The 121,896-nt window shown below is 39.3% G+C and overlaps 3 long non-coding RNA genes across 3 annotated transcripts; 1 reads left to right on the forward strand and 2 right to left on the reverse strand.

Moving 5' to 3' along the window:
- Positions 1–37,445: 37,445 nt before the first annotated feature.
- LOC125962841 (uncharacterized) lies at positions 37,446–38,228 on the reverse strand. Its single transcript, XR_007474642.1, has 3 exons — positions 38,055–38,228; positions 37,890–37,957; positions 37,446–37,625 (listed from the first exon to the last, which is right to left on the reverse strand). It is a non-coding gene; the product is annotated as an uncharacterized LOC125962841 (long non-coding RNA).
- Positions 38,229–46,295: 8,067 nt separating this feature from the next.
- LOC125962823 (uncharacterized) lies at positions 46,296–110,881 on the reverse strand. Its single transcript, XR_007474581.1, has 3 exons — positions 110,832–110,881; positions 95,056–95,097; positions 46,296–46,417 (listed from the first exon to the last, which is right to left on the reverse strand). It is a non-coding gene; the product is annotated as an uncharacterized LOC125962823 (long non-coding RNA).
- Positions 80,053–89,367, forward strand: LOC125962822 (uncharacterized). Its single transcript, XR_007474580.1, has 3 exons — positions 80,053–80,086; positions 83,921–84,109; positions 89,346–89,367. It is a non-coding gene; the product is annotated as an uncharacterized LOC125962822 (long non-coding RNA).
- Positions 110,882–121,896: the final 11,015 nt, after the last annotated feature.

Below are 121,896 nucleotides of genomic sequence, written 5' to 3' on the forward strand. Positions count from 1 at the left end.
AGATGAAGTCATTGAGGCACAGAGAAGTTGAGAACACTCTACAGGGTCACACAGCAGACAAACGTTGGAGTTAGAATTTTTTAAATGAAACACCAAATTCTATGAACTTAATGATTATCCTATGGTGCCTCCTTAAAATAGGCAAGAAATGCAGGACCAAAAAAGAGAGTACAGCTTTTAATATTGACTTTGCTGTAAAGTATATGATTTTGGTTAAGTCAGGACTCCATGAAACTTATTTTCTGTACCATGACAGAATTTGTGTAGAAGAGCAGGCTTCAAACACTTTTACTTCCACAGCCCTAACATAATTTTTAAAAAATATATTGTGTCCCCTTGCACATTTTAAAAGGACATCTAGATTTTCAATAATATGTTTAAATGTTTGCAAAAATAAATACTTTCTAGCATTTTATAAATATAGATTTTAAAATAAAACGTTTCTATTATTCTTTAAATATAGGCACTTCAGCTCTCTTCTCGTTACTGTTTGCATGGTACATCTTTTTCCTTCCTTAAAAGTTCAACCTGTCTGTGTCTTTGAATCTAAACTATGTCTTTTGTACAGAGCATATCATTAAATCTTTTTTTATTGAAGTATAGTTGATTTACAATGTTGTCAGTTTCAGGTATACAGCAAACATCATTAAATCTTGCTTTTTTTTTTAGCTAGACTGATCATTTGTATGTTTGATTGAAGTCTTTAGTGCATTCATACTTAATATAATTATTGATATTGTTGGATTTACATCTGTCATTTTGCTATTTGTTTTCTGCTTGTCTCATGTATTTTTTCCTCCTTTACCGTTTCTTTTTGTGTTAAACCAATATTTTTTTAAGTAAACCATTTTAATTACTCTCTTGAGATTTTACTCTGATTTTTTAAATTTAGCTTTCAAAATGGCTTACACTAGACATTACAACATGCATCTTTAAAAATAAAAATTGTATATATTTAAGGTATATACTATGATGTTTTGCTATATATGTGTGTGTGTGTGTGTGTATATATATATATATATATTGCAATGATTACTGTAATCAAGCTAAGTAATATATCCACCTCCTTACACAGTTATCGTTTGTGTGTGTGTGTGGTGAGAGCACCTGAGATCTACTCACTTAGCAAATTTCCAGTATGCAATACAATATTATACTCTTTTGAACATTCCTGTATGTTAGATCTCTAGACTTATCCTACATAACTGCAAATTTGCATCCTTTGACCAACGTCTCTCCATTTTCCCCACCTCCTCATCTTAATTTATCACAATCCGTTTCAGATTTTAGTGACCTAATTCTAGTAAAATATACCTCCATCCCCTCTTTGTGCTGTTAATGTCATTATGTATTGTATCTACATATGCTCTGAACACCATAATAGTGTTATAATCATTGCTTTAGACAAGCGCATGTGTATTTTTAAGAGATTAAGAGTAAACAAAAATACATAGTGAGAGTAATTTTTATTTACCCACATACTACATTTCCCTATTCTTCACTCCTTCTTGTGTATTTGATTTCACATCTGGTGTCATTTCCTTTCAGCCTAAAGGACATTTTTATAGGAGAGATGTGCTAGCAAAGACTTCTCTTGGTTTTTGTTTATCTAGGAATGTCTTTATTTTTCATTCTTTTTATTTATTATTTATTTATTTATTTTGCAGTACGCGGGCCTCTCACTGTTGTGGCCTCTCCCGTTGCGGAGCACAGGCTCCGGATGCGCAGGCTCAGCGGCCATGGCTCACGGGCCCAGCCGCTCCGCGGCATGAACCTGTGTCCCCTGCATTGGCAGGTGGACTCTCAACCACTGCGCCACCAGGGAAGCCCCCTTTCATTCATTTTTGAAGAATAGTTTTGGTAGATAAAGTATCGTTAACTGACAATTTATGAACTTACTACGACTAAGTGTGAGGCAATTATAACTTGGAGCAGCATTTCCCAAAGAAGTATACCCTCTGGAAGTTCAGTTGCTATGAAATATCCATGGTCTATTATAGTTTCTTTAAAATAGGGATTCTCAGAGTTTTTCAAGCACTAATATGGGTCTTGACTCTTGATGAAGAAGAGAGAGCCTGAAATGCTTCCAGAAGTTTTTTTACTACAGGGGACTTTTTCTACTGAGCATCTCACTAGTGTTCTACAAACAATACATTGAAAAATGTAAACCCAGTTTGGATAAGTAAACTGAGGCACAGAAAGAGACTGAGTGTGGCCCAATGGATGAAGTAATGGCGCAGTAAAAGCAACTGTAGGAAGATACATTTCCATCCTATGTACTCCCAGCAGCCTCACAAGGAAGATCATTTTACTGGAGAAGCAAGGGTTATGGCATTTATTGGCAGTCAAGGAAATATACTGTGATTTGTTTATTATTGGAATTTTATTGTTGTTGACTACTGCTCTATGTTTGACCACACAGCTTGAGAAGTGATCTGGAACTTAATTTGTTATCTTCACCTTAATGCAACTACATGCTTGACTGTTATAGTTCACATTGAATAGAAAAAAAAATTCTGCAGTTGAAACATCCCTATTTTATAATTACATTTTGGTTGCTGAGGCATTATCTGGGCATCCTGCAAAGCTCAACTAATGCAAACCTAATTCTCCTTTAATACCAATCCCAGGAGGAGTTTAACTTGAAAACAGTAAGATTTATTTTTGAGTCTGTAGATTGTTTTTAAATACTTAGTTGCTAAATTTTATGTACTGTATAAGGAAGAAAACAGATAATGAGAAAGTTCTGTTATTTCTTCTCTTCTGAAGGAGGCAGGAAAGGCACAAAGCTCACAGTAGTCAGCTATATAGTCTGGAAGATGATTACAGCACAAATAGGTGTACATTACACAATAATACAACTCCTCAGGTAAAATATATGAGGATAGGACTATATCTCTTCTAGAATTATAACCGTTAACATGATTATGTTAATGATTGGCTAACATTTATTGAACTCTTGCTATATATCACTTCATCCACACAACAATCCAATGAGGTAGCTACTATTAATTATCTTCATTATAAAAATCAGGAAACCAAGCTAGAAAGATTAGGTAACATATTTATGATTCACCGCTGTGTCCTGTCTATGACTCGACATCTATGCTTTTAACCTTCTATGTGTGGATAACCATACAGCAGTGATTCTCAAAGTGTGATCCACTTAAAAGCACCATCAACATGACCTGGGAACTTGATCGAAAGACCTACTGAATCAGAAACTCTGGGGATGGGACCCAGCATTGGGTTTTTACCAGCCCTCCAGGTGATGCTGCGGTTCTCTAAAATTTGAGAACCACTGCCATGTAGCATGATACTTAGTCAATGTGTTTTTGGCTGAGAGACAATATAAAGGATTTTTTTTACTACACATTACAAACCCATCTCTCAAATATGCAAAGTCAATCTGCAGAGTACATTATAGCATGCATCTTAAATCTTATTTATAAAATCACAGTCCAGTATTTTGTTTGGCTCCTCTTTGGCTTCTTCCCTACCTCAGCAAGTGTTCCCAGGGCCACTGCATTGTATGAGCACCTGATTCTGCTGCTTTTGGAGAAGCCGATCCTACTTCCATTCAAGCCTTCTGAGCTTCAATGTCCTCACATGTCTACCCCACCTATCCAAAAGTCATCAGTATCTGGCACAGTCTCTGGCACATAGCAGATAGTTAATAATCATTAATAAATAATTTGTTTAACTGCTATAAGCAGTTTAACAAATGATGCAGATTTTCAATGATTATTCTAGGTACTCTTCTGAAAGTGGATTTATAATACTTGTTGACTGGTCTGATTACTTTGGGTATAACAAGAGTCTACCAAAGTCAGGCATCATCATATTTCAATAAGGTATACATGACCAATGTGGTCATTTATCTTCAAAGACAGATTTCCCAGTGAACCACGCTTCCCAGTAATCATGTCCTGTGTATGGTGATTTTGTGTTAATTTGGAAACTAAGTCATTAAAAATGCAGTTTCCACCTTGGTCTCTTGAAATATGTGCTCAAAACCAGCCACCATGTAAGAAGTTTATACTGAGACCTCCATGCTATAAGGGAATCCAAAGTAGCTAGCCAAGTGGAGAGGCTCCATGGATAGAGAGACATGCCCAGTCAACCCCCAACTGCACTGGGCTTCCCAGGTGAGGCATAAGATTTGTGAGTTAAAAGCTATCATGGACATCCAGCCCAATGGGCCTTCAGTTGGGTTCCATCTGCCATCGGACTACAGCTATATGAAAGACCTCAGACAAGAATAGCCCACGTGAGCTCAGTCACTCACAAAACAGTAAGCAACAATAATACATTGTTATTTTAAGTCACTGTATTTTGGGGTAGTTTGTTATATAGCAATAGCTAACGATAGCAATAGGTCAGGGTTTAAAAGTATCGCATATGTTGAACATATATCGTGGTGCCTAAATGTAACACAGTCAGCTAAGGGAGAAGGGTGAGGCCTATGTATAATTCATTTCCTTTTCCTAGCTTTAGTAACACATTAGTGCTGCTTCAGTGTGGACTCTAAGCATTTTTATTGTGAGTATAAAAACTAAATTTGCATAGCAGGCAGTGTTGCATATTGCATAGTTCAGTGGAGTTAGAAATTTCATTAACAGCACAGGGAATATTTTTTATGAGTGTCCATGAAAGAAAAAAGGATAAAATTTGTATCCTGTTTAAAATGTTATAACTTGAGTTACACTGTACATTAAGTAGATCAGTTCCTACTACAACCTAAGAAAAGTGACTAAATGTTGACTGGTACTGCTTCCAGAAAGCTGTGAAGACTTGTATCATGTGAAGCAGCCTGTTCAAGGAGCCAGATACACCCACATTACACTTTCCACACTGGGGCTTTCTCCGTGGTACTTTGTAAGCCTATCTAGTTAGCATTTTAAAGCTTAATATTTATCAAATTCCTGACCCTGAACAATTTTTATATTAAAATTATTTTTTTCTTCTCCACCTCCATCCAATATAGAGTGGACTAAATGCATATCTTTATATACCACTTACCATTTATCACATAGTATACATACTAGCTTTATTCTATATACAAGTAAATCGTAATGTATTTATAGGCAAAGATCATCTCTTCTTTTAAAGCATTACAGAGATATCATTAACATGTAACACTGTGTAAGGTTAAGGCATACAATGTGTTGATATGATGCACTTATATATAGAAAAATGATTACCACCATAGTATTAGCTAACGCCTCTATCATGTCATATAATTACCATGTGTGTCTGCGTGTGTCTGTGTGTGTGTGGTGAGAGCATTAAGATCTACTCTCTTAGCAACTTTTAAGTATATAATAGAGTATTATAAAATATAATCATCATGCTGTACATTAGATTTCCAGAACTTATTCATTTTATAATTGGAACTTTGTACCCTTTGATTAACATCTTCCTATTTCCCCTGGCACCCAGCCCTTGGTAATCACCACTCTACTCCCTGTTTCTATGACTTCAGCTGTTTCAGATCCCAATACAGCATAGATAACACAGCATACGTCTTCCTCTGTCTGACTTATTTCACTTAGCATAATGCTCTCGAGGTCCACTGGTGTTACTGTAAATGGCAGGATTTCCTTCTTTTCTCATGGATGAATAATATTCCATGAAAGACAGACAGACAGACAGAAAGACAGATAGGTTTATACATCTATAGCTATATCTCTGTACCTCTATCTCAATATAACATTTTCCTTATCCATTCATCAGTTGATAAGACACTTAGGGGGTTTTCCAATCTTGGCTATTGTGAATAATGCTTTAATGAACGTGGGAGTGCAGATATCTCATCAAGATCCTGATTTCAATTGCTTTGAATATATACCTAGAAGTGGAATTGCTGGATCATATGGTGGATTTATTTTTTATTTATTATTTATTTTTGCGGTACGCGGGGCTCTCACTGTTGTGGCCTCTCCCGTTGCGGAGCACAGGCTCAGAACGCGCAGGCTCAGCGGCCATGGCTCATGGGCCCAGCCGCTCCGCGGCATGTGGGATCTTCCCAGACCGGGGCATGAACCCGTGTCCCCTGCATCGGCAGGTGGACTCTCAACCACTGCGCCACCAGGGAAGCCCTGGTGGATCTATTTTTAATACTTTGAGGAATCTCCACACTCTTTTCCATACTGGCTGCACCAATTTGCATTCCCACCAACAGTGCACCGACTGCACAGGTTCCGACTGCACAGGCTCCCTCTTCTCCAGTTTTGCTAACATTTGGTATCTCTTGCCTTGTTGCTAATAGCCATTATTACAGATAGGAGGTGGTATCTTGTGGTTTTGACTTGCACTTCCTGATGATTAGTGATTTCCAGCACTTTTTCGTGTACCTGTTGGCTATTTGTACATCTTCTTTAGACAAATGTCTATTCAGTGTCTCTGACCATTTTTCAGATTATTTTTTTCTGCTATTGACTTGTAGTAATTCTTTATATTTTTTGAATATTAACCCCTTATCAGATAAACGATCTGAAAATATTTTCTCTCATTCCATAGGTTGCCTTTTTATTTTGAGGATTTTTCTTTTCCTGTGCAGAAGTGTTTTAGTTTGATATAGTCCCAGTTATTAATTTTTACTTTTGTTGCTTGTACTTTTGGTGTAGTATCAAAAAAAATTGTTGCCAAGACTAATATTAAGGAGATTTATCCCTATGTTTTCATCTTGAAATTTTACAGTTTCAGTTCTTATGTTTAAGTCTTTAACCCATTTTGAGTTAATTTTTGTGAGTGGTGAGACAGGGGTCAAATTTCATTGTTCTTTGAGTGCTTATGCAGTTTTCTCAACACTATTTATGGAAAGGACCATCCTTTCCTCACTGAGTATTCTAGGCTTCACTGTCAAATATTAGTTGACTGTATATGTTAGGGTTTATTTCTGAACTCTCAAGTGTTTTCCATTGGTCTATGTGTTTGTTTTTATGCCAGGACCATACTGTTTTGATTACTATAGCTTTTACTATTTTCCATTATGCTTTCATTCCATTTCTATATCATTTGTGAATCTGTTGTTAAGGTTTTTTGCTTTATGGTTACTGTGAGGCTTACATAAAACACTAAATATGGCACTCTATTTACACTGATAGCAATTTAACTTTGCATGCAAAAAGTACCCTTTTACTCCTTTTGTTTTTGATGTCACAATTTACGTCTTTGTATACTGTGTATACATTAACAAATTATTGTAGTAGAGCTGTTTTTAATATTTTTGTCTTTAACCTATATACTAGAGTTAAGTAGTTAACACACCACCATATTTCAGTATTATGTATACAGAATACAGAGTATTCTGAATCTGACTATATGATTAACTTTACTACTGTGTTGTATATTTTCATATGTTTTCCTGTTACTAATTAGCATCCTTTTATTTCAGCTTAAAGAACTATTTTCAGCATTTCTTGTAAGGCAGATTTAGTGGTGATGAATCCCTCAGCTTTCGTTTATTAGGAAAAGTCTTTATTTTACCTTTATTTCTGAAAGACAGGCTTGCTGGGTACAGTATTCTTGGTTGGCATTTTCTTCCTTTCAACACTTTGAACTTATCATCCCATTCTTTGCTGGTCTGCAAGGTCTCTGCTGAAAAATCCACTGATAGCCTTATGGGGGTTCCCTTGTACAAGAATTTTCTTTTGCTCTTGCTGCTTTTAAAATTCTCTCTTTGTTTTAGAAAGTTTCATTTAGTGAATCCTGGAGAAGTTAGTTTTGGATTGAAATTTTTTGGTACCTATTAATAGGGTTTTATGAACATGGATATTCAAATATATCCCAGGTTTGGGAAGTTCTCAGCCATTGTTTCTGTAAATAAGCTTTCTATCTCCTTTTCCCTTTATACTCTTTCTGGGACTCCAGTGATGCACACATTGTTTCTCCTGATGTTGTCCCATAAGTCCTGTGGGATTTCTTCATTCCTTTTCACTCTTTTTCCTCCTCTGATTAATTTTAATTGATCTGTCTTCTCGCTTACTACTCTTCTCTTCTGTTTAGACAAATTTGCTATTAAAACTCTCTATTGAATTTTTTAGTCCAGTTGCTGTATTCTTTGGCTCCAAAATTCATTTTGGTTCCTTTTTATGTTTTCTATATCTTTGTTGAACTTCTCATTTTGTCTTGTATGTTTTTCCTATTATTGTTTAAATGTTTATCTGTGTTCTCTTGTAGCTCTCTGAGCATCTTTAGAACAAATTTTTTGAATTCTCTGTCAAGAAATTCTTGGATCTCCATTTCCTTGGGGCCAGTTACTGGAGGTTAACTATATTCCTTTGATGGAGTCATGTTTCTCTGATTCTTCATGATTCCTTTAGCCTTGAATAGGTATTTGTGCATTTGAAGAAGCAGTCACCTCTTCCAGATTTTATGGATTAACTTCACTAAGGGAAGACTTTCACCCGAGCTTGGGGCACACTGGAGCTTACTGTGACCCTGAGTCTAGTGGTGTGGGCACTTAGTGTAGGGGCATGTAGTGGCTCTGGGCTGGGGCAGGGGGGCATGATATCTCTTCCGCTCAGCCTGTTGAGGTTCATAGCAGCAATAACTGTGTGGTCCTTGGTTAGTACTGAGAAGGGGAGGGAGGGTAGCAGTGGCTGCAAGGGCCGCTGGGATCCTCAGTGGCACCCTCAGGTCCAGCTGCTAGGGACCAGGGCAGGAAGCAGTGGTAGCTGGAGCCAATGCTGCAAGCACATTCAGCTGCAGTGGCCAGCTGCAGGTGCCTCTGTAGTGGCAGGGGCTGGCTGCAGACATGTACACAGCGGCAAGGGCTGTAAACAACTATGGGCTCACTAGCAGCTTTGGGGGCCCTGCCTGTCAGCATGCTCTCCTGTAGCTTCGCCATCTCCCCTTTGGCATGCGCACTGCAGTGGGAGAGCTGGTGACAGGGGTCAGACTGGTGGCAGCACAAGTACAGCTGGAGAGGCTAGCTGCAGGTAAGCGTGGTGGTGCAGGCCAGTGACAGAAGACAGGGTCTGATCCAGGCTGCAAGTGGCTGCAGCGGCTCTGGCTGTGGGTTTGCTCTCCCATGGCTACATGGTCTCCCCCGGCATGTGTGCTGCAGTAGAGGCTGGTCCCATGCCTGTGCACAGCTAGAGGCCAGCCCCGAGCGTGTGTATAACAGGGGGGGCAGCTGTAGGGGTCTAGGCTAGTATCTCATATTCATGGAGCCATGGAAGCCTGAAATGGCTGTGGTTCCTGGGTTCTGGCAGGGGTGGGGAGTGATTGGGGAGAGGCTCAGGCAGCTGGCATTAGTGACCATGAATACTTGTGGAGTGAAAGCTGGTGAAATCTGCAGAAGTGGCTGTACCAGCCTTTTAGTTCCTTTGGTGGCAAAATCTGCTGGGTTTGTCTGCAGAACAGATCACTGTGGACACAATCACTCCCGCTGCATGGCTGCTTTTGGTAGCCCAGGCTTTTTTCTTCCTTGTTCCTACATCTCTGTACATCTCAGCTCTGCCAGCCTGGTTGAGGTGAAACCAAAGCAGGACCTTAGCTTGGTGCCTCGAAAAGCTGGGAAAACTGGAAGCTTGTCTCAATTTTCCTTTCCTGGAAAGAGGAACTCTTTGTAGCTGAGAAGTTCGTCTTTGTGCTGAGCAATGCTGGCTTGGGGGATGGGATGAAGCAGGAGAAATGAAGCTGCCATCCTTCTCTCCTTGTATGGTTATTTTCAGGTTTTTATTACTCTGTGTTGGCAAAAATTCTTAGGTAGACTCCAGAGGGCTCCCAGAGCTGTTTTTGTTCATAGCCAGCTGTCTAATAGTTGATCTTTGCTGGAGGTGGGAGAAAGTTGGGATCTCCTATATTGCTATTTTGGTGACCTCCAGCAAAGGTTATTTCTTAACTTCCTTTTGTGTCCTCCATAGTGCCTGGCTTTATATATTAGAAATGATTTACTAAATATTTATCAAAATGAAGGAATGAGATGAATGCATGGCATACTTGAAAGATACAGTATTTTGTTTTCCAGAATGAGATACATAAAAGATTGTTGATAAATTTTAATCATTTTATCCTCAATCTCTGATTTGTCTTCTGAGTCCCACACTCTATTTTCAAATTCTATTCAATCTATACAATGGGCTGACCTCTTTGCAGACAAGCTCTGATTTTAATCCCATGATAAAACTATGATCACCACCAGACTCACTACTCTCAGCTAACCTTTTGGCTTGACTTAAGTAACAAATACTCAACACCCCAGTGTTTTATCTGTGGTGAAGTCCTCCCTTAGAGGAAAATATTGGGGAAATAATTAACAAAGTCATATGCAAGTATCAAACCTTCATAAAATATTGAATCGGCATAATAGGTGACCAGTGAGTCAAGCAATTGACATTTATTTACATACTTTAAAAGAACCTTAGCATAATATTTAACCTTGAGCTAATGGGGAAGGTGTTTTGCAACATCTTCTCAATTATTCCCAGAACTTTGTTTCTCAGTTTATAACACCAGAATGTTTATCTGTCCATAATTTGGAGAGTTTGGTGCATATGGTGAGAGCAAGCCCATCAACTAAAAAGGATACAGCACATATTGGTGCTCTGCAACACCTCAGGCATCAGACACCCACACCCTGAGATTCACCACAACTAAATACTTTAACACAAAGCTGTGAAACAGGAAATCTCTCAGGAAGTCTCCAACTATTTGAGAAAGTTCTACTAGTAGAGCTCATATTGTATGTGAATAACACACAAAACACACGCGCGCACACACACACACACACACACACACACACACTGCTTTCCACAGTGTGCTGGAAGATATAGTGAAGACGAGAGTCCAGCTGGCAGTGAAGCCTCCTTTCTCGCTCTCTTCAAATACTTTAAGCTTCTTCCACTCCCTTTTGCTTAAGCACCTCATTACTAATCCCTCTTTCCTCTCCTCTAGCCTTATTCTCACTAATATGCTCAAGAACTCAGAAAAAAAGAAATTAAGAACAAAAGCCCTCTTCATTATAAGGTAGGAGACCCCCAATATATTGATAATTGTGGACCATTTTCCATTGAGCCTACAGATGGGAAAAGACAGGGAGATACCAGGGATGCAACGAAATGTAGCATATTTGAGGAGGAATTGAAGCTTCAGGGGTTGGTGGCTGCCTTAGTCTGCTTGAACTGCTATAGCAAAATACCATAGACTGAGTGGCTTAAACAAAGACATTTATTTCTCAGTCTTGGACACTGAGAAGTCCAAGAGCAAGGTGCCAGTAGATTTGGTGTAGGGTGAGAATCCTCTTCCTGATTTGCTGTCGTCACCTTCTTACTGTATCTGCACATGACACAGAGATATCATCTCTCTCATGTCTCTTCCTATATGGGCACTAATCCCATTTATGAGGACTCCACCCTCATGACCCAACTACCTCTCAAAGACCCCACTTCCAAATACCTTCACACTGAAGCTTAGAGCTTCAATATATGAAAGGGGGCGGGGGGCATAAACATTCAGTCCGTAGCAGTGGCTTTAGAGGAGGTGGACACCAAGGAAATCTGTGAAATAGGTTAGCAGAGCAAGGGATGTATTTTGCTGTGAGAAATGGGATCCCAGTTAAAAAAATCCTCAAAAACATGGAATTCTATATTCATTCTACTCAACTTATTTCCTCTCACCACTCCACCCTCCTCCCCAGAACTGATTTTTTAAGGTATATGTAGAAAATTCTTACAGTAAATATTGACAGCTCTGCCTAATACTATCAAAGTTATGTCATAATGGTAACAATGCTACTGAAAAAATTAAGTCAGCATTTTCTCATTTCCACATGAGTCCCAGGAAAGCAGCACATCTGTGCAGCAGCTTGAAATATCTTTTTATGTTTTTTCAAACCAGTAAGCCTTAATTCTTTCCCAGAAAATCAATAGTGAGGCTGTTGGGAGATGTGAAATGGCAAAGAAATACTAACATTTAGCACCCTTGCATTTCAAATTTGTTAGCCCATGGATGTTACTTCCATTTGGTAAACGAACACGTGCAGCTCAGACATCCAGATACAAGAGGCACTTGATGAGGCAACTAATACAGTGACCTGAGTCCTTCTCCACAGTTCAGTCACCCCTCTTGTTTCATCTCAGCCAGCCCAGGAGCCTACCTCTCCCATCTCAGGTGCCACTGATTCACGAATGTCTTTCTTCCTCTTCAAATCAGGTACGCTCTCTCCCTCCTACACTTCCATCACTCGTGGTATTTATTGCATCCCACCTTAGATTCTACTTATGAGTCTGCATACTAGCTCTCTTTGGAAACACTCTATTCTCTGAGGGCAGGAATTACAGCTTGTTAATCTGTGTACAATCCTTAGATTTGAATATATAATGGGTTTTGTGATAGACACTGCATTATGCCCTTTAGTGCATTATCTTAATCCTTCAGACACCACAATAGCGGTTGGTGCCCCATCCATGTGTCCTTGGGTCTAGAAATTGTAATGTTCCCGGGACTTCCAGCTGCCGGGGCCAACATCTCTTTGCCAAGAGTTTACTCTGGAATCCATTCCGCCCAAGGGCAACACAAGAGAAAGTGCTGGAGAATTATGGTTTATTTCCATCACCCTCTCCCCAGCAGCCCTTAATAATGACTGATGGGAGTTGGTGTATCAATATCCCAGCTACCTTCCATCCCCCCGTGGAATAACTCCAAGACAGGTGTTCTGCACATGCTCCCTAATTCATCAGTTTTCAAACTTGAGTGAGTAACAAAATTCCCTATTAGACCAGGTTGCTGGACCCTCATGCACAGTTTCTAATTCAGTAGGTCCGGAGTGGGACCTGAGAATTTGCATTTCTAACTAGTGTCCAAGTGATGCTGATGCTGGTCAACCTTGAACCATACTTTGAGACTCAGTCCTTGCTCCAGGTATCACAGTGATAACTTGTTTTATAGCCTATCCTTCATTGGTTGCCTTCTCTTTCTTCCCTCCCTTGTTCCCTTACCAGTGTTTCTGGGATCATTTTGCAAGTAAACTACTTGTTCTCAGTCCATATTTGGGGGCCTGCTTCCAGGGAAACACAAAACAAAACAAGCAATATCTAGATAGTTATTCTTGCCATGATACACATGAGAACCTCCTTACCTAGAGAAATTAGGCTACTTGTCCCAGGTTACACAAATGGAAAAGTCTAGCTGTTGACCACCACATGATACTGTCTCCTTGGCATAAGACTTTTCCCGTAACAAAGTGCTCTATAAATGTTACTAGAATTAAATTAAATTTTGTTGATCAACTATCTCACAAATACTAGAATCAGAACCCGCTTACTGTTTGGGAGTCTCAAAGGTATCACTACGAGTATTTCAAGTTTTATAGCAGAGCCATGCATCTGGAAAGCTAACCAGATTTGTTTAAGCAAGTCCCCCAGCATCTGAAGAGTTAGGACTGCCTTGGCTCTGCACTGACCCTGTCGTCTCTTGGTGCAACTGAGGTCTGCTGCTTTACTGTGAAAACTCAAACACCAGCCTGGAGAAGTTTACAGCTGCTGGACATCTGGAGTCTGAAAATCCTAATGCCCCCCTCTGGAGATAATTAGACACTATCTGCTGTCACTGCTGCACTTTGATTCTTCTTTTTATTTTAGCCAAGAGCCCAGATCTATCTGGGCTCTCCAATGTGTATCATCTTTGGCTCGACTCACCACTCTTAAAGAATTTGTTATATTTTTTCCCCTTCTTCTATTTATGAATGATAGGAATTTTTTCCCCACACAGAACAAAGCATATGTTGTAGTTTTTGAGTGGTCTTATAATTCAATCACATCTGTCTTTAAACAGCCTTGTCAAAAATTTAGAGGTGGTTGAATACTCAAAATCAGACAGGACTCTGGCTTCATAGATTAGTCAATAACTGAGCATCGGGCACCCGAGAGACGTAGACATAACAGGAAAATAATATGTAATTGTGTGAACAATTCACTTTATTAGTTTCCCTGGGATTAAGCTTTTACCATCTATAGTAGCTCTGACAGCAAAAGAAGAAAAAAAAAGGCAAAACGATGTGAAGTTTTCATAACTTATTCTGTAACAGAATGGAATTTGAATTGAATTGTGTGATAAGCTAAAAAAGAAAAAAAGGAAATGCTTAAAGTGAATGTTCAAGTTGATTTATTTTTAATTAATTTCAGTGATGGTAAAACAAGCCAGATTTCCAGCTTTGGCATTCAGGCAATACCCTGAACAACAGAAAAAGTTTTTTTAAAAAAAGAAGGGAGTTGTGCATATTCCCTGTAAAATGTCAATACCACCTCTGCCATGAGAAGAAATACTTTAAGTCAATGGTTTGGAACCCTTATAGACAGCCCTTTGGAACAGCCTCATTGAATACAAGATGCCTCTGTATCAGGCCTGATTTCTTAAGTCCATGTGTACAAACTAAGAATAAGACAGGTATCTTGAAGCAACTGAGCACTTTGTCTACTAAGTGTCTAATGTCCACAAAATAACTATCAGTAAAAACATAAGAGCAAACACTTATATAGTGTCCGTTTCCAGGGCCAGCTTCACAAGTATGTGATCAGCCCAGTCTCACAGGCTCTTACACTCAGAAGAGAGGCCCCCAAATGGGGTTTAATATTCTCCAGTCACCATCTTAAATTCTTCATAGTCTCATCTTTGAATCTGTTTTTTGTAAGTGAAGTCCAATGGGACAATGGAGCGTGTTCTGGAGGATTGGAGTCCCAGCCCATGTTTAATGTCCCCTCCCACTGCCCCCCTGTGTCTCCAGGATATTTACTCAGCCACCTGCTCTCCCATCTCCTGACTCTTGGTCACCCTGCTGGCCTCCCTCTCCTGCTCCTGCCCAGTGACCACTACTACCCTCTGCCCCCAGCAGGGGCCTAGGTTGTGGATGCAGGGAAGGTTGAGCCCTAATCCCTAAAACTATAAATATGGTGAGATACGGTGCCTGGGATTATATTACGCTATGTGACAAAAGGGATTTTCAGAGATAATCAAGGTTACTAATCAGTTCGCTTTGAGTTAATCTGAAGAGGGCTTATTCAAGTGGGCCCATCTAATCACATGGGACTTGTAAAAGCAATGAGATATCTCCAGCTGGGAGCAGAAGAAGTCAAAGACATTCAAAGCGTAAGAAGGACTTGGTGTATCATTTCTGCATTGAAGATAAAGGGTGTGTGTGTGTGTGTGTGTGTGCATGAATGAATGTGGGGGGCCTCTAGGAACAGACAGCAGCCCTCACCTAACAGCCAGGAAGGGAATTAGGAACCCAGACCTATAACCACAAGCAACTGGATTATGAAAACAACCTGGATGGTCTTAGAAAAGGATTCCTTCCCACAGTCTCCAAACAAAAGCTCAGGCTGACCTTGATTTTGACCTCCTGAGAGCCCAGCCAAGTCCTACCCTGACCTATTGAACTATGAGCTAATAAATGGATATTGTTTTAAAATGTTAACTTTGTGGTAATTTGTTATACAGCAATAGAAAACAAATACACCTCTATTCTTCCTAAGTGGTCCTTTGGCATTATTTTTTTAAGAGGAAGCCAGCTATTACATGAAATTAATAGTCGGTTAAAGTAGCCTCTTAAAAGACAGCTTTTCTGTATTTACATCCACCTAAAAACAGTATTGTTCTATGAAATAATTAATGACAAGGCTGAATAGCTTTATGAGTGATAACATTTATAGTCATGTTAAATATAGATAATCAAATATGCATTAAAAGATAAGAACCCTGAAGTGTTCTAAAACAAATTCCTGACCTCATTCATGCCAAACCCATATTTTGTGTAAGATGTTATAAAACTTAAGAGGAATATTACAATTTTCTACCTCTCTGAGGGTCATACTTATTCAATAAAAGTGTCAGAGAAAGAAAGCAAAACTGGTGGAGAGGGTATATCATATTCCTTTGTCTCTGCTTCTTATCTTAATCTGTATATTTGACTTAATCAGTCCATTTTTTTTTAATCTTTTTTTTTTTTTTTTTTTTTTTTTTTTTGCGGTACGCGGGCCTCTCACTGTTGTGGCCTCTCCCGTTGCAGAGCGCAGGCTCAGCGGCCATGGCTCACGGGCCCAGCCGCTCCGCAGCATGTGGGATCTTCCCACACCGGGACACGAAACCATGTCCCCTGCATCGGCAGGCGGACTCTCAACCACTGCGCCACCAGGAAAGCCCGAATCTGTCTTTTTGATGAAAATTATTTTACTCTGAAGTCAAACGGGGGGTCCTTAACTATGAGATACACGTTGGTGAATAAATGGGACAGGGAAGAGGAAAGGGGAATTGTGCTGGACCCATCTGATGTGCAGCCAGGACTCAGACTGGGACCAATCAGAGTTAGCCCCAGTCACCAGCTCATCTTTATGCCCCTTATAACTCAGCTTCCCAGCCTTCTCTGTACATCAGCCATCCTTCCCCGGACCTCCTTAATGTGAGACCCTCCAAAGACTGACTTTTGAAATGTTCAAGGAAAACCTCTCAACTATTCCTCTGTACCCTCTCTTAGCCACTCACCATCCCAAGAGCAGATGTTCGTCTCTGTGTGGTAGAGTATAACCATCACACCATGAGAATTAAACTTTCAGACTCCTCTCCTGAAGCATCTGAGTCACCCAGAAAGAATAATTACATCAACAATCCACTCTGAGTAAATGAAATTTAAATCAAGACCCATATTATTATTTTACAATCAATCCTCAATGGAGGAACATTGCTTTTACTTTTTTTTTTTTTTTTTTGGTGTCGCTCAGCCAGGAGACTCTTAAACACAGCTTGCTACCAACCATTATTTATGCTCCTCTTCTGAGCGGCACCTAATAACTGCTAATTAAGTCTTTTGTAGCCTGACTCTGAACTAATTAGGGTTAATTGAGCCTGCTTGTACATTAGCTATTCTAACTCTTTTCCTGATAATCAGGATTTTGGAGCACATTGAATATTTAGTTAATTTGTGAGCTTAGATTTCCTTCCACTGGACATTCTGCTGCAGGCCTTTGTCATCTCTTAATGCGCACAGTGAGTCACTCTTTGCTTGATTTGCACCTTGCTTTATGTCGTGTGTGTGTGTGTGTGTGTGTGTGTGTGTGTGTGTGTGTGTGTGTGTGTGTGTATAAACAACCAAGGGGTGTGATAGAGGAATGACGAGCAACGAGGTTGGTGTCATGTTATTTCAGCTTTGATTTTTAATCATTAAACAGAATCACTAAGGGATGTATCTTCTCAGAGAAGAAGAATGGAGTTTTTGAGGTTCTGTGTTTGTGGTCCATAAATATGACTTTTTTTAGTTTTTCTTCCTAGTCCTACTCATTGGTTAGATGGCTATGTCTTTGAACTGATTCTGGAGTGTCATGTACCTGTCATTGAGGGACCAGGTTACATATTATTATTGTTATCATCACTATTATTACTTTAAGCATGAATATTTGATTTGTATTAATAGCCTCTATGAGAGTCATTTCACATTCTTTCAGACCATTGAAAATCCGATCTGTTTTTGAAACTTCAATAAAAGATTTGATCATTTAGCTTGGAATCCCATCCAATTGTTCAGCCATCTTTATCATAAAAACAATTCTACATAAAAACAAGTTTTAAAACATGTTTACTCTTTAGTTTTTCATAGCTGTTCTTCCAAGGAAATTAAGTTGAACAACGAGAACTGAAAGATAATTTTAACATCAATTAACAACCTAATATCACCAAGGTGACTGGTTATTCAACAATTTCTTTATATATGTTAGCTGATGAGCCGGAATTTAAAGCAAATAATCTGGTCACAACAAAGATTAAACTAGTATTTCTTTGATGAACCTCAGACGGGACGGTAGAGAGAGGTCATTCTTGAAGCAAGGAACCCACCTTATGTGTCTTTCACATCTAATATATACTAAGAAGTGTCTGTTGAATAATGGGTAACTGAATGAATGAGTTAGGGAATGAATGTGTCTGAATAAGGCAGTACATGATACAGTTACCTTCTCTATTTATGTGCACAATCGAGATGTTTATGTTATGCAGTTCCTTAATTCCATACTTTTGTTAGGTTGGCAGTTGAAAAGACCTTAGCGATTATTCATTTTAACCTCTCCCTTTACAGATGATAAAGCTAAGGATGATAGAGGTCAAGTAATGGACCCAAGTTTGCTCACAATTAAATAATGGTAAAGCCGAAATCTGAACTCAGGGGCAAAGTCAGCCTCCTGCAGGTGGGTTTCATTGTGAACGGAAATTCTGAGAACTGATATTGTCTGTGTCTAGTCATCAGCGAGAAGCTCCTTTACCTTCAGAAATATGACCAAGCCAGTTACAAAGGCCTGAATTCCAACCTTCCATCTCTGCACTGAAGTCCACAGAGCATCATGTAGCAGCAGCCCATTTAACAGCAGGGCTGTTTTAATTTATGAAATTTGCATAAATGTAAATTTACATAAATTAAAATGTACACATTTACATAAATGTCCAAAGAAAAGTGTTTATTACAAACCTTTTAATTTACAATTGAAAGCTCCCCTTAAAAACATACCCAAATAAAATAACTAATTATCTATATATAGATGTGCCCATACATGTAAACGCTCAAAGACGTCTTACATATAAATGGGAATATATAACTCTATAAGCAAGGACTATGCATAGTTTTGGTTCCATTTTAATTGGATTCAAAATTAATCAATAAAAGTAATACTTAATATACATTTCCATTAAGCTCTCAAAAATCTTGTTTCAATAATTTCAAACCAATGATTATTTTACATGCATTAAAAAAGTACTGCCAACAATTGGCTGTGCATTGAAATAATATCTAATTACTGCAGTAGGTAGGGGAAATAACAGAATCTGTAATTGTGGCCTAAAAATCTGCAGTTTAAAGCATGCATGCCGCTGTTAAGATTTATTACCATACTAATCAAGTTGATGTCAGGGTTTATTTCATAATGGGAATTTTATGATTCAGGAAAACAACTCTGATGGCTGAAAACAAGTTAAATGGATTGTCCAAAGTGTTGTTCCAGAGAACGATGTGATAGTGTATTGCAGTGTTTCCCAGGGACTTCCTCCATTTCTTTTCCTCATAGTTCCTTGTGTTCTAATGCTATTAATATTGCAGGCAATTCTTGAGTTTTCTGGTATGATTACTATAACAGGTAATTCTTAGAGGAAAGGGGAATGCAGAGTACTGATAATTAGAATTAATTAAACTATAAAAGGATTCATTACTTGTTTCATCTACATCGAACCATTGTCTCCATTGTGCCCAGAATTTAATTTACAGAGACTGACTTTAATTTCTAGAGGTGATGGCACAGAGAGGTCAATGCCATTTAAAGAACCGTTATTACTCACAGTTCCCAAGAAACAGGGGCATGCCACACCACGCAGGTCTACATGGAGAAGCCCCCAGGTTGGTCAGGAGGCAGAAGGAATGAAGGACAAAGTGTGGCCAGAGCCTTACTGTGGTTTCCTTGGGAAGGAATGGACGAGGTAGGCAAATTTGAGCACGTTTAGGATTGAACAGTTTAAATAATTTCAGCAGGTTCTGGGCTACAGGGGTGGTCTCTAGTTATCCAGTACCCGATCCTGGGGTGATTTAGGGGAGGGGAAATATTGACTTGGTACATTAGAGTTAGATAAAGGAGGTGGTACGGCTGCATGGGCTTTGGATCTGTTGGTTTGCATTTGAAAGCTGTGCTCACCGGAGAATCATTTTCTCTCTTGGAATTAGGTAACCCTGGGAGGGACAATCTCTCCCCAGCTAGCAAGGTACCAAGATGTCAAAGCATTATAAAATACATAAAACAAAAAACATGACTAAAACAACCATCTCTTAAGCTTTCTCTCTATTCTTCTTGGTCTATACAACTTCAAGAGGAAAGACTGGTCAAGGGAGGAACTTTTAAACTGAAATGAGGAAAAATTAGGGGTTTTATCGGGTGTCATACATAAAAAGATTATGTTCACATTTGACTATGTTGTGAATGTGTTTCCAACCATTTGCAAAAACATTAGGGAATTGGTTATATGTATAATGAACATCACGCAGATGTGTGTTACCATTTGCTAGTATTTAAAGCTGCTATGGGTTTATATGCAAACCACTACTTAATATATCTTCTGTACAACCTTCTTTCCCTTCAAAAACACAGTCTCACACAAACACACACGCACACACATACACACAAAAGCACACACCCCAGAAGGAAGAATAATTTGGAAATCCTATATGTAAATAAGTCCTAGATTTAATAACTGGGAATAGGCATGAATTAACTCTAGATTATTTTGCTGAGTCCTTGGACTCTGCATTTGAGGGACTGAAATCATATCTTCACATTCCATGATCTAAATATCTATTTCCTTTTCCTTCTTCCTCTCTTCTTACCTACCTCTTCCCTCTGTCCTGTTTTGTTTTCTGTTATCTTCTTTTAACAAACCCAGTTACTGAGTTCAAATTACAGTCAGCTAAGTGCTGGTGATACAAAGATGAAAAGACATGTCAGTATCCTCAAAGAACTCAAGTATCAGTAGAAAAACACTGCTGAAATAGGAATGTACACTGGACATTCTAGGAGCTATTTTAAGAAGAGTGTTTGAAAGAGAAAGCATGCAGCAGGGAGATCTACGTGTGTTGGGGACTCAGGGAGATACTCAGAGGAAGAAACTCAAGCTGAGAAGGAACTGTCAACTGAAAAAAAAAAAAAGCACAACCTAAAAGCTGAGAATTATGTTTTACTCAGTGGACATTCTGAGAACTTCAAACCCGGGAGACAGCCTCTCAGCTCTGAGGGGCTGCTCCAAAGAGGTAAGAAAGGAACCAGGATATACAGGAGTTTTTGCAACAAATACCAGCTAGTCAGGACATCAAGAGATTACTGTTAATTAAAGAAAGCCAGACATCTCAAGCTAAGGAATTTAGTGCTTTTCTAAGTTCAGGAAGATGCAAGAGTCTGGGCTGGGCTCATTGAAATCATTCCTTTGATATGCACCTTAGCGATCTAGGGCCAGTATCCTGTGCTTTCTCATCCTGAGTCTCCTCAGGGTGCACCATCTGCATGGCTGTAATGTGATGGCTTGATGGCTGCAACATCCTTTGTTTACTGATATGGCAGGCAACATTTTTCATTCACAGGACAAACATCTGAAAGGTAGACAAAGGAAGCAGACATTCCAAGAACATCGAGAATATGTACTCAGTGGTGAAAGGAAATCTGGTTTCTTTAGGAAACTGGAAGTAGTTGAAACTGACTGAAGTTCAGGGATTATGGGAAGTGGAAAATATAGGTGAAAAATAAAGCAAAGGCCAGATCATGAAAGACCTTTTATGTCAAGCTATAGAGTTTAGATTTCATCCCCTTCCATTCACAAATATTGATTAAGAACCTATTCTCAGACACCATTTAAAATATTGGGAATATGGCAGTAAACAAGACATCCAAAGTCCTTACATTCCAGTGCAAACACACAAATGTATAAAATTGTGTCAGATGGTGATACCTGTAAGGGAAAGGATGGAGATGTGAGTGCCATTTTAATAGGGTGATCAAGAGAGCTCCCCAAAGCACAAATCTTTTAGCAAGGGTTTAATGAGCTCTGAGGAAGTGGCCTTTGAACAGACCTGAAGTGAGGGGAAAGCCATGAGAATGCTCTAGGCAAAGGCAGGGATAAGGCTGGGATACTTGGGACAACTAGGAAAGATCACAAGGCATGAGCTGTGTGAGGGAAGGGGTGGGTGGTAGGAGGAGAGGTTGGAGAAGTGGGCAGGGTCCCACCTATGTAATCACATAGTTGAGAGGTGAAATTCAATTTCATTCTGTGCTGGGAAGTTTTTGAGAGTTATGACAATAAGTAGCATAATAAGATTTATGTTTTAAAAAGATACGCTAGATGTTTTATATCTTGGATGGTGGTTTCACAAATACATATATTTATCAAAACTCATCAAAACAGATACAATACCTGTGTGTTTGATCATATGTAAATTATATCTCAAAAATATTCTAAAAGATAACTTGTCCTGCTGCATGGAGACTCATGTAGAGCCAGGTAGTGCAGGCAGAAGCTGGATGGCCAGACTTTTTTCTTAGCATCAACTGAGAGTCATTGAAAACTGGCGAGAGGCAGCATCAGATTTATACTTTTGAAACATAACTTGGACACTTGTCTGCAGAATGGATTGGAGAACCTGAGAACAGGAAACGTGAATAGGAACACACTGATGCAGTAGTCCAGGTAGGACATGATGAGGGCCAGCGTTAGCACAGACAGCAAAAAGAGAAATCACTGCTTTCACAAAAATGTTCCTATAAAACGGTTTCATCTTCAAGGAATTCATGGAAAAGACTGACAAGTACAGGTTTCTGGTAACTGACTATACTGCTGAACTGAATGAATAAGCATTTTCAGAACCCTAATGGAGAACTGATGAATTCATAAAAGTGCTAACAAAAGATCAAGATAAAAAAAAATTAATTACATGGGACTGAGTGAACTGATGAGGATGATTATAATTTTTGAGACTTTCTGTTTGAATAAAAAAAATATAGGCAAAAAATATACAAATCAATTTTCACTGCAAAGTAAAGGAGCTGTTACAGTGGAGGATTACTGGACTGAATGTCAATATTATGACATAGTATGAGTGTGTTTCGTGTTTAGTAATTGCAATCATTGTTGTTTCTGTTGTGGTCATCCATTTACAATGCTTGGTGTCAGTTTATTTATCTCTTGTAAAAATAAAATACAGTGTGTGTGTGTGTGTGTGTGTGTGTGTGTGTGTGAGTTGTAAAGTTTAGCTCAGGAATCCTCCATGGAGGCTGACATGAGGTACAGTGAGGGAGAGAGCGGTGACATCCCAGCCGAAGTCATCCCTGACCCACTCATATTTTCATACTCTTCCTCTTTCTCCACACTCCCCCAGAAGCTTTCTTTTATACAGCAAAGTAGCGGATGCATTTTAGGCATTCAATAAATATTTGTTTAATGTATTTTTTGACTAAGTCAAACCATTTTGGGGGAAGGAAAATTATCAACTGTAGGGTGATAAACGGGTGTTAAATTGGTGTCAATGTGTTATACAGCAGTAGAACATTAGTACAAGCTTATACCAAATAATTCTCCATGCTGAGGCTCAGAGAGTTGAAGCAACACACCCAGCCTCTCAATGCTGGTCAGTGGAGCAGCAAGGATTGCAACCCAGGTGTGCCTGACTCCACCCCCGCCCTTCCCGCAGTGCAGGCAGGGAAACACTGTGTCAGCAGTAAGTTAAGGTAAGGTGGTACCCGGGGCAGAGCTGAGGCTCAGCACCCTCATCGTAAGCCTTTGTTTTCACCTGAGCTGTGCTACCTCTGCTCCAAGTTACAACACAGAGCCAGCATCCTCCTCAGCCTCCAGCTGATTCCAGGGAGGGGGTGAACACTCTTCTCTTGTACCAATTAATCTTTGACCACTAAGACTGCCTAACGAAAGTAGGAAGGGTGAAACTGACTCTTGATTTTTAGGAACTGAGCTGAGACCCCTGATTTATTTCTCCTTGTTTGTGAAACAGCAGCTAATGACTTTGGTTCACTACCCGCCTGGACTAGACTCAGGGGAAGTTGCGTGGGTGGAATCACAGGAGAACACAGTTAGGGCCTGAGCCAACACACTTTTCTGTCTTGGCTGTAATTCATCTTCCCTCAGGTTCAAAAGGCTTGGGAAGCCAGAGAAACATTTACTGTGGTCTTATTAAAAGGTGTCAATATCTTAATGACTGTGCATGAACAAGTATATATTTCAGTACTTCCTATTCTCCAGATATACCCAATAAATATTCCCTTTGTGTCAATAACAATACAGTACTAAAAATCTCTGGTCCTTAGATTCCTTATCTTTAGAATGAATACAGAAATGGAAATATTGTAAAGATCAAATGTGATAATGGACATGAAAGTGCATTAAATACCAGGATGAGATTAGGCTCAAGGCAGTTGTCTATAAAAAGCAAGAAATTTTAAGTGTTTGAAACTTTAAGACGGTAGAAACTGCTAAAGATGAATGGTCAGAAGCTGATTCTATTTTCTATGTGTTAAGTCTCTTTATCTCTCTTTTTTCCGCTGAAATAGGATGTTCCATTTTAACATCTTAAATCCATTCTTACATCACCTTGAGAAACCCTAGCTTATGTGTTAAGTACTCTCAGTTACACCCAATCCCATGCTCCCAATCTCTTAGAGACAAAGGTGGTATTAATTACAGCTGAGTATACACCTTTCTTACTGTTGAATAGTCCTGCCTGGTATAAATGGGGTTGTACTGGTACCAGCTCTATCAGACCCATATACTAGGCTACAGAAAACTGCCAAATAAGATGCTGAAATCGGTAGGGAAAAGAAATGGAATTTTTCAGCTCCTGAAAGGGAATTACCCTCAATGGTTAGTGAGAAAGAAAGAAGAAAAATTACAGAGGGAGTGTTGCAGAGTTACTTACAGCACATTTTTATGCATTGGACAACAGCAAGAGATCTGTCAGTGCTGAGCAGCACTATGGTTTGCCAGAGCCATAAAAAGGTTATGCAAACAGTAACCCAAAAGGAATAGAAACATATTAGAATTTATAGGCCTAAATTGCTCACTATGTAAATGACGCTTTCAAATATATATGGTTTATGGAAATTAATGTCTTATATTTATTACTCAGCTCCAATATTAAAATTGGAACCACACTGATTAGGTAACATTACACATCAATTCCCATAGAGAGAAATAATAATAATACATCAAAGTACAAATGCTCTGATTAAACAAGTTGATATATAAGAAGAAAAAAGATGTGTGTTTTTCTTGACTGCTGTTTCTGAATGCTAGTCAGTTTTCTCCTCATTCTTCCCGAAACAATGGGCTGAAAGTAAACAGACAAGTTGGTTATGCCGCTTCCTATTTCAGTAAACACACAGGGAGGAAAGGTGGAAGAGAAAGAGCTGGGCTCCTTTCCTGAAAGTTAAATATCAAATCATGTGAAGCTTGTATTGCTAAATATGGTGACCCTTCAAGTGCTACAATCAATGTAGCATTTAGCCAAAGACAAGACTGGAAAACAATATTACTGGAACATCCTTTAATTCAAGTCTCTCAGTTTCCTTTAGTTCTTCCAGACAGGGCAGGAGAGTTATAAAGCAGAAGGATAATATAAAAGGATTGACACATTCAATATTTAATTCAGTCAGATGTGCTAACGACCTATGAAAACTGTTAGAATCCTGGGTGTCCAAAAGCATTTGAACAGTTTATTCCTCTGTGGGGAGAAAAGATTTTTACTAAAAAATGATAGAATGAAAGTAAATTTAAATCTCAGTGCATTTCAATGTGCCATGGGAGGAAGGAGAAATTTCTAGAAATGTGTCTTCAAGGCTTTCCATAAGAGGAGCCTTGAGCATAAATAATGCTTGTAGAAATAAATACTATTTGCCTAAATGATTTGGGACTAGGTTTCCTTTTATGAATAGGTAAAGTGTCCCTGTTAGAGAAAGGACCAATAGATAAAACACATTTTAAAACAGACAAATATTTCAATTGACAAAAGTGATTTCCTTTATCATTTTCCTTCCAGAGCTACCCCAAGTATCTCATTTATAAAGCAAATCATAGTTGCTCACAGGCTAACTGATGGGGAAGTTTTTTCCACTTCATTAAAGAAGGATGTGGAGACTTCACTAAAAGAGACTCAAAGTAGCTTCAGTATTTCATAGCAGTTACTTTTTTTCATCATATTATTCTTTTACTGAGGTCAGTATAATGACCGTATTCATCCCTAGTGTTGGGATGACTTAGTTTTCATGGAGAAATCTGGTCTCGTGGCAATTACAACTGCAAATATTGGTTGATATGCCAAGGGTTGGACCCCTCAGATTTCACTTAAACATCTGCAGTGTTAAGGTACAGTCAGACCTGTAAAAAGAAATACTGGAAACTGTTGTCTAATTAGCATGTGCTGTATTGATAAATAAGGTCTGAGAGCTTCAGAACATCACCACTGCATCTAGCGATGGCCAAGTAAGGGAAGCATGTGTATGGCACCAGTCTCATCAGTCTTTGAATTTACTGTGGTGTCAATGTTTTAATGGCTCTGACATCATCCTGTATACCAGTGACTCGATGTCTCCATTTTTAGAATGGGTGGTCTGGGAATTATGCGCAGGGTCTTGTGACAGATGCTTCAGAGGACACCAAGGTGAAGGAGATGTGAGGCCTGCCTTTGAGGAGGCATGTAGTGAAGACAGGACAGATAAATAATGACCTTGTTATATTCTCATTAATTTTAGTGTCATAAAAGAGATACAATGAGAGTTCAGATAAGTCACCAAGAGGCATTGCCACTAGGTTGAACAGCATAGCCTAAGGTTGGAGTTAGAAAGAGCCCTGATGTTTGCCAGCACCAGAGAATGGACTGTGCCTGGACCCGCTGCTGAGTATCCCCACTCCAGGCCCAAAAGGCTCAGTCACCACTCAGTCTTGGGTAACCTCTCACTCAGGTCCCTGATATCTGTTATGGGAATATGACTTAACCTCACATGTTTGCCTTTATTCCCAGACGAACTTTCCATTCTGCTCTTTGGTACCAGCCATAAACTCATTTCACTTTTTGGTGTTATTATTCCTTTTCCCACAGCTAGTGTTTTCTGAGTAAGGGGAAGGCTTCAGGATGAAACCAGCATGGCATCTCACCCTTGAAGGACAGATAGATTTTGGTCATGTAGAATGCACCACGATGTTCATAGCAGCACTATTCACAACAGCCAAGACATGGAAGCAACCCAAGTGTCCATCAACAGATGGATGGATAAAGATGATGTGGTATATGTACACAATGAAATATTACTCAGCCATAAAAAAGAATAAAATATTGCCATTTGCAGCAGCATGGATGGACCTAGAGATTATCATACTAAAGTGAAGTAAATCAGAGAGAGAAAGACAAATATTATATCACTTATTTGTGAAATCTAAAAAATAACACAAATGAAATTACTTACGAAACAGAAACAGACTCATAGACATAGAAAATAAACTTATGGTTACCAAAGGTGAAAAGAGGGGGAGGGATAAATTAGGAGTATGGGATTAACAGATACAAACTATTATACATAACATAGGTAAGCAACAAGGATTTACTGTATAGCACAGGGAACAATATTCAATAGCCTATAACGGAAAAGAATCTGAAATATATATATATATATATATATATATATATATATATATATATATCTGAATCACTTTGCTATACACCTGAAACTAACACAATATTGTAAACCAACTATAGTTCAATTTTTTAAAATTAATTTTTAAAAAAAGGAAATCAGTATGAAGGGAAGAGGGCCTTTCTTGCAGAAGGAACATCAAGAACCAAGACAGCAAAGGGGAAGGCATATATGTTAAGTTATTTTCCAGTTTGGCTGGAGCACAAGGGACATAAAGGAGACAGGTGTGAGGGAACATTTTAATTTTAACTGTCATGTAAAGGTTAACATGGGAGATTTCAAACATCTGAGGTGTAAGGACTTAATTTTATTGTTAATGGGAAAACAGGAAAGATATCTGAACCAGAGATCACAAGACCAGACCTGCTCTTTGGGAAGAGTTATTTGGTAGCTATGTATGAAATGCCTTAAAGGACAAGGAGAGAGAGAAACAAACAGAATTGGATAGCAAGTGATTACAACAGTTCCTGAAATACTATGCTGATCTAAACCAGGACCACAGGTAGATGAAGAAGGGACTCATTATCATTGCCTCAAGGGAGGTGCGGCTGGGCCAGGTGGCAGAGGCAGCCTACATCTTGGCTTTTGTTTCCGATAGCCTAACCCTATAGACTACCTGATAATTTGTAGGAAGTAAATGGGATGGGAAAGCAGGGTAAGAAGAAGCAAGAGGGAGAGAGATACTTCTCCAGACTGTGAAAGGTGTTCCCCTGGAAGAGAGACAGAGGCCTGTGGTCACGGAGTTGTGGGCCCAGAGCCCCAGAGAGGGCTGGCAGCAAAGTCCAAGATGAATGAGCATTCAGGTACTGGCGTCTCCAGCCTCATAAGACTCTTTCCTCCCATGCATGGTGGAAACGATCTAAAGGCACCATGCAAACAGGGAAGAGATGTATTTCATCACCACAGATATCTAATAAGTGAAGGCTCCCTCCAGCATCCCTTCATCATGGATGCCTTGGAATTGCATACGGCATGACCATAGGAGCAGGATAGGGGGAAATCCCAGGCATACTAACCTGAATTTCTTGTCAACACATGAGGAACAGGACTCAAGACAGAAATTAAATGGATTCAAAGGAAATAAAAAGTTCTCTATTTCTTATCCACCTAGATTTGTATACTGAAATTCATATGCTCTAAACATCTATATATTGATATTTAGTATTCTGGGCATACAGCACAGCAGGCTATACTCAATAAACAGGGGTACATAAATGTAAGTGGATGAGATTTAAATCAAATTTACAAATATATTTGCCCTAAAGTACATAATAACACAACTGTTTGTATGTATTTTTACTACTGATAATTGCCTACATTTTTCTCCAAATACTTGATTTCTTTGTCTTGAAAATCAAATTACCAGACCACATACAAATAAAATCCTGTTTGCTCATCTGAAAGTTCCTGAATTTCTTGTTTGTTTCTCTTTCCTTTTTTTAACTCAAGGTAAGCCTAATACTGTTTATAGATTTTAAATCCCAAGAGATAACAATTGGTTGTATTTACTTATGACATTAGCTGTGACAAAAATGGAATGATTCTGCAAAAATGAAATTTAATTATGGCTTTAACAGCAACAAATATCTAGTTTTAAAAATCACGTAATCACTTGCTTTCCTTGCCATACTTTACATTTTTTATTAGTGGTTTGCATCAGTTTACATCAGAATTGAGTACAGCTGCTGGCAGAACCTGACCCCCAGATTTGTGTGGGTGTTTTTTTTTTTTAATTTTACTGTATTTACTTTTTATACAGCAGGTTCTTATTAGTCATCCATTTTATACAAATTAGTGTATACATGTCAATCCCCATCTCCCAGTTCATCCCACCACCACCACACTGCTCCCCTGCCACTTTCCCCCCTTGGTGGCCATACGTTTGTTCTCTACATCTGTGTCTCTATTTCTGCCCTGCAAACCGGTTCATCTGTACCATTTTTCTAGGTTCCACATATATGTGTTAATATACAGTATTTGTTTTTCTCTTTCTGACCTACTTCACTCTGTATGACAGTCTCTAGATAGATCCACGTCTCAACAAATGACCCAATTTCATTCCTTTTTATGGCTGAGTAATACTCCATTCAGATTTGTGTTTATTTATTGACCCATCAACATCATACAAAGCCAACCTATATATTAATTCCTATGCACTGGAAAGGTACGGTAACAACCCAAGTGTCTATTGATAAATGAATGTATAAGAAGATGGGAGATATGTATATAAGTGAATATTATTCAGTCATGAGAAAGAAGGAAATGGTGCCATTTGTGACAACATAGATGAACCTGGAAGACATTAAGCTAAGTGAAATAAGCCAGACAGAGAAAGACAAATACTGTGTTATTATCTGACTTATATGTGGAATCTAACTGTATAATAATACTGGAAATATGCTAAGAGAGCAGATTTCAGCTATCCTAATCACCAAAATATGGTAATTATGTGAGGAGATGAAATATTAATTAACTTTACAATAATCACGTATATGTATGTCGATATTATCATGTGGTACACCTTAAATATATATATATATATTTAAGAAACAGAATTACTCAGAAGTTTCCATTCCTGTACAACAATGGTAACAAGTGGGAGGGGGAGGGATGGAGGGAAAGAGGGGAAAGAAAGTTAAAAAAATTAAAATAATAATAATAAAGCAAACAGCCAGTTCACAAAAAAGGGACTTCTAAATGGTTCATAAAGACATGAAATGAGCTTTAGCATTGTCAGTAAGCAGGAGAATTAAAAATAAAACATCAACGAGATCAATAAGCAGGATAGTGTAATGCTACATGCAGAGATGTCAGAGTGGTTCTGCCTGAGTCTGAATCCCAGATTCATAGTTGATTAGCTACCAAATCCTGTGCAAATTACTTAGCCTCTCCTGGTCTATCTTCTTATTTGTATAATGGAGATGGTAACTACCTTAACAGGGTTGTCTCGACCATTAAATTAGTTAATATGTGTAAACTGCTTGAAACAGTAGTTAGTCAATAGTAAATGTTCTTAACATGTTTAGAAAGAAATAAAACTAGTGTTAGGAAAGGGATGGAGAAACTAGTCATCTGTTAGCTATTTTCTGAGCACCTCTTATCTGCCAGCCACTATTCTAGCTGCTGAGGATACAGGGCAGAATCCTTCTCTCAGGAAGTATGTCTTCTAATGAAGAAAAGGAGAGGGAAAAACATATGCATAAAAATAGGCAACCTAATTAGATCATTTCAAGTATTAATATTGCTGTGGAGAAAGCAAGGCATGTTAAACTGAGGTAGCGCTGGTGAGGAGAGGTAGGAGTCAGGGATGCCCCTTATGGAGGTCACATTTTAGCTGAGATCCGCAGGTTAAGAAGGAAACAGTTTAACAACATATGGAGTGCCACAAGTGATGGTACAGCAAGTGCTCTCCAAATTCTTCTAAGAGTTTCTTTGGCAGCAGTACTGCTACAGCCTTTTAGGAAGACTATTTAGCAGTATCTGTCAAACTATTCATACCTTATGACCCAAAGTTTAATCTCCAGGTGTGTATCCTACTGAAACAGTGCACAAAAATACATGTATAAAGAGATTCATAATAGAACAAAATCAGAAACAACATATTATCAATGGAAAGACAAATAAGTTATGGTATGTCTATAATATGCAATACTAATACAGCAGTAGAAAAAGTGCAAGAACACTAACTTAAGTTAGAAACCACCCAGCTTCGGAGAGAAAAAAGATTAGGAGAAGCTAATCCTGTAGGAAGCAGGCTGGCAGAATTCCAGGACTAGATGCCTGCAGTTTGGGCAACTGAAATGCTAGTCGTCGTATCATTTGAACAATCATGGCAGAGATTAAGAGAAAGCATATTGAACGAGCACTTAAGTGCCCAGAATCTATCACAATAACATGAACTCCAAATCTCACCTGTCCACATTAGTCACTTTCAACAAATTGCCACAGATAGCCCATTTGGGAGGTTAGTTCAGGGTCAGAGGTCAGTTTGGGGTTCTACGAGTAAAAGCTGGCATGAGATACTCATGAGAGACACCCGAGGCACCAAGGCTAGAAGAATAACCAAATCCCTTTCAATGGGAAAAGCCAAGATTCAAATACTAACAAGCCCAATTCAAATACCACAATGAGGGTAAGGCCAAAATTTTGGTAAGAGTGATAAAGTCAGCGATTAGAGCTGCAATGACCAACTAGTGCATGAAGGTGGCCCAGGCCAGTTTAAAAGGCCATGAACTGAACAAATCCCACCAGACAGCAAACTTAAGCCTAATGAGGTTGCCTCAAAAACAGTGGGGTGGTTGCCCCTACAGCTGAAGTTTCCCTTCATTAGGAGAGAAACCAAGGAAGGGCAGGCCTCCCAAGAACGGTGGAATTCACTCCCCTTATTCTGTCTTCAGTCCAGCGTGTGACTATATTACTACAGCCCCTCCCAGGTGAACTCAAGGTCATGAGTAAAGCTTCCTCTTCCCTGCCAAAGCCCCTACTCCACCTTCCCCTGACAGCACGAAGCTCAAGCAGTGATCATACAGGGTGTCTTATAAGAGGTACCCTGGCTAGAACTCTAAGCACAGCTTTCTACTATAACCCAATCAAGAAGTCGTAGTCAGGGCCTGACTTGCCAAAAAGGAAGTCTTCAATGAGTATGGAAATGTGTCCAGGTCTCCCGTGGGTGAAGGTTAGGAGACAAGTGCTTCACCAACTTTATTAAGCAGGCACGTGCCAGCAACAGAGCTCTGGGAGGCGGAAGAGGGAAAAGTGCATGCATCAAGCCCTTGACAGCATGATGGAAAGAAGTCAAGGTCTCGTCAGCCAAATTCCACACTCACGTTGTTGGCCGAAGACCAACGTGGTTTTGGAAGCATCAGCTAAGAATGTCCCTTCAGAGCCTTTTATGAGGGGGATATGTGTGCTTTGTACTGTGTGCAGAACCACGAGAGGGAAACTGTCTACCCCCTGCCAAAACTCAAGCAGAGCTTCCTGCTAGCCTCCTGTCACAAAGTTAAGTTGACTGACTACTGCAGTCTTTGTTTCCTGTGACTTATCTTGGGCAGGGTCTTAGAAGCCCACACTCTCCTCTCCCAATGGTGTGGATTTATAAGTCTTAAACCAGCTCTCGGAAACATCTTCCAGCCGATCAATATGCTGAGAGGCTCAGTAAAACAGGCAATCGCCATCACAGCATGTCCAATTTCTCTCTGTTTTCACTTGTACATCTGTTAAAGGTCAGAGACTATATTTATCGCAACCAAATATACTTGGATATTGAAAAGATATCTTCACCAGCATATTGTTTTGAAATGGGATGCGGTGTGGAAAGGCTTCCTTCTGGTTTCTGAAAAGTTCACATTAAATGAAAGCACATTACACTTTTATATGCTTCCTTCTGTCAAAAGATTCCAAAGTACTTAAACAGCTTTAATTAAGTTGCTCCAGCATCTCTCAGGAGCAAATCAATATTTTTCATACCCCTTGTTACAGGCTAGGGAAATACAACCCAGCACCACCATCACCCTCCTCAAGCCCAGATTTAACATCTTCCTTGAAATATGGAAACTTCCTCTTGAATATATTTAATTACAAGGGAGTAAAATTTTCCTCCTAATGTGCCTTACTGTGTTTCCTCTGCTGGGGATGAGAAGAAAATAAAAGCAAGCCCCAAATAAGAATCTGAGAATATACGATTTTTTTGGAGGCCTGGATATTAAAAGCAAAAACAAAATATATGTTTCATCTCTCAGGCAATATGGAAGGATATCTGATTTTTTTTCAGCCTGTAAACAAAAGAAATACAGCCATATTTTCAGAGCCCTAAAAAGTAAAAATATTCTAGATTTGCAAAAGCAGCCAAACCAACTCTTCACCTCAGAAGTGTCGCCAGCATGAGTCATAAGTTGTTCTCTAAACAGACTTGTGGTTGCCAAGGGGAAGGGGGAGTGGGGGAGGGATGGATTGGGAGTTTGGGATTAGCAGATGCAAACTATTAAATATAGAATGGTTAAACAACAAGGTCCTACTGTACAGCACAGGGAGCTATATTCAATGTCCTGTGATAAACCATAATGGAAAAGAATTTGAAAAAGAACGTACGTGTGTGTGTGTGTATTTATATATATACATATTTATATATTTATATATATAACCTAATCACTCTGCTGTACAGCAGAAATTAACACAACATTGTAAATCAACTATACTTGAATAAAATAAATTTTTTAAAAATTTGTTCTCTATAAACCTGTGGAAGAGTAGGGTGGGTGCTGAGTTTTTCTTCTGTTCTCTTTGTAGGATAATTAGGTATCTCTGTGTCTTTTGATTAAAGATTGACATTCTCTGCTATCAAATTGTCTAACTGTCCATTGGGGAGAGACTGGGCTCTGCAGTAACCAATAGATGTTGGGCTGTACTCAGTATGACAGGACGACAGGAAAAGGCTGCTCTGCCCTTCCCCAGGCAGCACCACGGGGACTCGGGAAAAAAATAATCTACGAGAAAAAAAGGCAAGTTAACCACTCACATTTCTCCACCTGGGGGCTGCTGTTTGTAGGGGACAAATTGCTATAATAATAGCTACACTTCTGCCACCTTCCTAGGTTCACCTTGGAGACAAATTTAAGCTCCTGAGATGGAGGCTTTTTGCTGTTAAAGTGAAAGCTTTGCGGGCCTGCAACTCTCTCCTAATGGCTTTTGGAAATAGACGCCTTCTGCATTTCCTGCCTCGGGAAGTTCGCAATCGGAGAGCATCTCAGCTGAGCTGCATCTAGACTTGTATTTCCACAACAGCTTCACTGCCCAACGCAAGGAGCTCTAGTTCTCTATCCATAGCATAAAGCAAAGGGAAGTGGCAGCCACTAGGCATGATAAACTGGCATTTCAGGTTTATAGCCATTTGCTCCTTGGTAATCTGTCCTCAGACCCTTTATCCCAATATCCTCTAAAGTCGTTTTGGTGGGTCTTGGTGATCAAGAGAGTGCTGCCATTCTCCCTCTCCATTCACACATGCACTGCCAGGGAGAATAACCTTCCTGGAAAGAGGATTAGTTTTTGATCCAGGGTACACATATGTAAGAGGATAAGTTGATGGGAAAGGTGAACCAATGGCAGCATCTTCTTTCCTTATTGTCACCTCTAGGGAAAAGAAATCCACATTGTGTTTCTAAAGACTCATTTAGGAAGGCCTCACATAGGACAATCATACACCCTGGTTTATGCCTCTTTTCCTGGCATACTTTTTATTAATGCTCCCTTTTACCCCAGAAGTGTCCTGATTTAGATGATACATGCTCACACTACCTGTCAAGAACTTCCCCAAAAGGAAGGAATAGAGAGAAATACTTGGAGAGTTTAAGATGGAACAGCTGGTCCTAGAGAAAGATGAGATTTATAAAGACTGGAAAGGAAACAGAGTTTGGGCCAATTCACTCACAGCACCCTGGACCTGCCTGGTGTGTCTTCTCAGGTTGGACACCAGGTGCTAAAGACCTAAACTACATCAAGACCCCTGCACCCAAGCTGGGGTCATAACAGGTCTGCATATGGTGCATGGATCATGTGGCCTTGAGACATGTACATATGAGAGCCGACCTCAGCAGACTGAAGGTAGCGAGCATTTCTTCAGTTTCCGAACACTCACATAAGCCACCTGTCTCCAAAACTATTACTGAGTTTGAATTTCTCCCAAGCATGACTAGTGTGGGCACAAACTCAGAACTAATTTGATTTAGAAAAATTAAACAATGTGGTATTTCTTACAGCCAGGTGCAGAGAGAGAAATTTAAGCGTACTATGCAAGCAGCAAAGAACTTCGGTTTACATTGCTAAAGTAATTGGTAGACAGGTGGCAGTTGAGTCTAGGACCAGGTGATTGGATCAGGAGGTTTTATCCCCTTCAGGAAGCACGTGAGGTCAGAGTTCTCAGTGGCCTCTCTCAGGACCCAGTGTGCCAAATGGGAAGGAGTGGAGGGAATTGCTCACAGTGGCGCTGCTAGATCATTCATTTATTCAATGGATTCCATGTGTATTTATTAAGCACCGTTGACTCCTCCATGGCTGTGATGTTATAATTCCTCCATCCCATGAACTCCATAGGCTATGCCCAGGTCCGTTCTACAAGTACACATTGTCTCAGATTACAGAGTCACCTGTGGGAGAAATACTTAAGCAGGATAGGCTTTTCAGTTCAGGTAAAACCCAGGACATCACTACAGACATGGGTCCAGGGATTCATATCTGAGACAAAAAGGTTGAAATACACGAACAACTGAAGTCATAATAATTAAAAGAAAACATGTATTCAGGATTAAAAGATTAAAAGAGAGCCATGATGGAAAAGCGTTCAGGAGATTACAGATTTAAATATTAAGCTAATTAGCTAATTAATTAATGTTCCACCTGTTTCTTAAAGAAACATAAGAATTCTAAGGTGTAAGCAGAGTAAAATAATTAAGGAGGCAGACTGAGAGAATGCATGCCCACCTCGTATATGGTGTTTCATATATACTAAGAGTAAGAATGCAGGTGGGGTGTGGTTGCTGTATATGATTTAGAGACTTGATATATTAAAAAGGGTCTCGGGGAAGGACTCCTTAGAGGAAACCACGTTGATTCACATTAGGGCACTGGAAGACTTATATTAAGCCAAGGTTCATGAGTCAGCGAACCTACGAAAGATTTTAATGTCCTAACTGCTATTTTCCACTTGAGCATCCAAAATGAGAGTGCATAATAATGTGAAGTTGTGAATGATAATGAGCCGTAAGATACCCACAGGCAGCAGAGACAACTGGAATTCATGGGGCATCATGGGCTGCTGGTCCTGAACAGCTTTGTGATGGGATGGGACCTGAGATGGACTTTTGAAGTGTGGTTAGGAGATGGGTGGATAGGAGTAATGAACTTCCTACTTGTTCCTGTGCTCACCTCCAGCCATCACGACCGACAGGAACTGAAGCTAACGTGCTTGCTTGTTTTCTCCAAATTGGTATTCTGCTGGTGCCTCTGAGTGAATACATAGTAATAATAATAACAATAATAATAGCCATCGGGATTAGCCATGGCCTAGACCTTGAAAGGACACAATGATAAGTGTCTAAGCCAGGACTGGTCCTCCCATTTGGAGTAAGAGCCTTCAGAATTAGTCCTGGATGGCTGCCCAGGAGGAAACTGGGTAAGTCCACTATCTCATTTACAGAGGCCACCAAGGAGCAGTCAAGTGAAGGTGACCTTCAGCCTTGACCAACTCTGACTAGACTCAAACCAATGACCTTGCAGTAGGAGGTACAGCTACAGACTATCTCCCCTCAGACAGGCACAGGGTGATTAAGCTCTGCAGCTGTTGCCTTAAAAAACTGTTAGTGCTGCCACTGAAATCCTCTTGCTGCCCCCTTCCCAAAATAACTATCAGTTACAGCACAGATATTAAAATGGCGCTTTAAAAAATTAAAATACAGTTCTAAAGAAAAGACCATACAAATGTAGAATTAATTGCTGTATATGCTTTGAATTACCGAGGGACTTTATTTTATTTCTGTCACAGCAGAAAGTGCTTCATCAGGAGGAATTCATGTGGAGAGCCAACCATGTCCTAGTTATTTTGTATTTAATGCTTGAGATGTTTAATTATTTTTGATTAATTCATTTATCATTAAACTGCCCAAAGACTTGGATGTGTTCTGCACTGAGGCTTGTCAGCGTGTGAGCTATACAGACCCAGCCCTTAAAGGAGTCAACGGCAAAGCCCAGCATTGGAGGTCAAAACAGTTGCAGATTCAAACCCTGGCTCTTCTGAGTTGCCAGTTGTGTGAATTTTAGCAGCAAACATTCCTGAACTATGGTTTCGCCATTTGTAAAATGCATCTGACTTCACAGGGTATCATGAGAACCAAATAAGAAAATGAATGTAAAGCATTTTGGACTTACGACTAATTTGGTGTAAAAAAATTAATAAACAGAAACCTCAATTAAACCAAGTTGGAGGACCAGAAGGGGGAGCTAGCACGCCCTGCAATGTTAGCCTAGCCTGACAGGAAGACGAAAGACACCTCTTCTTTCCAAGCAAGGACTCAGCCACTGACAAGCCATGGACTCAGTGTTCACTGTAGCCTCCCCACCACAAATTCCTTTTCTGCTCTATTAAAACGTTTTCCTTCCCTTGCTGTGCAGGGGTTTACATATGGCTCCCCATGCTTGCAGACATCGAACTGTAATTCTCTATTGATCCCAAACAAAACCATTTTTACAGCAGTCTATTTATTTTAGGTCAACACTAGGCAAGCACTCAATAAATGGTCATTATTACCATCCTGTAGAAATGCTAACCATCTTCTATGCACAAAAGTTAAACACACATCACTATTGCTTGCTTTGCCCGACAGTGGTAGGCAGAATTCTTAGGGTGAGCCCCAGTCCCAACTCAGTCAGATAAATCTGAAAGAAACAAAGATGAGGAGAGGTTTCACCATTGCACCTCAGCCCGCATTTTGTCTTGTCTCTTCCTAGTACCCCAAAGAACACCCAATTTCAGTCAAACAGGTGTCCTTAGTATCCACTGAGCACTCCTGCATCCCACATGTTTCCCATGCAGTCTGAGAAGCCTCCTGGGACCGCTACTACCTTCGCTGTAACTCCTTCTGACACTTATTGAGGGACCCCTAACAGAATCAGAGAATTTAAGAAGGTGGAGGAACTCACAGAATGTCAGAGAGAGAAGGGTGCTTGTGAATCGTGTAGCCCTCTTGTAAAAACAGGAAAACTGAGTCCTGAAAGATTAAATAACTTGCTTGAGCCCATACAATTACGTAGTGACAGAAGCAGAATAAAGACTCAAGACTCCCAACTCCCCTTTACTGTTCTCACCAGCCTTCCTCAGCTGCGTGATTGCTGATGTGTTTCAATTTGGCAACTTCTTAAACAAGAGGAACTACTTAAAATTTCTTGAAGGGAGGTCTTGGGGGGTAGCTTAAGCAGTAGAACAGGAATTAGAGGAAAAAGTCTTTGCCTCTGTCTCTGCTACCAGTGTATAAGTGTCTGTCTCCAGGAAGAAGAGAAAAGAGAGAACAGTTATTGAGTCCTTCTATGCAGCCAGCACCAGGCTGCCATGTCCTTCCACGGCCTCACATTCTCCAGGCTTCGCCAACCTAGATCTAAAAACTGGGGAAAATAAGTGCCCTTTTGCGCCATAATGGTAAACCCAGATGCCCTCAAAATCCCTCACCCTAAATCAATTCTGGACACCCTGTGGGGATATCTCACTCTACTATGGACATCTTCTCAGCTGCTGGGTGATGCCCACCATTTTCCTCTTCTCTTCCTTAGGTATTGAAAATGATCTTTTATGACCACTAACTCAGCTGATATGATGCAGACTGTGAAGCCAACACAGTATGACATCTTTCTGGTGTTTCCATATAAGGATTGGTGTGCCTTACGAATCAAGTTACTATGTTTTTCGATATCACGTCATGTTCCAGTAGAAATCCAAAAGGAGGAAATACTGTTCATTGGCACAAGGACAACACTTAGTTACAACAAAGCAGGTCTTTTCCTCTCAGAATTTATCTACTGAAACTAGGCTTTTCTGTGTTCATTGCAGTCCATCTCCTAAGGCTCAGAAACAGGCCCACATGAGCTCTGATTGGCAACAGATGGTCCTGAAATCACATCTATACTCCAACACTTACATCATGTCCTTAAACAAAATTAGTCATCTAAGCATCTCCCTTGCCTTAGAATGTGTTATCATTCTTGCCCATACCCCCCGCCGTGCCTCCGAGGTTCCACCTTCAACCAAAAAGTCCTGCAGCAGGACTGCCCCACCAGCCACATCTGAACACTAATCTGAATTTTTAGGCCTGTGTTTACACAAACTTTAACTCATGTGATTTTTTTTTAAACTGTACTTCTACCATTTCTCAAAATTGAAGTATAGTTGATTTACCATGTTGTGTTAGTTTCAGGTGTACAGCAAAGTGATTCAGTTATACATATACATATATATATATATATTTTTCAGATTCTTTTCCCTTATTGGTTATTACAAAATATTGAGAATAGTTCCCTAATTCATTTGTTTTTTTTACAAAACTGTTAAAAGTAGGAAGTATTGTTTCTCTGTGCCAGATGCCAGCCCAAGGTTGCAGAAGCAGAAACTCAGAAATTAGAGCCAGGGATTGACCCTCTGTCTGAGCTCATGCCCTTGGCACTGTGCCTCCCACAAGGCTTGGAAAAGATGCCATTTTCCACCTCCCAACCAGTCCTCTACTCTGTACCAGTCGGTTCTGCCCAGCCTACATTCCCAGCTTTCTTGTTCAAGAACTCCTTGTGATTTTCTCATGTTCCTTCTGTGAATGAACTCACTGCAGTGTTTTATCCTACCCCCACTACCTTTGTGACCTACTTGGGTCACTCTAGAATATCTAATGTGCTCTTACAATCCATTAACTGATGTCTAAGGCTGGCTTATTATATGTTAAAGATAAATAATTTTTCAAAGGAAAACATGAGCACACCAAATTTCTGATTAAAACTGATGGTGGACTAGGGACAAGCAAGCAAAGCTGTTAGATATCCTGACAGTGACTAATAGAAGTCTGTGTGTTTATGTATCTTTCAGTGAATTATATATGCTGCACTGTAGATACAGATGGCAAACAATGCAATCTATCTCCTGTTTTCTTTAATGGTCTGGCCCATAAAAATAGGCCAGTCGTGAAAAGGCCTTCTTAGAATGATAACCTGGAAATAAAACTTCCACACAGACACTCGAATGTAATTCAGCATCCAAAGGGAAAAACAAATTCCTTGACTCTGATTTCACCTGAAGTTACTACAGACACATACATGGTGCTGGGGGGACCTCTGTACATTTTCCACACGCACAGGTCATCAGTTATCATGAGAACTGCACACAAGAAAAGGTCCCTGACATGCTGGTCTCTCAATACTTGGGCTTCAGGAATAGGGCTTCCAAGAATTGATGCTATTATGGATGGTCATCCTGGAAAACAGACACTCGAGGGAGGCAAGATCAATGGCAGCCACCCCTTGTCTTCTATGCTCCATATTGGGAAAATGCCAGGTTTCTCAACAACCTGGAAGAGGTGCTAGCTTTGACCAATTTAACTATTGCCTCCTTATAAAACTTAGGACACAGTGCAAGCGTTATAAACTGTCCTCTTGGGGATTAGAAAACCCTAGGAGTGCTAAATGGCAGGGAAAGCTGGAATTGAGAGAGATGTACGTACTCATGTGTGATACCTGTTATGCAATTGCTCACCTTGACCTCAGATCACTAGGGAAACAATATTAGCAGCAACGACTAGTGCGCGAGTCCAAAGCATTTTTTGAAACAGTTAATTTAACCCTCACTGTATTGTGTCATTACGTCTTCTCTGGTTTTCCTGTCTTCTTCAGCACAAGCCTTAAGCACACATTACCCAGCTCTGCTTCACCTAAAAAGATAAACATCCATCCCTTGTCCTCAGTCTGGCTTTGTTCTCCTTTACTGACATTCTTTCTGTTCCAGTCTTGCTAACATTTTTCTAAAGGTTCTGGATATGAGCTGTCCAATAAAGTAGCCACTAGCCACATGTTACCATTACATTTTCTTTTTTTAAAAATTTATTTATTTTTGACTGCCTTGGGTCTTCGTTGCTGCATGTAGGCTTTCTCTAGTTGTGGCGAGCGGCGGCTACTCTTCGTTGCAGTGCGTGGCTTCTCATTGCAGTGGCTTCTCTTGTTGCAGAGCACAGACTGTAGGCACGTGGGCTCAGTAGTTGTGGCGCGTGGGCTCAGTAGTAGTGGCTCGCGGGCTCTAGAGCGCAGGCTCAGTAGTTGTGGCGCACGGGCTTAGATGCTCCGCGGCATGTGGAATCTTCCTGGACCAGGGCTCGAACCCATGTCCCCTGCATTGGCAAGCGGATTCTTAACCCCTGTGCCACCAGGAAAGTCCCACTATTACATTTTCTAAAATTAAGTATAATTAAAAATTCAGTTCCTCTGACACACTAGCCACATTCAAGTACTCAGTCTTGAAATAGCCACATGTCTACTGATGGCTATTGTAGAGAAAAGTGCAGATATAGAACACTTCCATCAACTCAGAAAGTTCTATTGAACAATGTTGCTCTATGGTGAAGGCCCAGTTATTGTTTATGTGGTTGCTGTTTTATTCTTCCAATCTACCACAGATTCTTTTTGATCTATACTCTATTCAGAAATTTCTCTCCAGGCTACCATGGGGCGACAAGAAAGATATTTATTCTTTGGTCTTAAACAACTAGAAAACTGGAAAAACTACATGAATATATATTTTGAGTTTTTAGGCATTGGAAAAGAGACAGGACAGAGCTTGACCTCTGGAAAAAGTGAAACAAAGAGAAGTGAGTTCTATGATTGACCCAACTTATGCCCAGTGACAGTTTCCAAGCCTACACTAAAAGAAATGATATAGAAATTCCTTCAGGTGAAAGGAAAATAATATCAGATATGAATTTGGATCTACTCAAAGAAACAGAGTTCCAGAAAAGTGGGTAAATATAAAAATAAAAGTCTCAAAAATTTAAATCTGTATGAAAGGTAACTGACAGCTTAAATGAAAATAAGAATATATCATGAGATTTATACATACGTATATTAAAACATAGCGCATATGGAAGCTCACCATTTTAAGGTTTTTAATTATGCATGAAATGGCATAATTTTCCTTGAAAGTAGACTGTAATAAGTTCAAGATATATATTGTAAACACTAGAGCAACCACTAAAAAAAAAAAAATAGAGGTACAGCAAGTAATACAGCAGAGAAATGAAATAATAAAGATAATTGCAGAAATCAGTGAAATAGGAAGCACAGAGACAATAATGAATATCAATTAAACCATATGTTGGTTTTTGAAAAAATTAGCAAAATTGAAAACACTAGCCTGACTAACCAAGAAAATAGGGCTAATGCAAATAATCAAAATCAAGTATGTAAGAGAGGCCATCACTACAGATCCTAAAAAGATTCACAGTATAATAAGGGACTCTTATAATAACTTTATGACATCATTGATGATGTGTAAAATTCTGTAAAAACACAAACTGCCAAAACTCAGTTTGAAGAGATAAATGAATACTCTCATATTTAGTTTTAAAAATTGAAATCATAGGCTGAAAAATTCCACAAAGAAAACTCCAGGCTCTGAATTTTATCTAACATTTAATGAAAAAAATAATACCAATTACACACAAGCTCTTCAAGAAAAGAGAAGAAAGTAAACACTCCCCAGCTGATTTTATGAGGCTAGAATTACCCCAATTCCAAAACCTGGCAAAGATACTACAATAAGAGAAACTAGAAACCAATATCCCTCATGAACATAGATGCAAAACTCCCTGACATACTTTTAGAAAATCAAATCCAGCAAAATACCACCATTCAGGTGATCATCATCACCATTCACGGCTCATCCCATAAATGCAAAGTTGTTTCAACATTTAAAAATAAGTTAGGCAGGGCTTCCCTGGTGGCGCAGTGGTTGAGAGTCCGCCTGCCAATGCAGAGGACGCGGGTTCGTGCCCCGGTCCGGGAGGGTCCCGCGTGCCGCGGAGCGGCTGGGCCCGTGAGCCATGGCCGCTGGGCCTGCGCGTCCAGAGCCTGTGCTCCGCAACGGGAGAAGCCACAACGAGAGGCCCGCGTACCGCAAAAAAATTAAAAAAAAATAAGTCAGGCAATTCACTATGTTGACAGAAAAGAACAACCATATGACTTCAAGGAAAAGTACTGGACAAAATTCAATACCCACTCACAATAATATTTCTCAGGAAACTTGGGGTGGAGGGAAATTTCCTCAATCTGATAAAGGACACCTATGGTAAAATCTACAGTTAACATCATAATTACTGGTAAAAGGTTGAATGCTTTCTCTCTAGATGGAGAATGAGGCAAGAATATCCCATCTTATCAGCTCTATTCAACATTATCCTGGAGGTCTTAATGAAAAGAGAAAGAAATACAAATAAAAGGCACACAGATTGGAAAGGAAGAAATAAAACTTTCTTTGCCAATGACGTGACTATGTTGAATCCCAATGAATCTACCAAAAAGAAACTAGAGAAGATAAGTGATTTTAGCAACTTTGTAGGATAAAAGCTCAATATACAAAATATATTATGGGCCCTATTCAGTGAAATAAGTGCATTGATCACATATTTTGATGGTGCAGCAATGTCAAATTGTTACAACAGGTTGTATCACTTATTCTCAATTTTTGTACTTCTCTCATCATAGACTGGTAACAAAAAGTTCATGGACTGGGATCACAGACCACTATCCACATGACACACAGACTTTTGTTAATTAAGGGAATCTTCCATGTATTCAGTAAGTAACTCATGTATGTTAGGCACTGTGCTGAACACAGGGTCCCCCAAAAAGAGCAAGGCTCAATTCCTAGGATAGGATCCCCAGTATAAGAAGGGGCATAAAACCAGTACACATATAATGAATATTTTCAAGAATATGTTTACAGCCGTAAGTGATGAGAAATGGTTTGCATCTGAAGAATGGGAGAAAGGAAATAGAAGAGTTGTCCTGATCACAAAAATCTTAATGGTTGAGGATGTATTTGAATTTGCCATAGAGAAGCAACAACAGAGCAACCCAAACCCATTCACATAACAATGAGCTTATGGTGAGAATTTGAGGTCTCCTATTGTTTGTTTGTTTGTTTGTTTCTGGGAAATGGACTTCTACAAAAGCTTCTGGGATTTGGAGGGGTAAAGAACAGTTGTTAAATCTCCCCCTTCTAACATCTTCCTAATACTCCAAATCCACTTCCGATTCCCAAATAAGTATGATATTCATGGCTGAAAGCCCAAGAATAACATTTCTGTACAGATTGTGACCTGTGTACCTAGAATCAGGGAAGGGAAGAAAGGGAAGATCCTCAGAAATAAGATGATACCAAAGTTTTGCAAATATGGCAATGAGAGATGGATATTTTTTTCCTAGGCCATGTGGATTTGCTGGAATTGGGAGACATCAGTTGCAGCTCTGACACTAAATCCAGTGCTCTTTGTCTTACGCCATCTTGCCTCCCCAGACACAAGAGGAATGAACATCAACTGTAGCTGCTGTAACTGCATGTAATCAACAAACCCAAATGAGTGATCTGTGTAACCGAGTGACAGCTTTAACCTAAACACAGAGGCATATCTGGACATGAATGAAGGACTGAGGACAAGTCCCCCAGGTGTCTATTTACAGGAACATAGAAGAAGACTTCTGGGGAAAAAAAAAATGTGACCAAAAGGAAGAGAACAGTGGAGGTATAGGGAAATCAATTCATCATATTAAGCCATCACTGAAAGGAGTAAAATACTAGGTTATCACTAAGACAATCCAGTGCTTATTAACTAACCCTCACATCCCCAGAAAAGTAAAAGCTACAAGATGAATGTCAACAAAATACCAGGGTGACACTGAGAGCAGTATTGGCCATGACCACGATATTAGCAAAACTAACAGTGATGCGACAACTTTTGCAGCTGATCCCGTGGTTCTGTCAACATCAGGGCTGCCTACAGTTTTAACATAAACACCATAAAATAAGGATCTTATTCCCATCTCCAACCAGAAAATGAGTTCCAAAGCACATAAAATGAACTAAAAAATAATCCCAGAAATCTTCAATAAGACACACAGTACACGTCTTTGTTTTTAAAAAATTAAGTCTGAGGATAGGACAGATTTTTTTTTAATGGATTTCTGGAATTTCCATTATCTCCAAGCTCTTTTTCTGCATCTCCTCTCCCCTTTCTGCAGACCCAGAATACAACACAGCTTTATTTTCTGGTTCACAGAAACTAAACTTTTTTTAATTAAAGCTTTTTTTCTTGTTTAGAACAGTGGTTCTCACCTGTTAGTGTGCACTGAAATCACCTGAAGGGCTGTTTAAACCAGGCTGCTGGGTTCAACCCCACAATTTCGGATTCAGGGCCTGAGTACTGGCATTTCTAACAAATTTCCGGGGGTAGCTGATGCTCCCTGGTCAGGATACCAGACTTGGAGGAGAACCACTCTTCAAAGCTACCTCCATCCTCCAATCTCTTGACACAGCTTTTCACATTATAAAACAGAATAACAAGAAGTACACAGCTGTTATGTCCGCCTCCTTCCCTGTAGTTTAGGCAGGGCATTGAGTACAGGGTTAATAAATATTCGTTGTAGAAGTAAATTAACAGACAAATGAATGATTGAGTTGCAAATGAAAATAAAAGCATTTGTTTTGTTTGCTTCAAAACCGTTTAGAACAACCCTAAACACAACAAAATGAAACACTAGATGAACAAGAAACACAACCAAAATGATTCTATCCCAGAACAAAGAAAGAGACTATGTAAAGATAAATTTCCATTATGCCTTTCAAAACATAGAAAGTACATTCCCAGTACATTTCAGATGATCATATTTTCCCCGCCTACAGGCTTTAAAAGTTTAAACACTGAATGCCAGTTTCATAGTATCTTTCAAATAATCAACAAATTATTTTATGATTTTAAATCCAAATATTTATACATCTTTAAGACAGTCACACCCTTCTACTTTAGAAAGGTAAACTGCACAAGTGCATGTATGTCTTCTCCCTCCTGGAATCCACAAAGCCAGAAACCCACAAAGGGAAAATAGTGACTGAGGGGTACCTGCCTTCACACAGCAGGGCAAGCTGGACTCTGGGTTACTGTGGGAAATAAAGCAACAAAGAGCACGCACCCCGACCCAGGGAGCAGAGGGACGGCTCAGGAACTCAAGACACTGCTGACGGCCATGGCGGGGAGTGAGGTTAAAACAGGAGGATTAATTGGAAGTTGAATAATGTGAAGTTTGACGAGCTGACATCCTTTCCGACACCCTGCTGTCAATTCATTTTTAAGATCTCACCATTATCACGAAAGATAGAGACCAAGTCAAACAGGAAAAGAAACCAAGTGGAAAGCAGGATCATTTTTTAAGGTATATACGATCTTTAGAGAGATGACAGAAAATTTTGCATGAAACAAACCAGAAAAGTGTAATAATAATAGTTTAAAAGTTCTTTTAGAACTGACTTACTTTTGGATTAAATGACAAGGAAATCTGTTCCATTGCAGAGATGATGGTTTTGAAGAATCGAGTCAGGAGCAGTTGTTGCTCATCCCTCTGGGGCCTGAGTGCATGTCTGCTCCCAGGCAGAGGCCCTGTGGAAACATCCACACATTCAGTCATGGGATGTACCGGTGGCCCACCCATATTGATCTCCAGTGTGCAAGACTCCTAGACATGTCAAACCATGTGCTTGATTTTAAGAAATATTGCCATCAAATCTATATCCAGGGCTAGGCAAGATGTCAAAAAGACATGCTCACTGTAACATATAAAAGCATCAAAGACCCTACAGGCAAATATGGACCATCTTTATATGATAATCATGAGCACATGGATCATCCCTATTGCCAAAAAGAAAAATAAAAGTACCTAAAGATAGAAGACCATGTGATTGTAAACAATTTAAAGAAGGTAATATACTGGACTTATGCAAAACTACAATGAGATATCACCTCACACCGGTCAGAGTGGCCATCATCAAAAAATCTACAAACAATAAATGCTGGAGAGGGTGTGGAGAAAAGGGAACCCTCCTACACTGTTGGTGGGAATGTAAATTGATACAGTCACTATGGAGAACAGTATGGAGGTTCCTTAAAAATCTGAAAACAGAACTACCATATGACCCAGCAATCCCACCACTGGGCATATACCCTGAGAAAACCATAATTCAAAAAGAGTCATGTACCAATATGCCAGCCACACTCTTAGTTGCTCTAACCTTAAACCCCTTCTGGAATCATCAGTTAAAGCAATGGCTGCCTAAGATTGCTCCAAGAGAAAGCACCTGGCCGCTGATTGGGTCCTGTAAGTGTTGAGCTCACTTCCACCTCTGAGCTCTGTGTTCCTGCTTCTCTCCTCCCTCTGTCCCAGGCCTTTGTCTCTACCAGTCTAAATCCTACCCATGAATCAATGTTTAGTTCAAGCACCTTTTCCTTCGAGAAATGTTCCTACAATTACTATCCAATGATTTCTCACTGTCTTCAGTCTAAAAATCCATTTTTCTTACTAAGACACCCTAGGCCATCATGGTCAAGCCTCAGCTTTCCTGTTCAACTTAATTCTTCACCACTAACTTTCCCCACCCCTGGCACTCTACCCTCCAGACCTAGGAAAACATCCTGCTTCCTCAGGCTTCTGTGCTTTTGCACACACTACTTCTCCTCTCCTTAATTCCTCTCCTCCTTCAAGTGCACCTCAGGTTATCTGTACCCCTCGTCTGGCTTGACTGCCCCACCTACGTACTACCATCGCTTGCCTTTAAAAAATCCCCAGTTATATCCATAAATAACCACTATTTACTGAGCATCTATGATATAGCAGACACTGTAATAGGTGTTGTATTTATATTCCTTCTGTTAATCACTAAAAAATTTATGTGGTACATACTATTATCCCTATTTTCCAGAAAATGAAAGCAAGGCTTAGAGGGGTTTAGAAACCCCTAGATTTATCGGTAGTACATTGAAAAACTAAGATTTGAACACAGTTGATTTTACTCCAAAGCCCACCTACAGTTTTGTACTTAGCACTGTGAACTGTTCTTATGGTTCATGTGCGTGATTACAAATTCCGTAAAGGCAAGATCCATGAGTGTCTTAGCCTTACGTCTCCATCATATAGCATAGGGCCTTATAATAAGTACTCAGTAAATATCAGTATAAAGAAAATGAATGATCTGTTGGTTCAATGCTTTCTCCATTGTCTGTGTGCTCCTTGAGGACAGTATATTACTCATCGTAACATCCTGAGGTTCCAGTATAGTGGGTTCTTTTGTTTGTTTGGGGTTTTATTGTATTGAAATATAGTTGATTTACAATGTTGTGTTAGTTTCAGGTGTACAGCAAAGTGATTCAGTTATACCTACATATATATATCTCCATTCCTTTTCAGATTCTTTTCCCTTATAGGTTATTACAAAATATTGCATAGAGTTCCCTGTACTATACAGTAGATCCTTGTTGGTTATCTATTTTATATATAGTAGTGTGTATAGGTGAGTCCCAAACTCCTAATTTATCTTTCTCCCTTTTCCCCTTTGATATCAGAATAGTGTTTGTTGCAAGAATAAATGAATACACTATATTCTCTCTCTCTCTCTCTCTCTCTCTCTCTATCTATCTATATATCTATATATCTCATACACACACACACTATTTTGATAGCTCATGTAGGACCTTGGAATCATACTCTGCTGGTTTCGAACATGTATTATTACCCAAACAGGTCTCAGACCTTTAAAAGTCAAGAATTGTGTCTCCCACTTCAAGACGTTTGCTCATAGGTTAGCATAACACTTGGCGCAGACTTGATGCTTAAAAATACTGCTTTTGTTGCTCCTCAAGAAGAAAAAGAGATGAATCTTTTCCATGAATTGTACAGAAAGATTAGGTATCATTTGCTTGAGTAACTCTGGTTTATCCCTTCAAGTGAAACACGAGTTTGGCTGTGGAAATTTGAAAGCCATCCGACATGGACTGGCCTAAGTGATACTGGCACCAAGGGAAATTCTGCCGGACTGTAAGCTTTGTGGTTTCCCGTGATGAGAGCGATCCAGAAAAAGCCATACTTCCTCCTCAAAGCCAGTGGGGACCAGGATATGGGTGAGCGAAGGGCATTAACATTTTAAGTATGGAAATTAGAGGTTCTGGCATCCCTGGGAAAAAAAAAAACGACATGGCCTTTTAGAGCCTGCAGGATCTGCTGCCAACGTCTTTCCCCTTGAGACAAAAACTATGTTCAACTCTCGATAATTACCCCTGAGCTGTGCCAACCCCAGAAATCCTTTCTAGCCAAGAAGCCCCGCAGGGAGTTGAAATTTACATTTATAATCATTTACCTTCCAAAAAAAGATAGTTTTCAGGACCAAGCTTCACACAGATAATCTTGGGGTGAGATCTGCTTTAGACCTGAGTCTGGACCTACCCATGTCAACCAAGGAAACCCATGTAGAGAGAGAAAGACAGCTTTTTTCCCCCCCTTTTAAGAGGATATTCAAAGGGGAAATATTGAAAGAATTGAACACCTGAACTATCAGAAGCAAGACTGTCTCTATAGTGCCATGTAATCTGTTTTTCTGGAGCTCTGCAATCCCAGAAACAAGCAGACTGTGTTTCATCTGCTCTCCAGAGGCCTCTCCAGACTCAAGAGAGACAGACAGGGTTCTCAAACCCATCTGATCCCCTTTGCTTATCTGAGCAGAATCAAAACGCACAGAGGCCCAAATATTTGGCCAAACAACAGAAGTAGCCAGGCAACAGATGCTTAAAAGAAAAAAGAAAAAAAACTTAAAAACACAGATTAAATCACATGCCTTTTCTTCTGATAAAGACACAGTCCTTACTGTCACTGAAAATATTCATCAATATTATTCATGTCTGATTAATTACGAATAAGTCCCAGTTTTCTGTTTTCGATCCCCTTGGTTTATGAATTCAGCATCATTAACAAATTGTACATCAGGGCCTTATGCTTTTACTTCCTTTTCTCCCTGGAAAAATTAATGTTAGTCCCTGTTGATTTCTCCATCTTTCCCCCAGAAAACATACCAAAAAAGCAATAAGATTCACAATGGAGATATGTGATTGCAGTGTGAACAGTGGCAGGGGCAGGCACTGGAAGGTGATGGGTTATTCAGCTCTCAGCACTGTCTTCCTATTGGGATTCACGACACTGGGAAAAGAATTTAATTGGCCCTCCCTCCTTCTTCAAGTGTGACAAGGGTAATATATTACTGCCAAACCTTGTGAGAACGTTAAGAAACATCATTCCAGCTGTTTGAGCCCATGAGAAAAGCCATGAGTCTTGTCAAGTCCTTTTGCTACTTCACAGCATAAAGCAGTCACTTCATTAATTAGATGAGCGTGTTGCCAGGCGACTCCAGTACGCTCTCTCTCCATCACTGATCTTTGTCAATTTGGGTAATAAAACAGCAATTGAATCATCCCCCCCCTCACACATTAGTAACTGTTTTATGATGGAATTTTAGTTTCCTGCTGCACTTGATTAATCAGTCTGGGGAGGTCTTACACAGATATAGTATGAGTTTAATTAAAAGGCAGACTGCAAAGAAACCAACAGAAAGGAAGGCACAGTTCAAAGAAAACAAGTTCCAGTGACTATGTGATAAAATTAAATATTCTAGGTAATCAGGTTCTTAGCTGAGTCTAGGGCTAAAGGTGGAGGAACAGACTCATGGTGGGGAGGTGGCGACACTAGAGGTGGAGGGGTGCTTGGGAGGAGGTAGCACTGTGTTAGTTAACAGCTGTGGATTCTTGGGGGGGTGGCTTCCTGACTGTGACCAGGAACCCACGGGGGGGGTGAGAACAGGAACCTATACAGGGGTGTGACCAGGAACCCACAGGGGTGTGGAACAGGAACCCACAGGGGGTGAGAACAGGAACCCACTGAGGGGTGAGAACAGGAACCCACGGAGGGGTGAGAACAGGAACCCATGGGGGAGTGAGAACAGGAACCCACAGGGGGTGAGAACAGGAACCCACAGGGGGTAGAACAGGAACCCACCGGGGGGTGAGAACAGGAACCCACAGGGGAGTGAGAACAGGAACCTACAGGGGGGTAGAAGAGGAACCCACGAGGGGGTGAGAACAGGAACCCACGGGGGGCTGAGAACAGGAACCCATGGGGGGTGAGAACAGGAACCCACGGGGAGGTGAGAACAGGAACCCACGGGGGTGGGTGGGCAGCCTGGGAATAGGAAGAGCCATCACCATCAACTCATGGTGGGAGGGGAGGGGCCTCTTGAGCCCAGAGCCCTCTCCTTTGACCTGGTGCTGTTAGCAGAGGCTCTTTTCTGCTCAGCCTTTGGGCTCTTTAAGTCTTCTGGAAGTTTCTTAAAGCGTTGCATTTATTTTTCTGGCTACATTATATCTGATAAACTGTCTACACTTCAGAAAATATTGCTGGTGGCAGCAATTCTGGACCTCACTGTTTTCTCCTGGCATCCGTCCTAGAGAATGATTTTGTCACAAATGTGGGGCACTGGGGTTTGCTGTGGACAAAACTGCTTTTTGGGAAACGATAAAAAGGCTTGGGGAGGGGAAAAAGAAAACTGTGTTCTGTCTACACAATTCCACAACAGTTTTGTTCACTGTCTACCACTCCCACGTCCACGTCTCACCTGCACAGCCCCTCCTCCCTCCACGGGCAGTGATTCTGGTGGTTCCAAGAGCTGCCTTGGGACTCTGCGCGTGGCACCTGGTGATAATCCTTCCTGTGTCCGTTGGCAACAAGCAAGATTAACTCTTTCATACTTTGAAGAGACTGTGTTAATACAGGCCGGCGGGCGCACGACCGTTAGGGCGGGGCTCTTAGGGCGCATGAGCGGCAGGGCGCGGCTGTTACGGCGGGGCTGTTAGGGCGCATGAGCGTTAGGGCGCAGCCGTTAGGGCGGGGCTCTTAGGGCGCATGAGCGGCAGGGCGCAGCAGCTAGGTCGGGGCTTAGGGCGCGGCCGTTAGGGCGCGGCCGTTAGGGAGGGGCCGTTAGGGCGGGGCCATTAGCGGTCGTGCTCTGCCAACGTAGGCACCACGGTAGTTCCCCTCCCCGTCCCCTTCCTCTGTATAAAAGGAGCCTGAATTCCGACTGGAGCAAGGTGGCTCTTTGAGACACTAGTCTCTTATCTTCTCGGTCTGATGGCTTTCAGATTAAAGTCACTATGCCTCGTCCCAACAGCTTGTCTCCAGATGTATTGGCCTGTCACGAGGTGAGCTGTGGAGTGGAATCTCAGATATAGAGAAGGTATATACGTTCGAAGCTTCTAGGTATAAATAAAACAGGAAAAAAAATGGCGCCCTCTCTGGGCACAAGTGGCTGGTGAAGAGCAGCAGGATGAAATAAGAAGCACATTAGTCCAAAGCCAAGAGAAATGGGCTCGGGTTCTAGCTCTGCCACCAGCCACAACAAATATCCCTTTGAATTAATTAATCAACGGAGTGATTTTAGGCAACTGTTTTTCTCTCTGCTTCTCTCTTCTCATTTATATCCTTTCCACTTCAAACACCCCTTGATGCTTTATGTTATGCCTTATCCCCCTCCCCTGCCCCTCCCCTCATCCCTCCCGCCACAAATGTGTTTTTTTTTAAATATTGATTGGTTGATTGACTGATTGATTCGGCTGCGCTGGGTCTTAGTTGAAGCATGTGGGATCTAGTTCCCTAACCAGGGATCACACCCGGGTCCCCTGCATTGGGAGCGCGGAGTCTTAGCCACTGGACCCCCAGGGAAGTCCCACCAATGTGGTTTTGACAAGTGCTTTAGGGCCCTGACAAATGCTTCAGAGGAAAAGGGGACGGGGCTTATACTTTAACTAGGAAAATATACACAGTACAGCCTTACTAATAAAATTAATCAGGGAAGCCATAAGATAGTACCATCATATTCCTAAGTGGAAATATAAATTATATATCACCATAAGACCAAAGCTCTGAAAAAAAAAAAGAGAGAAAATGAGTCTAAGAAAAGAGTATTATAATAGGTAGGCTAAAAGAAAAGGTCACATAATTCAGGCAGCTATAAAAAAAATCAGAGAATCTTTTTAATCATTGGAATAGGATGAAGTCTAGGGTCCATATTAATATCAAATTCTGTGAGCCCCTGAATAAGAAATAGATAAGTTTGGCTAATCTTAGCCTAACAATGACCAAGAAAGAAAGAACCCACAGCTTGCTTGGGAGGAAGTGTATTTATCCAGGCCTCAGTGCATTTCCATGGTACCTGTCACTAAAGTACTTGTCTTTTTGTCCTTAGAGTCTACTCCCTGAGAGGTTGTGCATAGTAATTAATTCCAGTTCATAAGTGTTCTTGTTACATATGATTTTAAAGAACCTCATGTGTACAGAATTGGGTTAATTATAATCCTCAGGTCATAATAATCTTCAGTGATCCACACATGACAATAATTATTTCATTTATGAATTTTAATAATAAAATCAACACTCAAGAATGCACCATGCAACCCAATAATTAAAACTCTGATAATAACTTTTATCTTTGAGTCTTGAAAAGAATATTATGCTGTTTATAATCTTCTGGGATTTGATTTTTTTCATTTCCATTAAATTAGCAAGATTCATTCATATCTTAGTGAATACATGGGGTTGATTTAGTCCACTGCTATGTAATTCATTGCTTGAATATGATATAATTTAATTACTATAGCTCTTAAGGCTGCTTTCAGATTTTTACTATTATGAACTGTGATGATGTGAAAGTTTTTGTTTATGTCTTCTGCTGATACTGTGCAACTATTTCTCTTGGGTATACAACAAAAAGTTAAACTTCTGGTTTGTAAGACATGTAACTGTTCAACTTTCCAAGATAATACCTTATTTTCCAAATATGTTATACCAATTTACACTCCTATCAGCAACTTTTAGGCAATCCTATTGATCTACATACTCTTTAATACTTGGTATCATTAGACATTTAAAATTTTAATTAATTAAATGAGTAAAAAGTGTTATTCATGGGTTTATTTTGCATTTCCCTCATCACTAATGAAGTTGATTATCTCTAAATATGGTTGTGGTCTTTTCTACTGTGAAATGATCGTTTTCCTATTTTAATATTGTACTGTAGAAGCTTTTTATCCACTAAGGAGATAGTGACTATCTTTTGTCAATTGTATGTGTGACACATATACTCTTTCCTATTTATAGCTTTTTTTTTCACTTTCATTAAGCTATCTTTTGATTAGCAGAGATTCTCATTTTAAAATACACAAATTTATCTGTCTTTTCCTTTATGGTTAATAGTTTTGATATCCTGTGGAATAAAATGTTTCCTACCCCTGTATCAACTCTATTATCTAAGAAAATTTTACACTTAATATTTGAGTCTTCAGTGCATCTGAAGTTGTTTGTTTTGTATGGTGAGAAATAGATATTCAATTTCCTAGCCAGTGGAATAAGATAAAAAAAGAGGTAAGGTATAAGACTTGGAAAGGAAGGAAAAAACTGTCCTTATTTGCAGATGATATGATTGTTCACATAGAAAACCCTTGAGAATCAACAGAGAATTATTATAAAAATATATTATAAAGTATATAAAATAGAATTATTATAAATAGAGAATTGAACAGTTTTAAGAGGGCAAAATATAAAATTCTATTGTATTTCTATACATCAGTAGCAAATAATAAGAAAATGTAAGTTTTTAAATAAAGATATTAGCATAGCAAGTAACACTGTAAAATATTTAGGAATAAATCTAACCAAAGATGTATAAGGCCTAAGAGCAAAAAAATCATAAAATTCCACTGAGAAACATTCAAGAAGACTTAAATAATTGGAGACAACATGTTTGTGATAGACACATATCATAGAGAGGTCAGTTCACCCCAAATTGCTTATAGACTCAATGTAACATCAATCAAAGATTTAACCAGACTTGGAATGAGGCTGATTCTTAAAATTGCTATGGAAGTATAAAAAGTCAACAATGATCGGGACATGTCTAAAGACAGCTAAGAGAGAAGATATCTCATCATATATCAGGATTTATGATGAAACTTCAGCAATTAAGACACATATATATTAATGCAAAAACAGACAAACTCACAAATGTTATAGAGTAGAATAGAAAACCCATAAAAAGGCCAACACACATATGGAGTTTTGAAATATAATACAAGTAGCATAGCAGACCACTGTGAAAAGGGGGCTGATTATAAAAATGGAACTGGAAAAAAGGTTATAATGCCTGTAGGTAGAAAGTGGTTTAATTTACATAAACAACTGGTGTTTATTAAAGTGGTATTTCAAAGCTCTCAGGCTTGTCTTCATCAATAACAAACTCCTAGAAGTCTTTCTTTTTGAGAAGAGTCTGCATGTCATAAGGGGGCTGGATTAAGATCTCTAAGGGACACGCCCAGATAACAACAGAGAGTCCTTAATTCCCTTTCAAGAAGGATGCGGCTGGTTAACTGGAAGCGTTTGGATTGGTGAGTGGGAGATGCAATTTGAGACCAAAGTCGAACTTCATGAGGCAAAAAGAAGCTGAGTGCTAACTCCCGCCGTCATTGTTCTAGGCCCCTCCCCCTCATAGCATTCACCTTTTCTTCTTCTTCTTCAAAAAAGAAAAAGCCAAATAACTTTTAAAGGATTCAAAGCTATTAGCTTACTCAATTTATTCATATGTTTTGGTCTGCTTTTGCTTCACAGTGTTTAAATAAAGTCATGACTCATTTGCTTGGTTCCACATTTCAGTGCATTTCCCAAAACAACCCACTTACACTGACATATGTTCCCCTCTTTACTCCTGAGCCTTAATCCTCTTTAGTCTCAGTGTCTGGAAGCCTAAGCATATTAATTCATTTCAGCCCAAAAATGTTCTCTTGTAGAAATTTACGTGTTGTAAATTTCTATGGAAGCCTTCACTTAACCATTCCTTCACCTACTCCACTGATATTTATTAAAGGGTCACTTCAAGGCCTCCTGGACAGTACTCAGTAATAATAAGTACTCAAAAGCGTTTCTTTTCTCACAATATACTACCTTGATTGATGCCATCCTCTACTCTACTTCCCAATATATTACTGATCTCTGCTGTTGGCTAAATGCTGGGTCTCGTGTCTGTTGACTCAAATCCTCCTCTTAAATATAAGGCTGATATCACGGCTCAGCTACCTGACTCTGTATCAGATGTAATTGTAATTTCTCTTTGTACCCATCCAACTTTTCAGGATAATTTTGATCTCATTCCCTAGAAGTGGGGCCAAAACATCTTACCCTAGCACTAATTCAAGCGGCTGGCTTTCCCAATAGGCTTATTCATTATCTGATGGAAGAAATAAGTCACACAGCGCTATTATAAGTCTTTTCAGAAAATGTATAGGTGTGGAGAAACAAAGCATGTATATTAAATAATTAAAGAACAATCCTAGTTTAGCATATGACTTCATGCCACATCTCCGCCTATTCAAATACACTCTATGGTTCAACTGCCTGGCTGAATTCCACCTCTTATGGGAAATTTTATTTCTTAGTTCACATTTTGGATTAGAGCTTTGTTTGCTTAGGAAATATGGAAAAGTATTCCAAACTCAGACGGGAACTTAGAACGGATCTGTTATTTAAAATTCTTTTTCCCATGCTGGAATGCCTATAGCCACTAATATCTGTTTCACTCCTTTGACACTTATGGATCCATTAAAGACAATTCACAATAGATTGTAAACTATATGGCTTTTTTCTCCTATTAGCTCCTTGAGAACAGCTCTTCTACCCTTGAAAATACCCTCCGTTATCAGTCCAGGTCCTGGAGGAAGCAGATGGCACATTCAAACTGGGATAATTTGAGTAAATTTAGTCAAGGGGCTATATACAACCCCTAAGGCAGTGGTCCCCAAAGTTTTGGCACCAGGGACTGGTTTCGTGTAAGATAATTCTTCCACGGACTGGGGTGGGAGGTGGGGGATGGTTCAAGGCAGTAACGTGAGCGACGGTTCAGGTGGTGATGTGACCGATGGGGAGCGGCAGATGAAGCTTTGCTCGGTCACCTGCCACTCACCACCTGCTGTATGGCCTGGTTCATAACAGGCTGTGGACCAGTACCGGTCCGTGGCCCAGGGGTTGGGGAACTGTGCCCTAAGGGACAGTGCAGTATTCAGAGACTAGTAACTATAGGGTTTATTCTTTGACTAATCCTAAAAGGTAAGAATGGAGAGCAGTCACTATAAGTCAGAAGCAGAGAAGGCTTTGTGGTACGTTCTGGCTGATCTTTGTTTAAGGGGAGCATCGGAATCAAGGTCCCTGTAAGAGGAGCAGTGGGGGAGTCAGCACCCTGGCCACATATGCCTCACCTCCTTCCCTCCGGATTCCTGACACAGCTTCCCATGGTAAAACCAAAAGTAAAGCCAAGTCAAAGGCAAAAGACAGCCCGTACAGATGGGGCTCCTAAGAAAAAAATCGAAGTGGTGAGCAGAGAACAGATCTGCAAGGACAAAAGGAAGACACAGAGCACATTCTCAGGGACTTGGGTTATACACAAAGTGGACCAAACTGAAATGGAATTAAATTAAAAATAAATAACAGAAATCTAAAATATCTGCAAATATCTGGAAAATGCATAGTCAAAGAAGGAATCAATAGGGAAATTAGAAGTCATCTCTCCCTGATTGAAAATGAAAGCGCAATGTACCAAAATCTGTGGGATGCATACAAAACAGTACTTATGGGGAAACTTATAGCTTTACAGCTATTTTAGAAAGGAAGAGAGGCTTCAACCTAAGGTCTCAGCTTCCACAATTAAAAAAAAAAAAAAAAAAAAAACTTTGAAAAAGAGCAACTTAAACCAAGAGGAAGCAGAAGAAAGGAAATAATAAAGGTCTGAGCAAAAACCAATATAATAGAAAACAGCAAAACATTAGAGAAAAAGTATGAAACTAAAAGTTGGTTATTTGAGAAGATCAATAAAAATGATAAACCTCAAGCCAAACTGATCAGGAAAAAGAGAAAAGATACAAGGTAATATCGGTAATGAGAAAGGTGATATTACTACAGATTCTTCAGGTATTTAGAACAGCGGTCCCCAACCTTTTTGGCACCAGGGACCAGTTTCATGGAAGACAATTTTTCCATGGACTGAGGGGGGGGATGGTTTCAGATGATTCAAGCACATTACATTTACTGTGCACTTTATTTCTATTATTATTACATTGTAATATATAATGAAATAATTATACAACTCACCATAATGCAGAATCAGTGGGAGCCCTGAGCTTGTTTTCCTGCAACTAGATGGTCCCATCTGGGGCTGATGGGAAACAGTGACACCCGAAGTGTGTTACTTATGTCCAGTCTACTCCGTAAGATGCAGCTTAATTGTCACTTGTCAGTCACTGATAGGGTTTTGATATGAGTCTGCAAGCAATTGATATGATAACATGGTCTCTGTGCAGTCAAACCCCTCTGCTAGTGATAATCTGTATTTGCAGCCATTCCCCAGCACTAGCATCACCACCTCAGCTCCACCTCAGATCATCAGGCATCAGATTCTCATAAGGAGCACAACCTACATCCCTCGCATGCGCAGTTCACAGTAGGGTTCGTGCTCCTATGAGAATCTAATGCCGCCGCTGATCTGACAGGAGGCGGAGCTCAGGCAGTAACGCGAGTGATGGGGAGCAGCTGTGAATACAGATGGAGCTTCACTGGCTCGCCTGCCAGTCACCTCCTTCTGTGCAGCCCAGTTCCTAACAGGCCACAAACCAGTACTGGTCCATGGCCCAGGAGTTGGGGACCCCTGATTTAGAGGATACTAAGAGAATATGATGAAAAAACAATATGCCAATAAATTTGGCAATTTAGGTGAAATAGCAAATGCCTAGAAAGATACAAGCTAGAAAAGCTGGCCAAGAAGAAATGAGTAACTTGAACAGCTCTATAGCGGTCAAACGAATTTATAGTTAAAAATTTTCTCACAAAGAAAACTCCAGACACAGATAACTTCACTGGAGAATTCTATCAAATATTTTAAGAATAAATAATACCAATCCTACATAACATTTTTGAGAACAAATTTGAAAGGAAAAATAATTTCTAATTTAATCTATGAAGCCATCCCCCTCAGTCAAAAGTATTACAAGGAAAAACAACACAAAACTGACTACCAATAACTTTTATAAATGTAAGTGAAAAAAAATACTTAACAACATTTAAGCAAATCAAATTCAACAAGACATAGAAACGATAACACATTATGTCCAAATGGGGTTTATCTCAGGAATACAAGGTTGCTTTAACAATTGAAAAATCAACGTTAAAATTTAAAGAGTAGAATTAAACAACATACAATTATCACAATAGGCAAATGAAAAGCATTTAACAAAATCCAACACATTTTCAAGATAAAAATCTACAAGCAAGCTAGTTATAGAACCTGAAAGAGGCCATCTACAAAAAGTCTACAGGTAACATCAAGTTTAGTGGTGAAGGGCTGGATCCTCTCCCTCTAAATTCAGCAACAAGGAAGGACTTAGAGAAACCTCAGATAACTGTGGTTCTCATGCAGACCCCTTGACCATGGAGGAAGCACTCAAATGTTCCATTTGGGTTTAAAATAGGATAGATCAGCTTTGCTTGTAAACATAGATTCAAAGCCCTTTTAGTTTCGTGAAAATGTGACTCGCGCTCTGAAATTTCTGTCACAATTCTTGCTCATCAACTTCATCATACCCTTGATTTAGGCTCGTGTCTTAGCTCCCTTACTCATTCTCTGTATTCACATAAATAGAAACTAACCACGGACCCCACTTAACCTCTCGAGGACTGCCTATTTCTCTGCTTGTATTAAAAAAAAAAAAAAAAAAAACTGCCGAAAAGAGTGTAGAGTCACCGTCACCACCTTTCTCCCCACCTATTCTCTCTCTGTCCTACTCCAATCAGGACTTTGCCCAGCACTTAATGAAAACCCCCCTTTGAAGGGCTCTAACCACCTCCACTTTGCCAAAGTAGTGTTAATTCTCTGGATTTATCTTACTTCACCTGTGAGAAGCATTAGATGCATTTGATTGCTCCTTACTTTTCTTCTTGCTTCTAAGGCAGCCTACTTTTTAAAAAAAGTTTCACCACCACCCGGCTGCTCCTCTCCTGTCTCCTTTACTGGGTGTGCTGCCTCTCCCTGACCACCTCATGTTGCAGTGCTCAAGGGTCTTTGTCTCTTTTCTCTACTCTGAGAACACTCCCTATATAATTTCTTCCAGTCCTGTCACTTTAAGTGTCATCTACATCACCAGCCCCAGCTTTACTCCTCAGCTCCAGATGCAAGCATCCAGCTTCCTACTTGATACTGCCCCACCTGGCTGATTCCTAGGAACCTCACATTTAATATGCCACATGTCTGAAACAGACCTTTGTATTTGACTCCCTCATCTCCATCCTATCTGCGTTTTCTCTAATCATTGCCGTCTCATTAAATGGCAATAATGAGTAAGTCAGGCCCAAATCTGGAAACCACCCAGGAAACTTCTCCTTTCCTCACACTCACACATAACCCACCAGCAAGCCCTCTCAGTCCCCTCTTCACTATATGCTCTGAATCTTACCACTTCACTCTGCCTCCACTGCTGTAGCTCTAGTTACAGCCGGCATCACATCCCTCCTAGACTACGATCCCTTCTTCCACTCCTGTCCCCTTAAAATCAATTCTCCTTCACTTAGCAGCTAAAGTGATCTCACTCCAGTTCAAACCTAGTAACTGTTCAGAACAAAATCCACACGTGTGACCGTTATCCATACTGGGATCCACAGGGCTCTGCATGCTCCACCCTTCCCAACTCATACTTTCTCTCCTGCCTACTTCTCTTCACTCACTTTCTTCTAGTAACAGTGGTATTTCTTCTGTTCATTGACTATACCAAGGTTATTCCTGCCTTCAATGATTTGAATTTTGTCACTTCCTCTGCCTGGAATACTTTTCCCCCTGACAACAACAGGGCTCATCCTTCAGTTCAGCCACATCTCTGTTCAATCATCACTTGCTCTGAGAGGCTTTCCCTGAACTCCTAGGGACTCCCCTGGTGGCACAGTGGTTAAGAATCTGCCTGCCAATGCAGGGGACATGGGTTCGAGCCCTGGTCCAGGAAGATCCCACCTGCTACGGAGCAACTAAGCCCATGTGCCACAACTACTGAGCCTGTGCTCTAGAGCCCGCGAGCCACAACTACTGAGCCCCGCGAACTACTAAGCCTGTGTGCAACAACAACTGAAGCCCGCGCGCCTAGAGCCCATGCTCCACAACAAGAGAAGCCACTGCATGAGAAGCCCGCGCACCGCAACGAAGAGTAGCCCCTCTCTCGCCACAACTAGAGAAAGCCATGTGCAGCAACAAAGACCCAACGCAGCCAAAAATAAATAAATTTTAAAAAAATAAAAGAACTCCTCTTTGTCCCATTGTCACTTTCTATTTCCATATCCTGCTTTATCTTACCCTAAAGCACTTAAACCACATTAAACTATGTATTTATTTACTTAAGTGCTCATAATCTGTCTCCCTAATTAGAAACTGAAGTTCCAAAGGGCAGGTCCTTTCTTGTATTGTTCATCCCTATACACCCAGTGCCTAGAACAATGTGTGGCCTATAGCAGGCACTCAACAAATAGCTGTTCTAAGAATGAAATATTGAGGACAGTATTGTATCAGATAAATATATTCCATTAAAACCGGACCCTGCTTTGAGATAAGTTATTCCCTTTTTGTAGAGCCTCTTGTTAATGCCATTCCATAAGACAAGAAAGAAAAGTAAGCAATTTCAATAAAACAAAAGATATCCAAGGCAAGTTTAGATTTAAATATTAAAAGCGTCAATCATAATAAGGCCCTATGTTTCAATAAACTTAATGGTTTTCTTGGTACTTTCTTATAAACTATCCTGCTTAATCCTTGTAACACTCCTTCATTAGTATCTCCATTTTGCATATGAGAAAATGAAAACTCCACAGAGCTGTGGGACTTGAGTAAGTTCACACTGCTAAGAAATGACAGAGACAGGATTAGAGCTATGTTTCTCAGACTGTTCGTCAGGATTCGCTCACTAAATCATGGAACTCCCAAAACTAACCTGAATCCTTCGTACTCTGACGGTGCCAGGTCCAACGTTAAAGAAACAAATCTGAAAATGACTTTCCATGGCTCACATTATGAAAACATATACTCTTTAAAAGTCAAACTTTAATTTGAAAAAAGACTCTTCCTTAAAAAAAAACAAAAAAACAAAAAACTCTGAGAATGAGCCAGAAAGGGAGCTTGGCTCTGAGAAGACAATTCATGGTATTGGGCAGGGGGGCGGGGCAAGCATTATAACATGGGTGCCAGACAGAGAAGACCTTCTGGGAAGGGGCATGCTTGGACCCCATCTGGTACAAAGAAGAGTGGGCGAGTCAACGTCAAATGATTTAATCCAGAGGAACAGCTGTAAATGTGTAGCTTATAGGCCATATACAGTCTAAGTATTTTAGCTTGTGGCTTCATTTTATTTTGGTCTTGTTTTGTACTAGCATGGTGTAAATTATTTTTTTATTTTAAATTAGTTCTAAATATCTCACATTCAAAAGATTTCACATAAACGTCTGAGTGTCTCTGCTTCCTTTTAAAAACTGCAAGATAGGAAGACAGCTAGTTTACCACGTAAAACCGTGACAAAGTCTAACGAGGGGCAGCGGCTGCATGCTTACACGGGGCTAGTACCTTCTGGTTGCCACACTACCCATTATTTTCTCATAAATTACACCTTTCTGCTCTGCTCATTTACATTGTTTACTTGGTCTCTGTAGATATCTGAGTGTGTGACCTCTGATTTAGGGATTTCGAGCTATATGAAGCAAGTATGAGGAACCAGGCAATCATCGATGAGATGAGGTTGTATGAATGGGCTGTAGGAACCCCAATTCCCAAACGAAATATGTTTTGTTTGGGGAGAAAAAAGCCTCTTTGAAAAGAAGTATGTTCATAATAAATGCATCGCAGCTAAGCTAGATCAGTGGCTAAAAGAGCAACTCACTTCGTAAGGTTGATTCCCCAGTGTACACATCATTGCCTTGATGTGTAAGCTGAGGGCACTTATTATGAATCGCTTCCCCCTAAGTGTCTCACCCAACAGTCTTCTGTAAGGTCTTGGAAGAAGATCTTCAGAGGTACAATACAATACCTTATTTAGGAAGGATGGAACACACTACCCAAAACACAGATCAACCATTTCTGTTGGCGGCATGTAGAGCAGAGCCATGAGGAAACGGGGAACAAGAGAGGGAAAAGGGAAAATCATCAGGAATTTTTAGCAAAGACGGTGATCTTGTGAACGCCCCTGTGTTACTTAGGACAATATTGGACATTGGGTGTTGTGAAGGGAGAGAATGGTACTTGCAGACGGAGGAGATTTCTACTCTATTCCCACAAGAGAAAATATGGCAAGAAGCTTTTCATGCCTCCTTCCCCAAAGAGGAAGAGTCACTTATGTAACAGGTGTATTTAGAAGAAGACCTAGGACATGCTCAGCTACAGGCTTCCTGGAGAGAAATGCATCTTGGTGTACTCCCCACCATGGGCTGAGTTTACAAGTTCAGACTCTGCCTTCAACAGGCAAAGCCTGGAGGAAGAAGTTCAATTCAGGGGTGAGTAACAACAGGATGTCCATTATCACCACACATCTAAAACTGTTCTCCCCAGTGGGCAATATTACCAGTTTTATCTCCATTTGTTTATTGCTTATGTTTCAATGCCTTACAAACATAGGAGGGGATAAAAAGGGTTATTTGTGAGAACCATAGATAATACTGAAAAAGAAGTAAGAGAATTGAAAAGTCATTTTCTTTCTTTGTCTTGTGTCTACATTTTCTCTTGGGTAACCAGAAGGTTTTCAAACAGATGGGTTCTTGGATGAGTTGACATTTAATTTCCCTTTGAACCCTGAGGTTCTACAATTGTGTAATAAGATGTACTATTGGTAATTGATATGTTTTCCAGCTCTCTCATGTACAGTGAAAAGAGATGAGGATCCATGCCATATTAACACATGAAGAGAAACCAACGAGTTGTTACCGACTCAGAGAATCTATAAGCTTGGAAGGAGCATATAGAACCATTTAATTCTCAACCTGTTGTCAGTGTGCCCTTTCCATCTCCAACTAATAAGCCCTCCACTTATGCTTAAAAATATTCCATGATTGGAAATGTAAGACCGTTCTTTTTGAATGGCTGACTCTCAGGTTGCCAGCTACAGGTATATAGATTTTTAGCAGTCAGGAAAAAAAAAACAACATTCATATAAGAGAATGCACTGAGCTACTATAATGTACCAAATACTGTGCAATATAAAAATGAAGTCTTTGAAGTCAAGGATTTCACAATCTGTTTAAGAGATAAATAACTATATTTCACTTATGATAAGTACAAAAATGCAGTTGCTAGGGAAGCATAGAAGTGAGTGACTAAGGCTGACTAAGGGTATAAATGAAATTTCTGAAGTGGAATTTCACATCTTCTTTGTTATGCACCTAGGGTTTTCTTTTAGAAACACTTTCTCAGCTTTATTTTTTAAAGACTTTTCATAATTGCATAATTCATAATTTCTTTCCATTCCAATCAATAATTTAATTTGAAGAAATTAAATCAATTTAAAGAATAAATGTACAATTTTTTTTTTTTACAATTACACCTTAAAGAAATGGTAAGCCTCATTGAAACATGATGACTAACTATTGAGTTAATGAACTTCACAGATCTCCACTGACCTGAACACAGCACTCCACTGCAGTAGCCCAGTCCAGGTCACAACTGCGAAGTGTAATCACCAGAACTTGTACACCTTTAAAATCTTAAATTTGAATACCTACTCTCTTATCATGACAACCCTTTCAGCTCTTGCTTTCTTCACCCACATTATAGCTGATCTTGGCCTCAGGAGGGGCTAGAGTCCCGAAGAAGTCAATCAGTCTACCTGCTTCCCTTCCCTCTTTTCCTGATAAATCCCAAAGGTCCATCCTTTCAGTCACAACTTCCTCACCCCTCTCCCCTTCCACCACCCCCTTCCTGAAAAACCATGGGCCTCAGCATTCCAGCCTCTCGATTTCTCTGTTCCTACACCAGGGTTGCAGAATGATACTTGAGATAATGCTACCATATGTAGGTTGGTGGCAGTAAACATTCATGCCTCAATTGTCAGTCTCAGCCCCAGAAAATCTTTATTTTTTTATTAGAAATCTTTATTATTTCTTTATTAGAAAATCTTTATTTTTGGTCTTTGTCAATGTTCTCTCTCCCAATGCCTTCAATAGCTATTCCATTTTAAATAAAAATAATTGTGTCAAATAAAGTCTGGTATAAAATACTACAAAGAAAATAAATACCATAAATAGTCCCTTTCTTCATAAACCACCATTTTTAATGGGTTGATGTATTCTTTTAGGTCTCCCTCCCACACACCAGTGAATAGGGTAATTTCATGTTGTTGTATTCATGTAGTATATGCCATTTTGTATCCTGCTTTTCCAAAAATGCTTTATCATAAGCAATTTTCCTTGTTATTTTACTACTTAAGCATGATTTTAAATGACTTCACAATGTAAAGAAGCCATACCATGGTTTTACCATCGAGTTTCTTGAAAGAGTAGATGTCACTTACTACATTACTTACTCATATACCACTCACTGCATAACACAGAGTGATAGGGCTAATGCCTGTTATTTCATGCAGTGTACTCCAACACAATCCACCAATGATCTCACATCAGTAAGGACTAGGTTCAACAAGTAGCATCAAAACATAAAATGAAAAGGCATAAATGATATAGAAATGTATTTCTTACTCAAGATATAATCTTAACATGGGAAGTCCAGGGACAGTATGGCAGAGCTGCTCCATGAAGTCTTTGGGGACACAGGCTCCCTGGATCGAGGCTCTGCTAGCAGGACCCCCATTCACAGGACCGACCTGTAGTTCAGGATGGCGGCTCCACCTCCCGTAATCAGGTATCCATTTCAAATATCTCAAACTTCCCAAGTCTATATCTAAGTTTATTTTTTTCCTACAAATCTGTTTCTCCTCAAGTAGCTTCTATCTTTGTTATTGCCACCATAATGCTAATGAAGTCTGAACAGAGGGCCAGTATCAACTGCTCATTGCCACACTATTCCTCAGCAAATCAGTGACCAAGTTTTATAAATTACGTCTTCACTATGTCTCTAAAAATCCATCACCTCCTCTACACACTCAGAATTGTGGTCTTGGAAAGTAATTGTGATTATTACTCTGATTTAAGGATCTCGCCTTCCTAAACCATATCAAACCATATTGCCCACAGCCCGAATGATCTGAAAACAGGGTTGTTCCTGCCACTTTTTTGTTTAAAATCTTTCAGTGACTGTAATTCATCCTCAGAATAAAGTCCAAAATTATTAGCCTTGTTTAAAATGTCACTTGAAGTCAAATATCTCTTGAACTCTCCAACCTCATTCCCCATCTATACTTTAATACCCAATATGTCCAAGTGGCCATCAAGCTTCTTCAGAGCACATCCCATTGTTATACGGGACCATTTTCTACTCCATGTTTATCTCCTGTGCCAAAGCTCCTTAGGCACATTTACCCGCCTATGTTACTCATGCCTAACCTTGAAAATACATTAAAGATCATCTTCCTGCTGGAGCTTCCTTGGCTCAACTTCCTCCAACCAACAAAATGGGGCACTCACTCTTCTGTACTCAGTATCCTAGGTATACGTTCACAGTCACTCTTGTGACATTGTATCAAGTATGCCTGCTGTCATCCTGAGCCCTTTGAATGAGTGACTGCATATCTGATGTGTGACCTAATGTATGGAACATACAGATAGGCTTCATTTAGAGAGCATTTGGTGAAGACTGCCTTGGCTTACTTCTTTTTCCATTTCTCAGTGCCAAATTCTTGATTTCAATAGGTAGGGTGCATCACCAAGTAAAAGTGTGCTTTTTATAATAAAACTTTTAAAAGATTTGCCACTATAAAGACAATACAATGATTTATTGAAAATAAACAAACCTATGAAGATCTCATACAAACAGATTTCTATTATATAATTACTTATAAAAAACAGTTAAGGTTTTAACATCAAATTCTAGTTCCTTTTCACTAAAATACTGGTTACAATCATATCCAATAGTGGGACTACAAGAGCAGTTTTGGTCCGGGGTGGGCACTTCTGTGTGATGTGCATTGTTCTTGTCTCACATAATCTGGTCTGCTCAGAAGTGTTTGCTTCTATTTCAGAATCCTTATTAACTAATCACCCAGAGTTCTTGGTCTTTTTAAAATAATCCTAGAAATAGCTTTTCAGCCTCCAGGACAACTTACTGCAGCCTCAGGTGAGAGACACTGCTCAGAATTTTTAGTTTTGGCCTTTGCAGTCTTTCATCATCTGCTTTCTTTTATGTACTGTGATGTTGGGAAGTGGTTTTACTCTTCTTCTAGAGATCTATATCTCCTTACCTACTAGGAGTGGGAAATGAAAATTGATCTCCCCCCTATTTACAGTCCGTGAAATTTCCTACATTCCATCATAAAAATAGTGACTCAGAACATTATTTTTTAATCACCTCCTGCCCAGTCCAGTGATTTCCAAATGGCTTTGTGTGGATGAACTGCATCAGAATTGCCTGGGAAGTATATTAAAATTACAGATTCCTAGGCTCCGACCCAATCGTTCAAGAGAATTTCCAGGGCTGAGGCCCTTTAATATGTGTTTTAAACAGGAACAAAGGCAATTCTTATTCCAGCCCAGTTTGGGAATTTGTAAGACCACAATTGACTATCATATACCTAAAGTCAGCAGGTACTATTTTCTGAATAAAAACAAACAGACAAACCATGAATGGGTGACATTCATAAACATTAAAAAGACATAAAGAACACTTTGAGCTTTCCAGACAAGTGAAAAGCTACCATCTGTCTGAGAAAGTAAGGCAGCCTCCACTTCTGCATGCAGGATGACAGCTGTCCATCCTGGCGGGCCAGCGCCTCTGCAGTGATAACCAGAAAAAGTCATACACATTACCACACTTCACATTTTAAGGCATAAGAGAGCGATGAAAGCAGTGAGGATCTAAAACTCGAAGGGATGGACTATTTCCAAGGCGACCTGATCATATCTCTTTATCTAGGAGCATTTGCCAGTTCTGGGCATGGGCTGGCAATAGCACTTGCTGAGACCCTCTTTTGGGGAATGAAAAATCAGTACAATTTTGGAGAGATTATGTGGTGGGCTAAATTTGGAAATTTGAAGGAACAAAAATGCCTGACCAGTTTTCCCTATGAGACGCTTGCTGAATCCTGGTGTTGTGAGGATGGCTTCCCTGGTGAATTCTTCTGAATATTTAAGGAATAAATTATACCAATCTTGTACAAACTCTTCCAGAAAAATTTTAAAAAGAGTGAATACTCCACCTCTATTTATAAGGCTAACATAATGTTGATTCTAAAATTTTTAAAAGAACATTACAAGAAAGGAAAATTACAAATCAGTATCTCACATAATTATGGATGCAAAAATCTTTAACAAATACTAGCAAATTAAACCCAATGATATATAGATATATTTTTTAAAGATAATACACCATTACCAACTAGTGTATTCTAAGAGTGCAAGGTTGTCTTAAAGTTCAAAAATTGATCCGTTTAAATTTACTGCATTAACAGAACAAATGAGATAATCATAGGATCATCCAGATAAATGAAGGAAGAAAAACTAACAAAATTCAAAATCTACCATAATTTTTAAAAAAAACTGAATACACATAATGTGGGCTCTTCTCTGCATGTATATTTCAATAAAAAGTTAAATAAATAAAACAATCTAAGGCAGCCTAAAAGACTCAAGAACTCTAAGCTAAAAGTCATGCCAAAGCTCCATGTATGAATATCTAGTGTTGGGAGTATTCGTAAATGTTTAAGTACCTATGAAATGAATGAACAATTTTGTAGTCAGTCAAACAAAACTTTATGGAAAACATACTGTACAAATGCTATGATGGATGTCAAAATGAATTGACTAAAACCCCGTTACTCCAGTGGTTTGCAATATACAAGATAATAGAATTATTAAAAGGTCCAATATAATAAATGTCATATGATATATACAAATAAATTGCTAAAGAATAATATCCAGTTGAGGGTGGGAAGAAAGAAAGCCCATAGGAGGATGGTATTGAAACAAACCCTGAAAGTTAAGTAAAATTTCATCTGCTGAAGATGAAGCCAAGGTAAAGTAGTATTCCAAGGCTATTTGTTTAAATTCTCATTTTCACTTTATATTCAAAGAGATGATAGTTCATAAAATAACACATTGTTTTGGCTTCAATTCCCTTCTAGGTTAGGTGAATGCAACTCCCCACCCCCATCACAATAACACTTTTTTGCTGTTGTTAGAATGCTTCTCATTCTGGCCTCATATTTTTGTGCACATTTCAGCATTGTATTTTTTGCCATTGACCTCCATCCTAGTATTTTCAAGGTTATTTTGAATGTTTTTTCTTATCTTTCATATTGTTAGCACTAGTTGCAATTTATACCCAGGCAGTATGATTATATAAACTGACTATACAAGATCAATTTCATTGTTTTAACCCTCTTAGTGATTGGCCATGTAGGAATTGACTGAGTTGAAAGTGTAAGGATTCAGCAATATTGATCACTGTAAGAGTCAAAATGGATCATATATAAAGGTTTATATATTTTGATTATTTAGCTTTGGTGTTAAATGTAATCACAAACATACTTCGCTCTATTTGAGACAAAGTCCATTCTCTATGAACTTCCCACATGCTGGGATATTTCTTTATCGATAATGAATGAGAGATATTTATGCCTAATCCAGAGCTATTTGCCCTCAAATCCATTGTTTGTGCCTCCTCTGCTTTACTCTGTATTGCAAAAAAAAAAAAAAAAAAAATGCAGAAAGCCTATTTCCAGCTGTTTTTAGTCAGTGGATGCCCTGGTAAAAGACTGAAATGCGGTAAGTAGAGAATACCAGGTCCATCCCCCCCACCCCTGCAATGCTTTCTCCTTCAAGCAGCATCTTTAGAAGCAGCTGCAAGTGACATCAGCAAGATGACTGAATAAGACATCCTTCACTGTAGTCCCCTCTCAACAACAACTGTCCTCCAACCGTGGACAAAAGTGCCTTTGTGGGAGCTGTGTGACCCAACACCTTATGCCAAGGGACCCAGGAGGAGTCTCACCCACTCATGGGTCAGGTAACAGGCATACAGACCTCAGTTCCAGCTGAGAACCCTGAAGTGGCCCATGAATTGGCTCTAGCCCCTCACAGCCACAGTGTGGGAGCCCCTCAAGAACACTGATTTAAATAGTCACCCATGGATAAGAACCTTAATGGAAGTCCAGGAGTCTAGGGGAAATAAGCAGCATGCCCTTGGAGCAAAAATAAAATCCAACCTTGGACTCAATGAAGAGGGTAGAAGGAACAGTTAACTGCATAACCCCTCCCGCAAGGTAGCACAGTTCAGTAGCAAGACAGCCCTTCTAGGACAGTGATTTCTCCTAGAAAAGTGAGAGCATATAGTGAGTGTCTAGCTTCCCCAGCTGTGTGTGGCTCTGCCAAAGAATCCCATTTATCTCCGACCCTATCCAGAGTCACTGAGTCAAAAGCTGCATAACTAGGGGGTGGTGATTCAGATGGGAGGACAGCAGCCAGGGCCCAGAACGTATCAATGGGATGCAAACCCCACTAACAGCATGACAGACTCCATTGGGAAGCCTGCTCACAAGCTGCTGAGGTACCTCACGCTAGATTCCCTTAACTGGCTCACAGGCACCCCCAGCACTCTGTGAGCCTCAGCCACACACCCCTCTACCTCATGGCTGGCCCCCTGTGCATGCTCCCCATAATGGCAAAGGAAAGCTTTGGCAGAAGACTAGTAAGTGCATGTAGAAAGATGGCCCAAATCAGCATGACAGGGAGACATCTCAAATTTCAGTATTTAGCACCACTTTGGGGAAAGCATGAGAGAGGCTATCAGCACATGGCCTGATGCACTGCAGAGTCTAGAGAAAGCGTACAAGCTTAAGAAATCTTCCACAAAGGGAGCAAGATGTGGGGAGCAGGCATAACCAAAGAAGGTCTGAGAAAGCCTAAGAATCCCCGGCAGGGCTGAAAGTATTCTCTCCCAAAATCATTCAGTGAAGACTGGAGGAGGTGACTGTTACTTCAAATGTGAAGACAGCAATGCAAGACTTTACAAAAAATCAAGGAAAAAGGACACCACCAAAAGATCACAATAACGTTTCAGTAACCAATCTCAAAAACATGGATATCTGAGTTACCCAATAAAGAAATCAAAATAGCTATTTTTTAAAAAGCTGAATGACCTACAAAATAACACAAAAAGGCAATTCAATAAAATCAAGAAAACAATGCATAAACAAAATGAGAAATTTAACAAAGAGATCATAGTCATAAATAAGACCCAAACAAAAATTCTAGAGCTGAAGAATACAATGGATAAAATAAAAAATGCAAAAAAGAGCATCAATAATAGAATAAATCAAGGAGAATAAAGAATCTATGAATTAGAAGACAGGATCTTTGAAATAACCCAGTCAGAGGAAAACAAAACAGGCAGACAAAAAAAAAAAAAAAAAAGTGAAGAAAGCCTACATGAACTATGGGATAGTATCAAGAGAGGCAATCAGCAAATTACTGAAATCTCAGAAGGAGAGGAGAAAGAGAAAGGAGAAAAAAGTTTATTTGAAGAACTAATGGCTGAAAATTTCCCAAATGTGGGGAGATTAGGCCATCCACATTCCTGAAGCTTATAGGTTCTCCCCACTGAATTCAATTTAAAAAGATCTTCTCCAAAAACATTACAATGAAACTGCCAAAAATCAAAGGCAAAGAGAGAATATTAAAGGCAACAAGAGAAAAGAAGCTTATCACTTACAAGAAAGCCTCCAAAGGTTGTCAGCACATTTTCTCAGCAGAAAATTTACCAGCCAGAAGAGAGTAGGATGATATATTCAAAGCGCTGAAAGAAAAAAAAAACTGCTGACCCAGAAAACTTTTTCAGGCAAAGTTCTCCTTCAGAAATTAAAGAGATATAAAGACATTCCCAGACAAACACAAGCTGAGGGAGTTCATCACAACTGTACCTACCTTACAAGAAATGCTGCAATTATTAATATAAAAGTATATAAAAACATACAGTATACTGAAAGGTAAGTAGGTAGTCAAGTTTGGAATACTCTAATACTGTCATATGGTAGTGTGTTAACCACGTAACTCTAGCAGAAAGATTAGAGGACCAAAATATTAAAAATAACTATAGCTACAGTAATTTGTTAATGGATACACAATATAAAAAGAAGTAAACTGTGATATTAAAAACATAAAAGGGTGGAGTAGAAGGGCAGAGATTTTGTATTTGATTGAAGTTAAGTTGTTGGCATAAAATAGACTCATATCTAGAGAATATTTTATGTAGGCCTCATGGTAACAACAAAGCAAGAAACTACAGTAGATACACAAAAGATAAAGAGAAGGGAATCAAAGCATGCCACTCTGGAAAATCATGAAGTCAGAAAGGAAGGCAGCAAGAGAGGAAAAATGAAGTGAGGGAACCACAAAACAGCCAGAAAATAATTAATAAGATGGCATTAGTAAGTCCTTACCTATCAACAATTACACTAAATGTAAATAGATTAAATTCTCCAATCAAAAGGTATACTGTGGGCAAATGAATAAAAAGAACAAGACTCAACTATGTACTGCCTACAAGAGATTGATCTCAGGTTTAGGGACACACATAGGCTCAGAGTGAAGGGATGGAAAAGATATTCCATGCAAGTAGAAACCAAAGGAATTAGGAGTAACTATACTTATATCACACAAAATAGTCTTTAACTGAAAATCTGTAAAAGAGACAAAGAGGCTCATTATACAATAATAAAGGGGTCAATTCATCAAGGGGATAAAGCAGTCATAACTATGTTTGTACCCAACGTTGGACCATCTAAATATATCAAACAAATACTAACAGATATGAAGGAAGAAGCACACAAAAATATAATAAGGGAATTCAGTACCCCACTTTCAACAATGGATAGATCATCCAGATAGAAAATCAATAAGAAAACCTTGGATTTCAACTATACTTTAGATCAAATGGATCTAACAGACATATGTAGAACATTCCATCCAATAGCAGCAGAATACACATTCTTTTCAAGTGTACATGGAACATTCTCCCAGTTAAATTATATGTTAGGCAAGTCACAGCAAATTTTGGAAGACTGAAATCATACAAAGCATCTTTTCCAACCAAAATGGAGTGAACTAGTAATTGATAAAGGAGGAAAAATGGATAATTCACAAATATGTAAAATTAAACAACACACTTTTGAACAACTAATGGGTCACAGAAGAAATCATAAAGTAAATAAGAAAATATTCTGAAATAAATGAAAATGGAAACACAACATTCCAAATTTCTACAATGCAGCAAAATCAGTTCTAAGAAGGAAGTTCATAATAATAAACATCTTCATTAAGAAAAAAGAAAGATCTCAAGTAAACAACCTAACTTTATACCTCAAAGAACTAGAAAAAGAAGACAAGCTAAGCCCAAAATTAGTAGAAGGAAGGGAACAACAAAGACATGAGTGGAAATAAACAAAATAGATACTAGAAAGACAATAGAATCAATGAAACTAAATTATGTTTTTTGAAAACATAAACAAAATAGGCAAAACTTTTCCCAGACTTAACACAAGAAAAGAAAGAGAACTCAAATAAATAATAAAACTAGAAATGAAAGAGGAGACATTACAACTGATACCATATAAATACAAAGGATCATAAGAGACTACTATGAACACTTATATGCCAACAAATCGTACAACCTACAAAAATTGGATAAATTTCTAAGACTGAATCATGAAGAATTAGAAATTCTGAACAGCCCAATTAGTAGGAAGAAGATTTAATCAGTAATCAAAAACCTCCCAACAAATAAGTGTCTAGGACCAGATGGCCTTACTGGTAAATTCTACCAAACATTTACAAAATAATTAATGCCTATCCTTATCAAGCTCTTCCATAAAAGAGAAGATTAGGCAACACTCCCAAACTCACTTTACAAGGGCAGCATTACCGTGAAATGAAAATCAGACAAGGACACCACAAGAAAAGAAAATTACAGGCCAATATCCCTAAAGAACATAGGTGAAAAAACTCCTCAAGAAAAAAACTAACAAACCAATACAGCAATACCTTAAAAGGATCATATATCATGATTAAGAGGAATTTCTTCCAGGGATGAAATGGTTCAACATCCACAAATCAATTAATGTGATACACCATATTAACAAAATAAAGAATAAAAATCATAAGATAATCTCAATAGATGCAGAAAAAGCATTTGACAAAATTCAACATCCTTTCATGATAAAAACTCTCAACAAGCTGGTTATAGAGGATATGTATGTCAACATAATAAGGCCATATATGATGAGCCCAGAGATAACATCATACTCAACAGTGAAAAGCAGAAAGCTTCTTCTCTAAGATCAGGAGCAAGACAAGGATGCCCGCTCTTGCCACTTTTTTTTTTTTTTTTAACACAGTACTGGAATTCTTAGCTAATGAAATTAGGCAGGAAAAAGAAATAAAAGGCATCCAAATAGGAAATAAAGAATTAAAGCTCTCTTTATGTGCAGATGATATATATATATCCCTATAGACTCCTCCAAAAAACTATTTAATAACATTTTTCAGTAAATAAAAGAATTCAGTAAAGTTTCAGATACAAAATCAATACACAAAACTCAGTTGCATTTCTATACACTAATAATAAGCTATCAGAAAGATAAATTAAGAAAACAGTATCAAAAAGAATAAAATACCTAAGAATAAATTGAACCAAGCAGGTGAAAAATCTGTACACTGAAAACTATAAGACTTGATAAAAGAAACTGAAGAAAACACAAATATATGGAAATATATTCTGTGATCATGGACTGGAAGAATTAAATTGTTAAAGTGCCCACACTAACAAAAGCCATATATAGATTCAACACAATCCTTACCAAAATTCCTATGTCATTTTTTACAGAAATAGAAAAAAATCCTTAAATTTGTATGGAACCACAGAAGACCCTGAATAGCCAAAACAATCCTGAGACAGAAGAACAAAGCTGTGGAACAAATCACACTTCCTGATTTCAAGCTATATTACAAAGCTACAGTAATCAAAACAGTATGGTACTGGCACAAAAACAGACGCATAGACCAATGGAACAGAATCCAGAGTCCAGAAATAAACCCTCACATATATGGTCATGTAATATATGACAAGGAAGCCAAGAATACCAAATGTGGAAAAGATAGTCTCTTTAATAAATGGTGTTAGGAAGATTGGATAATCATATGCAGAAGAATTAAATCAGATTCTTCTCTTATACCACTCACAAAAACTAACTAGAAATGGATTGAAAACTTAAACATAAGATCTGAAACCATAAAACTCCTAGAAGAAAACATAGAGAAAATCCTTTTCCTCACAAAAAAAAAAAGAGAGAGAGAGAGAGAGAAAGAGATAAGAAGTGTTGGTGAGGATGTGGAGAAAAGACAACCCTGTGCACTGTTGGTGGGAATGTAAACTTGTGCAGCCACTGTGGAAAAGAGTATGGAGGTTCCTCAAAAAATTAAAATAGAGCTACCACATGATCTAGCAATCCCACTTCTGGGTATTTATCCAAAGGAACTGAAATCAGAATCTCAAAAAGATTTCTACACTCCCAGGTCCACTGCAGCATTATTCACTACAGCCAACACATGGAAATAACCTAAGTGTCCATCAACAGAAGAATGGATAAAGAAGATGTGATATATATCTATATCTTTATCTATATTTATATCGGTATATAGAGAGATACTATATACAATGGAATATTATTCAGCCATAAGAAATAAGGAAATTTTGCCATTTGTGAAAATATTGAGGGAATTTGAGGGCATTATACTAACTGAAAGAAGTCAGACACTGAAAAACAAATACCGTATAATCTCACTTATATGTGGAATCTATAAAAGCTGAACTCATAGAAACATATAGTAGAATGGTGGCTTCCAGGGGCTGGAGGTTGGGAGATATGAGGAGATATCTGTCAAAGGGTACAAACTTCCAGTTATAAGATGAATAAGTTTTACAGATCTAATGTACAGCATGGTGCCTATAGTTAACAACACTGTATTATACACTTGAAAGTTTCTAAGAGAGTAGATCTTAAATGTTCTCACCATTTAAAAAAATGGTAATTATGTGAAGTGATGGAGGTGTTAACTAACCCTATTGTGGTAATCATTTCACAATATGTAAGTGTATCAAATCGTCGCATTGTACGCCTATCCTTACACAATGTTATATGTAAATTACATCTCAGTAGAATTGGGAAAATAAAAGGAAATTCATCTCCTTCGTTGTTCTAACTCTACCTAACATAATCATCATGGTTGTGGCTTCTGCTGGGACCTCCTGATTCTTGGCTCCAATAATGATGCCTCCTACCTCTGTTCCCCTTGACTTCCTTCTGAGTGGCCTTCCTAACAGTTTCTGTTTTTTCAGTTCTTCTATCCTATCATCTACATAACCAATTCTCTGCATTTAAGTTTTTCTCTTCTAAATACTTGAACTACTGTTTGATAAATAGATCCTGACTAGTGTAACTCTCCATGTTTCAAATTACAAATTTACAAGCTTCTTTTACTCACACAAGCCTAAGTTGATTATTTCATTAATATCACAAGGAGTAGGAGGCCAATACTCTTATTTGACACAATCAACAGATAGTGACTCTGAAAATTACTCTGTTAGTTAAAGTAGCCAGAGAAGCTCAAAATCGCTTAGCATGCACTAGCGTGTCATCACAAACATCTACCAAACTCAAAACGAGATAGAGAAAAACATGTGGTATTACTTCCCTTTAATAGATACAAAGGCATCATATTCATAGGCTCTTATGGTCTAGGGAAGCTCAAAGTGATAATCTTCACCAGGGTTCTCAACGCAGGGTAATGTATGGATGCTGTTTTGGCACTTAATCTAAAACACGCTGAGAATTCTCATCCTCATATTTTATAAATGCATAAACTGAGACTCAAAAAGGTGAGAAGGCTCGTCTATGGCCAAAGGGTTGGCTCAAAACACTTGTGACTCTTGACTTCCAAAACCATACTCCCATCAAAGCAAGCCTTCAAAACTACTTTTTTACTTACCTCCAATATCCTTATTCTTATCCTAAAACCAAAGAGAATTAAGTTATTGTTGTGATCATTCACATTAGATTTTAATTTTATAATGGCAAGATCTGTGTTTTATATGATTCATAATCCTTGCAGGTCCTAGAACAAGGCTTTCAATTTCAGCCAATGCACAGTTATTAATTTTCTACTACATTCAAGACAACATTCTATGTACTTCTATAGCCAACCAAGATTTAAATCAGATTCCATACTATATACTGCATTCAGCTATATGAATAGACAAGTTGGGCTAACAGATTAAATAGATAAAAACATTTATCATGTGTTCATTTAACAAATATATTTGGAGCACCAACAATAAAACAGGCAGTGTTTTGTGTACTGATGATATAGCAGTGAGTAAGATAGGCATGGTCCCTGCCTTCCCAGAGCTTTTAAATTAGCGGAGGAATAAGACATAAATAAACAACAAATAATTTCAGGGTGAAATATATACTGTGAATTACACAAATGTAATTGATGTTGTTATAAAGGATAGAGGGTTGTGGGAATGTTGTGTACAGTTTTACACAACACAACCCTAGAAGGCACCATTCATGTCATGGCATATTTGTATATTTATTGCAAAAATGTTCCGGCAGAGAGCAGTAAAATGTCTTGTTCAAGTAAATTGGTATATTAAGATCATTTTCTCACAATGTAAGTAAAAAGTCTTAAGGAAGGACTGCTTTTTGCCAGTTTGCCCAAAGACGCCATGTGGATGAGCGAAGGCCCTCGAAAGGGGAGGTGACTGTGAAAAGAAAGTCAGATAACACCACTTGATGAAGTGACATTTAAGTTGAGGATAAATAAGAGCCAGTCATTTGTAGAATAAGAACACTCCGGGAAGGAGGAAAAGCCTATGCTTGACATTATCCATTCTTATTTTTGGCTTGTTTGTTTTGACATTTCACGCTTGCAATTAAAACTCATGAAGCTATGCAGCTGGAAAAAAAACAACAACTCATGAAGCTCTTTGTAGGCGAACACCAGTTTCATTGGCAGCGTCTGTGTTTTGCATGGTTTGTTTTTCCACTGGTGATGACCTTGCCTCCTTGCTTTCTCCTTTAAGCATGCTTTTCCAGAGCTTTTGGCTGAGGTTAGGAATGTAATCTTTGGTCACATAACTTAACTGGCTGACCTCATATGAACCAAGGACATAGGAAAATAACAGTAGCCAAAGATTAAGTCATTTTCATGACAATTACTACCATTCGTTGAGCATTTACTAAAAACAAGGCAATATATTAAACTGAGCAATTAATCTGATGTAATCAGTCACCACCAAGGAAACTACCACTGCTATGTATTCATTCCTTCCATCCTCCTTCCTTCTATGTACAAGGTACTCTGCCTTTTAACTCTAAAAGAGTTAAAATACCTATAACGTAACATTATGATAATAATAACTGCTAACCTTTGTAGAGTGTTTATTAAATGGCAAGTACTATGCTTAGAGCTTTACTAACTTTAGCTCACTTAAACCTCAAAACATAGACTAGACATTATTTTACCCAATTTACAGAGGAATCTGAGGCTTAGCCTGTCTCAGATCTGTTGAGTTGGAATTTTCCCCAAGTAGCCTGACTCCAGAATTCATGCTGTAAATTCTTAATATGGCGCATGGTTTATAGAAAGACTTTAATAAGGTTTGGTATGACTGGAGGCAGAAGAGCACGTGTAAAGAGGACACACTCTGTAGGTGGAGGAGATTCCTACCTCCCATGCGGCTCTAATAAGTAACGCTGCCTGAGAGAAGCTATTCCAAATCAACAAGTTCTCCTTAGAGAAAAACGCCAACCTACATCAGCCATCGTGGGAATTTATTGTGCTGCACGCTTCATAGGTTTTCTGACCTCCATTCTTTCAAAAAGAAGTCATCACCTTCCTCAGTGTACTTCTCAGGCACAATTCATTCTCCCAAAAATATGTGATTTCAAGGAGAAGGAGTTACAGATCATGCCTAAAATTGTCTTCATTCATCCAGGTCCTCTCTCCCAAGAGGCTCCTACCGGCATCCCGTAGCTTACGGAGCAAATGGCAAAGAACACCAACTAACAAGAAAATACTTTCTCCCCCTCTCTTGTATATTGCAAGAATGCTGTCAGAGTATTTGAAGCGTCATGTGGCATACTTTTGCAGAAGTGTGCAATTCTGAAGTCCAAAGAAAACCCACATCATGGTACTAATTTGATAAATAGACAATCAAAAGCAAAGAAACTATTTAGACTTGTCATCTTATTAAACATCAGAAACTCTGCTGTATTATAGGCACAGTGGAACCAATAAACCATTAATACAGCATCATGCAAAAGCCAAGAGCAGGATAGGAACCAGCTTTGATCAAAAGCAGGTGTGAGCACAAAGCAGAAAGTAAATTGTCCAATCAATGAACGGGAACAGAGTTAAACAGTCCTGTCTGTCAGTAGGTTATAAATCATTGCACCCTAGTGGGAAAGGCTATAATAATTCCATAACAAAGCTCAGTGATTCTAAACACTCTGCAGTAAATCTTTTATCAGACTCAGCCTGGCGTCTCTGTCCCAAGAGTCAATTTTGACTTTGTGTATTCAGCCCAAATCAGAGCCCAGAAAAGAAGATCTCAGTGAAAGGGACTTGTGAGCAAACCTCCACATGTTCACGTACCAGATCTGGATAAATACCCACAAGTTCAGTGGCTCACGTTAACTGCTGAAACATGAAAAGCCAAGCTGGAATATGTGAGACTAGGCATTTGGCGTAGAACTAAGTAAGCACTTCAGAGAAGCCAGGGAAAATTAAGAGTCACTCAAGGAACTAGGCATCCAGGTATTTTCTATTTTTAAAAGTAAAACTGAAAGATATTTTTCCCTTTTTTCCTAGACAAACGTGCCCTCCAGTCTTCGAAGATAGCTCCCTAAAGCTGAAAATTCCCTTCCTTCCCTGTAGCAGCTAAAATCCAAAACAAGCGCTCTGAAAAGGTAAAGCTCACACTTGGAAATGTAGAAATTAAAAAATCACAAACCAAACCACAACCGACTTAGATCACCTGAGAAGGGGCTCCTCTTCTTTCTCTGGACTTTGTGATTTCCATCCAGCCCTCCACTTCTACAATAATAACCTCAGTGTGCTACCTGAAATCCTGCCAAGACAGCCAGCTTCTACCCAGACTCTGGACTAATCTTCACCCCAAATGAAGAACATACATGAATTGCTTACTTGTGGCGGTAACTCATTAGCTCAACCTCAAGGTCAGTTTTACTAGAGTCTTTCTGACCTTGGTAATAAGGTTCCCAATAACTGAATTCTTGCCATGTGCCTTAATGATTAACTTGGTGCCTTGGACTCCTGAATACCAGTGACTGGATTTTGTCCCTGAACCTTAATTTCTCCAATCTTTGTTCTAAATCTCTACATATGCCACCAGCTTATTTCCTTAGATCTGTTTATTGATCTGCATTATCCTGACTTGCATAGATTTTCCTTTCTCACACTAACAAATCTCTCAGCTTTAGAGTTAAGTCCCTATTCCTTCTTTCCTTCCAAATATTAATTGAGGTCCATTTGGGCTAAAAAGAGAAAATAACCAAGTCCCTGACCATAAGAGTAACTGTGGATATCCACATCAAAATTCTGAATTTGAATAAAGTCGAGTCAGTCCTCCCTAACCCTTGGATTTGCCTGATCTCTGGGTCCTATTCCACCCCATAGAACCTAAGGAACTAAGGATAAGACCCTAAAAGAACACTAAATATATTACTTAAAGTTGGTATGCCTATAGGCTTAACTGATAGCCTCTCCCAATGATGTCCATATTGCTAACTGACTGTCTTGTACTGGCTTCCTTTTTAGTCTACTTTGGCTAGTCAGGTTGGACAATACCAGAATTAGAGTTTATATACAAGTTAGAGTCTGCATTAAAGAAATGTACTTAGTAATCTTGAGAACAGATATATAAACCTGATTCCTAACAAGACAGTTCTTTATTTCAACTAGAATAGTTTGCCTTAGATTGTGTTGTGTTGTGTCCTTTGTTAAATGAGGTTTTCCACACAGGTATCTGAAAGGTGGAGACTCGCCCAATAACCCAACCAACACCTTCTAGCTCTGGTTTTGATTAACAACCCAAAATTTACATTTAAAATCAGAAATTATATTCCTTCATAATGGAAGTATTAACATAATCTGGTTTGTTTCAGATTTTCTTTCTTGCTGTGAACTTGCTTGTCAGTGTTTCTCAAACTACATGCAATATAAAGCTTATGTTTTTATAAGGAAACTCTAAAATCAAAACTGATACAATTACTCACTCTTCCTCTTTTTTTCTTTCCTTCTCTCTCTCCATACCCACCCACCCATACCCACACACACACAAACGTATGTATTTATCAAATCCCATCCACTGTTTTAAGCAGAAAATTATGTTGAAATGCAGCAAAAAACAACAAGAAATTCCTCTATGTTTCTATACTTTTGGCAGTGATGGATGAGACATCCAGAATTGCAGATCTCAACCCTGAGAACAAACGCTCTCAAGATCATACCAGAAAACTAACAACACAGTTTAAGGAGAACCAAATACTACGCACCAGATCATTAATAGTTACCTTGGAGAATTATGGATTTTACCAGTTAGGAAGTGCTTGACAAACACATTATTTATTCATAGAAATGGATCTGATTTCCTTCACCAAACCATCAGTTGCCTTATTCAGTGACCTTAGAAATGATAAACCTGGGATTAGTCTGGGCCCTGAAGTGGGTTTGTAAAATGTTCTGTATTTCTAGAATAGAAACTAGATTTTTGACCATAAGACTTGGAGTTGAAGCTGAGTTCCTATATTCATTAATTGTATAAAATTGTCCAAGATATTTAACCTCTCTGTGTCTTGGCATTTCCATACATTTAGAAGTTACTAACAATATTAACTGCTCTATAAATTTGACTAGACTTGTGATTTTTTTAAAGTATACTGTACTGTAAAACATTACAAAATTTACCATTTTGCCTTTTTAAATTGTACAGCTCTGAGGCATTAAGGACATTCACATTGTAGTGAAACCATCAGCACCATCCGTCTCCAGAGATTTTTCACCGTCCCAAACTGAAACTCTGTCCCCGTTAAACAGTAACTCCCCATGTCTCCCAGCCCAGCCCCTAGAAACCGCCATTCTACTCTCTATTTCTATAAATTTGACTGCTTTAGGGACCTCATATAAGAGGCACCATATAATGTTTTTCCTTTGTGACTGGCTTGCTTCACTTAGCTAGTGTCTTCAAGGTTCAGCCATGCTGTAGCATGTGTCAAAATTTCCTTCCTTTTAAAAACTGAATAATAGTCCATTGTATATTATATACTATGTTTTATTTATCCGTTCATCTGTTCATGAACACTTGGATTGATTACACCTTTTGGCTACTGTGAATTATGTTGCTGAGAACATGGGTGTACAAATATCTATTTGAGTCCCTGCTTTCACTTTGTGGATATATATCCAGAAGTGGAGTAGCTGGATTATGTGGTAATTCTATCCTTAACTTTTTGAGACATTACCATACCATTTTCTTTTTTGTGTGAGCTTTAAATAGGATAATACTTGGAAAAGAGCTCTGAAACTTCTATTCTTTACAAACAAAATAAGTTAGGTAACAGCATAGACTGTATTTTTAGATAATGTTTGAGAATTTCTTCTTTGGAACTTTCCTCTTATCTCAAACTCAACTTCTCTGAGCCTCAGTTTTGTCACTATATCGTAAGGATCATAATACAGACTTTGAAAATTTGTTGTGAAGTTTAAAATAATAGTAGGATGAACCACATAAATTGTTGTTATAGGTTAAACATGGTGCAATGTTGGAAATTTCGTATACTTCAACCTAATGTATTTGCTGATATTCATTTGCCCTTCCAGACCCACTCTACAAATTTTGACATAGACCCATTCTGTGTCCTAAAAGACAGAGCTACATGAACAGCTCTTTTGCTATCCAGCCTCCAATGAATTCAGATGGGACAGGCAGTAGGTCGCAGGGCAGGAGAAGGGTGTGGTCGGGATATTTATCCCCGAGCATCCTCACTGCCAGATGACAGTTCGGCCAGCACCTGCAACCCTACAATGAATTCCTTAGCTCTTCTCAAGTAGCCTTCTCCTACAGTAACAGCTATAGCTTCAGCTCCACCCACACTTTAAGCCCCTTCAAGTCTAGGTGTGCTAACAGCTCTCCAAAATTGAGAGTCCCAGGGTACTCCACCATTTTTCATTGGTTTCTCTTAAACATGTCCTCACCTAAATCATTCCTTTATTAAACTCTCCTGAGTTACGCTGTTTGAGTGGGCCTTGCCTTTCCTATAGGGACTTAAACTGATATAATACACAGCTTTGTTAATATATTGCCTTTCTTTTAATAAATGCTCAACAAATGGTAGTAATTGTCATGAAAATCATTTCTATTTTTTTCTGCTGTGAATTCTCTCTGTCTTTGGTTAATCATACTTCTTATCTGAAGTCAAAATTGCTCATACGCTAGTGGCATGATCAGTGAATCACCTTTGTCAAGACCATATGTAAGGTAAGATCTTCCTTCAAGGATGCCTGTTGGGTTTTCCAAGTAACCACAAACTAGAAAACAAAAGAAAGGTAGCTTAATCTAGCTCTTTACATTCTTAATCCTATCTTTGTTCCAAGTTGAATATGTTGAAATAGCTTGAAAAGAATTGATTTGAGAAGCTAAACAGCCCAAAGGTTACTTTGGGTTTCTATTCAAGAAAAACATTTGACCTCTTGTTGAAGATGAACTGTCCCTTACCCAACAGGTGTCAAGATGTAGAGGACCCTTACCACAATGCTAGTTCAGACAGAAGAATGGTGGCAAAGATGGATTTACTATGAACTCATGAATCTCAAACTTCAGGGAACCTCACTTGTATAAGCTCGTTTCAAGGCCCTGGCAGGAACCCAAGAAATGTGTGCACAAGGTCATATGTGTTTGTAAATTTGCAAAAGTAAGACAAATGTCTCTTTCCACTGTGACTTCCCCTCTATCATGTTTTCTCTTATGGTAGGTAGAAATGAAGTGACTGTGGGCATTTTGTGAGACATGACTAAGAATCAGTTGAATTGGGCCATCACTGGGTTTCGTGGGATTTATTTAGGCTGTTTGTAAGTATTTCTCAGTAAAGTTAATTTACTGTTATTTATTCCATAAATCGTGGCTTTGGGGATTCTATTTCTGGCCAGTGTGCTGACTCAACCATCACTGTGGCATTAGGATGCAAAAATAGAGACTGTATCACAATATGAAAGTATCCTACAACACCTGGCACAGAAATCTGTGAGCAGTGAAGGAAAAACAAGATCTGCAAATATGTAGCTAGAAGCTTAGCTATATAAAAATTCTTTCAATCATCTGACATGCAAAATTACAAGCAGAGAATTTAGTTCCCATCAATTTCTAGTCAAAACAGGAATATAATCAATAATGCAACATATAAAAGTATAAAAGCTCCATACATTTTAAGTTTTGCATGGTAATCATGCAACATAAGATTTACCTGAATTCCTTTTACTGTAGAACACAAAACTATTTTATTTGGAATACCAAATAAAAATGAGTATGTCTCTAATAGCTCATAAATGAAAGAAATTTGATAGAGGTTTTTAAATTTTGGCTACACTACTAGAAATTTTATATGACGTTACTATAGTGAATTGTGAAGCAAAAAAAGAAATTTTCTAAACCCTTATTCATAGAAAACAGATACTGACCAATCATAGTAGATGAGAAACTGAATTATTGACAAAACCCAATAATTATTACTGTGATTAAATGTGTTGTGATATCTTTCCTAATTCTAAATAAATATTAATTCTCATACCTATTATTATATTTGTTTCCTGACAAAGGTTTCCTCAAATTGTATGGGCTTCAATTTCCTTAATAATAGAAAAGAAGTTACATAAAGTCTGTATGTCTAACTATCAGAGACCCTCAAGATAGTATCAGGCATTTGCTCACAAATTTGGAAGATTACATAGCTGTTTCTTCACCTTTGTCAAAGTAGAGTTTTAAATATTTGGAGAAAATGAGATATTTCTACTCAGAAGCACAGAGAATGCAAAAATTCAAAAAATAACTGAAAGTTCATATTCCTGGCTTAAAGACCTATGAGGGCCTCTACATTGGAGGTTCCAAACACAGGTTCTCTGGTCTACTGAACTGGAGAGAGAGAGAGAGAGAGAGAGAGAGAGAGAGAGAGAGAGAGAGGGAGAGAGAGATTTTCAGGCATCCTCTGCAATTTTTTTCCCCAGTCAGAATTATTGTATCTCAGAAAACCATCTGGCATTTGTGAGAAACCCTGTGAAGGCACCAATATTTTCAACATTATCAAGGAAATGTGAAACGTTTGGGGGGAAAGAGAGAAGGGAGAGAGAGAAAAATAAGATGCTAGTGTGCTTTTAATAAACGCTCTACACATGGTAGTCCTTGTTTTCCAGCTTGTTGGCATATTTTCAGAAAAGTCTGTCACAATTCTATGTTCCTTCATTTTTTTTCCTTTCCCGCTACCTTTTTGTAAAGTTTTTATTTTTTTATTGAAGTATAATTGACTTACAATGTTTCAGGTATACAGCAAAGTGATTCAGTTATATGTGCATATATAAATATCTATTGTTTTTCATACTCTTTTCCATTATAGGTTATTACAAGATATCGAATATAGTTCCCTGTGCTATACAGTAGGTCCTTGTTGTTTATCTATTTTATATATAGTAGTTTGTATCTGTTGATCCCAAATTCCGAATTTATTCCTCCCCCACCTTGCCTCTTTGGTAACCATGAGTTTGTTTTCTATGTCTGTGAGTCTACTTCTGCTTTTTAAATAAGTTCATTTGTATCATTTTTTTAGATTGCACATATAAGTGATATCATATGATATTTGTCTTTCTTTATCTGACTTCTTCACTTACTATGATAACCTCTAGGTCCATCCATGTTGCCACAAATGGCATATAGTCTTTATCAGTTTGAGAAAGTTCCCCTCTATTATTAATTTTCTGAGAGCTTTAATCATTAATAGGTGTTGGATTTTGTCAAATGCCTTTTCTGAATCTATTGATATGATCATGTAATTTTTCTTTTTTAGTCCGTTGATGTGATGGATAACATTATTTGATTTTTTTTTAAATATTTATTTTTGGCTGTGTTGGGTCTTCGTTTCTGTGCAAGGGCTTTCTTTAGTTGCGGCGAGCGGGGGCCACTCTTCACTGTGATGTGCGGGCCTCTCACTGTCACGGCCTCTCTTGTTGCGGAGCACAAGCTCCAGATGCGCAGGCTCAGTAGTTGTGGCTCACGGGCCCAGCCGCTCTGCAGCATGTGGGATCTTCCCAGACCAGGGCTCGAACCCGTGTCCCCTGCATTGGCAGGCGGATTCTCAACCACTGCGCCACCAGGGACGCCCTTGATTTTTGAATGTTGAACCAGCCTTGCATACCAAGGAAAAGTCCCACTTCATCATGGCATATAACTCTTCTTATACCATTTTGGATTTGACTTACTAATACTTTATTGAGGATATCTGCACCTCTGTTCATGAGAGATATTGTTCTGCATCTTTCTTTTCTTGTAATGTCTTTGTCTGATTTTGGTATTAGGATAATGCTGACCTCATACAATGAGTTAGGAAGTATTCCCTCTGTTTCTGTCCTCTGAAAGAGACTGTAGAAAATTGGTATAATTTCTTCCTAAATGTTTGGTAGAATTTACCAGTGAACCCAGCATGGCCTGGTGCTCTCTGTTTTGGAAGATTATTGATTATTGATTAATTTCTTTAATATATATGGGCCATTCAGATGGTCTAGTTCTTGTGTGAGTGCTGGAAGACTGTGTCTTTCGAGAAATTAGTCCATTTTATCTAGATTGTCAGATTTGTGGGCATGGAGTAGGTCAAGCTGGCTTATAGTGTTGATCGTTGGTTCACTGAAGCTCTGCTTCTATTTTTTCAGCCTTTTTTCTTATCGATATTTCATTTTGGATCATTTACATTACTCTGCCTTCAAGGTCCCTAATTGTTTCTTCTGGAATGTCTAATCTGCTATTAACCTCATCTACTGTATTTAAATTTTTTTTTTTTTTTTTTTTTTTTAGTTCTCAGAGTAGTGTTAGGTTCACAGCAAAATTGAGTAGAAAGTATAGAGGGTTCCTATATGCCCTCTCCCATCCCCACCATCACTCTAACCAGAGTGGTACACTGGTTACAATCAATGAACCAACACTGACACGTTATTACCACCCAAAGTCCATAGCTTATATTATGGTTCATTCTTTGCGTTGTACCTTCTGTGGTTTTTGGCAAATGTATAAAGACATGTATCCACCTTAGAGTATCATATATACTAGTTTCACTTCTCTAGAAATCCCCTATTCTTTCTATTTACTCCCCTCCTCAAGTCCTTGGCAACCAATGATCTTTTTTCTTTCTCCATAGTTTGTTTTTGTTTGTTGCCTTTTTTTTGCCTTTTCCACAATGTCATATAGTTGGAATCAAATAATATTTAGTCATTGCAGATTGGCTGATTTCCTCCATATCTTTCATGGCTTGATAAGTCATTTCTTTTTTTTTTTTTAATTGGGGTATAATTGCTTTACAATGTTGTGTTAGTTTCTGCTGTACAATGAAGTGAATCAGCTCTATGTATACATGTATCCCCTCCCTCTGGAACCTCCCTCCCCGCCATCTGCTGAATAATATTCCACTGTATGGATGCACCAGAATTTATCTACTCACCCACTGAAAGATATCTTCGTTGCTTTCAAGTTTGAGCTATTATGAAAAAGAGCTTCCATAAATATACACGTGCAGGTTTTTGTGTAAACGTAAGTTTTCAACTCCTTTGGGTAAATACCGAGGAGCATTACTGCTGGTAAGAGTATGTTGAGTTTTGTAACAAACTGTCAAACTGTCTTCCAAAGTGGCTGTGCTATTTTGCATTCCCAGAAACACTGAATGAGAGTTTCTATTGTTCCACAACCTCACCAGCATATTGTGTTGTCAGTGTTTTGGATTTTGACTCTTCTAATAGGTGTGTAATATTATCTCATTGCTGTTTAAATTGGCAATTCACTAATGATGCATAATGTATATCTTCTTTGGTGAGGTATCTGCTAAGATCTTTGGTCCATTTTTTAATCAGGTTATTTGTTTTCTTAGTGTGGAGTTTTAAGAGGTTTTTGTACATTTTGGATAACAATCCTTTATCAGATATGTCTTTAGCAAACATTTTCTCCCAGTGTGTGGCTTGTCTTCTGATTCTCTTCACTGAGTATATTTTTAATCTCATATATTACCATTTTCACCTCTAGAAGTATGATTTGGTTTTTGTATTTTTTAAACATATTTCAAGCAGTGACTTGAAAGTAGAGCTTCTTAAACATACAGAAAATAATTACAATAATCGGTTTGATGTCCCCTTGTATTAATTCTATCATCAATGTGATTTCTGGATCTGTTTTGATGGAACAATTTTTACTCTAATTATGTGTCATATTTTTCTATTTGTTTTCACGCCCAGTAATTTCTTATTAAACACCAAACTTTACAAGTCTTGCCTTATTGAGCACTAGGTATATTTATATTCCTATAAATATTTTAAGCTTTATTTTGAGATGTATTTAAATTAAAACAGTTTGATTTGGGGCGTTCTAGAACTAACCTTGCACCACTGCTTAGGAAAGACCCTCTGAGTACTCTACCTATTACCCATGAATTATGAAGTTTTCCACGTTGGTGCAAATGAAACTATTCCTGACCCTGACTGAGTTGTGAGGAATGTTTCCTCTAAATTTGGGGGTATTTGTTTTGCTGGTCTTAAACAACTTCCTCACATGCATGAGTTGATCAGATCTCAGCTGAAGATTAGAAGGGTCTAGATCCTCTACAGATCTCCAAAGTCTGTTCTCTCTGATTCACCTCTTCTCTGGTCCTTTGCCCTGTGAACTCTGCCTCCTCGTGCTCTCTGGGGTCCCAGTTCTATCTCATTTAGTCGGAGAAACTGACAGCTTCCTTCTGGGCTTTCCCCACCTGCAGCATGGCCTGTAAGATCTCCAGGCAGTAAGCAGGGACAATTAAAAGGCTCACTTCATTTGTTTCCTCAACTCTCAGGGATCGTTGTCCTTTATTACATGATATTTCATGCTTTAAAAACTATTATTTTATTTATTTTGCCTGTTTTTTGTTGCTTCAGGGGAGAAGGTAAATCGAGGCACTGTACTTCATTTTGGCCAGGAACTGTTTGGGACCAGCAGCAAGTCATTAGACCTTCACTTAACTATGACAAGGTAAAAGAAAGGAGAAAATGTTGACTTGCAGAGTGAAGTACAGATTCTTTCAATAGGTTCCCCAATTGGCTTACAGATACTACACACCCTTGCCCCCTGCTGTCAGTGAAAGTTCAGCTTACTTTCCTTGTAGCCTCTCTCTTCTCTCTGTGCAGTAAGTTTTTACCCTCCTGTTATTAATTTTTAAACTTTCATAGGTGTGAGCCATTATTCTTGAATCCCTCAAATTCCAGGGGACAGATTTCTCTGAGAGCTTTTCATGAGCTCCCCTCCCCCCACCTTAAGAACTCTGACAATTCTCTAAGGATATATTCTTTGCCTCTCTCCAATCTTCCAATGACTTAATAGCCTTATTTTATAAAAGCTGGAGATAATTAATAAGCTAGGATTCACAAAACAGTCTTCCAAACTTTCAGCATATCTTGCATAGGTTATCTGACAACTATAGTTCTCAGCTTTTTGAGGCCATACAACTAAAAAGCAGGAAAAGTCTCTCTGGCTAACCCGTTTTATATACAGTATTTTATGCATAAGGCATTTGTTAGTGTGTAACCAAAGTGCATAGAAATACTGCCTGGCAAGTAATGGGCTTTCAGTAAATATTTGTTGAACAAATAAATAAGCAATTGGAAGGTCACCCAGGTTTGCTAGCATATCATAAAATCTGCAGGGTTTACAGATGTTAGAACACTCATAGAAAGGAACAAGAAATTATCAAAGATAAAAAGAATTCTTAAAAGCAACCAAATGACATGATTTTTCTGCACAGCAGACTTCACATCAGCACTAATAGATTCTCAAAAACAACAGAACACTATCTCCAAGAAATATTTTTGCTGAGAAAATAAAGCTGCTTTCAACCTGAAATTCTATACCCAGCTAAGTTATCATACAAGAGTGGAGAGCAAAATAAAAGTATTTTCTGACAAACAAACCAAAAAAAAAAAAAAAACTGAGATAATCTATACATTACAAACTACAGTAAAAGAACTTCTTCAAAAACCTATTTCATTTAATAGGAAAGAAAATGGAATCAGAAGAAAGCAGAGGGATACAAAAAGTAAATGTGAGGGCTTCCCTGGTGGTGCAGTGGTTGAGAATCTGCCTGCCAATGCAGGGGACACGGGTTCGAGCCCTGGTCTGGGAAGATCCCACATGCACGGAGCAACTGGGCCCGTGAACCACAATTACTGAGCCTGCGCGTCTGGAGCCTGTGCTCCGCAACAAGAGAGGCCGCGATAGTGAGAGGCCCGCGCACCGCGATGAAGAGTGGCCCCCGCTCGCCGCAACTAGAGAAAGCCCTCGCACGGAAACGAAGACCCAATACAGCCATAAATTAATTAATTAATTTTTTTAAAAAAGTAAATGTGAAAAAGAATTTTTTAATACGTCAGTAGAATTTAAATGAGGATTACCTACTCACAATGTTACTGACGATGCAATTTGTTGTGTTTTAAAATGAGATGAAACTAAAATGCAAGCAACAACATAGGAAACGAAAGTAAGTCCGAGTTAAAAAATTCCAAAGCTCATGTGCCATTCTACAAAAGGATAGAGATACTGGCTAACTAGATTTTTAGGGAAAAGATGTTTAAAATGTTAAGGGTAACCACTAAGAGTGGAAACAAGTTATATAACTTCAAATAGAAGTCCTAAAAAAGAGAAAAGAAAAACAAGAAATTCTTTAAAAATAGTATAAAAAATAGGAAAAATAAGATGTTTGACTTAAGTCCAAATAAGATAGTGAGAAAGGAAAAAAGCAGCCTCTGAGATCCAGGAACTGGCCTATTACAAGGAAACCCGAGAGTTATTAGAAATAGTCCAGTCACTCAAAGCTGGGCTGTGCTGTTCTCCTGCTGGACATAAATAATCTTACAGAACACCAACTTCAGATGAAGTTGCTGTGAGACCATGATAAAGTGAGACGAAACAAGACCACTTTATAATATGGTCTAAATAGAGTCACTGTCATTGTTCCACCCACAAAATACCAAGCATCCCCCTCTCCTGGATAATATGAGTGAATGTGCTTTTGTCTCTTAACAATCTCAGCTTTTGTGTCTTACTAGCCTGCCATACTTATAGCTAAGATTTGTTAAGATACTCAATTAAAAAATTATCCCCATTTTCTGACAGCATTGAATCCACAATAAACCTCCTTTTTTCTTAGACCCTCCCACAAATCACCCAATCGAAGCCCCAATCTGATAACAGGTCCTTTATGACACCTTCTTTCTGAGCCCCTCCCCTGTCCCCCATGGTGTACAGTCTCCTCTGATTCGATGAATTATGAACCCAATGTTGACTGATGTGTGCATTGCTGGGGTCTTTGGCTGGAGAACACTGACACCTACAACCACAGTAAAATTAAAGTAGTATTTTAGTTCACTCTTCTCACCAGTTTATTCCTAGATAAATTTTAAAATAACTGCCAAGAGTTCCTGAACACCCCCCACCACAGCCAAAAAACAAAATTCATGTTGGAACTTTTCATTTTCTTAAAAGTACAGAATAATGTGGTGAGAACTGATACATTTCCAGTATTGACTTTCCCTTTCAGAAACATGATATACTCTCCATTTATATACATCAGGGTTTATGGCTTCTTTGTAGTTTTATTCATATAGATATTGTATATGACTTGTCAAATTTATTTCTAAGTAATATATAAAAAGCTATTCCTTGACATTTGTGTAACAATATTTTACATAGATATTTATGTATATTTCTTTATATACTTTTGGCATATACCTTAAGTTTATTCCTGTATGTTTATATATTTTGTGCTATTATATATCACTATTATACTTTCTGTTTTCTAATCCACTAATATCTTTCGGAGGGGGCAGAGACAGCCTTTCCTGTATTTAATTTTTTTAATTTTTAAAAATTTTTACTGGAGTATAGTAGTTGACTTACAATGTTGTGTTAGTTTCAGGTGTACAGCAAAGTGAATCAGTTATATATACATATATATGTATATATATCCATTCTTTTTCAGATCTTTTTCCCATATAGGTTATTACAGAATACTGAGCAGAGCTCCCTGTACTATACAGTAGGTCCTCATTAGTTATCTATTTTATATATATTAGTGTATATATGTTAATCCCAATTTCCTAATAATCACTTCACCCAATGTTTCCCCTTTGGTAACCATAAATTGGATTTCGAGATCTGTGAGTCGGTTTTTGTTTTGTAAATAAGTTCATTTGTATTTTTTTTTATTAGATTCCAAATAGAAGTGATACCATATGATACTTGTCTTTCTCTGTCTGACTTAGTATGATTATCTCTAGGTCCATCCATGTTGTGGTAAATGGCATTATTTTGCTCTATTTTATAGCTGAGTCATACTCCATTGTATATATGTACCACATCTTCTCCCTAACACCATGTGCAAAAACAAACTCAAAATGCATTAAAGACCTAAATGTAAGACTGGATACTATAAAACTCTCGGAGGAAAACATAGAACACTATCTGACATAAATCGCAGCAATATTTTTTTGGATCTACCTCCTAGAGTAATAAAAATACAAACAAAAATAAACATATGGGACCCAGTTAAATTTAAAAGCTTTTGCACAGCAAAGGAAACCATAACAAAACAAAAAGACAGCCCACAGAATGGAAGAAAATATTTGCAAACAATGTGACCAATAAGGGATTAATCTCCAAAATATATAAACAGCTCATGCAGCTCAATATCAAAAAACAAACAACCCAATCAAAAAATGAGCAGAAGGGACCCTGGTGGTGCAGTGGTTAAGAACCCACCTGCCAATGCAGGGGACACGGGTTCAACCCCTGGTCCAGGAAGATCCTGGAGCAACTAAACAACATGCCATGGAGCAACTAAGCCCATGCACCACAACTACTGAGCCCACGCTCTACAGCCCATGAGCCACAACTACTGAAGGCCGCGCACGCCTAGAGCATGAGCTCCGCAACAAGAGAAGCCACTGCAATGAGAAGCCTGCACACTGCAATGAAGAGTAGTGCCCACTCGCCGCAACTAGAGAAAGCCCCCATGCAGCAATGAAGACCCAACACAGCCAAAAATAAACAAATAAATAAATGTATGAAAAAAAATGGGCAGAAGATCTAAATAGACATTTCTCCAAAGAAGACATACAGATGGCCAAAAAGCACATGAAAAGATGCTCAACATTGCTAATTATCAGAGAAATGCAAATCAAAACTACAATGAGGTATCACCTCACACAGTCAGAATGGCCATCAAAAAATCTACAAACAATAAATGCTGGAGAGGGTGTGGAGAAAAGTGAACCCTCCTACACTGTTGGTGGGAATGTAAATTGGTACAACCATTATGGAGGACAGTATGGAGGTTCCTTAAAAAACTAAATAGGGAACTACCATATGATCCAGCAATCCCACTACTGGGCATATATCCGGAGAAAACCAAAATTGAAAAGATACACGCACCCCAATGTTCAATGCAGCACTAGTTACAATAGCCAAGACATGGAAGCAACATAAATATCCATCAACAGATGAATGGATAAAGATGTGGTACACTAATATCTATTTTTAACTTTAAATTCTCCAGTATATTTTCTTGATCTCTTTCTATATTGAGAATACAATGACCAATTCATTTTTAATAAATGTTTCAGAATATGGATTTTTCTCTGAATGTAGATTTGACCATATACTCTACATGATCATACAAATACAGAGCTCTTCTTGACCTTAATTCCTAAATAATCTGAGGTTGCAACTAGCACATTTCAATTATTTAGGAGATTTGATTTTTTTCCAGTTAATAAAGCTTTGTCTCCTCAATTATTTGCAATCAATTTCTTCTTAGAACGTGATAGTGATAGAATGTTACTATATAATAAAGGAAAAGTTATTTTTCTCATTTATCTTCATTTTAAATAATTTTCCATGAATATTTATAAGGTAATATATTCTCCAGAGGATACGAATATATGCATGTATATTCTTAATACACATTCTCAATATATATGCATCTTTACGAGTAAGCTTTTCGGTATACACTAAGCTCCAAAGTACAAGGGCTGTATTTGTCCTTTTCACTATTGCGTCATTAAAGCCTGGCACAATGCCAAGCATACTTAAGAAATATTTGTAATTCTATGAATTAATAATTATTCTCATTTATTCTTTTTCCCTAAATGATCTCTCAACAACTAAAAGATGTGTTAAAAAGCCCACTCTACTATACTTATATCAACTGTTCCATGAATATTTAAAGGCATTCATTGGATATATTTACATTCTACATTATTTGCTGTATCAAGGCTCATAACTGTTATATCTTCATTGTGGAATTTTCCATCAAAATTAAATCTGCATCTTTGTCCACTTATTGCTTTTGGAATTGATTTCTTTCAGCAGCTTTGGTGTTCTTTTCCTTGGTATTGCCTGATATATCTTTGTCCCAATTTTTAACTGATTGCAATTCTCTTAGAGTTGTACTTGTAAAAACTATATAAACACTGTGTTTTGGTTGTTTTAATTAATATGAGCCTTTGGCCTCTAAAAGGCGATGTGTCATAAATATTTCTTACGCTTTTAGTTTTTATGCTTCCTTTTGTTTACTATATTGTGTTTAATAAATACCTTTTGAACGAAACTGGGTCATTTGCAGAGACGTGGATGAACCTAAAGAGTGTCATACAGAGTGAAGTTAAGTCAGAAAAGTTAAGTCATACAGTGAAGTTAAGTCATACAGAGTGAAGTTAAGTCGTATATTAACGCATATATGTGGAACCTAGAAAAATGGTATAGATGACCTTATTTGCAAAGCAGAAATAGAGACACAGACATAGAGAACAGATGTATGGATATCAAGGGGGAAAGGGGTGGGATGGGAGGAACTGGGAGATTGGAACTGACACATATACACTATTAATCCTATGTATAAAATAGACAACTGATGGGAACATACTGTATAGCACGGAGAACTCTACTTAATGCACTGTGGTGTCCTAAATGAGAGGGAAATCCAAAAGGGAGGGGATATATGTATATGTATGGCTGATTCACTTTGCTGTGCAAAAGAAGCTAACAACATTGTAAAGCAACGACACTCTAATAAAAATTAATTAAAAAATAAAATAAAATAGAACATAAAAAATATCTTTTATTTGCTTTTTCTATTTTCCTAATAAGTTAGAAAATGTATATAGTATTTTAATAGTATATACTCTCAAATAGCAAGAATCATATACTTTCAATTCATCAGTGTAACAAAGGACATAATTTACTGCTTCTTGTCTATAAATATTAGGAAAATAGCATGTTTTACTACTCCTCCTGCACCCTCTCCACCAATTCTCTGCCTCTCAATCAACATCTTTTAAATTTCAGTGTTCAGTTATTTTTTGTTAACTCTCTTCTCTTATTTTGCAATCCGTTTTTATGAATATCCTTGAGCATATAAACCACATACTTAATTAAATGTATTTCTATATCCAATTATGAATAATTTTTGGAAGTACTTTTTTCTTCTGCACCTTAAATTCTCATTTATATTGCAAATGTTTTCATGGACTTCATCCTGATTGCTTTTCCTTCTTTCATTTCTTCATTGCTTCCTTCCTTCTTGAGGAAAGGCAGATCTATTCATCTGAGCAAGGGGTACATTTTGGTTGGTTCTCATTATTGATGGCTTTCTGACTCGTCTCAAACCACAAGCAGGAAAGGTAAATAAGACCCAAATTCCAATGTGTTATTTCACCTCTTATTGAGAGTGGCTGGGCTGAATGGTCTTTTCTATTTGGCTTCGTTACCTTTCTACTAGAAACAGAGTTTAATCTGTATACTCTGAAGCGATCTGTGGTTCTTCACTTATCAAAAATGATAAGTGAAAAAACATAGCTCTCTAAATGTAATTCTGCAACTTTCAGTCTTAAAAACTTGAGATCTAACATATAAAGCATCATGCCCTTCCCATCACAGACATCAATTATGTCTCATTTTGGAAAGTGTTTGGTAGAATCATGCCAAAAGAGGGGGAGCAGCCCTGCTCTACAGAAGTCGGCTTTCTTCTCTCTGAAAATGAAACACCACTCCTTCCTGAAGATGTGATGGATTGAATTCTCTATCAACTTTTTTCCATGTGGTTTGTCATTCTGCCTTAGGACTTCATCTGAGCTATGGTACACAGAAATCCCCCATTAAATATGGCATATCCTACAGTCCAGGACCTAGACCTTGATTCCGTACTGTTGAAAATGTGCACTTTTTCTCAAAGATAAGATGAGAGACAAATACTTAACTTTGCCACACATGGTGGTCTAAGAGGCTTTGTCAAGGAAATGCATATATTTGTACAGATTATCTTCTCTTCTTCAAAGAGAAATGGGCCCGTGTCCACAATCATAAGTGATCACTGCCTCAGCAGAGGATATCTAAGAGAGGCTCACTATTCAACTAAAATTCTTCTTCCCAAGCTGATTCATGTCGTTTCATGTCCCTTTCACCTCCCTAGTGTTTCCCATGTCTGTTTGTAACAGCAATCCTTCATCCATTCATTTGTTCAACAAATGTTATTTCCCAGGCTCTGAGTTAAGCACTGGAGATATGGCGGTGAATAATACAAGCATAGTCCTTGCTCTCACAGAACGCATAGTCTAATGAGAAGAAAGCCAACACACAAGTAAATGAACAGATAAAGGAATATTTATTAAAAAGTTATGTTACTCACTACGAAGCGGGTAAAGTGAGCTGCGGCAGAGAACGCAGAAGGGAGTACTCTAAATAAGGTGGCTACACACTCCTTTTCTAAGTTGAGAACAGTGAGAAGAAGCCAGTTTTGTGAAGTGGCATGAGGATGACAATCTGTGCTCTGGGCAGAATTGCAAGTTCGAAGCAGAAATCAGGAGAGTGACTGGAGGATGATATGAATGGATTCATAACATGCGAGTTGGAGAGATTTTGGCATAAACCAAAACATACAGATTTTGAAGGTAAAGAATATAGGATAAATTCTAAATACCGTGGGAGCCATTGAAGGATTTTAAATAGAGAGTTACCTGACATGTTAAATGGGGAATAATGTGATACATTTTAAAAATGTGATTCTGGAATGCAGAAACGGAGAGGATGCAGAATAAGAGTAGAAGCAATAAGACCATTTACTTGATAACATCTCCACCCAGAAGGGGACACATCTGGAATATATTTCAGAGGTAGAATCAATAGGACTTGCCACTAGCTTGGATGGAGGATATAAAGTACGGACGCAATAAGGGATGTCTTTAAGGATCTTGCATGAGCAACGGAGCAGATGACAATTCCTTTTATTAATGTATGGACTGTTGAGAAAGGAACAAATTCAGAGGTGGAGGAGAAATCAGGAGTTCACATTTGGTTGTGATACTTGGGGGAAGTCTTGGAGTCATAAGCATATACACAGAATCCAAAGTCAAATGAATGAAACACATCACCCGAGAAGAGAGTGCAGATAAGTAAAGTCCTTGGCAACTCCAACATCTACATGTTGAATAGAAGAGGAGGAGTCAGCAAACAAACTAGTGTATTGTGGTTATATGAAAGCCAGCAGAAGACAGTTTTCAGGAAGTGGGGGCAGTCACTTGTGTTGGAGAGGCTGAGGAAGACGATGTGTCTCCAAATTCTGTAATCACGAAGGTCACTGGCCATCTTGACAAGCGCAGTTTCCTTTGAATGGTGGGATTTGGAGGAGGAGAAAAGGGAGTTGGAAAAAAGTGTGGAGTTTAAAAATAATTTAAAATGAAGGGGAATAAACAGTGAATTGCAATTGGGCAAGCAGGGATAGCAAGTGTACATGGTTGTTCCAAGATCTCTGTCTCTGAAGGAGGCAGAGGAAGGGGACAAGATCTCAAGGAGGACAGGAGATCAAGGAAGAGTTTTAAAAGATGGGAGATTCTAAAGCATGTTTATCTACTGCTCATAATGGCCCAATAAAGGTGAAATTGACTAGTGATGCAGTCCAAAGCGAGACTGTCTGTAAGAGTAATCACCCTGGGAAGTTCGGAAGGAATGGGATCTAGAACACAGACAAGGGATCAGATTTTGATAACAGGAGGGAGCCTTTAGCTAGTTGTAGTAGGAAGACTGAGGAAGGAGAATGGGCGCAGGTAAGTTTCTAGTTTTATAAGACAATTCCAGACTTCACCTACCTCTCCTTGGTCAGAAGAGCAACCAAGTCCTAATTCTCCACTACAGAACTGATATAACAAAGTCAAAGACTAAGCCTATCAGATTTTCTCCTTGCTACCTGATCGGCAGGGTCTGAGATTCTAACTTTTCTAGCTACTCTCTGGAGATCAGATATCCGTTTCAGGGAACGATGCAGCAGTGGTCGTAAAAGGTAAATTTTGCTCAGCGTCTGGAATAGCTTTGCCTGCATTTACTCACTTATTTTAGGTACCTGGTGCTATGAATCCTTTCTTATCAGTGTTATAAAAACACTGTTTTAGTGATCAGGATTTTTTTTTAATATTTATCTATCTTTTGGATGCGTCGGGTCTTAGTTGCGGTGCACGGGATCTTTTGGGCGCGCAGGCTTCTCTCTAGTTGTGGCCCACGGGCTCCGCAGCCCCCGGGCTCATTAGTTGCAGTGCGGGTTGCCCTGTGGCACGTGGGGATCTTAGTTCCCGGACCAGGGATCTAACCAGCATCCCCTGCATTGCAAGACGGATTCTCAACCACTGGACCACCAGGGAAGTCCCGGTGATAAGGATTTTAAGTTGTCACTTTTGCTTAAAAACTCTAAAAACCAGGAAGTACACACACAGACTGAGAGAGAAATGCATTGTATCTTGACTACTGAGTCCCTGAACCAAAATGCTGAGGAACAGGACAAGAGCATGGCTTGGAAGCCATTTTTGGTATGCTTTTTTAAAAAACATTGAAAAAAATTTTTTACATTATCATTAATGCAATGCCCTGGGACTCTGAGCCACCACTGGTCTAGCTAGCTGACACTGACATATCTTCTTATACATACACGTGACAACCCACAGCCCACGAGCCAGCCAGCTTGCAGTAATATTTACGGACACCTTTGAACTCAATCACACAGCAAGTAAGCCAGACAGAAGAAGGAAAAGCTACAGCACTTCTTAAATAACACTTACGTTTACATTTTCTTAGGCATGAAGTTAAGGGTTAAATGCACATTAAAAGGGAAAAAATGTGTGCTATCAGGGAAGAGTGAACTGGGTAGTCTGGTTAAAGAAAAATCTCAAGAAACATCACACAGTAGAGAATTTTCTCTCCCCAGAATGAAGCATCATTTCAGGCTTCCACCTACATATGTCAATTTAATTATAAAACAGATTTTATAAATAAGAAGCAATAATGGGGTGCTGGGTGAGTGGGTAGGTGTGTGTGTGCATGCGTGTGTAATTTTTAAATATTCAATGTGAAGATTTTGCACTCCAGAGAATTAATCAAACTGTCAGGCCCAAGACCAAAAACTGAAAAGCACACACAGTGGTATGCCATGGTAACTTAGCAACCAGAGCTGAAGAGGTTAAGACAGAAATTGCTGTCATTTTCTTATATTTAAGAATTTCTACCTGATGCTCTGCCTGCTCGTGCCCACCTCCCAAACACACATTCTGATTCCTCCAGGTGGTTGTTCACTGAATCAGATCTTTTATATATTTTAATGATCTGTGTTTGACAATTTCTATTTGTAGAGGAGATGAGGAATCACCTACCGAGTACAAAATTTCAGAGCACCTGTGGATACTTCAGTGATCATGTCTTTGTGCATAACACAGGTGTTACCAACCATCATTTCCCATGAGATCATGAAACACACATACATCATGGGCAATTCCTATATGGGCAATTCCTATATATAAGTAAAGCACTCGAGGGACATAGCCAGTTCCATGCCAGGTCTGTTCTGGTCCTAAATAGTAATTACCTCTGCCAGGATGACAGTTTTGTAGCAGCCCCTGAACGGACACCATTATAGAGTATTCATACAGTAGGACCTCGACATCAAGGAAATTCTGTCTTAAAATATGTAAAGGAGTTCTTTACCTTGAGGCTTGAGCAAAGAGCAAAAATGAAATATTTGTAAACAAAAGAGGGAAAAAAAAGCATTACTAGGGTACTTCAAATGCTGATCTATTTAAGTTTATGTAATGCCCCAGTGGCCTTGAATTAGTGAGAAGACAGAGGGAATGACTTATTTCATCCCTCCAACCTCATCAACATTGGCCTGTCTACTGAGTAGATAGTTCTCACATGAAGGAAAGGGGGCTTATTTGAGGGTGGCGATGGCAAAGGTGAAGTACCACCAACTGCATGATTCTTCTTTTCTAGTACTGCCCTAGGACAAGCTGTTGATGAAATCATGTGGTTTTTTTACGACAGATGTGGTGACAGTGAAGATTAGCGATCCCTCTTGACTGTAGCAAGGTTGTGCTGGATTTTTGGTGAGCCTTCTAAAAAAAAAGGTGAGAATCTCGAAGTACTGTGTAAATAAGAAGAATGCCAATAATAGCAGTTCCATTTTACAACTTGATAAATACTCAGTTCTCTTGGTTCTTCTGGCCCTGGCCCTGTCCACCCAAAGAAGTGTGCCTGCCGCACTGGCCCATCTTTCCCAAGAGCGTTAAACGCAGAAGCAGGATTTGAATGTTCATTGGTTTATTTACTCTTAAGATGAACAAGAACTTAATTATTGGTTATTGTTATATCTTAATTAAGAAGACATAGTTAAATCATTCTAGAAATAAAAATATTCTGGGGCCAGGATTTACTCGAAATAACAAGGTTATTTAACATATAATTTTTTGTTACTGCGTTATATCATAGTTCTCTCACTTCATAAAGTCATTAATAATATTGAGACTTTTTAGATTTTTTTCCCCATTTCCTATGTGAGGTGGTCTGTTAGATTTATGGAAGGCATATATATGGGCAGAGATAGGTAGTTGTAAATATAACAAAGCAAAAGAAAAGCTATGGGGCTTCTTCTTTGTCTCTTCCTATAGTGATTTGTACTTTTCTTTTTTTTGTGGGGGGGGAGTATGTACTTCCTGAGCCTCAAAACGCACTGGCTACAGGGCTTCCCTGCTGGTGCAGTAGTTGAGAGTCCGTCTGCCGATGCAGGGGACACAGGTTCGTGTTCTGGTCCGGGAAGATCCCACATGCCGTGGAGAGGCCACAACAGTGAGAGGCCCACGTACCGCAAAAAAAAAAAGTCACTGGCTACAGATACCTGTGCTTGTGTATGACACCCAGTGATCATCATACCAGATTTTACTACCCTCACGTGAGATAGTTTTCTTTTCCTCTCATTGGTGAGGCTATTTCACAACGCATTTTCTCTCTGTGTAGTCATTTATGTTTTCATTCATATAAGGAGTATTAATTGAGCTCCTTTGGGATCAGTTTCCAGTCTCAGAAAGAAATAGATCAGTTTCCTTACCCAGAGCTGAAAGTAGATGGGATAAGGCATTCCACATGAACCCAGGGCTGTGCTTTCTCTGGGGTCTGCTCCACACTTGGTCAAAGGACACAGTGGTCATCTTTCTTGTCCTCTTAAGTAAATGACACCCAAAGAGAGGCATGTACGCCTCGTTCATTGTGTAAGATGATTCCCTGGAATATGGGAAAAAACATTAGAACTTTCCTTAATATTTTTTATTCAGGGAAAGGAAAAAAATTATGTATAGAATCACACGAGCTCATTCTCACTTTTTTCCTGCTTTCATGGGCTCACATGGTGTACGAAGTGCCCAGAAGAAAGAGGAGCCTGCCACGCAGATGGTTCAACAGTGGCATCCCCTTTGTTTTTAGAGTGTCGCAATACTGTGCAGTTTACATTTGCCCACTTAATTTATGCATATGGATTTATGCAATGTATTGTGTAGTTTTAACTAAATTAACCCTTAAAAATATACAACTGGCTTAATATATTCCCGAATAAAAACACTGCTGACTAAAGACCATAATGCAAGTACAAGGGAAAAACAAAAATTGGTGGAGTTGACGATCTACCTTTCCTGCATATTTTCTTTGTAAATTTTACAAGGGGAAAAAAATGGCAATGTAATGAGGGCTCCCAAGAAGTTACCAGAGTTTTTAGAAATTACTAAGAAAAGCCTTTAAAATATGGATTTATATCCACTATCAATGGATGTCATTAGCTGTGCTTCCTAAGGAATTCTAGCCTAAGTGAATTAGGTTCCTTATGATGTACGCTAATGCCAATATTATATGCATATGCATATAATTTATGAATAAATATGTATACATTTACCAGGGTGCATATTCCCAAAAAAATGCTACAACTGCAAGCAATCACGCTGTAGTTCCTTTTTTGGCTTTAGTGATCACTCCAGGTACTCTGGCGCCAGGGGCTGAGCCACCTTGACTAATCTATCCCTTGAACCAGTATTTTTTTTCACAGGTCTTCTCCTGACCCAGAACAGATTACGTATCAAATCCTGAAGAAACCTCTTGATTTTTTCTTTTTTTTTTTTTTTTTGCGGTACGCAGGCGTCTCACTGCTGTGGCCTCTCTTGTTGCGGAGCACAGGCTCCGGACGCGCAGGCTCTGCGGCCATGGCTCACGGGCCCAGCCGCTGCGCGGCATGTGGGATCTTCCCTGACCGGGGCACGAACCCGTGTCCGCTGAATCGGCAGGCGGACTCTCAACCACTGCGCCACCAGGGAAGCCCGAAACCTCTTGATTTTACTGAGAAGAATCGTTTCACTAATGCCGCATACAATACTGTCTCCCGCTAAATTTACAATGTATCTTTTCTCTATGGCCTTTTCCCATTTTTGCCTAGAAAGGCTGTTAGCCATTGTACTTAAATGTGGCTGTGTTATATTTTCCTGCATCAAATACTTATTAACTACCTGCCATGTCCCCCTCTGTGTCACAGTGCACTACGCACCATTCCTCAACCAAGCGCATCCAAGCAGCTGACGTTCTCAGGGCGTCCGCAAAGTCACATGTTGGACCACAAACATCTCACAAACGGGCCACCCCTGCCCACACAGAGGTCATGGCCAACCCGGGATTTCCCGCCATGGATGCCTCTTTCCCAAAGCCCATTTCTTCGGTCTCCTGGCTGGCTCGCAAACTGTTGCTCCCCAACCTCCTAGGGATCTTCCCCAGTGAAATCTGAAATTGGTCCCCGTAACCAGAGGGCAGGGAGAGACCGAAGAAAGAGGCAGCCACTCACACTGCTGGGCAGCAAGTTTAATAAGCAAGGGAACTTACGTACGAGGCTTGTCTTGGCACCGCCAGACAGCAGATCTCAGCACCCTCCGGCCAGAATCTTAAGTTTTTATAGAGGCTTTAACAGGGTTCAGTCACGTACACCATCCAGGTGGGCTCTACAGCACGCTGCTCTCTCAAGGCTGCCTCCTTAAAAATGGCTCCCACTGTGGGAACGGTGGGCAGATGGTACATTTCCAGGATGGGGCGTGGCCGAGGAACCTCCGATTGCCCGGATCCAGCTCGCAGGTCAACCCGCGGTCACGTCCGGTCAACGACCTCCTCCACAGCCAGGGTTTCTCATCACTGGCGCTCCTGATACTGATGTTGATGCTTTGCTGTGGGGCTTTTCTGTGCATTGCAGGATGTTTAGCAGCATCCCTCGCCTCTCTGCACTAGATGCCGGTAGCAAGCCCTCCCCTCCCAACCAAAAATGTCTCCAGATATCGCCAAGTGTGTTCTGGAGGGCAAGATCACTCCCATTTGAGAACCCACTGTTTTAGGGCTAAACGGTAACATAACAGATTGCTATGGTAGAAATATTAGGCAGGGAAGATTTAGATTGGGCTGTCTGAGAAAGCCACTCTGAGGAGGAGATCTACAAGCCGACACCTGAAGAATGAGAAGAAGCCAGTCTCCTAACACAGGTGGGGAAGAGCTTTCTAGGTTGCAGGAATGGCAAGTGCAAAGGCCTTGAGTCTTGACCTTGCTGGACCCCAGAAACTGAAATAAGACCGGAGGTGCTGAGTTCCTGGCAAAGAGTAAGGTTGGAGATGCTGGCAAAGACAAGATCACACAGGATCTTGCAGACCGCTGGGAGGATCAGTTCTGGAAAAATCCTAAACAGCAGCCATTCTGTGCTCATTCTGTGGGCTTAGAAGAAAACGGTCATGCCCAGCTTTGTGCAGCTTTGAAGGAAATGATAATGTTGGAACTCATAGATGAGTTAATCTCTCTAATAACTGAAGAATTTCGATGCTGGAGCCTGAGGGCAGTGACTACTGAGACACACGGACACACACACAGGTAGAATTTACTTTATGGGTTGAAGGGTTGGATTCTGCAGTAACTAGGTTATTAGTTAATTTAGAATTAGATATTGAATGTTCAGAATATTCAGGTGTTGTCGCTAGAAATGAAAAGTGGGTGAGGGCAGAAAATTTGAGATGCTGTTTCTACAACTCACAAATTGCATTTGCCAATTTCTCTAAGAAAATATTGAGACATGAATATGCCATGTTCCAGTTTACACAATTAACTTTGTACAACCCCAGATCTCTAAACTGACCTGCTTTTCTGGGGAAAGTACTTGCTAGGCAGCTTCAGGTATTTGGACCTCAGTTTCTTAATCTGTAAAATGCTGGGCTCTTTAAGGCATACTGAATATCTAAGATGCTTTAATTCTCTGATCTTTTATATTCTGCCCCCTCAAAGTAAATATAATTTAATTTTTTCGTGAAATCTTCATGACTATGTAGAATAATTGGGCAACCATTCTCTTTGATCTCCCTATGTGGATTACTTGGATTTGACTTTGAGATGATCTGCAATCCCTAACTCTCTTTCGTAACTCAATTTTTTTATCAAAACCTCAGGTGAAACTGATAGGTGCCTTTGGTCCGGGATTCAGCCAAAGATATATCCAAGAAGAATTTGCTGAAAAGAAATAAGAAACTTTCTCGTCTGCCAAACTTTCTCATGCCTGCTGCTCTTGAAAGCTATTTCTACAGAGAAAAAAATCTATAAACACAGATTAAAAAAAGCAACAGTTGCTTCTATTCAAGTTCTCATCACATGTGACCTGATTTTTCCATTCTCTGCGATGTCTGGACTCTGGTTTCCCAGCGAGGGCCAAAGCAACCTGCTTTCAAGAGTCTCCGTCTCTGTTTGCAAACCAGACCCCGTTTGCCCATTAGGCAGACATCTGGCATGGAGGCCCAGCACAGCTTCCTTCTAGAGTCTCAGTCTGAGGCAGGGGCCAAGCTGTACTCTGTCAGATCTCATCTGAAGATGCAGAGGTCAGTGTCGGGTAGGATAAATGGACTTGTTTCTGACACTAGGACTAAACAGAAAACATTTGGGGACAATGGGTGGCCTGAGGCTGATACTGTTTTCTGGAGAAGGGTAAAGAGGACTGTAATCTACCAACTGCCCTTGGAAAAGCTGTGACGGGGAGTGATTCTGTGTGTGGTGTGTGTGTGGTGTGTGTTTTCAGTGTGTGTGTGGGGGGTGTGGTGTGGTGTGTGTTTTCAGTGTGTGTGGGGGGTGTGGGGGGTGTTTTCAGTGTGTGGGTGGGGTGTGTGTGTTAGAGTGAATATGAGTAATTAATATCTGCAAAGTATCATCAAATCATTCTCCAATAATTCCTCTGCTCTTTCAAATCCTTGTTAACATTTTTTTAAAAGACTTTGCAAGAAATAGCCGTGCATGACCAGTCTATTGGCTATCATTTATACCTGCTCTCTGCTGTAGTTGTTTATTGGTGCTACCTCCTGACATTTTGGACAAAAATAATACTTTCAGAGACAAATTAAAATTTTGTGTAAAGATGCTTCTATACTCTGAAAAAGAAAATTCTGCTGATCTCCTTCTTTTTTTTGCGGTACGTGTGCCTCTCACTGCCGCGGCCCCTCCCGTTGCCGAGCACAGGCTCCGGACGCCCAGGCCCAGCGGCCATGGCCCACGGGCCCAGCCGCCCCGCGGCACGCGGGATCCTCCCGGACTGGGGCACGAACCCGCGCCACCCGCATCGGCAAGCAGACTCCCAACCACTGCGCCACCAGGGAAGCCCTGATCTCCTTTTTGTGCGTGAGAAAATTACGATGTCTGGAGTTGTTTTAACTTAAGGTAATGTCCTTGATCATTTAAACACTCTAATAAAAATACTGCTTTGTTTCAGTTCATTGTTGCCGCCTGATAGATCATCCCAAAACACAGTGGATTAAAACAACACGCATTTTTTGGTTCACAATCCCGTGGGTTGGAAATGTAAGCCGTTTCATCTCCTGTTTTCTCTGGCCTTGGCTGGCCTCCCTCTGCAGTCAAATGCATGTTAGCTAAGCTGTGCTGCTGCTAGGGTTGTCTGGCTTTTGGATGGAGTGATGACCGTGACTGGGCTATGTTTCTGTCTCCTTCGAGAAGGCTAGCACTGGCATGTTTACATGTGGTCACAAGAGTCCAAGAAAGCAAGCAGGGGCCTTGATTCAAAACTGGTGTAATAACTGTTAACCCAAAGCAAATCACAGGCAGAGTCTCAATTCACCACGTGGAGAATTAGACTTATGGTTTGACAGTACCACAGCAAAGTTACCTCCCAAATGCTGTGGATTCAAAGAGGGGCATTTTTTCAAGCTACCTCACTGCTCAGTACTACATACGACACGCGAGGTAGCTTACATACATTCTCACCAATTATTACAAGAACTCAGTAAGTTAAATATCATCTTTGCATTTTAGAGTTGAAAAAAATAAGATTTAGAGAGACTAAGTAGCTTGTCCAAGATCATAATAATAAGCGGACCAGCTCAGTCTTGGACCAAGACTTGGGTAACCTCAAATCTTTAATTTTTGTATTGCTATGTGACCTGTTTTTCTATTTTCACAGTTAACAAATTCTGTTATCAAATTCTAGCATCTTTGTTCCTTCATCTCTTTTCAAATGTTCATTTAACTGTATTACTGCAACTATACAATTTATTCCAGTGCTCTCTCATTAAAAGAAAATTTGAGAGTTGCTGGATTTGGTAAAGACTGAAATAAACATTTTAGTCTTCTTAAGTAAAACCTAGATAGTCATCTATACCAGGGGTCCCCAACCAGTGGGCTGCTTAGATGGTTTGCCCACCCCTTTGGTGGTGGTGTGTGCAGGGGGCACGTGTAGTACCTACTTTTGCTCCTGACACCCTGTTTTTGTTCCCAGCTCTTCAGAAGTGGCAGTTGAGGTTGTTTTGGTCGTCTTTTATCTTGTTGTCCAGAATTTGCCCCAACTGTGCATGCACACAATTATTTTTAGTCCTCCTAGTTTCTTTGCATTTTGTTGCTCGTAGAGACGTTTGTCCAGGTTCAAGCACTGCAGCAAAGGGTCTGAATGGCACTAGGACACCTGGAGGAGGGGACTTCTAGGACTGAAATTCAGCCAGCCTGGCATATTGGGCTCTGCCTATCAGAATCAAAAGCAATCTTTTCCAAACTTTTCAGAGGCAGGTTTTTATAAGAATATGAGTGTTCCACGTGCCTACCAAAAGGGATGCCTTTTTTAATTCTCGTAAATTGCCGTATGGTTAGCCTTTGTACTGCCCTAAATGATCTCTACTCACTGTCTCCAGCGAAATGGAAGTGAGACTGGTACATGTTTTATGTTCTCCTCTTGAACTGTGCATTCACATAATTACCACTTCCTTCTAATGGAATAAAAGCACATGGTGACAGCAGCCATGCTTCGTCCTCATAAAACCATCACCTAATGTTCACTAATTGTTAGTGACATCCTCCCCGCTTCTGCCTGATGTCTGAGATCAACTTCCCTTTGGAAGGAACAAGTCACGAGAAGGCCTGAAGGGGATGTTTAGGGAAACACGGGTCAGGCAACTTCTGCTCTAGTCTTCAGGAAAAACACTCTAGCCTCCATGCCTTTTCTGGCTTTTATCATCAGAGCAGTACGAACATAGCATTCCAAATGAAGGTGTGAGCTGGGGGACAAGACCATGAAGAGCATAGCAAGGCACAGAGAATCCTCATGCCCAGCAGATGCCCAGATTTAGATCAGGACTAGGGTTCCACAGAGCGCTTGGGACCAGAAAGTCAGCTTTTCATAAGAATATTCATTTGCTGGCTCTGTGCCCTGTGCAGAACTCACTCGGGAGTCTGTGACAGCAGCAGACACCTGTGAGGTTCATGGCATCAGATCCTGGTCAGTTCGGGCTCAAAAAATATAAATAAGTACTCAGAGAGGATTATCTGTGTAAACCCTGTTTGGGTAAAGTCTTACTGCTGTGAGTCCTGCTAATACTGCACTTTGCCACATCTGTAAGCTAAGTGTTTCCATTTTTTAATTTGCTTTAACCATCTTAAGTTACTGTTTTTCTAAAGTGGCTACAATCTATTAAAATAGCAATACAGAGTTGGTGTTCTAGTTCTGAGTTTTGTGGTAATTTTTTTCCAAATCAAATGCTTACTTTTTAATAATAAGGATAATAATAGCTGTTACTATATTAGTCTGCTAGGGCTACCATAACAAAATATCACAGATCGTGTGGCTGGAATCAGAGAAATTTATTTTTCCAGAGTTCTGGAGGCTAGAAGTCCAAGATCTAGGTGTCAGTAGGTTTGGTTCTTCCGAGGCCCCTCTCCACGGCTTGCAGATGGTCACCTTCTCACTGTGTCTTCACGTGATCTTTGTGAGCAAGTGCCCCTGGTGTCTGTCTGTGTCCTAATCTCCAGTCATATTGTATTAAGGTTCACTCTAAAGACCTCCTTTTAACTTAATCACCACTTTAAACACCTTCTCTCCAAATACAGTTATATCTGAGATACTGGGGCCTCGGGCTTCAACATATACATTTGAGGGGACACAATTCAGGATATTACAGTTACCAGTCTTCATTTCTGCTGGGTATGATTCGAGTTGCTTTACATAAATTAAGTGCACAGTTTCTCCAACTCAGCACTAGTGCCATTTTGGTCTAGATCATTCTTTGTGGGTGTTGGATGGGAGGCTCCCCTGAGCATTGTAGGATGTTTAGTAGCATCCCTGGCTTATGCCAGTGTCAACCCGTTAGATGCCAGTAGCATCTACCTACCTCATCCACCGTAGTGACCGCGAAAAACGTGTCCAAACATCATCAAGTCCTCCCTGAGGGACAAAACAGTCCCCACTGAGTACCATGCATTAAACCTATTCTTTACACAGCAGTCCAAGTTAATGTTTAATACCCCCACTTCATAAAGAAAGATGCTGAGATCCAAATAGGAATCACTGGCCAAAGACACACGGAGACTAAGTGGCAAAGCCAGGATGTGAACGCTAGTTATTTTTTCCATGACATGAATCTACTCGCTAATGGCTACCCTACTCCTCTTTAACCTTCAACTTTCAACCATTTCTAATCCAGTTAACTCAAGCTGTGAAACGCTAGGCTCAAAATAACCAGTAATGAACCATGTGGTGAGACCTTTTTATGTCTCTGAAAATCCAAACCATAAATTGCTTGTGCCTTCGCCAAATCCTGAATTATCAGTGTGGCTAATTGTCAACATGACATGGTACCAACACTACCCTCTAAAATGGTCATGAATCGTTGAGCCCTGGATTGGAGGATATACTTCAAGAACAACAGAGTATAAGCCTTAGCCTAATCCAACCGCCCATCCACCCCTAAAATGTACGACACCTCATTTTTAAAGAAGAAAAAAGGAGCTAGAGAATTTGAGATATTGGCCGTTGACTATGCAAAGATGTAGGTACAGAACTAAAGCTTAAGTTCTGCCTTGAGAGAAATTGTTTAAAGATGAAAAATGCTTGGGCAATGCACCCCGGAAAATGTGACAGCTTCAGAGTGACGCTCACCTTATCTTTAAAGCCCATAGGTTCATCGAATACTCTCTGAACTTCTAATAACTCCCAGCGAGGAGTGAAAACTAAGTGACTGCCCAAGTGTGTATGTGGAGGGGTTCTGGGAAAGACGCCTCCCGAACTCTCAAGAGGTAATCTTTGCTTCCCCACCACGAAGCGCAGACTTAACTTTATCTTAGCATACCAATAAATGTTGTACTGGCCATAAAAACAGTCAGCTCTAATATAAATCCAACTCCAGTATTTAATTCCTTGACCTTCCGTGCCAGTGATTCCTGCAAGCAAGATACATGCCCTGTGAACTGTCTCCTTTTTATTGGCTCTAAATTTACTGTCTGATCACTTTGGAGCTCCTACACTCATCACACCATGAGACAACATAAAAAGGCCTGTTCCAGAGACCTTCATATTTTGGAACATTTTTATCCTACTCTGACTCTTCCCTCTGCCCCAACTCTTTCATACGGTAATGAATCTCCTGGGGAAGGCATGATTTTTTTCAATACAGAGTTGAAGCAAATAAGAGAAAATCATCATTTCGATTGAAACTGAATATTCTGGAAATTAGGAAATAATAACTTACCTTAAAATATTTCTAATTCCAGGCTTCCCTGGTGGCGCAGTGGTTGAGAGTCCCCCTGCCGTCGTGCCCCGGTCCGGGAAGATCCCACATGCCGCGGAGCGGCTGGGCCCGTGAGCCATGGCCGCTGAGCCTGCGCGTCTGGAGCCTGTGCTCCGCAACGGGAGAGGCCACAATAGTGAGAGGCCCGCGTACCGCAAAAAAAAAAAAAAAACCCAGCCTGACAGACCCCATAAAAAGCAGAGTCCCAGGAGCTTATGGAGACTTCCCTTGCTTTGCACCGTATGACGGGGGCGGGAACGTTCTCTCCTCCTTTACCTTTATAACAGACTATTAATGCCAGAGCAGGACTCAGGGCTCTGCAGCCAATAAAAGAAAAGGCCAAATTCCTTAAATCTTATCTGACTTTGCAGATAATCACTTGCCCAGCTGCCCAAGGCGAGTGAAAATTGAAAGGGTCCTCACCTATGGTAAAGACAAGTTGGTTCCTCCTGAAAAATGCCTAAAATATATATGTGAACTTTCCCCCTGTGGCTTGCTACCCTGCTTCTCATCTGAATACCCAACTTTCATTCTTGGAGTCCCAGAGCTCTTAAAAGTCAGTGAAAAGGAAAGACAAAGTTGGCCAAGTCACAAATTAGGAGAAAGTTCTGTTTAGAGAAAGCGTTGGGTAAGATTACACACACCTGCATGAGACCTGAAATTGGAAAGCAGATGAGCGACCACAGGGAGGAAACACTCCAGTTTGGGAGGAGCGCAGGGAACACAGAAACTCAGGGAAAGTGAGAAATGCAGTTACCCAGTTGTTCTGGGGCTCCCTTTGTGGGTTCCCTGCATTTCCCTGGAAGCAAAGTGGGTACTGGGACTAAAATGGCAAAGAGGGGGGGCACTTTTTTCCCTTTCACCTACTAGAGCTCCTATCTACAAGATCACAGAACTGGGCAAAACACCTTGCTAGAATTTGTATTAAATTATGATCACAAAACTTAACAGAGCAATGACAAACTTACGGCATTGAGGTGTCCCCATCGGAACTCAAATTCCCAGATGTTGTCAAAGCTAATTTTGCTTCTCTGTTTTCTGGCTGCTTCTGAACTCCTCTTGAGAGAAGCTGTGACTTTTAGAATGACTTGGTGGATGGTGAAATGAATGGAATTTATGAATATGCCCTCTCTTCTAGGGATGTTCCCTATGCTGAGGAATTGAACAAACTAAATCTAAAATTGGGGCAAGGAGTAACTACGGTCAAGAGTGACTAGTCCAATGGAAAAAGCACCCTGTGACGGCACATCCTGTGTTCTGTTACTGACTGTGGCAGTGACTGCCATGTGCTCGCCAAAACTGGTCTCATTTCCCTCCCGGCCACAAGCTAGGCTACATTTGCCAGCCTCCTTTGCTGTTAAAAGTGGCCATACTACTGAGTGCTGGCCCATGGAATCATGGAATGTGAGTGGAAGTGATATTTTCCATTTGCATGCTCGGCTCATAAAAATGAACTTTCTCTTCCCCTATCTGCAGAATGAAGAAGACACTGTGAAGATCGTCTAGAGAAGGGTCAGGTGGAAGGATGCTGGGTCCCTGAATGGCCCCGTGGAATGCCTCTCCCGGATTGCAAACATATACGTTGAACTCTGTGTGAATGTGAAAGTTTTATACATTAAGCTACTTGGATTTAAGGGTCTATTAGCACAGATTGCCTCATCTACCATAATGAAACTGAGTACTCATAGGTTGAACTTCATGGCTTCAGTTTCTTTGTCTCTAAAAGAGGGCTACTATCCCCTTTAGCCCAGTTTTTGGGGGCTATTAAGTGAAAGAATATAAATATCAAAGTTTTGAAACATACAAAGTATGACATAAGGCATTATTGTTTTGTAAATTGAGGCAAGATAGTACAGTCTCCTAAATGACAACATTTTTACTATCCCATTTGCCATCCCAGCATGCCTCAGCCACAGCCCAGACCTATTCTCTGCAACGGGGGCGGTTGACTTCCAAATGCAACCAGGGGGTAGTCATGGCTTTTTTGGTTCTTATCCCTGCCTAGTTTTATTTGCTTGTTTGTTTGTTCGGTGACCACAGTGACACTTAGTGGTGAATGCATTCATCAAATTCGTTCCTGAAAACAGGATTTGGTTTTGTTTGTTTGACTTTGGGTTTTGAGAAGAAGTAAGCAAGCAGATTACTGCAGACAGGTAACGAGGGCACTGTTGTGGACCAAGAAACATCTGGACCTGGCTGCTTGTCAGGACGACCACTTCGTCTTGACCAAGAGCAAGCATACAAGAGAAACATAAGGCCAACCAGTCACAGCAGTAAGTGAATTAAGGGCAAACTTCTGTGATTTAATCCAAGGAAAGCAAAAAAGGATACCTAGTTTCTAAAGTGTTTCCTATGTTGGCAACAAAATTGTCCAATGCTTTCTCCAACATGCATGGTGGTTTTGAGCCCCATGAGTCCCTTATTGAAATGCATAGGTTACCTTTAGGAGTGGTCAAACTCTAGCCTATTCTCATACTATTCAGGCTGAAGAATCTTAGAAGTCATCTAGTTCTTTTTTTTCCCTCTGCTTTTGCACATGTGGCCCAATGAGAAATGCTTTGTGCAATATCACACAGTCAGCACCAGAATCCAGATCTCTAGACATCTTGTCCAGGGTGCTTTTCACTTCAGCACACTCTCTGCCATCCAGAGAGCAGTAATATTCTGAAAAGCAAAAATTAAAATAGTATTATTTATCCTTAACCTTGCAGATGTTGTTTCTGTGCCTGCAACTACCAAAGCATCACCTATGTCCTTGAATGTAGCATATGTCAGCTAATATAGTTGCTCACTTTTTGTGTATGTGGGGTGTGGAGATTTGGGGTAGATGTAGCAACAAAAGCTACCGTACATTCCCTTCTATGTGCAGTACATATGAACATTATAGAGAACAAAATTACCTTATGTATAGGGAAAAAGTAAGCATGTTGTAGGTTCTTACTTAATAAGAAACACATTCTAAAAAAATATCAGATTTGCTTGACAACAGTTAGCCTTTCCATCAGCCATGGGGAAGCAGTTGGAATAGAGTGAACTTCAAGCTACTCCACTGATGGGCAGATGCCTGGGTCCTTTGATGACATAAGACACAGGGAATGACATTGTCTCTTGGCTTTTGGCTGCTACCAGCTGGCTAAAGTTCCAAGTACAGACGCATCCATAACAGAGGGCTGAGTGTATGCTCAAACTTAAATTGCACTAAACTGTACACCTTATCTGCCTTCCTTCCCAAATTTGCTCCTTCTAGATCTTCCCCATCTTGGTTAGTGCCAAACAGCAAAACTGCTAAAAAAAAAATTAACCTTGCCCTTACTCCCCTCTTTTTCTTACACTCCACATCCAGTCTATTAGTAAATCTCATCAGCTGTAGCCTTAATATATGTCCCAAATCTGACTAGTTCCTATATCACCTGTACCACAATCCAAACCACCATCATCTCTTTCTTGGATTATTTTAATAGCTTCTTCATTGGTCTCTCTGCTACTAATTTGGTCCCCATCCATCTATTATCTATTATCTACAATCAGAATCATCCTGTTAAAACATAGGTCAGATCTCTTCATCACTTTCGGCTCAAAACCTTTCATCAGCTTCCTGATTCTCTGCTCACAAGCCAAGGTACTTGCAAGAATCCAGGAAGCCACACCTGAGCTGGTGCCCCCCACCTCTCTAACTTTATCTCCTAGCCCTCCTTCCCTCACTCACTCAGCTTTCATCACACTGGCCTTCTTCCTGCTGCTCAGACATGCCCCTCACTCTTCCATCTTCAAACGCTGTATCCTTGCCATTTCTTCAGCCGCATATCCTTTTTCCTGCAGGCTCTCATAGCTTGCCCCCTCGCCTCTGGCCTTTTCTCCCTGTCACCTTCTCAGTGAGGTCTTCTCCAGCAATTCTATTTAAGGTGGAAACCTCTTCCTGTCTTACCTCCCCCGCAATCCCCGTCTATCTTTCTGTCTGTATTTTCCTCCATTCTTCTTATCTGATGTTCAGTATCATCCATCATCTTCTCACCTCATATTATTTATTTTGTTAATTGTCTGTCTCACCTCTCTAGAATGTAACCTCTGTGAAGGCACCAATTTTCATCTGTTCTGTGTGGTGGTATCTCCAGCACTTAGAATAATACAAGGTAGACACTCAAAAATTAGCTGTTGAATGAATAAATGAGCGAATGAATGAGAAATTAATGAGTAGAGGAAAAGTTTAGGATACCTTGGGATTTCAGCAAGTCTTTATTTTTCTGCTGATCTTAGAGATTAATTTTTAGGGTAATGAGTTCTACAGTGGCAGCCTCCAGACTGAAAAGGTAAGCAGAATGGTCTTCTGTTCACATAGTATTGTTTCTGGTGTTGTTTTCATTGAATTTAAATGCCTTTTAGGCAGGTGATAGATGCTACTGTTCACCACTCTACCTGTGTTCCCATGTCTTATACTTGGCTGACTTACACATAGCTTACCTGCCTGCCTGGTTCTTGAAGGCATTTGAGTTTGTGACCCTGTTAATTTCACTTTAAAGACCACCCTGTGGAGAAATATTACAGAGGCCAAAGCCATCCTCAGTATTACAGAGGCCAAAGTCATAACTCATTGCTTCTTCTCTTGTGAATTGAGCATTTGTCATGAACTGGGCTCATGCCAGGGAACCAAAGATGAAGAAGTCCCTTCCTCAGAAGCTGGACATTTAGTGGAGCTGTCACAGAAAGTCTGAGTCCCACATCCAGAGGACCCTTGGGCTTAACACAAACAGCTTTCTTTTCCCCCCCAGAAGGGTACATTTCAGAGATGCTATCATACAAACTTATCATTAAATATTTCCTTCTTTGTTTCTCACTCTCATATCTCAGATGTGTTTTTCCATCTTAACTGAAAAATAGATTTCTCTCTGAGGAGTGGCTCCAGGCCGAAATCTTTTGTGTTGTGATCTTTTAGGCCCAGTGAGGCTTTGCCTGTCAGGCCTCACAGAGAGAAACTGCCCTCCCCAATCCAGACTTGGTGCAGTCAATGCACCGTAGTTTCCTGGAGAGATTTGCACTCAAGGACTCAAATATCTGGGCCTGGCCCAGCCTTGCCCATATGCATATCTGCCTGCCTAACCCAGGTACCTCTACTCAGAGGCTGATTTCCCAGGGGCCTGGGCTGGGACACTTTTTTCCACTTTGACTCTGTACCTTTCTACTCCTGGCCTCCCCCTGGCACATGGGTCCATACAGAGACAAGAGCCTTCTGTTTGGGGCTTCTCAACAATGAGATGATTTCCCTTACCTTCCACCTGACCCTTGCCCCTTGCCGTTCTGGGGAGAAAATGGAACACAAGAGGGCCAACGCCTCTTTCTGGCTCTGCTTGCACTGTTGAGATACATGAATAAAGATTGTTACTGATTTTTTGACACTCTACATCCAATAAAGTTATGGGAAACAGATACTGACTCCTAATTTTCCCGTGTCTCCCCACTTCTCTCCCTTTACTCTCCCTCAATATCTTGTGACCAGTAGAAGGTGCAGCACTTTCTTGGCTATTACCTATCATTTGGAGAATATGACTTTTCACTTCTATTTGAATTTCACTTCTATTTAATAATCGCTCCATCCCATCCGCTGAAAGCCATTAATGAGTCCCAGTTGAACCTAGAATGACATTTAAATTATTTATTATGGATAATCATGCCCCCAAACGTCTGACCCTTGCTTCTTTTCGAGCCTTACCTGCTATCAGTTTCTGCCTCATTCATTACATTTCAGCCATGCTGGCCGTCTTCGTTCTTAAACACAACAAATTCTTTCCTGTCTCAGTGATTTTATACACATTTTTACCTCCTCCAAAAATACTTTTCCCCAGCTTTTAGCATGGCTGTCTTCTCATGTCTCAGCTCACATGCCACCTCCCTTGGGAGACGTTCCTTTTCTGGTGTGTCCCTCATTCAGTCCTTCTAAATTCCATTACCTTGCTTCATTTTGATAACAGTTGTCACTACCTTAAAGTATGTTATTTATTTGTTGACTTGTTTACTACTAGAACGTAGCTTTCCTGGACCTCATATTCTAGGGCCCAGGACAGTGCCCAGTACATCAATAAATGCACTTCCTTCCCATCCTCATAGTCAACATCCACCAACTTCCAGATCACTCACTGTGATCCTAATGTTCTGAATGTGTGTCCAGGTCACATTAATGGCCTATCCAGTGCTCTGTTGTATGCTTCTGTAAATTCCTCTCCTTAAATGTATTTCACCATTACTCTATCTCAATGAGCCATTCTCAGAACCATAATTTTCCATCATCTCAAACTTCTAAAGCCTTCCTCTCTTAGACAACAATTACCTATCTTTCTACCACACCCCTTTCTCAATTCCTACTGTTTTTTTCCTTGAAGCTTTTACTGAGTTTAGATCTTGAATCCTGTTTCTTCTACTTCCTAGGAAATCCTTTGAATTCCATTTCCTCTCTCACTTGCTTGGAACTCATGACTAAACATTTCAGTGCATTCTCTCAGGCTTTTAAAAGATTCCTTTGTTACCTGACTATACATTGGGCTTACTTTGGCAATGTACTTGGACTTATGCTATCAATGTACTAGACCTTACAAAGACAATATTCTTTTCCTCTTCTCCTGTTCCAGGGTAGAGAGCACAGCTAGAATCTCAGCTCTGCTTGGTAATCTTTTAATTCTCCCCTAATGTGTTCTTTCTTACCTTTCAAAACAGATTCTCCTCTTTCCTCAAGCCTGCAATTATATCCTAGTGTTTAGCATAAGGCCACATATTTTCTATTGAAAATTTTAAAAAATATATAGATTCCATCAGACATGGATTATTTCAATTCCTTATCCACTTAACTACAAACTTATCAAAAGCATTTCCTGCCCTATTTATTTATTTTCAGTACCTAGTACACTTTCTGGTAGACATTTGTTATATATTGATTGAATAATGAACAACAGCAAATGGGCAGTTCAAACTTTATTAGCAGAAACGGGAAAGACTAATGTGAATGTACTCAACAGATCTGTGGTCTAAAATAGAACAAAGCTTGAGAAAGAACAGAGCTGGGGGTATCATGCTTCCTGATTTCAGACTATACTACAAAGCTACAGTAATCAAAACAGTACAGCACTGGCACAAAAACAGACACACAGATCAATAGAACAAATACACCAGAAATGAACTCACACTTACATGGGCAATTAATCTACAACAAAGGAGGAAAGAATGAGGAAAAGGCAACTTCTTCAATAAATGGTTTTGGGAAAACTGGTTAGCTACATGCAAAAAAGAATCAAACTGGACAATTTTCTCACACTATAGAGAGAAATAAATTTAAAATTGATTAAAGATTTAAATGTAAGACCTGAAACCATAAACCTTTTAGAAGAAAACATAGGCAATGCACTCTTAGACATTGGTCTTAGCAATAATTCATTGGACCTGTCTCCTCAGACAAAGTAAACAGAATCAAAGATAAACAAATGGGACTACATCAAACTAAAAAGTATTTCACAGGGAAGGAAACTATCAACAAAACGAAAAGGCTGCCTACTGAATGGGAGAAGATATTTGCAAATGATATATTCACTAAGGGGTTGATATCCAAAATATACAAAGAACTCATGCAACTTAACATCAAAAAACAAACAAACAACCCAATTGAAAAATGGGCAGAGGATCTGAATAGACATTTATCCAAAGAAGACATACAGATGGCCAGCAGGCACATGAGAAGATGCTCAACGTCACTCAACTCGCATCACCAGGAAAATGCAAGTCAAAACCACAATGAGATGTCATCTCACACCTGTCAGAATGGCTATTATCCAAAAAACAACAAATAAGTGTTGGTAAGGTTGTGGAGAAAAGAGAATTATTGGTAGGAGTGTAAATTTGTGCAGCCACTATGAAAAACAGTATGAAGGTTCCTCAAAAAATTAAAAATAGAACTACCGTATGATCCAGCAATTCCATACCTGAGCATTTACCCAAAGAAAACAAAAATACTGAATAGAAAAGATACATGCTATGTTAATGTTAATTGTTGCATTATTCACAATAACCAAGATATGAAAGCAACCTAAATGCCCATTGAAAGATGAATGGATAAAGAAAATGTACTTAGAATAAAAATAAAATGAAATCTTGCAATTTCTGACAACATGGGTGGACTTAGATGGTATGATGCTAGGTGAAAATCAGAGAAAGACAAATACTGTATGATATCACTTATATGTGGAATCTAAAAAACAAAACAAATGAACAAACATAACTAGGCAAAAACAGAGTTATTGATACAGAGAACAAGAAGGTGGTTGCCAGGGGAGAGTGTGAGAGAAGGAAAGAAATAGGTGAGGGAGATTAAGAGGTAGAAATATTCAGCTACAAAATAAGTGAGTCACAGGTATAAAATATACTGTGTGGGGGATATAGTCAATAATTATGTAATATCTTTGTATAGTGACAGATGGTAACGAATTACATTGGTGATCATTTTGAAATGTATAGAAATATTGAATCACTATGTAGTATAAGAGGAACCAATATAGTGTTGTAGGTCAGCTATACTTCAAAAACAAACAACAGTCTAATAAATAAGGAGATCAAACTTGTGGTTATGAGAAGTAGCAGGTGGGGGAGTTGGATGAAGGCAGCTAAAAGGTACAAACTTCCAGTTATAAGATAAGTACGTACTAGGGGTGTAATGTACATAGTAAATAAAGTTAACATGGCTGTATGTTACAATATATATGAAAGTTGTTAAGAGACTAAATCCTAAAAGTTCTCATCACAAGGAAAAATAATTTTTCTAAAAAATAATAATAATATAAAATAAAATAGAACAAAGCTAAATACAAAATCTTTTTGACTTAGTAAAATTAGTAAGAGCACATAACCCCATTGTCGCGCTGGGTCATACGTGACTGCATCATTTAACAGATGCCACATTTGTCCTGGAGTTGCGACACATAAGTTCTAATCTTGACTCTGGTACTAGCTGTCATTAGCTCTCTAGACTTTGACAACCTCATCTGAAAATGAGAGGCCTGATCGTGTCTAATTCTTCTTCTGGCTGTAAAAGTCTATGACTCTTTTACTCCGTTGCCACTGTATCAGATTGACAGCTGAAAGTGGGGACTTCATTATGGAATGGGTGAACCTAGGTGATAGGGAAATATCTCAAGTAAGATTCTGGAAGGAAAGAAAACACCAAGGACAGACTGAGTTTATCTTATTGTTTCATCTGGGCCTGCGCATGGAGTAGACATGAAAACTCGAGGCCTGAACCTCAGTCTCTGTACTTCTTTTATAAAGCAGCAAAGTCAACAGTCAAGAGGTGGATTCGGGGAGGAACATTTATTAGAAAGGCTTTGTACACCATGCAAGTGATCTTGTACTTTTAGTCTTGATGAAAAAGGAAAACATTGAAGGCTTTTACACAATGACATAGATTTTCATTTTAGATATCATAGATATAGTCTGGCTATGGTGAATACAGGGAAACCTATCAATTTTCCAATGATTTCAAATGGACTATATAACAGAGCTAATTGTTGATTTCGAGTGTGAAAGCTCTTAATTTGCTATTTACTCACTCTTTAGTTATGGCTAAGAAACATGAAGGAAAGGAATAAGGATGGGTGAAGTCATTGTTCCCTATTTTTCTAAGAGGATTAATTAATGTTCTCACCCATCACAGACTCAAAAAAACATGATTTTAATTATTACTCGTAAAACTTGTTACATTTGACATTCTATTCTGTCACTTAGTTCTAACCTAAGGCTTCATATCAAGACCAAGAGAAATCTATTTAGAGCTCCATATACTATTACTGATAAGCTCTGTTAGGACCAAGAAGATACAAATAAGCAGTAATAGAAGATACAAATAAACTGTACTTCCCCCTTCTCAAGCATATTGTTTCTGTGTAGTTCTGAAGGCTGAGAGTAAACTCAATAACGAAGCTAGTGAGGAAGCAACTTTTTCTAAGTTATTATTTCCGTGTGTGTATGTGTCTGTTTATTCAGAGATACAAGTTAATAGATTTTTTTGTATAATCAGATACAAAATGTTAGGCACCTTGTTTGGGAAAGGAAAAGAACGTGTGAGGACTCTAACTGGATTTGTTCATGCAAATGGTCAAATTTGGACAGATAAACAGCCAGATAGTTTCATAAACCTATGAAATGCACTTAACTAAATACTACCTGGATTGAGCACAACTCAGGTCAACTCTGGATGAATAAACGTGGTAAAAAGCAAACCAGACTTTGGTTTAAAAAAGGCGATTCAATCACCCTTTGATTGTCTCCTTAAGAGCACTAAAAATGACGTAACATGGATTTACTCATTGTTCATTTGAAGGAACATTTGCATCATTATCCCGAGGTATTCCTCTCAAATATCCAGGAGCCATGTATTTTAAAACACCTATAAAATGACCCAATCCAGCTCCCTCTGGCCCACGGTACCTGAAATGCCAAATAAAAACAAAAACAATTTCCAGTTTCTTCCTTTCCCTAACAAGCAGGAAACCTATTCTAATTCAGTTGTAATGTGTGTAATTTTGTAGTCCTGCCGTAAAGAATATTTCTCCTCCTTGTACAAAGCCATAACAGATGCAATTAGAGGATATTATATTGTCATATGCATCAGAGGAATAGAGTTGATATTAAATCTTCCACCTGGCACTCAGGCAAGAAGGATCAGAAAAGGAAATGGCATTGCTCAGAACCCCTTTCACCTTTCAACCCCAGGGGGCCTCATTATACCTGGGGGAAGGTATTTGCAAAAGTCAAATGCACAATGGGCTGTAAGTTGTCATGGGGAGTGGTGGGGAAGGGAAGAATGCTCACTTCAGAAGTAGCATCCTCTCAAGGACTGAGTGAAGTGCTGATTTTACATGCTTTGTTGCCCTCAGATACTGTGAGGATAGGATGGGAGGTTTGATAGATGAGACAGCCCATTTAAGATCGTAGATAATGGTAGGTGATGGCATTGAATAACAATGACCAGAGAACAGTTCACACACCGTCACCTGCA

The sequence above is a fragment of the Orcinus orca genome, chromosome 21, assembly GCF_937001465.1.
Source record: "Orcinus orca chromosome 21, mOrcOrc1.1, whole genome shotgun sequence".
Taxonomy (NCBI): Eukaryota; Metazoa; Chordata; class Mammalia; order Artiodactyla; family Delphinidae; genus Orcinus; species Orcinus orca.